This window comes from Bufo gargarizans, chromosome 2 (genome assembly GCF_014858855.1).
Source record: "Bufo gargarizans isolate SCDJY-AF-19 chromosome 2, ASM1485885v1, whole genome shotgun sequence".
NCBI classification, from domain to species: Eukaryota; Metazoa; Chordata; class Amphibia; order Anura; family Bufonidae; genus Bufo; species Bufo gargarizans.
The window spans coordinates 71,933,000-72,077,178 of NC_058081.1; the positions used below are offsets into that span (position 1 = coordinate 71,933,000).

At 45.5% G+C, this 144,179-nt stretch overlaps 2 protein-coding genes across 2 annotated transcripts; both read left to right on the plus strand.

Annotated features, from left to right (window-relative positions):
• Window positions 1-10,575: 10,575 nt before the first annotated feature.
• TMED4 (transmembrane p24 trafficking protein 4) lies at window positions 10,576-40,748 on the plus strand. Its single transcript, XM_044279183.1, has 5 exons — window positions 10,576-10,802; window positions 15,587-15,687; window positions 32,722-32,847; window positions 35,648-35,794; window positions 37,377-40,748. The coding sequence occupies exons 1-5, from the start codon at window positions 10,640-10,642 to the stop codon at window positions 37,524-37,526; spliced, it is 687 nt and encodes a 228-aa protein (XP_044135118.1). The 5' UTR covers window positions 10,576-10,639; the 3' UTR covers window positions 37,527-40,748.
• A 7,589-nt stretch (window positions 40,749-48,337) lies between these two features.
• Window positions 48,338-90,149, plus strand: DDX56 (DEAD-box helicase 56). The gene is made up of 14 exons (XM_044279184.1): window positions 48,338-48,470; window positions 53,550-53,711; window positions 53,799-53,953; window positions 54,050-54,220; window positions 54,332-54,422; window positions 57,196-57,437; window positions 57,949-58,080; window positions 59,534-59,647; window positions 59,739-59,833; window positions 71,868-71,944; window positions 80,858-80,947; window positions 82,774-82,879; window positions 85,664-85,758; window positions 88,601-90,149. The coding sequence occupies exons 1-14, from the start codon at window positions 48,420-48,422 to the stop codon at window positions 88,685-88,687; spliced, it is 1,668 nt and encodes a 555-aa protein (XP_044135119.1). The 5' UTR covers window positions 48,338-48,419; the 3' UTR covers window positions 88,688-90,149.
• The last annotated feature ends 54,030 nt before the right edge of the window (window positions 90,150-144,179 follow it).

A 144,179-nucleotide genomic window follows, 5' to 3' on the forward strand; every position in this document is an offset into this window, starting at 1 on the left:
CAAAATGGCGCATTTTATTCCTTTTCCTGGGTTACCTAATGCTAAAACGCTGGCGCAGGTATTTGTTGATCACATTGTCAAACTGCATGGCATTCCTTCAGATATAGTCTCGGATAGGGGCACGCAGTTTGTTTCCAGATTCTGGAAGGCCTTCTGTTCTCGCTTGGGGGTTCGGTTGTCGTTCTCTTCTGCTTTTCACCCGCAGTCGAATGGCCAGACAGAGCGCGTCAATCAGAATCTGAAGACATATCTGCGCTGTTTTGTGACTGAGAATCAGGAGGATTGGTGTTCTTTTTTTGTCCCTTGCGGAGTTTGCTTTAAATAACCATCGCCAGGAGTCCTCGGATAAGTCACCATTTTTTGGTGCATATGGGTTTCATCCGCAGTTTGGGACATTCTCTGGAGAGGGGTCTTCTGGTTTACCTGATGAGGAGAGATTTTCCTTGTCTTTGTCATTTATTTGGCAAAAGATTCAGGGTAATCTGAAGAGGATGAGTGAGAGATATAAGCGTGTGGCGGATAAGAGACGTGTGCCTGGTCCGGACCTGAATGTGGGTGATCTGGTGTGGTTGTCTACTAAGAATATCAAATTGAAGGTTCCCTCCTGGAAGTTGGGTGCTAAGTTTATTGGGCCTTACAAGATTCTGTCCGTCATCAATCCTGTTGCCTTTCGTCTTGATCTTCCTCAGACTTGGAAGATCCATAATGTTTTTCACAAGTCCCTCTTAAAACCTTATGTCCAACCCACTGTAACCTCCTCTTTGCCTCCTCCTCCGATTGTGGTTAATGGTAATCTTGAATTTCAGGTCTCTAGGATTGTGGATTCTCGTGTTGTCCGCGGTTCTCTCCAGTACCTCGTTCATTGGGAGGGTTATGGTCCTGAGGAGAGGATGTGGGACCCAGTGGCGGACATTAAGGCCACTCGTCTCATCAGGGCTTTCCATAGGTCCCATCCTGAGAAGGTGGGCTCTGAGTGTCCGAAGCCACTCGTAGAAGAAGGGGTACTGTCACCGCCAGATCTCTGAGAAGCTCTGACAGACGTTCTTCAGTACCTCTTGCTTGAGGTCCTTTTGTTTTGGTTTTGTCATCTTGTTTCCCTCTCTCAGTTGTCATCTAGTTGCACTGATTGCATCCCTTTATATCCCCTCCCATACTGCATCACTTTGCGGTTTATACAACTTCCTGGATTGTGCTCACTGCTAGATGCTGCAACTGCTGGTTCCACAGTTAAGTCTGTTCCTTTATTTGTGTTTTCCTGTTGGCTTGATCCTAGGTGACCCTGACTCCCTCCGTATTAAGTGTAGGGAGCCGGTGGTCGTGTCCCCTCACTATTATAGGGTTTTCAGGTGTCACACAGTCTAGGTACGAGGGCATGCAATTATATATCATAAAGATCTTTGCATGGGCTGAGCAGTCAGGGAGAGCTCTAGGGCTTTTATAGGGCTAACCATTATATTCCTTAGTTTGGGATCAAGTCAGTCGGATCTTTATTTGTGTCTTCTAGTTTTCTGCAACACCATCGTTGACATGACTCCTTCGTTTATATACCTGTGTAGATGTTGCCGACACTTTATGTCTTTATTCTACCTTCAATTTCCCCAATGTCCCTTTTAGATCTCACAACAAATACCACTCTGTATGCTGGAAATTTGTCATAAGAGAGTTAATATCCTCTCTAGATAGATGTTTAGATATAAAAGCATTCCATTTGTCAAAAAATCTGGTTGACTTCTGACTTTGGCCTCATGCACACGGCCGTGTTCCGCGGCCGAGAGCGGACCGTGGAAACCCGGCCGGGATTCCTGCTGACAGCATGAGCGCACGGCGTCATTGGTTGCTATGACGCTGTGCGCTTCATGCAGCCGCTGCTGTACAGTAATACACTGTAATGCATGAGGCCTTTTATGTGCCTCTGCCTCCAGCTGGGCCATCAGTAAATAGTGTCTCATTTGCCTCTGGAATTCTCCCTCTGAAGGTGTCTGCGGGACTAACCAGTTGCGTAATAAACATCTCAAAGCTACAAGTAACGCTCCATCCACCAACCCTGGAATCTTAACATTTTCCAGAAAAACATGAAATAATATCACCCCTGGCTCACAAGGCAAAACTATTTGCCAAGTGTCTTTGATCCAGGATAAAATCCACTCCCAATATAGCCAAACCTTTGAGCAGAGCTAGATACAGTGATCCAGAGTGGCTTTTGGAGTACCACACTTAGGACATTCAGTCAGCCTGGTCTTGTTGGTATCTGAAGATGGGATGTTAAAGGCATATATTGCTCTGTGAATCAATTTTAATTGTGACTCCCTCCATCCCTCACAAGCAACTGCTTTCCTTGTTTTTAACCAACCATGCATAATTTTATCCTTCCAATCTTCTTCTTCCCCCAACACCGTCTTCCATCCCTTACATAATTGGGCATATAGGCTTTATTATTTTGTCTATCCCTCAGTTGTTTATAGATTTCCGATAGAGATACCTTATTCCCCAACTGTTTGAGTAATATAGCAAAGCTATTCGCAGAGCATTCTTGACTTACATCTTTTAATCTGCTTTTACAAAAGTGCATTAGCTAATAATACTGTAGTTTATGACCCATTGGTAGACAAAACTTTTCCTGCATTTCCGGGAAAGTTAGATATCTTGGATCTCTATCATGGAGGAGGTGGCGAAACAATACAATTCCCCTATCCTTCCATAAACCAAATAATTTATTCTGGCTTCCTATTACAAAATCAGGGTGTCTCCAGAGTGGCATAAATTTAGAAGCCAGAAAGGGTAAATTATACAGCTTCCTCACCTCCTTCCAAGCAACTATTGTGTCTCTCATTGTCACTGCAGATTTAATGTCTATGGGCAACGATGCTAATTTGGTGTGCAAAAGCGTACCCAAATCCCAGCCCTGTACTAATTCTCTTTCCAATTTAATGTTAGAATAGTGAGATGTCTGTGCCAACCAATCTTTACAATGTCGGAAAAGGCTTGCCAAGTTGTATCGTCTTATATCTAGGAAACTCACCCCTCCCTTCTCCAAAGTTAAAGATAGGGTTTTTAATGCGACTCTTGCTCTTTTTTTTGACCATATAAATTGTGAGAAAGCGCCATTCAACACTTTTATGTCCTTGTGTCGGATTAATATAGGCAAGGTCTGCATAGGGTACAATAATTTAGGGAAGCTGAAAAAGTATGATATCATCAGCAAAGAGAGATATTTTCACTATCTTTGTACCTATTTTAATCCCCTCATAGACGTCAGATTGCTCTAAATATCTTGCAAGAGGTTCTATCGCAATATTAAACAATAGTGGGGAAAGGGGGCAACCCTGCCTAGTTCCTTTAAGTAGTGGAAAGGATTTTGATAGAAACCCCGGTAACGCTATTTGTGCTTTTGGGTCTGCATATAATGCTGATAGGTACGTTCTGAACGCGCCCCTGATATTCATGGAATCTAGGACTTTCGCCAACCATTCCCAGCTCACATTTTCGAATGCCTTCTCTGCATCTATTGTTAATAATGCCGGAGAGCTGAAGTTTGTTCGTTGTCTATTGACATAATCTAGCACTGTATTACCCTTCTTATCTTGAATACAGCCGATCTTCCTTTCACAAAGCCTACCTGTGAAGGACCTATCAGGTCCGGCAACATATTTGCCAGCCTATTGGCCATGATTTTTGAGAAAAAATTTTGGTCAACATTTATTAGGGATATTGGCCTGTATGAAGATGTCAGAAGAGGATCTTTTCCAGGCTTTGGTAGGAGGCGTATGTGAGCTGTATTATTAGTTAACGTTGGCACCTGACCTCCCAGCACTTTATTAAAACCTTCCTTCAAAAGATGCATTAATTCTTCCCTTAGTAACTTGTAGAATCCCCCTGTATATCCTCCTGACTGAAGGGATCTGATAGTGTCAGAGACCTCCTCCATCGATATTGGTTTATTTAATACCTCTAATTGGCTATCTTGGAGTTTTGGGATATTGACTTGATCCAATAAAGATATCAGAGGGGGTTGGGCCTGAGTATCAACCTCATAGAGGTTTTGGTAGTATGTCCTGAAAATCTCTAGAACTTTTTCTGGATCACTTTGATTTACTCCCTGTTTATCTGAGACGGTGGGAATATACGTAGGACCTCTTGGTGCCCTAGACAGCCTAGCACTGCTTTTTCTGTGTCCCATAAAAGTATAGGATTATCGACATGTTGAGCATTATCTGCTGTAAACTCCATGTGCCACCCTTTTAATAAATCTATGAAGTTATCATTTTCCCCCAAGAATGATGGAAATCGCCAGGTGTAGTCTGAACCTTTGCGAACCTGATCCTTCAAATCTAGCTGTATCGGTGCGTGATCTGCTATAACCATATCTAAAATTTTAGAATTGCGGATTTTGCTGTGCATACTAGCAGAGATTAAGAGATAATCAATTCGAGACCATGACTCATTGGGCGCTGAGTAAAATGTAAATTCTCGCCCTTACGGGTTATGAATTCTCCAGGGATCAATGAGGTCATTATCTTGCGTCAAATTTTCCAGTACTTTCTCTCTTCCTGAACACCCTTTTTCCGGATTTCTCACAGGCTTTCTATCCTCGCCCCTGTTCATGACTGTGTTCATATCTCCCCCTACTATGATGTTACATCAACCCAAGACGTGAGCTTAGTGAATCAAAAAACTTAACATTATCACCATTTGGGCCATATATATTAACTAGACATAATTCCTCGCCTGAAGATATTATAGACGCCACTTGCCATCTCCCCTCAACGTCAGCTATATGATGCAAAATCTTGAATTTCAAGGACTTGTGAAATAATATTAGCGTTCCTGCCTTCTTATTTATGGAGGCAGACCCTATTACCTTTCCCACCCACATCTTCTCCATCCGAACAAAGTCAACTTCCTCAAGATGGGTCTCTTGGAGCATTGCAATATCTACTTTACAACTCCGCAGGTGTTTCAGGACCATGCTGCGTTTTTCAGGGGAGCGAAGCCCCTTTACATTCCAGGATATTAATCTCATAATTGACTTGTCGTATGGATCAGATGTGGATGAGAAGTATGAGCACATATCCAGATGAAAATAACACGCCCTCCAACCCTCTCCCAACTCCCCACCCCTGTACAGATCAGTGATTTAAAACTATCATCTAATCTATATATACCCATCTCTCCTCTGTCTGTTATATACGTCTCCATCTTTTAAACGGACTTCACTTTTTTCTGACATGGTCGGTCTACCCATATATTATGGTTTAAGACAGGGGTCAGCAACCTTCGGCACTCCAGCTGTTCTGAAACTGCTACTCCCAGCATGCTCCATTCATTTCTATGAGAGTTCTGAGAAGAGCAGAGCAAGTATGCATGCTGGGAGTTGTAGTTTCGCAACACCTGGAGTGCCAGAGGTTGCCTACCCCTGGTTTAAGACAATTAAAAAAAAACTGTGCTAAGCATATCACAACCTATCAACTGATAAGTGCTGTTTTGCTTTAGATTCTACACAAAACTATGAACTAACTAAGGTCATACATAATGCTAACATATAAGATGCATCACTACACCTCCTGTAATCTGGAAAAAGACAAATATATTAGAACAGTGTGACAGTCACCACTTCTCTAGGTTCCACAGGGAATCATGTCACGCATACGAAACGCCTTCCTCTGTACCATATTCTCCTCTGTTCCCCTTTTTTTCTTGGCGCGGATTACGACCTAGTGGCCTTTGAACTGAGATGTCCAGCTCCAGTTGTTGCCGCGCTTCTTCGGACAAAGTGTAAGTAGAAGCTGTACCATCAGTGTGGAAGACTTTCAATATTGCTGGATACAGTAATGCAAATCTAGTACAGTTCCGAGCAAATATTAGAAAACTCCCTCCTCTTCTTCTAAACCTCCGCTGAATAGTCTCCAAAGATTAGGATTTTCTGGCCTCTTATCTCTAGCGAGGATTTTTGGCGCTTGTACATAAAGTCCAGGTACTTTACGATGACTGGTCTCGGTCTTCTTGTTAGCGCAGGCGGCGCCTAGGATCTGTACCCTACCTCAGGTCTGGGCCTATGCGGTGTGCTCTTTCCACTTTGCAAGCACTATCTAGTCCTAAGGCCTTCGGAATTTCATGTTCACATATAAGCGCTAGGTCATGGGCTGGAATTGATTCCTGCAAACCCAATATGCGCAAGTTATTCCTGCGTGAGCGGTTCTCTAAATCATCCACTTTTATTTTAAGGGCTTTGGTTTCGCTCACCGTTTTCTCCAGCATCATCTGAAGGTCAGAGCAGGATTCTTCAAACGCCTGGATTCTATTCTCAGCGCTCTCCAGCCTGTTACCATGCTCAGCTGTGGTCGCCTGTAAGGACTGGAGTGTCAGCCCAACTGTGTTTGCCAGGGACTCCTGCAGGTCAGGTAGGATCCGATTTGCAACTTCAATTGCCAGCCTTACATAGTCTACCTGCTGATCTTCCCCCTGCGACTCAGGCTCTTTGTGTGTAGATTGTTCATCCATTGCACTTAGCTGTGCGGGCGGGAAGGATTTGTTTTTGTCTTATTCCTCGTCCCCATATTCATGATGTAGCGATCCATATGTTCCCACCGAACCGGCAGGTATAATTTCCCCGGAGTATATCCGGTATGTACGGGGGATATAGCTTGCTATTCACCGACTCTCACGGAGCTGAGGTTAGCAACGTCTCTCCATGTCGGCGCCGGAACCGGAAGTCAAGAGCCATTAATTTTAAGTGTCAGCGGCAGCTAGTGCTGACTGACACTATTGGTTATTTAGTGTGGCTGTAAAGCTTATCCGGGCCGGCTCTTACTGGGAGCTGCCAAAGTGCAGGGTGGGTGGCTGTTCCCCATGTTCCAGGCCAGATTTTGGTTAGTTACTGAGGGGTGGAGTTAGGCACGAATGAGGCGGGGGAAACTTGGGCCCTTTCAGCAAACTCTCCGCCCCTGGACTCATTAGCATATTATAAAAATTACTTTTGGGGCGATTTGGATGATCTGAAAAATGAAACAAAGGTAACATCTGTGTCATGTCTTTGTGTCCCAAAAACCGGTCAGGTTGGTGACAGACTCCCTTTAAGTTAAAGATGTTGTCGTTGCCTCTATACTGCGTCTGCAAGCATGTCTACCAGAGCAAATCCCCACAATGTATTCATTGTTTTTATTATTTATAGTATACTGTGGCAAAAAGGGGGGTGGGGGCCCTATATACTGGCACAATATGTTTTGGTACTATGGAGAAGAGGGGAAGCACTATGGGGGCCACTATGGAGAAGAGGGGAAGCACTATGGGGGCCCTATATACTGGCACAATATGGGGGAGCACTATGGATAAGAGGGAAGCACTATGGGGGCCCTATATACTGGCACAATATGGGGGAGCACTATGGATAAGAGGGGAAGGACTATGGGGGCCCTATATACTGGCACAATATGGGGGAGCACTATGGAGAAGAGGGGAAGGACTATGGGGGCCCTATATACTGGCACAATATGGGGGAGCACTATGGAGAAGAGGGGAAGCACTATGGGGGCCCTATATACTGGCACAGTATTTATTCTGCGAATTGCACCAACAAAGCTAACTCCAGACTTTGATGCTTTAGCAAAAAAGGGAGACCAACAACACTGTTCCCACTAAAATTGAAGGTGAGTTATACATACTATGTTATGAAAGAAATACATTGCATAAAAGTTTTGTACAATAACTCTTTTTATGCTTTTCTACCTTGAATTAAACTAAACCTTTAAAGGGAACCTGTCCCCTCCCAAAACCATCCCAAGCCGCCAGCAGTCCCTGTGTGTAGCGAGCAGTGTGTTTCTGATGATGCCTTTCTTCCTGAAAGCAGATGCAGCAAAAGTACTAAAAACTTTGTTTTATCCCCTGCCCGCTTCTCCACACATACCTGAAGTCAAGGGGGCAGCGGTAACCACGCCCCCTTCCCTGTGACTGACAGCCGGCTGTTCGGCTAGCTTTGCCGAACTCTCATGCATAAGCGCTGTCAGTCACAGCGAAGGGACAGGGGATATAACAGCGTTTTCAGTACTTTTGCTGCATGCATCTGCCTTTAGGAAGAAAGGCATCATCAGAAACATGCTGCTGGCTACATGCAGGGAATGTTGGCGGCTTGGGATGGTTTTGGGAGGGGACAGGTTCCCTTTAATGTTACAAAATGTTAATTTTTAATATATATTAATTCACACAAACGCCCCATCCATCTACTCTTGGTCCGGCCCCCGGGTCCAATATATGAACTCATTGTGGCCCACGAATCAAAAAGTTTGCCCACCTCTGGTCTAGGGAATGGTTCACCACTCATTAATCTGTTGCATACCTCCGTGAGATGGGGAAGTAAGTTTACCTGGAACTTTTTGTAGTAAATTAACGGTCCCGTGCTCTTTCCTGGTGCAAAGCTGAAGATTACGACTCGTACTTCCTCTTGTGGTCTAAAACAGGAACCCATTTCTGCTGAGAGTGAGGGTAGGTTTAGAGAGTGATGCCAGGTGAGACCTGTTTAGTAGCTTGTCTTGTCTACTTTCTTTGTTTAAATTATATAGCTCCGAATAAAACTCTTGAAAGGCCTTAGCTATTGATGGGGTGTCTAGCTGAAGAGTACCATCTTTTCCTGTAATTCTGGCGATATGAGATGTTTATTTTGCTTTTTTTTTCAATAGGGAGGTCATCATTGTATTGCCCTTATTGCCCTTGCCCTTATACATGGGCATATATTTTGTGTTGGAAGTAGAGCAGATGTTTTGCTACGTTCTGTGGCCGGAGCTTTTTCAATTCCAGTCTCAGACTTGTTAAATCTGCCTGTACTTTGACAGAAGTGGATTTTTTGTGAATTCTTTCCATTGTTGCCATTTGTGCCAGCAGTGAGTCCATAGCCTTTTGTTTCTCTTTCTTAACTTTAGTGCCAAGTGCAATGAAGCTCCCCCTCACAACCGCCTTGTGGGTTTCCCAAACAATTGGGTACTTACAGTCAGGGGTAAGTTCGGTGGAGAAAAAAGAACCGTAGATAGAATATCTACTCACTTTGATCTGCTCACAACGTCTGGGGTCATAAGGTAACGATTCGTTTTGTCTCCAATTCCAGTTTCTGCGGGGCAAGGAGGTCAGGGCGAGAGTCACCATACAGGGTGCATGGTCCGAGATCGTGATCGATCCTATTCTAGCTCTACTGCAAGAGAGAAGTAGAGATTAAAACATAATCCAATCTCTGGAAGGATGCGTGTGGGTTAGAATAGAAAGAGTAATCTTTCATAGTGGGATTGAGGTGTCTCCATACCTCATTGAGGCACATCTCTTGTAATTTCTTGTGGAACTTACTCAGGTGTGAGATATGGGATTTGCCAGATGAAGAGTCCATGAGTGGGCTGAGAACTAAATTAAGGTCCGTACCCAGTACTACTGGACCCTCGGCAAACGCCTTCAGAAGCCAGGTCACCGTGGAGGCGTTAGGGGCGTGGAGGTCCCATTTTAAGGAGACGGGGCACTGTGGGGGGGAGGGGTCAGTGTTAAGGGGGCGTGGTGCTGTAGATATCCTCTGGATAGATCATCAGCATCTGATCAGCGGGGGGCCGACACCCAGGACCCCCGCCGATCAGCTGTTTGAGAAGGCAGCGGCGCTTCTCTCGGTTTCCGCAGGCCCAGTGACGTCACGACTAGTATCACTGGCCTGGGCGGGGCTAACCTCCATTCAAGTGAACAGAGCTTAGCCCCGCCCACGCTAGTTGATACTAGTCGTGACGTCACTGGGCCTGCGGTAAACAGTGAGAAGGCCGCGGCACTACTGGAGCGCCGCTGCCTTCTCAAACAGCTGATCGGCGGGGGTCCCGGGTGTCGGACCCCCGCCGATCAGATGCTGATGATTTATCCAGAGGACAGATCATCAGTTTAAACAAAGTGCAGAACCACTTTAAATGAAATGGATTAAATATACGAGTGCAAAGCCGGGTCCTTCAGCTAGTGGATAATAATCCTAAACACACCTCAAAATACACAATAGACTACCTCAGAAGGCGCCAGTGGAAGGTTTTACCCTTGCCCTCACAGTCCCCTGATCTGAACATCATGCAGCACTCCAGCGGTGGCCCTCACCAGGTGTACTTACCTGCAGCGAGAACATGATTGCATGCATGTGACCAGTCCCTGACCTCAGCAGTGTACTGCACACCACTCCTTAGGCCAATGATGTCATTACTGCAGGATTTACCAGATGGGTATTATTTTTCTTTCTTTTACTAACTTTCCTGCTCTTTGCCATTTACTTTTAAATCCCTTTTACTAATTACACAGAAAATAGTTGGGGAAGTAGAAATTATAATGACACCCAATAATTTTCTATGATCATAACGTTATCACTCGTATTAAAGTTATTCTTTTTTTTATTATAACCAAAAATGTTAAAAAAAAAAACAAAAAAACGTGACGTCACGACCAGCAGGCTCAGGTAAGATGGCCGCTTTAGGATGACGTTCCTTTCCAGCCTGTGGTGACGTTGCCGTTTCCGGACTCAAGCCTCGCTTTCACTTCGGCTTAACCCCGCCTCTGGGCTGCATACAGCCAATCAGTAAGCGCTGTGGCTTTCTGGGAAGAGGCGTGACACGCAGGAGGCCGCTGGAAGCTGTGTGTCACCTCAGTCATGTCTCCCCTCGCCCCAGACTGTGGGGCCCTCAGGCCCCTGCTATTCCCCCTGCTCGTGCTGTTCCTACGCCTCGGCCTGTCCCGGGGACTCTATTTCCACATCGGGGAGACGGAGAAACGATGCTTCATAGAGGAGATCCCGGATGAGACCATGGTCATAGGTGAGAGCGGCAGATGCAGCGTCAGCCGAGAGCCGGTTGGTAGAGGGTTAAAGCGGCATCCGTCTTCAGTGTTGCTATGGAAACCCCTATATACACTGTAACAAGCTTCCTTCATTCAGGATGTTGTTTCCTTGGAAACAGTTTGAAAAGTTGTTTGGTATGGGTTTAAAGGGACAGTACACCAGAAATCTGCAGCCTGTGCAAAACGATCCGCTGATATCAGACAGGCGAATATGAGTATGTAAGATCTTATAAGCTGCGATAGGAATATTCGGTTATGGTATAAGGCCATGTCTTAAAGGGGTTGTCTGGGATTTTGTTATTAATGGCCTAGGCTCAGGATAGGTCACCTTTCACAGGAGCGTGACGGATTAGGTCCGGATGCGTTAAGTGAAATTCGAACCATTTTGCAAGCAAGTTCAGTCAGTTTTGTCTGCGATTGTGTTCAGTTTTTTTTCTGCACAGATGCAATGCGTTTTGATTAAAGGGTTTCTACCACTTAGGTGTCACATATTTAGCTGTCAGACACTAGCGATCCGCTAGTGTCTGCTCTGGCCAACCATCCTAATATAATTGCTTTTGGGGCGGTGGTTTGGCTAAAAAAACTACTTTTATTAATATGCTAATGAGCCTCTAGGTGCTATGGGGGCGTCATTAGCACCTAGAGGCTCCGTCTACCTTCAGAAACTGCCGCCGCCCAGCGCGTCCCTCCAGCCCGCCCATCTCCTCCTGAATGCGATCCTCCTTGTGAGCGTATGCGCAGTGAATGTCTGACCGCTTTCTTGCTCAGACATCTCCACTGCGCCTGCGCGATGACGCCATAGTGCTCCGAGGAACAGGCGCAGTGGAGATGTCTGAGCAGGGAAGCTGTCAGACATTTACTGCGCATGCGCCGAATACAGGCGCTCACAAGGAGGATCGCATTCAGCAGGAGATGGGCGGGCTGGAGGGACGCGCTGGGCGGCGGCAGTTTCTGAAGGTAGACGGAGCCTCTAGGTGCTAATGACGCCCCCATAGCACCTAGAGGCTCATTAGCATATTAATAAAAGTAGTTTTTTTAGCCAAACCACCGCCCCAAAAGCAATTATATTAGGATGGTTGGGCAGAGCAGACACTAGCGGATCGCTAGTGTCTGACAGCTAAATATGTGACACCGAAGTGGTAGAAACCCTTTAAGTTTTTTGACGTGCGTGATAAAAAAAACTGAATGTTTACAAACAACATCTAGCAACCATCAGTGAAAAACGTATCGCATCCGCACTTGATTGCGGATGCAATGCGTTTTTCACTGAAGCCCCATTCACTTCTATGGGGCCAGGGCTGCGTGGAAAACACAGAATATAGAACATGCTGCTTTTTTCACGGAATGTAGAACTGATGCATGAAAATAAACATGAAATGAATGGGTCAGGATTCAGTGCGGGTGCTATGCGTTCACGTCAAGCATTGCACCCGTGCAGAAAACTTGCTTGTGTGAAAGGGGCCTTAGACACTAGAGCTGATCAACTGTTTGAAGAGTCCGGCGAGTGCGGCACCGTCTTCACGACCTTCCACGCGCAGCCCTGTACACTGTGTAGAGGCGGTGCAGCCCAGGATCGGCGCCTAGGCCGTATGAACGTGACGTTGCTGGCCTAGGAAGAGGCTTCTGCTTTTTCAAACAGCTGATTGGTGGGATTGTCAGGCGTCAGACCCCCCCCCCCCCCATGATCAGATATTGATGAGCTATCCTGAAGATAGGCTGTCAGTAAGTATTGGAATCCCAGACAACCCCTTTAAAAGCCAGATGTAGAAATCAAGGCCGACTCTCAAATTTCTGCTCTATGTTTGCGGTTTGCACTGCCTGGATCCGCCTGCACGGTTTCCATGTGGACACTGGAAAGCATCGACATACTCGCAAACATCCCCCAACAACACAGAACCCAGGGCTCCAGATGGCGACCAAAATGGTCGCCAATGCGATTTAGAATTTACAAATGGCGACAAGACTTTTTAGTCTTGTCGCCATTTGCGACTAGACACCCTGCTGCTGAACAGCGGCTGGGCACAGGAGATGATAGTTCTCTGCCCCGCCGCCGATGTTCTTCACTTCTTCTCAGCAGTGGAGGAGTCTCTCCCTCCCCCTGTGCTGCTGCCTCCGCCATTAAGAAAAGAGACGGGAGGGGCTGTGGCCACGGCGCCACCAATGAAGTTAACTGACCTGTTAATACAAATACAGGAGGCTGGTGCCGGAATCAAATAGCCGGCACCCGACCTCTGTGACAGGGAGCTGGTGCGGTACCTGAGGGCTTAACTGCCGCTGATCGCAGCTCCCTGTCATAGAGGTCGGGGTGCCGGCTATTTGATTCCGGCACCCGCCTCCTGTATTTGTATTAACAGGTCAGTTATCTTCGCTGGTGGCGCAGTGCGCCCCCCTAGTATAAGAAACATTGGTGGCGCAGTGGGAAGTGCCAATGAGGGTAAAAAAAAAAATAACACCTCCTCCAGTTGATCGCGTAGCTGCCGGTCTCCTGTTCTTTCTTCAGGACCTGTGGTGACGTCACTGAGCTCATCACATGGTCATGTGATGTATCATGTGATGAGCACAGTGATGTCACCACAGGTCCTTTGACAGGTCCTGAAGAAAGAACAGGAGACGATCAATTGGAGGAGGCGAGTTAATTATTTTTGTATTTTTTTTTTAACCCTCATTGGCACTGCCTACTGCACCACCAATGTTTATTATATTGAGGGGGGGCGCACTGCACCACCAATGTTTATTATACGGGGGGGGGGGGGGGGGGAGGGGGGCGCACTGCGCCACCAATGTTTATTATATTGACCTTCTACTAAGCATTCTGTATTCAGAATGCTATTATTTTCCCTTAGAACCATGTTATAAGGGAAAATAATACAGTGAATAGACTGTCACCTAGCAACCATGCGTGAAAATCGCACCGCATCCGCACTTGCTTGCGATTTTCACTCAGCCCCATTAACTTCTATGGGGCCTGCGTTGCGTGAAAAACGCACAATACAGAGCTTGCTGCAATTTTCACGCAACGCACAAGTGATGTGTCAAAATCACCGCTCATGTGCACAGCCCCATAGAAGTAAATGGGTCCGGATTTAGTGCGGGTGCATTCCGGTATTTTGAATGCCAAATCGGGCACTAATAGATTCCTATGGGGAAAAATGCTGGATCCGGCATTCAGGCAAATCTTCAGTTTTTTTCGCCGGCGATAAAACCGTAGCATGCTGCGGTTTTCTCTTTTGCCTGATCAGTCAAAACGACTGAACTGAAGACATCCTGTTGCATCCTGAACGGATTGCTCTCCATTCAGAATGCATGGGGATAAAACTGATCAGTTATTTTCTGGTATAAAGCCCCTATGACGGAACTCTATGCCGGAAAAGAAAAACGCTAGTGTGAAAGTACCCTAAAATATTACGTTTAAATCCCCCCCCCTTTCCCAATTTTACATATAAAATATATAAACAATAAATAAATAAACATATTACATAGCGCTGTCCAAACTATTAAATTATTAAAAAAAATATCTCCTATGCGGTGAGCATTCGCCATTTTTTAGTCACCTTGTCACCCCAAAAAATAGGATAGGACTGTTCTATTATGGGCCGAACGTTTAATAAAATGCGAAATGCACGCAGCTTTTTTTTTTTTTTTTTTTGCGCGGTATTGAGTATCGCAATACTTTTTTATGGTGACGAAAGCGAATCAAAATTTTGGTATCAAAACAACCCTACGCCGATCTGATCGGCGTATCGTTGTCACGATACCAAAATTTTGATTCGGTTTCGATTTGGCGACTAAGAATTTAATTTGGCTCCTAAATTTTTCAGTTCAGGAGCCAATGGCTACTAGGTATTTTTTTTAGTCTGGAGCACTGGAACCATTAAAATCAATTGGACTGTTATGTTGGGTCTGATTTTTGGCACAGAATTTTTAAAAAAAAAATAAGACGGTGTGGGTATAATGGCGTGTTCACATGGCTGATTCCGGTGCAGAATACACTCAGAATTTTTCTTTGTCACTGTCCTTAACAGGGTAATCCACAGGACAAGGGGATACATATTAGATCAGTGGCGGTCCTGCCGTTGGGACCCCCACCAATCACAAGAACGGGGGCCCAGTACCCCCCTACAGTCCTGTGAAATGAACAGAGTGGCTGCTATATTCCATTCTATGGGCGTTTCGGAGATAGATGGGATAGGGGATAACTTAATCTAACCAAAATACCCCTTTAGGCGACAGCTTTTATAATGATGGTCAATGGTGTTGCACTGCGACATACAGCGACACGACAGTCGCAAAAAATCCATCCAAGTTGGGTTTTTGTGCGACTGTTGCCATTGACTATCATTGCCGCGGTGTAGCCCTAGCCTTAAAGAAAATGTCAGTCACTCCAGCAACAAGTGTTTGATAACAAAGAGCCACAGACGCTACTCCAAAGGAGTTTTAAAGGGCTTGTCCAATCTTCAGGGGATCAGAGAGGCTCATAAATCAACAGAAAAATGCTTTCCTCACCTCCTTAAGGTCCCTCCAGCTTTCCGGGTCCTGGTTCCTGTTGGATGACTTCCAAAAATAGCTGAGCACGCGAAAGTGCTATTAATGGGAAAAATAGAGAGCCACGCTTGTGCAGCCGCCTGTCCGTTCCCAGCTGGGCGCAATGAAGCTCTGTTCTGGAGATAGGAGCAGGTTGTAGATGTGGGACCGGCACCTATGGATATGCAATAAATGTCCCAGATGGGAAAACTCCTTTTAACTTTTTTTTATTTTTTTTCAGGAAACTACAAGACTCAGCTGTGGGACAAACAGTCAGAGACTTTTCTGCCGTCTACTCCGGGTCTGGGCATGCATGTTGAGGCGAAAGACCCTGATGGCAAGGTATACAGAGGCTGTTTTTTTGGGGGGATCTTTTATATTACACTTGCACCTGCAAGACCATTTTGGGTATGACATGTTGGACATGTGCTGAGCAGCAGGGTGTATTGTGCCCGGCTTCATCGCATGGCACCTCGCAGACCAGAGAGTCCTACACCAGCGGTTCACGCAGAAGATATGGATGAGTCTAGTGGTGACTACAATGGCTCGGGTAGATGTCCACCAAGACGGTGGAGGGTGGTGGACACTAAGCAGCATGACTGTCCCATGAACCAAGTGAATGGGAGACACACTTTAAATCAGGGTTTCTCAACTCCGGAAACAAAATCACTGCATGTATAGATAAGGTAGGGTAGGTTGTCAGGGGGGTAATAATTCAATTAAGAATTATAAATTATGGTCATAAAAATAATTAACCATAAAAAAATGTATAAAATTTGTCATAAATTCTTAAAATCATGACCTGGTGAATTGTAGACAAACTAATCAATACAATTCTTTTTTTTTTTTTTTTTTTTTAAGGTACAAACGTGAGCTTTATTTTCACAGAACAAACATAAATTAACACCTTGTCCGTCTGGGCTCTAACTAAACATGAAATATCCCTACCTCACTTAAAGCACCGTTCACACACAGTAATAACATGGCTGTAGCAAGTCCAGTACCTTTGGGGTATGTTGTCTAGCAGTCCTGCCGACTCTGACCTTGCGACCGTCATTTCCCAGACCTTGCGGAGTCCCCCAAAGTTCAGGCTATCCCCTAGCCCCGGGCCCCTCAGCCAGCCCGAATGAGACCACTATTACAGAGCCTCCAGCAGGACTCTGTTGCACAACAAATCTCTCTACCCCACACTGACATCCTGGCAGGTACTTTATGCCCACCTGATTATAGCAGGCCTCACCTGAGATCACCTCAGGTGAAAGGGAATACCCATGGCAGAAGGGTGTGGACTGGCAGCTCCCACTACCAAGCCTAACTGGCATATTTTTTTTTTTTTTTTTTTTTTTTTTCATTTTTTTTCGTCTTTATTAAATAATATATCAAAACATTACAGAGTAGGAAAAGGAGATACAGTTCCCCCCCCAACCCCCCCTCCCCCCCTACCTGTGGTGCGTCAAAATAGAACCCCAAAAAATAAAACAATTTGACCTCAACTAATCAGTCCTCCAGCCACCCCATATCTTAATCCACTTGTCCTCAGCTTCCCTCTGTTTGTACATAATTTTCTCATAATTTTTTACCTTAACAACTAAATTTATCCATGTAGTTATATCTGGAGTGAATCGAGCAAACCAGGTCCGACTGACCAAGACTCTAGCCAACATCAATATCCTACTCAGGAAAATCTTTTGATACTTGTGATTATTTAATTTGGAAAGATCATTAAGCACAAATACTTGTGGTTCAAAAGGGATTCGAACTTTTAGTTTATACATAATACAACTATTAATAGTATTCCAGTAGTTTATAAGTTCTGGACAAGTCCATATCATATGGAGAAAGTCTGCTCCTGCAGTGTCGCATTTGGGGCAGTTTGACGTGTCTCTTAATCCACATTTATTCATCCACAATGGAGTAATATATAATCTATGGCAAATATAGAATTGTACTAGAACGTGGTTGAAGTTCTGTGACAGTGAACCTAAATTCCCAAAAATATTCTCCCACCCTTCTATTTGTAAGTTCGGACAATCCACCTCCCACGCTTTTTGTCCTGGTGACTGTGTATCACTAAACCGTGCCTTAAGTAATAGCTTATATATATTTGAAATTTTTATTCTAGACAGTGTACCCCCTACCCATTCATTCAAAAAGGATGAATTATCTATATCCAACACCAGTTTGTCATCCAGACTGGATAGTACTGAACGCAATTGAAAATACCTAAACCATGAAAGGTTTTCTATATTATGTGTCATCTCTATAAATGGTTTAATATCTCTATCCTTAACTACCTGTGAAATATACAGAATTTTATTCTTCTGCCAAAATGTGTCGGCTGCAATATCATCTAGCCTTTGTAAATACACATTATGCCAAAGAGGCGTAAATGTAAATGAACCCTTAATCTTCAACCATGTCCTAGTTGTAGCCCACACTTTCAGGAGTAATTTTATAGTCTCTCTATAGCCTCGCTCATAGCCCTTCAATAGCCCGGATTCCAACAAGGTAAAAATATTATTATGGGCGTGGCTAGTTACCAACTTCCCCAGCAATGCACTGTTCTCTGATTCGTAGCACCTCAATAGCTGGGCTGCAATAAAGTACCCTTTAAAGTAAGGGAGGTTTAAACCCCCGCACTCCACTGATTTATACAAATATTCCAGCTTTATTCGAACTCGCTTTCTTCCCCATATTAAATCATTAATTATTCTTTCCATAAGTTTAAAATACTTATCTTGTATCCAAATAGGTGTATTCCTAAGGACATATAAAAATTGTGGTAGTATCACCATTTTGACTAATGAGACTCGGTCGGCTCTAGATAGAGGAAGTCTCAGCCAGATCCCTATTTTAGCTCTAGTCCTTACCATTATGGGGATCAAATTAAGTTGTACAAAATTTTCAACCCGAAGTGATATAATCAAACCCAAGTATTGAAAAGTGTCTACAATATTCAACTGTGTCACAGAGACCTCTTTCTGTGGGAGGGGATCCACTGGCATCAAACTGGTCTTAGCCCAGTTTATAAGAAAACCAGACACCTCACCAAATGCTTTAACCATTTAAATAATCCTAGGGAGAGTAATTTCCGTATGATCTATAAAAAAAAGAACATCATCCGCATATAATGAGATACGGTCTTGTGTTCCTAGCGTACCAAATCCTTTAAGCTGATCGTCCTGTCTAATGGCCATAGCAAGGGGTTCGATATAAATATCAAATAACAATGGGGATAATGGACAGCCCTGCCGCGTGCCCCTATTTAAATCAATACTGCTACTCAAGATTCCATTAAGACTCAATTTTGCCCTTGGAGATCCATATAGTAACTTAAGAGTACCTATGAACCTTTCTCCAAAGCCCATCCTTGCCAGAACCTTCCAGAGGAAGCGCCACTCCACCCTGTCAAAGGCCTTAGAGGCGTCCAATGACAGGATGGAGCGAGCAGTCCCCCCAGGGGCCTGAATATTAGAAAAGAGCCGATGTAGATTATAATGTGTACCCTTGTTCTGAATAAAGCCACTCTGATCCGGGTGGACAATAGAGGAAATGACCCTAGAAAGCCTTGTAGCCAAGACCCTCGCAAGAAGCTTTACATCTGTATTAAGAAGTGAGATTGGTCTATAAGATTCTAGATCTAGGGGGTCCTTGCCTTTTTTTGGAATTAATATTATTACAGCTTCCATCATTGAATCTGGCAACTTCCCATACTCCATTGATTCAGAAAAGACCTCCAGCAGTCTGGGGAGAATGCACTCCCTATATTTACTATAGAATTCGTATGGAAGCCCATCTGAACCAGGAGTAGAGTTGGCCGAGCATAATTTAATAGCTCCCTCGAGTTCCTGAATTGAGACCTCCAATTCGAGTGCTTTCTTTTGCGTCTCAGTAATAGAAGGGAAGGTAATCCTGTCAAGATAGAGATCTATCTTATCGTCTGTGATCTTAGTTTCAGCCTTGTGCAAATCCAAGAAATAGTCAACAAAGGCCTTCTCTACCGGACCCTGTCCAGTGACCATCATGCCATCACTCAATCGAACCTTATCTATACATTTTTTAGATTGTTGACTTGATATTACTCTGGACAAAAGTTTACCAGGTCGCTCTGACTCCGTAAAGTATTTTTGCTCCTTAAAAAAAAAGGCTCTGTTGGGCCTTGTCCAATAAAAAATTAGAGTATATTTGCGTGGTTCTTTGCATATTTTCCCTATTCTCCTCCGTCTTATTCATATAAAAGGATTCTGTCGCCAGTGCTGCACGTTCTTCTAGGTTTTTCTGTTTTTTCCCGTATTCCTTTCTAAGATTCGCGATGTTACTAACCAGCAATCCCCTCATGTACGCCTTAAAGGTATCCCATACAACTTGAATTTTTGCTGAGCCATAATTATTATCCCAAAAGAGGCCAATTTCATTTTGGATTATTTCATGTGTCTTTATAACTGATAACCAATAAGGATTTAGTCTAAAGGGAGGTTTTTGTGTGTATCTTTCCTGAGTTAAGCAGAGTTCAAGTAGTAACGGAGAGTGATCCGATATTGACCTTGTTTCGTATTTCATTCGATTTACCAATTTCACATGTTTACTACTTATCAATGCAAGATCTATTCTAGACATTGATTTACCTGCTTTACTAAAACATGAAAAGACCCTTTTCACCTGTCCTAAATATTCCCAAACATCTTCAAAGCCAGCCTCCAGGCAAAACCGTGCCAGGGGAGACCCCTGAACCGGACTATCACTCCTGTTGCTCGTAGAAACCCTATCACGTAAAGGATCCATGACACAGTTGAAATCGCCAGTGATCAGTGTTGGGCACTCAGGCCATTTCTCCATAAACAATACCAAAGAATTAAGAACCGAGAAAGAAAATGGCGGTGGAATGTAGACAAAGGCCAAAATGCATATTTCCCCCCTTAACCTACAGTATAAAAAAATAAATCTCCCCTGTTGATCAACAGAGGATGCCATACAAACAAAATCAATAAGTCTATGTATCAAGACAGTAACACCTCTCGAGTAATTAGAGAAAGTAGAATGATACGTATGCGCAGCCCATCCCCTGTTGACCACCCTAGAGGTCTCTTCGGTGAGGTGGGTCTCCAACAAACATACTATTGCAGGTAGGTGGACCCGAGTAAAGTCAAAAACTGCTTGTCTTTTACCTCTATCCCCCAAACCACGTATATTCCAGGTAACAATTCTAGTCAGCATTATCAACAGTGGTTAGATGGGAAAAAGAGGAGAAAGAAAGAAAAAAGAAAAAGGATACATTTTGACGCACCACAGCCCAACCCCAACCCCCCATACAGGTAATCCACCACATATTGTAGTAGATTTCTCTCCTGTGACCATCCCTCCCACGCTCCCCCCACTCGGCCGCCCCCATTCAGAGGTAAAGAAAAGGAAATTTAGGGGTATAAACCCCTTCTAGTAATTACAATTCCCAACACATCCTAAAGGGAATTAAATCAAAGATTATTTCGATCAAGCCAATCCGTAACTTCTTCCGAAGTATCGAAAAATAGTGTTTTATCGTTGAAGATAATCCGTAATTTTGCTGGGAATATAAGAGAATATTTAATATCCCTTTCTCTTAGCCTCTTTTTGGCAATCATAAATGTGCGTCTCTTTTCTTGTATGTCTTTTGAAAAATCTGGAAAGAAAGCCAGTCTGTTCCCATTATATACAACCGGTGAGCATTCCCTCGCTCTTCTTAAAAGGATATCTTTATCCCCTGTGGCCAATAACTTAACAAGAAATGTCCGCGGTTGTCTCCCTGGAATTGGTTTACCCCCTGGGACCCGATGAGCTCTTTCTATCATAAAAAAGGGGGAAAACGAATCCTTCCCAAAATTTTCAAGGATTAACTTCTGTATGAATTGGGTTGAATTCTTCTCTTCCGCACCCTCTGGAATCCCTATTATTCTCACGTTATATCTTCGTGACCTATCCTCAAGGTCCGCCACCTTTTTCTTCAGAAGGTTATACTCTGATTTAAGTGTGGAGACTTCAGTTTTTATTTTTTGGGATTCATTCTGTATCAGGGTAACAGAGCTCTCTATGTTGTTAACTCTGTCTCTCATTTTTGACAAATCATCTTTTATTAGTCCCACATCAACTTTGGATGAACCCAAGTTGGGTTGTAACAGCCTGTATTAAATCCCCATTTTGTTTAACCGCTAGCAATATTTCTTCTAGCGGAGAGGAGTTGTCGTTAGGGATAACTTCTCCCATTATACCATCTTCCACTTCTGAGTATCTAGAGGCTTTTTGTGGGTCTAGCTCCGTCAACTCTGGGTCATCATTTTTTTTTGTGGCAAGTTCCTTTTGTCCGCCCCTCGTATTAACCCTCGGAGACCTCAGAAACTGGTCTATTTTTGTTGTTTCAGCAGTTTTAAACCCCAGTTTCTGATTTGAGAGGTCAGCCGAGCGCCTACTAGCTTTTGGAGCCATACTTTGATCCTCTTTTTTTTTTTTTTTTCCCCTTTGCTTTTTCCTTCCTTTTCTTCGCCTCCTTTTTCTCCCCCTTTTTTTTTTTTTTTTTTTTTTTTTTTTTTAACCCCTTAAGGACACAGGGCGTACATGTACGCCCTGTGCATTTTCGATCACTGCCGTGCGGCTGGCAGTGATCGGAACCCGGTGCCTGCTCAAATCATTGAGCAGGCACCTAGGCTAAATGCGCGGGGGGGTCCCGTGACCCCCCCATGTCGCCGATCGCGGCAAACCGCAGGTCAATTCAGACCTGCGGTTTGCTGCGATTTCTGCAGTTTCTGATCCCCGCGGTCCCTGACCGCGGGGATCAGAAACTTTAGGATTAAAAATTGTTTCGTGTATCCCTCCCCCCTGCACCCCTGAGTTATTCGAGCACGGTGGGAGGTGCAGGGGGAGGGTTGCGGGCGGTGCGGTAGGCGGGCGGTGCGGTAGGCGGGATCGCGATCCCCCGCCCGCCTCCCATTGCGTAATCGTTGGCGTCTAGTGGGTATACCAGGGTGCCAGCACATTGCTGGCACCCTGGTATAAACGGCTGACATCGGTGATGCGATGTCAGCCGTTTAACCCTTTCCATACAGCGGTCCGTACGGACCGCTGTATGGAAAAGATTAACAGCGCAGGGAGCTCCCTCCCTCTCCCATCGGGGGGCTGCTGTGCCTTTGCAGCCCCTCCGAATGGAGAGGGAGAGAGCTCCCAGGCAGCCCCCCAAGCCCCGTCCTTACCCTTGCCCGTCTGCGCAGTTCTGACCATAACTGAGCAGACAGGGAAGGTTCCCATGGCAACAGGACGCCTTCTCAGGCGTCCTGCTGTCCATGGTGCTGAACAGATCTGTGCTGAAAGGCATAGATCTGTTCAGACAAAGTGTAAAATACAGTACAGTACTATATATTGTACTGTATTATAAAGACATCAGACCCACTGGATCTTCAAGAACCAAGTGGGTCTGGGTCAAAAAAAAAGTGAAAAAAGTGAAAAATAAAGTAAAAATCAAAAAACACATTTATCACCGATTAAAAATGAAAAAAATAAAATTCCCTACACATGTTTGGTATCGCCGCGTCCGTAACGACCTGATCTATAAAATGGTAATGTTACTTTACCCGAACGGTGAACGCCATAAAAATAAAAAATTAAAAACTATGATGAAATTGGAATTTTGCCCACCTTACTTCCCAAAAAAGGTAATAAAAGTGATCAAAAAGTCGCATCTACGCCAAAATTGTAACAATCAAACCGTTATCTCATCCCGCAAAAATCATACCCTACCCAAGATAATCGCCCAAAAACTGAAAAAGTTATGGCTCTTAGACTATGGAAACACTAAAACATGATTTCTTTTGTTTCAAAAATGAAATCATTGTGCAAAACTTACATAAATAAAAAAAAAAGTATACATATTAGGTATCGCCGCGTCCGTATTGACCGGCTCTATAAAAATATTACATGACCTAACCCCTCAGATGACCACCGTAAAAAAATAAAAATAAAAAAGCCATTTTTTGTCATCTTCCGTCACAAAAAGTGTAATAGCAAGCAATCAAAAAGTCATGTGCACCCCAAAATAGTGCCAATCAAACCGTCATCTCATCCCACAAAAAATGAGACCCTACTTAAGATAAGCGCCCAAAAATTTAAAAAACTATGGCTCTTAGACTATGGAGACACTAAAACATTTTTTTTGTTTTAAAAATGAAATTATTGTGTAAAACGTACATAAATAAATAAAATTGTATACATATTGGGTATCACCGCGTCCGTGACAACCTGCTCTATAAAATTACCACATGATCTAACCTGTCAGATGAATGGTGTAAATAACAAAAAAAAAACAATGCCAAAAAAGCTATTTCTTGTTACCTTGCCGCACAAAAAGTGTAATATAGAGCAACCAAAAATCATATGTACCCTAAACTTGTACCAACAAAACTGCCACCCTATCCCGTAGTTTCTAAAATGGGGTCACTTTTTTGGAGTTCCTACTCTAGGGGTGCATCAGGGGGCTTCAAATGGGACATGGTGTCTAAAAAACCAGTCCAGCAAAATCTGCCTTCCAGAAACCGTATGGCATTCCTTTCCTTCTGCGCCCTGCCGTGTGACTGTACAGCGGTTTACGACCACATATGGGGTGTTTCTGTAAACGACAGAATCAGGGCCATAAATAACGAGTTTTGTTTGGCTGTTAACCCTTGCTTTGTAACTGGAAAAAAAATATTAAAATGGAAAATCTGCCAAAAAAGTGAAATTTTGAAATTGTATCTCTATTTTCCATTAAATCTTGTGCAACACCTAAAGGGTTAACAAAGTTTGTAAAATCAGTTTTGTATACCTTGAGGGGTGTAGTTTCTTAGATGGGGTCACTTTTATGGAGTTTCTGCTCTAGGGGTGCATCAGGGGGCTTCAAATGGGACATGGTGTCAAAAAAACTGTCCAGCAAAACCTGCCTTCCAAAAACCATACGGCGCACCTTTCACTCTACGCCCCGCTGTGTGGCCGTACAGTAGTTTACGGCCACATATGGGGTGTTTCTGTAAATGGCAGAGTCAGGGCAATAAAGATACAGTCTTGTTTGGCTGTTAACCCTTGCTTTGTTAGTGGAAAAAATGGGTTAAAATGGAAAATTAGGCAATAAAATGAAATTCTCAAATTTCATCCCCATTTGCCAATAACTCTTGTGCAACACCTAAAGGGTTAACAAAGTTTGTAAAATCACTTTTTCAATACCTTGAGGGGTGTAGTTTATAGAATGGGGTCATTTTTGGGTGGTTTCTATTATGTAAGCCTCGCAAAGTGACTTTAGAAGCAAATTTCAAGATTTGCTTCTAAACTTCTAAGCCTTGTAACATCCCCAAAAAATAAAATATCATTCCCAAAATAATTCAAACATGAAGTAGACATATGGGGAATGTAAAGTCATCACAATTTTTAAGGGTATTACTATGTATTACAGAAGTAGAGAAACTGAAACTTTGAAATTTGCTAATTTTTCTCAATTTTTGGTAAATTTGACATTTTTTTATGCAAAAAAAATTTTTTTTTTTAACTTTCTTTTACCAGTGTCATGAAGTACAATATGTGACGAAAAAACAATCTCAGAATGGCCTGGATAAGTCAAAGCGTTTTAAAGTTATCATCACTTAAAGTGACACTGGTCAGATTTTCAAAAAATGGCCTGGTCCTAAGGTGTAAAAAGGCTGTGTCCCTAAGGGGTTAAATTTCCACCTCTTTCTCTCCTTTTGTATTTATATGTCTTCTTTTTTTCCCCTTTTTTTTTTTTTTTTATTTTTTTTTTTCTTTCCCTTTCCTCTCCCTTCTTCTTTGTTCTCCTTTTTTCTTTTTTTTTTTTTTCTTTTTCTTTTTTTCCCCTTCTGGTTTTTTTTTTCTTTCTTTTTTTTTCTCCTTTCCTTTTTTTCTCCCCCCCTTCCCCTTGCTATTTTTTTTTTTTTTTTCCTCCTCTTTTCTCTTCTCTTTTCTTCCACTTTATACTTTATAGTTTCCTCCTTTTTTTTTTTTTTTTTTTTTTTTTTTTTTTTTTTTTTTTGTGTGGCCGCCTCAGTATTTTTCAGATGTGTTTTTGGATGGAAAAAGTAGTTTTAGTTAGTGGATATCATCCTAGGGAGAGAAGATCTGGAGGACAAAAAAAGAAAGTAAATGGAACAATCTCACCGGTATTCCACCTCCTCCTAACATCCAAGGGTTGAAGATCTTGAGGGGCACCGGCGGCAGAGACTAAGAATCCACAGTCTCCAACAACAGTGGCGCAGGGGGGAGAGGAGAGGATCTGCAACGATTCCAAAACAAGTTTCGGCAACAGTCCAACGGCCAGAGGAAACACAACAAAAGCTGTTCACAGTACCACAGGGAGAGGAAGAGAGGATCGAGAAGGGCTGAAGACGCGCTCCACAACGGGACTGACCGGACTGATCAGCTGTTCACAGTGCCACAGGGAGAGGAGGAGAGGATCGAGAAGGGCTGAAGACGCGCTCCACAACGGGACTGACCGGACTGATCAGACGGCACGGAGAGGAGGAGGGAGGATCATCAGGAACCAGGGAGAAGCACCACGTTCAGGCCTAACGCTCAGGACATCGGCACATGCCCCACAATCGTAAGGAGGACACGGCCGAAGATCAGCATGAAGGACGCCAGGGGATTCAAAGTAGCGAGGTAGCAGGACCGCCGAGTCCCGGGGGGAGGGGGAGGACGTGACGTACTCTGTCTACGTCATCACGTCCTCCCCCTCCCCCAATCAATACAATTCTGAGTCTGACTATTTCCTCAGATAAATAAGTTCTTTTGACGTGAGATGACGTTAATGATAAACATGTAGTTCTGCATTATACAATAATACACAGGTTTATTGGTTAAACATATATAAGTAAATCAAATAAACACAATGATAAATGCAAATGAATGAAAAAAATAACTTATAACCAAGCTATTATTAGGTTAGGATATCCAAATATAAACATAAGTTATATACATTACTTCTGTTCAGAGAAAACCTCATGATATCAGGACGGGCATGTCTAATCCTAGACATCAATATGGAATGCTAAATACATTCTTCCCCCCTCTAACCAACTACACGTCACATGACTTCAGGCATGGGCAAACCCATTCAAGGCTATAACTTAAGACATAACTGTATCCTTCCGCCCCATCCTGGACTATTTTCACACATATAACTTTGGTAAAAATATTAAGACAAATAACAGGGATCTAGTATCTTTCCTAGACCATATCTTAAATGGGAAGGACTTGAAATAAGTATTTCCTGTGGGAATCCATCACTTAGCTTGGCGAAGAATGTTCTCAGAGATAGAGAGAGATATATATATATATTCTCTCAAACAATTAGAGTGACAATAATTCAATATAAGATATAATAAAGTGTAAAATAAAGCAAACACAGCATAAAATACATTACATGTGAAGATGACATCAGTAGTGATATACATAGTGTAATACATTGTGTACAGAATGTAATAATCATAATGCCAGCATAACTATGCATTAATTAGTTATGCTGGCATTATGATTATTACATTCTGTACACAATGTATATCACTACTGATGTAATCTTCACATGTAATGTATTTTAGGCTGTGTTGTTTGCTTTATTTTACACTTTACTACATCTTATATTGAATTATTGTCACTCTAATTGTTTGCTATGTATTGTGGGTATAAATACCCTTGTATGACACCATGTGGTATGCTTGAGAAAGACCGCATTGAGACGGTTGAAACGTTGAAGAGGGGAATAAAAGATCCACCATTTTTCACTTTAATTGGAGTGCTGCCTCATCCCTTGGATACTATACCTTTTTTGGTATGTGTGTGTGTATGTGTATGTATGTATATATGTGTGTGTGTGTGTGTGTGTGTGTATATATATATATATATATATATATATATATATATATATATATATATACACACACTCATTTAATGATTCGCTAGATTGAGTCATGATTCTTCTGCAGGTATAATAAAGCCTCACAATATCCTAATACTGAATATGGAGATGATCGATTAATGTATTTATTCGCCAATCTAGATGGTATAATTTCACCCACACTCTCAAATTAGTCTTAATAAAATGAAATATCATTTTCTGTTTCTCCTACCAAGTCCTAGTAAGAATCTCACTTCTGCTCCTAGGAAAGCTGGGTGGTCCATCATAGCGCATCTCATGGCTTTCATCTTGATAGACCCCTCTAGGGAGCTCAACTTCTCCCCTCTTTCCTTTTCTTTTTTCCTCTCTCTATGTATATGTGTGTGTGTGTGTGTGTATGTGTATATATGTATATATATATATATATATATATATATATATATATATATATATATATATATACATACAAGGAAAGACACCGCAGCACATCCGTAGGTGAAATATTGTGGATCTTTATTCACCCTTGCGACGTTTCAGTCCTCTTACTGGGACTATTTTCAAGGCTTGAAAATAGTCCCAGTAAGAGGACTGAAACGTCGCAAGGGTGAATAAAGATCCACAATATTTCACCTACGGATGTGCTGCGGTGTCTTTCCTTGTTTTATATCATACACCCTGGTAAGGTGTTTCCACCGCTGGCACCCATCGGTTTGATACTAGGTGTGCTGCCCTGATTCTACACAGTATGTGTGTGTGTGTGTGTATATATATATATATATATATATATATATATATATATATATATATATATATATATATATATATATATAAAAATAATATTGTATAATCCCAAACTTATCAGTGACGATGGAGTTATCTATATGCGCGATTGTACGGGCGTTTGCAATTGCGCATACAGAGACAAGCGAACGCCCATTGTCGCACGTTCCCGCTGAAGTCTATGTACGGGAACGCGCGACAAGAAGCTCATGTACTTCTTGGGGCGTAGGGCATTTTACAGCGCGATCGTACGCGCTGTAAAACGCTCAGGTGAGAACCCAGCCTTAGACACACCTTCCTAGTTTGGAACTTTCCAATCATTTTCGGATGGGCGTGACTATTGATAAGAAATATGACATCATAACCATACCCAGAATGCACTTTTGCTACTGTTGTAATGTCACCTACTCATACCTAGGTGGCACTGCTGTGTAAGCTATTTGCATCATAGTATAAAGGGTTAACTTATCTAAGGCTGAATAAAATGTATTTTATACATTTGACCTCAGAAGCTTTAATTCAAAGCTATAGAGATTAATTCTGACACTTGTAGCAATTAGAGAGAGACCTCTAGGCATCTCTCTGAATGTTTCTCACACTGTTGATTTATGGACCATAATGATATGAATGGCCTTGTTTTCTCACAGAGATATCAGTAACTCCTGTCATACCAAAGATGTGATTAATTGTTACAAAACACACATCTTTAAAGACACTTTTTTAGAGACAAATATTCTCCTAATGAGAAATATATATAATATACTGGATACATGTTGTCTTCATAATGTATAACAATATAATATACAGTAATCTATATATGTCCTACTGATTTGTTTTATGCTAAGGACTAAGGCTCATTAAATAAATAAATAAATACATACATATTATATATTTTGCTTTATTAATAAATACCTAATTGTATAGGTAATTATCACCAGCTGCATAGAGCTTATCTTTATCTCCCGTCATAAATTTATAAGTAGACAAGGAGGCCTCTTCTCAGACTGGTACATTAATGAGAAGAATAACACTGAAGAGTAGAAACCTTTGTGCGACCTTACTTCGGCCTACTCAAGACATACAAAATTGTAAATATAGTCGAGCATGGCTCTTTAACCACTCCAGGACCGCCGTACGCAGGATTGCGTCCTGCCGGCGGCCCTGCTCTTCTGGGTGGACGCATATACGCATCCTCCCGCGAGAGCCGAGATTTCCTGTGAACGCGCGCACACAGGCGCGCGCGCGCTCACAGGAACGGAAGGTAAGCGAGTGGATCTCCAGCCTGCCAGCGGCGATCGCTCGCTGGCAGGCTGGAGATGTGATTTTTTTTTTTTTAACCCCTAACAGGTATATTAGACGCTGTTTTGATAACAGCGTCTAATATACCTGCTACCTGGTCCTCTGGTGGTCTCTTTTGTTTGGATCGACCACCAGAGGACTCGGGCAGCTCACTAAAGTAGCACCAAACACCACTACACTACACCCCCCCTGTCACTTATTAACCCTTTATGAACCACTGATCACCCCATATAGACTCCCTGATCACCCCCCTGTCATTGATAACCCTCTTGTAAGGCTCCATTCAGATGTCCGTATGATTTTTACGGATCCACGGATACATGGATCGGATCCGCAAAACGCATACGGACGTCTGAATGGAGCCTTACAGGGGGGTGATCAATGACAAGGGGGTGATCACGCATATAGACTTCCTGATCACTTCCCTGTCATTGATCACCCCCCTGTCATTGATCACCCCCCTGTAAGGCTCCATTCAGACGTCCGTATGATTTTTACGGATCCATGGATACATGGATCGGATCCGCAAAACACATGCGGACGTCTGAATGGAGCCTTACAGGGGGGTGATCAATGACAGAGGGGTGATCACCCATATACACTCCCTGATCACCCCCTGTCATTGATCACCCCCTGTAAGGCTCCATTCAGACGTCCGCATGATTTTTACGGATCCATGGATACATGGATCGGATCCGCAAAACACATGCGGACGTCTGAATGGAGCCTTACAGGGGGGTGATCAATGTCAGGGGGTGATCACCCATATACACTCCTTGATCACCCCCCTGTAAGGCTCCATTCAGACGTCCGCATGTGTTTTGCGGATCCGATCCATGTATCCATGGATCCGTAAAAATCATACGGACGTCTGAATGGAGCCTTACAGGGGGGTGATCAATGACAGGGGGTGATCAGGGAGTGTATATGGGTGATCACCCCCCCCCCTGTCATTGATCACCCCCCCTGTAAGGCTCCATTCAGACATTTTTTTGGCCTAAGTTAGCGGAAATATATATATATATTTTTTTGTTTGTTTTTTCTTACAAAGTCTCATATTCCACTAACTTGTGTCAAAAAATAAAATCTCACATGAACTCACCATACCCCTCACGGAATCCAAATGCGTAAAATTTTTTAGACATTTATATTCCAGACTTCTTCTCACGCTTTAGGGACCCTAAAAAGCCAGGGCAGTATAAATACCCCATTTTGGAAAGAAGACACCCCAAGGTATTCGCTGAGGGGCATATTGAGTCCATGAAATATTGAAATTTTTGTCCTAAGTTAGCGGAAAGTGAGACTTTGTGAGAAAAAAACAAAAAAAAATCAATTTCCGCTAACTTATGCAAAAAAAAAATAAAAAATTCTATGAACTCGCCATACCCCTCATTGAATACCTTGGGGTGTCTTCTTTCCAAAGTGGGGTCACATGTGGGGTATTCCAAAGTGCACCTTTCGGATTTCGCAGGCTATTTTTTACACATTTTGATTGCAAAGTACTTCTCACACATTTGGGCCCCTAAATTGCCAGGGCAGTATAACTACCCCACAAGTGACCCCATTTTGGAAAGAAGACACCCCAAGGTATTCCGTGAGGGGCATGCAGAGTTCCTAGAATTTTTTTATTTTTTGTCGCCAGTTAGTGGAATATGAGACTTTGTAAGAAAAAAAAAAAATCATCATTTTCCGCTAACTTGTGACAAAAAATAAAAAGTTCTATGTACTCACTATGCCCATCAGCGAATACCTTAGGGTGTCTACTTTCCGAAATGGGGTCATTTGTGGGGGTTTTCTACTGTTTGGGCATTGTAGAACCTCAGGAAACATGACAGGTGCTCAGAAAGTCAGAGCTGCTTCAAAAAGCAGAAATTCACATTTTTGTACCATAGTTTGTAAACGCTATAACTTTTACCCAAACCATTTTTTTTTTTTTGCCCAAACATTTTTTTTTTTTTATCAAAGACATGTAGAACAATAAATTTAGCGAAAAATTTATATATGGATGTCGTTTTTTTTGCAAAATTTTACAGCTGAAAGTGAAAAATTTCATTTTTTTTTTTGCAAAAAAAAGTTAAATTTCGATTAAAAACAAAAAAAGTAAAAATGTCAGCAGCAATGAAATACCACCAAATGAAAGCTCCATTAGTGAGAAGAAAAGGAGGTAAAATTCATTTGGGTGGTAAGTTGCATGACCGAGCGATAAACGGTGAAAGTAGTGTAGTGCCGAAGTGTAAAAAGTGCTCTGGTCATGAAGGGGGTTTCAGCTAGCGGGCTGAGGTGGTTAAGGCAATGAACATTCATCTTGACTAGAGTAATTGTATATCAATGCATTTACCTATGAAAAGGCACAACAAGGTATACATGTATATATCACTGAAGCTAGTAAATGTACCCTTTAAAACATCACTTTTAATATATATGTTAAAATAGGACCCACCAGGGTAAAGACAGACAAATAAATAAACAAACGTAATAGATACTAAGATAATTGGGACAGATAACCCAGTGGAACTATAATCAAATGATTAGAGGCAAAAGAAACAAGGGGTTACCGCTATGCGGTTACTCACGATACCAAAAAACGTAGGTGGGATAGACTGAAGAATAAAAGATATGATGAAAACAGCTTGCGGTATTTATCCATGAGAGAACTGCCCCTAACAGCCTATACTATCCCTACCTAAAGCAGAACAGCCCCCCCCCCCCCTCCCCCCCCAGATGGGAGAACTATCCTACCTATAAACGTAGCCCCTGGAATATCCCATGCATGGATGCCCAATGAAGATGTGGAAGTCCAATGGGTGTCCCACAATCCAAATCTCCCGACGCTTTTCCCCAGCTTCCATATGAAGGCTCATCAGGGGAGAAAGTAATTAGCACAATGGCTGTGGTGATAGTGGCCGATGTGATGACCAGCAGCCAGTTTCTCAACTCCGGTCCTCAGGGACCACCTACCGGTCATGTTTTCAGCATTTCCTTAGTATTGAGCAGGTGATATAATTAGTGTCCATGCATCAGCACTTACCTCGGGTGTTCATTCCGTGGGATATTCTCTAATCCTGACCGGTAGGTGGGTCCCAAGAACCGGAGTTGAGAAACCCTGCTTTAAATGGAGCCGTCTTACCGGCTCCTTTCTCAATGGTAGTTCTGGCGACTGTAGGTAACAGCTGGTCGGCGGGGGTGCCTTGCAGTGAGACCCCAACATCTTGATATTGACGACCCATCCTGAGGATAGGACCGGAGCCCCTTTACATACGTTTGACAGAACAGCTCGGTCACGTAGTCCTGGATTGCTGCGGAGCCATTTTGGGTGACATGCCACAGTTCTTTTAGGTTATTTAGATGCGGCGTTATCTGCGTACAGCATAAACCATGTTTAATGTATTATTCTTTTTCTTCAGGTCATCCTCTCCAGGCAATACGGCTCCGAAGGCAGATTCACCTTTACGTCTCACACCCCCGGAGAGCACCAGATCTGCCTGCACTCCAACTCTACTAGAATGTCTATCTTTTCTGGAGGCAAGCTGGTGAGACCCCGCACTGTATACATAGATGGTTGTGGAGACCTCCTCTAGTAGCCGATCATACACATAATGAGGCCGTTATCTTACAGCAAGATTCCAATATTTTTTATTTTTAAACAAAATGTGATTTCGGGGCATCTCTAGAAGAAAGCTTTGCTGTGTCTCATCACAGACAACCCCTTTCAGATCCAAACTGATTTGCCTTTTGGCAGGAAATTAAGGTGTTTTCGAAATCTTTAATACGGATGACCTATCCTGTAGACAGATCATCGGTATCTGATTGTTTAAGAAAGCAGCGGTGTTCGCAGTCGGGATCGACCGATATAGATTTTTTAGGGCCGATACCGATAATTTGTGAACTTTCAGGCCAATAGCCGATAATTTATACCGATATTCTGGGAATTTTCATTTTTGAAAAAAAAAATAAATTCCCACAAATCTGCTGAAAATTAATGTTTATTGTTAATGTGTATTTTTATTTTTTTTGTAAATCTTTCTTTTTCATTTATATTTAATATTTTGGTGTTTTTTATTTTTATTACTTTTTTTATTTTATTTTTAAACTAACTTTTAGCCCCCTTAGGGACTAGAACCCTTGTCCTATTAGGTGAATAGGAGCTCACGCTGTCCCTGCTGCTGTGTGCTTTGTGCACACAGCAGCATGGAGCTTATCATGACAGCCAGGGCTTCAATAGCGTCCTGGCTGCCATGGTAACCGATCGGAGCCCCAGCATTACACTGCTGGGGCTCCGATCGGAGGAGCAGGGGAGAGGGAATCCTGTGGGGGGCGCACTGCGACTGGGGTGGGGGGGAGGGGGGGGCGCACCACTGCTTAATACTGGGGGGGAGGGGGGGCGCACTGCGCCACCAATGCTTAATACTGGGGGGGCTTGGGGGGGGGGGGGGGGAGGCGCACTGCGCCACCAATGCCTAATATTGGGGGGGGAGGGGGGGGCGCACTGCGCCACCAATGTCTGATACTGGGGGGCTTGGGGGGGCGCACTGCGCCACCAATGAAGCTTAATCTCTAATTTATTCATATACAGGAGGCCGGAGCTGGCTGCAGGATCACATAGCCGGCTCCCGACCTCTGAGCTGTAGCTGCGATCCGCGGCACCTGAGGAGTTAACTACCGCAGATCGCAGCTACAGCTCATAGAGGCCGGGAGCCGGCTATGTGATACTGCAGCTCCCGCCTCCTGTATATGAATGAATGTGAGATTAAGCTTCATTGGTGGCGCAGTGGCCATAGCTCCTCCCCTCCTCTTGTCCCCTGTCCTCCCATTGGCTGGAGCGGTAGCAGCAGCACAGGGGGAGGAGACACTGCTCCTTCTCCCCTGTGCTGCTGCTGAGGGAACACGGAGAGCTCTGTCAGCAGCGCGATCTGTGTTCCCCATACGCTATCGGAATATCGGCAAAATAAATGCCGATAACGTTCAAAATCCTGAATATCGGCCGATAATATCGGTAAATCCGATAATCGGTCGATCCCTATTTCGCAGTAGCGGTGCAGCTTTCGCTCAGCTTTTCCTAGGCCGTGTTATGTCATGTTCTTCTGTCACGTGGCCTAGGTGCAGCTCATCCCTATTGCAGTGAATGCAGATGAGCTGCTTTACCAAGCACAGCCGCTGTACAGTGTACGACACGGAGAAGTCCGCGGCGCTCACAGGAGCACTGGTGCCTTCTCAAACAGCTGATTGGCGGTGGTCCCGGGTGTCGGATTCCCACCGATCAGATACTGATGACCTACCCTGAGGCTAGGTCATCAATATTAATGTCTTGGAAAACCCTTTTTAAGCCCACATGGTAACCATTCAGGCAGCTTATTGATTTCAGTGGGTGCTGCGTCATTCCTCATTTCTTCTGTGGAGGTGCTGCAGGGGAACCGAGCACCACCGCTTCTACCACAGATTCCATTGGGCCGCAGAGGACCTCAGCAGTAGGACTGCCTGTGATCAAGTTAGGCTTCTTCCACACTCGGGTTTGGTGCGGATCCGTCATGGATCTGCACAGACTGATCCGTTCAGATAATACAACCATCTGCATCTGTTCAGAACGGATCCGTTTGTATTGTCTTTAACATAGCCAAGATGGATCCGTCTTGAACACCATTGAAAGTCAATGGAGGACGGATCCGTTTTCTATTGTGTCATAGAAAACTGATCCGTCCCCATTGACTTGCAATGTGTGTCAGGATCCGTTTGGCTCAGTTTCGTCGCAGGCAGTGGTTTGTTGTCCGCCTCCAGAGCGCAATGGAGACTGAACGGAGGCAAACTGATGCCTTCTGAGCGGATCCTTTTCCTTTCAGAATGCATTAGGGCAAAACTGATCCATTTTGGACCCCCCTGTGAGAGCCCCGAACGGATCTCGGAAACGGAGAGCCAAAACGCCAGTGTGAAAGTAGCCTTAACCCTTCGGGGAAAAAAGTGTCTGACCCTCTAAAGCCTAATAATGGAGGGTTTAAAGGATGGCGCAGTTGCAGTGCATATTGGGAATTTTGTTTTTCTGTGCCAGCTAAATTTGCTCCAAATGCTGCAGCAATCCTTGCGGGGATGCTGGGGGTTTGCTGCAGACTGCATTGCAAAGGATACAATCTGCAACATAAACGGACATGTTGTGAATAATAAATCTTAACCGCAGGTCACGATATGTACGGAATTTCTTGTGGAAAATGTCCACAGCGCGCGCCTGAGACTTGTGAAAATGTCATCCACTTTGCTGCTACTGTAAGCGCCGCATGTGTGTATTTAGAGATGGCGAGAGAGATGTAGATATAATATATCCCGACTGTCATTCTTTTTCAGAGAGTTCATTTAGACATCCAGATTGGAGAACACACTAACAACTACCCAGAGATCGCAGCAAAGGACAAGCTGACAGAACTACAGCTCCGAGTGCGACAACTCTTGGATCAGGTGGAACAAATCCAAAAGGAGCAGAACTATCAGAGGGTAAGATGGGGGGCAATCTGCGGAAGGTTCAGCGCTTGCTTTTTCCTGTAACTAGGCTAACTGTAAATGTTGGGAGCTGACGCATTTTAGGTTGGAGTCACACCTGCAGTTTTTGATGAATTTATTTGAGTGGATTAGAAAAGAGTAAGAAGTATAAAGGAACAATAATTTACTTCTCCTCCCAGGGGTAGACTGGCCATGGAAACTACAGGGAAACCTGGTGGGCCCCCTGAGACCACCTCATGACCACCAGCCAGGGAAGTAATGGTCTGACGCTCACACAGTTAATGCGGGGAGAATCGAGCATCTTCCTGGCTGGTGGCCGCAGGTGCCGTCCTGAGGCAGCTGAAGTAGGAGGACGTGGTCACCACAGTGGGGCAGATACTTGGGGGGTATTGCTAGGTGCTGGAAAGGGGGTCCTGAGCGATAGCCACCCTTCAGTTATGACATCCATAGGTCCTTATTCACTAAAGAGCACCATAAGGAGCTCCAAATCCTTATGCTAAGAAAATTGTTGTCCTGATACAAGCTATTTGGTGGTGGTGGGGTCTAAAGTTGCCCCCCCCCCCCCCCCCACCTGATACCAAGCAGTAAAGCAACCTATGGCGTATGCTGCAAAAGAAAGTAGAATGAACATTGGGAGTTATGTTTTGCATAGACATTAGCAGGGATGTCATAGTTAAATATTTTTTAAAAAAAAGGCTTCTAAAGGTTTTAGAATAATGAAAAAAATAATACAAAAAAAAAAAACTTTTATACTATAAAATTTCTAAACCCCCTCTGTTCCAGTTCCGATGCTCTGAGCTTTTTCTTGACTGCAGTGGTGACGTTCCTGTATACTGCACATCGCCACTGCAGCCAATCACTCGCCTACACGGTTTCGTGGGTTTGGGTGTTAAGTGTGTGTTTTTTTTTATTTATTTATTTTTTTTTTTTCATTTTTAAGGAGTTTTCCCGGTGTTTAATATTTATGACCTATCTTCAGGATAGGTGATCAGTATCAGATTGATGGGGGTCTGACTCCTGGCGCTCTTGCCGATGACTTTGTTTGAGGTCTGTGGACACAGTGGCCTCCTCGCAGCTTACCACGCACAGTGCTGTCCATTGGATAGTGACTGTGCTTGGTATGGCAGCTTGGCAGCATTCACTGCAGTGGGACTGAGCTGCGCCTAGGCCACGTGACCTACGGATGTGACGTTACAAGGACGAGGCTGCAGCACACACCAGAGCACTGTGACCCCTTCAAACAGCTGAGCGATGGGGGTCACACCCCCGCCAATCTGATGTTGAGGACAGGCCATCTATATCAAAATCTAGGAAAACCCCCTTAGTATCTTCTCAGAATTTTTTTTTATGAACATGTATAATGTATAGTAATAAATGAAATGGAACAAATAAAGCATTTGTGTATTTTCTTACATGAGATGGAAAAAAAGAGAATGTTGGGGGGGGGGGGGGGGGGAGCTTGGATGATGACGACAGAGAAACACATATATACTCCATGAATGTGCCTTTAAATATATAGCATTTAGGAAACGAAGTCTTGTAATATATCTACTGACGTCATGTATTCATTTTGCAGTACCGCGAGGAGCGATTCCGACTAACCAGCGACAGCACAAACCAGCGCGTCCTGTGGTGGTCTATTGCTCAGACCCTCATCCTTATCCTCACCGGCATCTGGCAAATGAGACACCTTAAATGCTTTTTCGAGGCCAAGAAACTAGTGTGAAGCGTCTACCTCCATGCCCGATCCTGCATACTGTATATACCCCACGCATATGGACAAAAAAAACAACATACGGTCTTCAGTCCGTGTCCCCATTATCCCCACCTGCCCACACGTAGATATTGCCTTTATAGGTATATAGCCACAATATTTCTAAACTGTATGGAGACCAGTGGGTTCCGAGATGCCATCACTCGGGTTCTTGTCAAGGGTCTGTCACTGTTGGCCAGAAACACTATTATTTTTTTTTTGTGGGGGTGGGAATCTTTTTAATAAATACACCTGAAATATTATCTGTTCTTGCAGTAACAAAGGACTGGAGCCCTGAGATGGTTGGGGTCCAAATCTGGAATGCATTTGTTTTCATGGCAGTACTTGCCCAACCCTCTAGACCTTTGGGCTGTAAGAATGGTGACAAAACCATTAAAGGGGTTGGTCCACCCACAGGTGGTAGATACAGAGGTTTGACTACTGAGACCCCCCCATGATCACAAGATCATAGTCCCCTGTGTAAATGGTGGTGTCTATGGGATTGATGGAGATAGCCAAGTGATGGGCACGCCTCTAGACTCATTCACACCTGGACCACCATTCTAATGATCACTGGGGGTCCCAATGGCCAAACCCTGCTTTTATCACCTCTTCTATGGATACAGTACACAATAAATCTAAACCTTACGGGTAAGTAAATGTTTTCGCGTCTTTCTCTTAAGCGTTGAAAACACAACATACTTGCATCTGTTTCTGGGAAAGCTGGGTGATGACCAGTATGGCTTCCATTACAGCAGCCGTCAGCTTTCCCAGAATGGCAGGACTGCCTAGTCATTTAGAGCCGTGGGATCGAGAATGGTTTAGGCTGATTTGCTGTTAGAATTGCGCACATGGATTAGTGGGTAGTGAAGGTGTAGGATGTAGGCAGCTTGTACCCGTGTGGCTATAGCATAGCATGCTGGTACGTGTAGTTCTGCTGCGGATACCCTATTTAATACTGATCTATAGACCTGATGTCTGTTTATACATGTATTAGAGACTAGTTACTGGGTATATTTACCTAGACCGTAGATGTAGGGCATATACTGTAACCCAGGGCAGACTATGCGGTGCCAGCTTTCTTTAGTCTTTCTACACTGTCCTGCTGAAAGGTGGGTAATGCACCTTAAAGGGGTTAGTCCATCTGGGACATTGACATAGAAAATGTCAGGGGAACTCTGAGACCTGCTCCTATCTCCAGAATGGGCCCCACGAAGTGAAGGCGAGCACACTACGCATGCGTGGCATCCTCGCCATTCTTCCCTATTGGATTTGAGTGCTCACTCCGCTGTTTTCAGAAAGCCCATTAGCTGTGAATGGAGATCACCACACTGCGCAAGCGCTGTCACCTCTCCATTGTAAGCTATAGGACTGGTGGAAATAGCAGAGCTGGAGCTCGGCTGTTTTCAGAACTCCCAACGCGGTAAACGGAGGGTGGGCACACGTGCAGCTGCTCTCTGTTCACTTTGGGGGGCACCGTTCTGGAGATAGGAGTCGGTCTCGGAGGGGAACTGTTAGACCAGCAACCATCCAACATTAGAGAGATGCCATCGATCTCCCAGATAGGCCAACCCCTTTAATAAGCTTGGTGTATGATGTATGCACCCACTGTATGAAGCCTTTTGATGACGGCTACCCTCAAAGGGCTATTCCAGGATTTCAGTATTGATGTCCTATCCTCAGGAGAGGCCATCAATATCAGATGGGCTGGGGTCCGAAACCGAACACCCCTGCACAATACGCTCTTTCGGAGTAGCTGTGACTTCTGGAACTGCACCTCTCCGTCCGGTGGAGGGAACTGGCAGGCACAGTGCTGCTTCTATTGAAGTGAATGGAAGCCGCACCGCCGTTACGAGCTCTGTCCCCTGCACAATGGATGGAGCTGTGTAGTTTGGATGGCTTTTTCCTTGGCCCCGTGGAGATCAGTGATGCCAGAGCTGTTTGGCAGCTGCTCATCTACCTACTGTATGTACTGTGTAAATAGCCTGAAGGATAGCCAAAACCTAATGTATGTTATTGGGGTAGTCAGGACTGATAACTGTCAGCTCAGCAATACATGGGGCTCCACAAAAGGGTCAGTGGGGCCAGAAAAAAGTGGGCCCTAAGGGGGCTTTGCAGTCTTCTTTTATTAATGGTCTATACTGGGGATCAGTAGGGGTCTGACACCCGGCACCCCCCACCCATCAGCTGTTCTGCTGTAACTCCAGCGCTGGAATTACAGTGCCGTCCATTGTGCAGTGGACAGAGCTGGTAACTGCAGCCATTCACTTCAAGGGGAGCAGCGCTGCAGTAACCTGCGTCGTCCACCCTGAAGGATGGAGCTGTGTACTGCCAGCGCAGACTTCTAAAGCTACTGTGGAACAGCTGAGCGGTGAGGTGCATTAGGTCGGACCCCGCTGATCTGATACAGGTGGCCTATCCTAGCCTCTAAGCTGACCTTAAACTTCAGCTTTGGCCAAAGATCTTTCAGCCCACCCGATACACATGCACCCTTGGCCTAGCCAAGCATGCATGTGTTCTGTTTAGGGAGAAGCTGCTAACGGGCACCTCTGGAGGCGACTTATTGTCCCAAGAACAAACCGATCTGGCATATTGAAGATCAACTGTCCAATCCTGCTGTCAGAGGAGAGTTGGGACGCCCCCATACATGCCCGTTGAAGTCCGTGGAGTCGGCCATAATTAATATAATGTGTATGGCCGCAGAAAAGGATGTCGCCTTACTGCTAAAATCTAGTGTTTGGGGTTGTCAATAATAATTTTTTTAATAATGTCACTGTCAGGTGCTGCCCCCTAAAGGAGTGTTTGCCAGGAAAATTTCTATTGTTACTACCGGACAGCAGGGGGCGTGATTGTGTGGTAATGCCATATTCTACTGGGCATGTGCCTGCTTTTTAGTGGAGGAGGATTGCATCTTTGGGAGAGCGGTGGGGTTCACATGGTGCAGATTTGTTTCAGCCTCCACAACCCCATGCATATATTAGAGTGGATTTACAGTGGCAGAAATTTCTGCAGCATGCGAACCTTCTCCCCGTAGTCGCGGCATTGAACGCGTCGCCCTCATACGTGTCCTTTTTGTCACAGCCTCTAAAATGATGTCTCTTAATGTATTTTATACCTCTGGGATTACAATGAAGAATGTTCCGATTTCTTTCTGTGATGATTTTGGATTGTAATAAAAGATAATATTTCCATGTCTATGGGAGCGTTGTCTGGTGTTCTTCAGTGGTGTGCGGAGTCCAGATCCTAAAGGGGTTGTCCAGGATTAGAAAAACATGGCTTCTTTCTGCCAAAAAACAGCACCACCCCCTGTCCACAGGTTATGTGTGGTATTGCAGCTCTGCTTCATTGACACCAAAGAAGCTGAGCGACGATACCAGGCACAACACATATGTGGATGAAAGCAGCTAGCATTTTCTAGTCCAGGACATCCCGGGCCATTTTAATCCTCTTTTATTTACCAAGCCTTCCTATTGGCCCACCGAAAATAACCGAGCAACACGCTCTGCTATATCCGTCGGCCCCATAGAAATGAATGGTGGGCACGTGTGGTGCTCCCTCCGGGATTTTGACTTTTACCCGTATCCTAGTGATATGCCACCATTGTCTGAGATGACACTACCCTTAGGATACCAGAGTTTTTTTTTTTTTTTTTGCGTTTTCATTTTTCTTTCCTATCTTCCTTGAGCCATAACTTTTTTTTATATTTCTGGTCACATAGCTGTATGACGGCTTATTTTTTGTGGAAAAAGTTGTACTTTCTAATGCCACCATTAATTATGGCATACAATGTAGTGAGAAGCGGTAAAAAAATTCCAAATGTGGTGGAATTGGAAAAAAACGCAATTCCTCCACCGCTTTACAGGTTTTCTTTCCACCGCGTTCTGTTTGCAGCAAAACTGACCTGTGCCCTTCATTCTCTGGGTCAGTACGATTGCAATATCCCATATGAATAGGTTTTAATAAACTTTGAAAAAAAAACATTTCACCATATCTGACCCCTGTAACTTTTTTTTTATAGTTATATCTACTCAGCTGTGTGGGGGCTCATTTTTTGCGGGACAATCTGTAGTTTTTATTGATACAGTTTTGGAGTTGGACTTTTTTCTCACATTTTTTGGGGTAAGAAAAACAATGAAAAAATTGCAAATTGGCCATTTTGACCCATTTTTATTTCCATTACCCCATTCGCTGTATTGAAAAAATATTTTTAGATTTTAATAGTACGCGTGTTTTCAGTCACGGTGATACCCATGATGTTTATATTTTTTGTTTATATAGGTATTTTTTTTTTTTTTTTTTATTATACGTAAAGAGGGGTGGTTTTAAACTTATATATAATATATATATATAAAATATATATTTCTTTTTTGTAATGATTTTGAAGCTCGTAGTTGAGTGTACAAAATCTGTAATTTTGAACAATCAGGGATTTTTAAAATGCATTATTTACTGGCATTTATTATTGCTCATTTCCTATGTTGGCCTGCCACCTGGAGGCCAAAATAAGAATTGCAGCTTGAATGCCCTCAGCCTCTTCAGCTAGGCTGAGTGCATTTAAATCAATTACCGCCGTCTTCATTGGCCGCAGAGGATTCTGGTAACAAGCAGTTTCTGGGTTTTTGACCCCTTAGATGCCATGATCTCACGTGATCACGGCATCTAAAGGCTTTAATTACCGCGATCGGCATTTTATGCCAGTGGCTGTAATTAGCTGCAGGTCTCTGCTGTTTGAAATAGCACATTGCTCCAGTGCCGTACACGTATGGGTTAAACAAAGTAAAGTTTTTAAAAATTCTAATCATCCCACCCCTTTTCCCAAAATAAAATAAAATCTTAGGCCTCACCTTATCCGAAAATGGCTGAACTATAAAAATGTATATTTTTTTATATGGTGAATGGTTTAAAGGGCTTCTGTCACCCCACTTTCTGTCACCCCATTTTGTTTACTTATAATCCCTATACTGCGAGCTCTGCATACATAAGCTAAATAATCATTTTGGTCCAGTAGATTGTGTTAAAAACGTAATTTTAAATATGCAAATTACCTTGCTACCAGCAAGTAGGGCGGCTACTTGCTGGTAGCAGCCGCATCCTCCGATCCTAAAGATGCCCCCTCCGCATTGTGATTGACGGGGCCAGGGAACGGGATCGTTATCTGCTGGCCCTGCCTGTTTGCATTCAAAATCTCGCGACTGTGTCGCGGCCGTACCTGTCCTTAATCGGCGCAGGCGCACTGAGAGGCGGCCGCTCCATCCTCAATGCGCCTGCGCCGGGTGTAGATGTGACGTCATCGGCGCAGGCGCATTGAGCATGGAGCGGCCGCCTCTCAGTGCGCCTGCGCAGGCGCGAGATTTTGAATGCAAACAGGCAGGGCCAGCAGAGGACGATCCCATTCCCTGGCCCTGTCAATCAACATGCGGAGGGGGCGTCTTTAGGATCGGAGGATGCGGCTGCTACCAGCAAGTAGCCGCCCTACTTGCTGGTAGCAAGGTAATTTGCATATTTAAAATTACGTTTTTAACTAAATCTACTGGACCAAAATGATTATTTAGCTTATGTATGCAGAAATCGCAGTGTAGGGATTATAAGTAAACAAAAAAAAAAAAAGGTTTAGTGGGGTGACAGAAGCCCTTTAATTGCTTCACCTCCAAAAAAATCAAATAAAAAAGTGTGATTGAAAGTCGTACTATAAGGTCTCTTTCAAACAATCAGTATTTTGCATCAATATTTGTAAGCCAAAACCGGGAGTGGAACCTACAGAGAAAAGGAATAATAGAAATATATGTGCCTCTTCTGTGTTTTGGACCCAATCCTGGTTTTGGCTTACTAAGGGCTCATGCACACGACTGTGCCTTTTTTTTGCGGTTCGCAAATTGCGTATCCGCAAAAAATAAATGCCGCCCGTGTGCCTTCTGGAATTTGCGGAACGGAACAGGAGACCCATTATAGAAATGCCTATTCTTATCCGCAAAACGGACCAGAATAGTACATGCCTCATAGTTTTTGCGGGGCCACAGAACGGACCCATTGAAATGAATGGTTCCGTATACAGATGGTAAACTAATTCAAAATACGCCCCGTATACGGAACGCAAAAAACTTTCGTGTGCATCAGCCCTAATACTGATGCAAAAATACTGACCAAATACTGACCATGTGAAAGAGTGTAAGGGCTCATACACACAAACGTAATTTCTTTCCGCTTCCTTTCTGGGGGGTTTTGTGGACCGTATGCGGAACCATTCACTTCAATGGGGCTGTAGAAAATACAGAAGTTACTCCGTGCGCATTCCGTTGGGCCGCATGGCCGTTCCACAAAAAAAGTAGTGCATGTCCTATTATTGTCTACAAATCATGGTCTGAGGCCCCATTCAAGTCGATAGGTCTGCAAAAATACGGAACACATCCATATGTCATCCGTATTTTGCAGATCCATACTGTAGAAGTGCTATGCCCAGCCCATATTGCTCATGTGTTTGCTGATTAATCAGTTACTGTTTCCGATCCGCAAAAAACGGATCAAATATGGAAACCATACCGATATGTTTTGTGCAATAACTGAACGAAAGAGGACTTAAATCAGAGAAAAAAAACTCTGATACGGAACAACGGATCAGTGAAAAATGGACCGCAACAAAACAACAATGGCCGTGTGCATGAGCCCTTATACTCACTCATATAAAGAGTGTTAAACTAATGATTGCACAAGAACTGTTGATCCTGAGATCCTGTCAACAACTGTCCAGTCGTCTTGACTAGAGATGAGCGAATTTCATATTTTTAAATTTGTTCACGCTTCGTTTGGTGGTAAAAGCAGAATTGCGTTATGGATTCTGTTACCACGGACCATAACGCAATTCTATGACTGAATGCATAACGGAATGCCTTTTCATTCCGTCATAATAGAAGTCTATGGGCTGCAAAACGGATCCGTCCCGAGTCCTCTCCTGCACACGACCGTATGGCTTTTTCAGTGTTTTGCGGGCTGTTTTTTCTGGATCCGTTTTTGTTTCCGTTTCGGTTCTGTTTCTCCGTTCAGTTTTCCAGTATGGTATATACAGTATACAGTAATTACATAGATAAAATTGGGCTGGGCATAACATTTTCAATAGATGGTTCCACCAAAAAACAGAACAGATACAGAAGACCTACGGATGCATTTCCGTATGTTTTCATTTTTTTTTTTTTTGCGGACCCATTGACTTGATTGGAGCCACAAAACGTGATGTTCTATCTTTCAACGGAACGGAAAAACGGAAATACGGAAAGGGAATGCATACAGAGTACATTTAGTTTTTTTGCGGAACCATTGAAATGAATGGTTCCGTATACGGAAAAAAAAAAAAAACGGTTGTGTGAAAGAGGCCTAACGGAAATGGGACGGATCCGTTTTGCAGCCCATAGACTTCTATTATGAAGGAATGAAAAGGCATTCCTTTTTTTTCATTCCGTCATAGAATTGCGTTATGGTCCGTGGTAACGGAATCCATAACGCAATTCTGCTTTTACCACCAAACGAAGCGTAAACGAATTTCATAAGATGAAATTCGCTCATCTCTAGTCTTGACCAATACCAGCTGTGGTCTTGCTGCGTTTTAGAGCCCTCAGTCTAGGGCTACACGATGGCATTTGTCCAGCGACGTATTTTATAATGCTAGTCTATGGTGTTGCGTTACATGGATTGTTGTGCGACTGTCATGTCGCAGTGTGACTCCATAGACTAGCATTATAAAATATGTTGCAGTGTAGTTGTGCCCTATGTGTCGCACAACTAATTGTCGCTGTGTAGCCCTAGCCTCAGGCCTCGTGCACACGATTGTTCTCTTTTTTTTGCGGTCTGCAAATTGCGGATCCGCAAAACACAGAAGCTGCCCGTGTGCCTTCCACAATTTGCGGAACAGGTGGCCCATTGTAGAAATGCCTATTCTTGTCTGCAAAACGGACAAGAATAGTACATGTTATATTTTTTTTGCGGGCCCACGGAACGGAGCAACGGATGCGGACAGCACACTGAGTGCTGTCTGCATCTTTTGCGGCCCCATTGAAGTGAATAAGTCCGCACCCGAGCTGCGAAAACTGTGGCTCGGATGTGGACCAGAACAACGCTTGTGTGCATGAGGCCTTAAAGGAGTGTTCTGACTTTTTAACTGATGACCAATCCTCTGCATAGATCATCAGTATCTGATCAGTGGGGGTCCGACCCCTGGGATTCCGGACGATCAGCTGTGTGAGAAGGGCTGGTGATCCTGTGAGCGCGGCGGCCTTCTCCAGCATACCAAGCGCAGCGCCGTGTATTGTACAGTGGCTGTGCATGGTATCACAGCTCAGCCTTAGGCCTCTTTCACACGACTGTTTTTTTTTTTTTTTTGGTCTGTTTACGAGCCGTTTTTTACGTTCCGTATACGGAACCATTCATTTTAATGGTTCTGCAAAATAAACGGAATGTACTCCGTATGCATTCCATTTCCGTATTTCCGTTTTTCCATTCCGTTGAAAGATAGAACATGTCCTATTATTGCTCACAAATCACGTTCCGTGGCTCCATTCAAGTCAATGGGTCCGCAAAAAAAAGGAACACATATGGAAATGCATCCGTATGTCTAACGTATCCGTTCCGTTTTTGCGGAACCATCTATTGAAAATGTTATGCCTAGCCCATTTTTTTCTGTGTAATTACTGTATACTGTATATGCCATACAGAAAAACGGAACGGAAATGGAAACACAACGGAAACAAAAAATGGAACAACGGATCTGTGAAAAACAGACCGCAAAACAGTGAAAAAGCCATACGGTCGTGTGAAAGAGGCCTTATTCACGGAGGATAGGTCATCAGTTAAAATTTTTTAAGAAAAACTTTTTTCCGTTGGATGTTTTGCAGTCCGTAAATTGCGGATGCACAAAACACAGATACAGGCCGTGTGCATTCCATATTTTGCAGAATGGAACATCCAGCCCCTAATAGAACAGTCCTATCCTTGCCTGTAATGCGGACAATAATAGGACACGTTCTATTTTATTGTGGAATGGACATACGGAAATGGAATGGACACGGAGTAACTTCAATTCTTTTGCGTCCCCGTTGAAGTGAATGGTTCCGCATACGGGCTGTAAAAAATAATAAAAAAAATAGGAATGGACATGGAAAAAAAATAAGTTTGTGTGCATGAGCTCTTAACTAGAGGTGTCCCTGGAAGCATTGCAAATGGTTCCTGACTGCTTCCTGGACAGCGGGACCAAGACCGCTAGCCAGGGGCGGATTGGCCCCAGAAAAAAATACTAAAAGTGGCCCCGTTTTGTAGTCGGGTCCAAATTGATGGATGGCAGGGCCAGCAATACCATATTGCGGCACATTATACCACCCCAACAGAGCCAAATACCACAGTCCATCACAAAATACTGCCAGCAGCACAAAATACATCCCCAAAAACTTCCGCTGGCCGACCGTGAGGAGGGCTCAGGCGGCCCCCAGGGAAATTTCCCTGTAAGGTCTATGGAAAATCTGCCCCTGCTGCTAGCTTCTGCTGAGCTGCGCACATTACAGGTCCGCCTGCTTTAATTCGCAGCATTTATTCTGGTGACAGAAGTAGACCTCCCAAGTGTCCTCCTTTTGGAGGGACAGTCCCTCTTTTTGATCCAAGTTCCTCTGTCCCTCTTTGCTCCTTAAAGGGAACCTGTCACCTGAATTTTGTGTATAGAGTTGAGGACATGGGCTGCTAGATACACAAAATCCCGGTGACAGGTTCCCTCCTGTAGATGCAGTTAATACAAGTCACTTACTAGTGTATTGTTATTATGCATATTGCCTCCTTTTCTGGCTGGATTCGTTTTTCCATCACATTATACACTGCTTGTTTCCATGGTTACGACCACTCTGCGATCAATCAGCAGTGGTCATGCTTACACACTATACTACAAAGCACCAGACTATGTGCGCTCCCACGATCCAGGCCACCAGAGAGGCAGGCCCTTTTTCCTAGAGTGTGCAAGCACGACCACCGCTGCTGTACTGCAGAGTCGTCGTAACCATGGAAACGAGCAATGTATAAGGTGATGGAAAGCCAGCAAAGGAGGCAATATGGATAATACATTAGTTAGTGGCTTGTATTCACTTTATCTACATGATAAATGCCACTTACGGAAGTGAGACCACCCCTTTAAATGTCCCTCTTTTTGATCTGAGGGATAGATTTGCACTATTACATTCACAATATTGACCTGGAAAGTGTTTCCCTGGTTCCTCTCTGTATATTAGAGCCTGTCTTCTATATTATTTCATTATTTAATGCAGTTGGGATTTTAGAAATGTTTATATTTAGATAATTTTTGCGCCATCATTTCGTAAGAGAAAACTAATGAAGTGTATAGCTATGCAGGAAAAATGGAGCTTTCACACCATGGACCATAAGGGTCCCTCTTTGACAGTCCAAAAAGTTGGGAGTTATGTAGAAGCCCTTTAACCACATTGTAAAACCATGTGTACAGTTTTTCAAAAACATTTCCCCTGAATTTTAGTCATAAAAACCGTGTGTGTGAGACACAGATAAACAGCAGTGTGTGCACCTGCTCCATTAATAACATACTAAGGTGGTGCTAGTCACAACGTAGATTATCATACTGAAATGTTTATGTTTTTTATATTTTAATAACTGAACACAATGCGGCTTCTCTCTGCTGCCTAGGTTCCACAGTGCTGTAAATGGAAGCACGTGCACACTTCTACCACCCGATGGCGCTGGAGTGCAGAGAGAAAAGGCGACCTCTTGATAAAACTCTATGGTTTGATGTAGTTTCTATGGTGTGAAGCGGCGCTCTGGTTTGCTGGGTCTACTCTGTGGTGTCAGTCCTCCCCGGTTCCACACGTGGGTATGGCTGCGCCGCGCTTCCATGAGCTGGGGCTGGATGACCGGCTTTTAAAGGTGAGTAATAAGGAGTATGATAGACGTGCCCAATATACTGCCTGTTAGTAGGACTATCTATCCCAGCATGCCCTGAAGTATGTATTGCAGTTATTCACTGGACTATAACTCTCATCATTCCAACCCCAGTGATGACAAGGGGTGCTAGGACTTGTTAGAAGCAGTGGTTCTGTATGGAATGGTAGGTGACATTACTGTTCCATGAGCCCATGGTGTTCTGCCGCTGATCACCGCCACGGGCGCCGCTCATCGCCTGCATTGTCACTATATTGAGGTTGGCTCAGTGATCAGCTTGCAGCTTGGGATCCAGGTTTGTAAACCCCCAGTGGCTATTGGGGGTGGTGGCTACCATCTTTGATGGTTTTGCCTAGAGCCGATTCCATGTAACCCTATTGACTCGCCGTAGCTGCCGCCATCTTTCAGTGGTCTCCCACGTGCCCTTTCGCCTTTGGAGCAGTGACATGTGGCGCTACGCTCCTGTTCACACCACATTTGTGTATACAGTTAGACTTTCAGGACAGGGAGACAACAAAATAAAGCACTCATGTAGTATCTGGACACTGACCTGGTGTATATTTCTTTTGTGTACCACAATCGTGGTGTAAAAAGTGACTTAAAGGGGTTGTGCAAGAATGGGAGGGGGCTGGGACCTGAAAAGGGAAGATGACTTACCTGCTCCCCGATCCTTCATTTCCAGGCCTGCGGTGCTTTCCTGGGCTCCCTTGCTGTAAACATCTGGTTTGACACCGCTGCAGCCAATCACTGGCCATGGCGGTGACGATTTGTCATGACGTAAGGGCAGCGGGTTTCGGCCACAGACAGAAACCGGATGTTTGCAGCGAGGGAGCATTGCAGGCATGTAGGAGAAGGGGAGCCAGGAAGCAGGTAAACTTCCCTTGGATTTTGAAATACACAGCCTGTCAATTCTATGAGCGGTAATTTTATGTGGATGGGATCTGGGCCACAACCGCATCAAATCCACACCAAAAAACTAAAGTAACGCATGCAGTTTTTGGTGCGGAAATACACCGGTCTGTGCAGATTTTATTTTAAAGCAGCTCCGTCACCAGGATCAATCTTATTAAACTAGGCATATAGACTGGTAGGGTTCATCCAGCTGAGTAAGATACTTATTTTATTTTTTGTAGGGGCAGGGGTTTGGGAGAAATTTACACGCCGTTGACATCATTCCTCCCAGAAGTGGAGGCGCTGTCGGCTGCATCCGCAGTCACCTTCACTTTGGGTTCAGTGACGTCACTGACACGTGGGCACTAATCATCTTCGCTGATCTGCAAGCAGCAGAAGACGTGGTGTCCACACGCTGTGTTTACAAACCAGGCGCTGTCAATCTAAGGCTGCAAGCACACGGCCGTTCTGTGCATTGGGGACCGCAATTGCAGTTCCCAATGCACGAGCAACATCTGTGCAGCGGGCCGGACTCTTTCAACTTGAATGGGTCCGTGGTCTGTCCGGACATGTCATATTTATTTACAGTGCGGAACAACGGAAAGAAACACCACGGTAGCACTCCGTAGTGCTTCAGGTGTTCCGTTCCGCATCTACAGAATTGCGGACCCTTTCCAGTGAATTGGTCCGTGATGCGTGGTGCACACGGCCGGCGGCCGTGGATTGCTGACCTGCTGTTTGTGGGTTGCAATACAGCCATGGCCGCCCAACGGCCGTGTGCATGAGGCCTAAGGCAGAGATCAGCAACCTCCGGCACTCCAGCTGTTCTGAAACTACAACTCCCAGAATCCTCCTTTCACTTCTATAGGAGTTACAAGAGCAGCTGAGCAAGTGTGCATGCTGGGAGTTGTAGTTTCACAGCAGCTGGACTGCCGAAAGTTTGATGAGCCCTTATCTAAGGGGAGAGGGGCATGTTTTTAACAATGAAGGCGTCCGCATAAGCCCAGCTCCCAGCGCTCCAATGCCTCATTTGCATAAAAATAAAAGTGTAAAATTCTCCACAACCCCTTTACACCCAAAAATAAATAAATATCGGTTTACTCAGCTGGATCAACCCTACCAGGCTTGATGCCTGGTTTAATACGGTTGGTCCTGGTGACAGAACCTCTTTAAACTTGCACTCATGTGCAGGTAGCTTAAAGGGGTTGTACCACTAACAACACATCCCCTGGTGGACCGACCTCTAGGACCACAAGCAATCATGAAAAAGGAGATCCTGGTGTCCCCCAGGGAATGGAGCATACATGTACTGGGACTGGCGAGTACTGTGCTCTGTGCTCTTTCCAGCAGTTCCATAGAAGAAAATTGGGCGGTGGTCACACACACTCACCACTGCTCCATTCTCTTAGAGTAGGGACGCCCAACCTGCGGCCCTCCAGCTGTTGCAAAACTACAACTCCCAGCATTCCCTGATATCTGAAGGCTGTCCAGGCATGATGGAAGTTGGAGTTTTGCAACAGCTGGAGGGCTGTAGGTTGGGCATGGCATGCCTGTCTTAGAGGACTACTGGACCTCAGTTTTTGTGTTCGCTTGGGACTCCCAGCTGTCCTCCTGTTAGTAGGAAAACCCCTTTAAAGAGGCCTACTGACATTGTAGGGTAATATGGGTGAGGTCTTTATGCTGCGTGTTTTGTGGATTATTTTTCCGCCGTGTGTGGAGGCACCTTTATGGGACTGCTGGAGATTGTCCAGCACTGGACTCCTCTTCTCGTGGACAATGGAAGTCCTAGCGGTCGGACCCTAAGCAATCATACATTTAGATAGGTGGTATATTTTTGTGGGCCAGCCCCATTAAAGGGGGACTCCGTGACACCATTATAATGCTCTTTGTCCACTTTTCACATTCAGCAACTCTGTCCACAGGCTCCTTCTGTTCATTTAAAAGGGGAGGGGGGGTTATTATCTCCCTATGCCACTTTTTTATGAAAAAAACCCCCCTCCGTTTATAACTTTTTAAACATCATTGTGACAAAATGTTGCTGCAAGTGGCGTTTGCACTATCCAAAAAAGTGGTCTGGGCTAGCGACACAGTTAACCTCATTTATGCCAGTCTACTGCCGAAAATGACAGAAATCTACAGTTCCCGTAGATTTCAGTCTAGGTGCACAGGCAGCCAGAGAATGTGCCTAATACTTCAGTGCAGAACGGTGTAGAAAACGCTGGTCTAGATAAATGGATTTTTAGCCTCTGTAACTAGAGTGCTTTCATTCACTGAGTGCTAGCAGAGATCTTGAACCGAATGAGGAAGTGAAACAAAAAGTGACACTGGTATTCGTGGCACATTAGGTTAATTTACATCCTAACAAGAGCTTCTGTATGTGAGCGGCAGGCGGCAGCATGTCATGGTGAATGAGTGGGCACTACCACTGTGCCAGGAGCGGAGTAATGGCTGTAATACACAGCTGCGGTCCTGCTCCAATGAGGAACCTCTGATCTTCTCTGTTTAACTGTTTAATCTTTTCAGTGTCACAATCAAATAGGCAGCACGGGGTCCATGGATTTAGGGCTCATAGACGCGACTGTTGGATGTTTTGTGGTCCGTAATTTGCGGGTCTGCCATGTGCATTCCGGATTTTATGGAACGGCCGGCCTCTAAGGGCACTTTCACAGAGTTCCGTCCTAGGGGCTCTATACCGGAAAAGAACTGATCAGTTTTATCCCCATGCATTCTGAATGGAGAGCAATCCGTTCAGGATGCATCAGGACATCTTCAGTTCAGTCACTGACTGAACGGCGTTTTGGACGGAGGAAATACCGCAGCATGCTGCAATATTATCTCCGTCCAAAATTCCAGATCAGATGCCGGATCCGGCATTAATTTACATTGAAATGTATTAGTGCCGTATCCTGCATTAAAAATACCGCAATGCCGGATCCGTCCGCACTGGAGCGCACAGCATCATAGATTATAATGATGCTGTGCACGTCAGGCTGCCCGCGGGACTATTGTTCCACACTCAAAGGCTTGTATGAGTGCGGGACAATAGCCCGACATCCCCAGCATCATAGTAACCTATGATGCTGTGTACTCCCGTGTGCATGATGTATACCGTTGCGGGACAAATGGCCCGCTCGCGGACCGTATATCGCGGAGGGCATACGGTTGTGTGCAAGGGCCCTTACACTCAGCGATGATTGGACGGTGTCAGACATGGACGCACCCCCAGCTGGTAACACACAGTTGTACCTTTGTTCTAAAATATCTAACGAGAATAATTGAGCTCTGGCGCAACATAGTCATAGGGTAAATGCTACAGAATGGTCATTTCACATGTAACACAATTATTTACTGAAAGACATGATGGAAATGATGACAGGTCCTCTTTATTAAAAGGGTTGTCCAGCTCAAACAGGCTCAGTTCAGTATAAAGCAGGGATGGCCAACCTGCGGTTCTTCAGCTGTTGTAAAACTCCAACTCCCACTATGCCCTGCTGTAGGCAGTCTGGGCATGCCGGGAGTAGTAGTTTTGCAACAGCTGGAGAGCCTCAGGTTGGCCATCCCTGGTATAAAGAAATAAAATGATGCTCCCTTCATCCGTTCCTAATCCTTCCCATTCCGACTTTTCCCGGTCTCTGCTTTCTGGTCCTTTTTGACACGTAACGTGACTGCCTAGATCAGGGATCAGCAACCTTCGGCACTCCAGCTGTTGTGAAACTACAACTCCCAGCATGCTCCTTCCACTTGCTTGGCTTTTCTCTAAACTCCCACACAAGTGTGCATGATGGGAGATGTAGTTTCACAACACCTGGAGTGTCGGCGGTTGCAGAAGAGAGAGCACCAGGCTCCCGGGAAGTGTTGGAATGGGACATCAGCAGGGTTTTCCAGGGAGATTTCTCTCTGCTGCTGCTCCGGTCCCTGCTGCTCTGCACTTCCTGTCCTGACTTGACATGCCAGGAAAGGCCTGCTCAGCCAATCGCAGGCTGAGGCGGGTCACCACGAATGGCATTGGTTGGCTGAGGGGGCCTTTCTGGTTTGAGGAGCAGCAGGGACCAGAGCAGCACCAGGAAATCGGTGAATCGGTTTCTTGGCTATTTATATGTATGTTACCTTGTATTAGAAGTTACTTTCACTGTTCTCTGTGTAGCTTACTTACATTGGTATTTTTTTTAAAAGTCTGTTGCAGATTTAGGATGGGAAAAGCCAACTTTAATTCAAGAAAAGGCCATTCCACTGGGCGTGGAGGGCAAGGACCTATTGGCACGAGCAAGGACCGGGTCGGGTAAAACTGCAGCCTACTCCATACCCATAATACAGAGCCTTCTGCAGTCAAAAATGGTGCGTACACATCCATGTCCTGCCGGCAACAATGTGTTCCCTACAATACGTGTTCAGCAGTCAACTCACACAATTTTCTTTCTTCAGACTGTCTCCGAACAGGCCGTCCGAGTCCTGATCCTTGTACCTACCAAGGAACTTGGCCACCAGGTTCAACAAATGGTCCGACAGCTGACAACCTACTGTGCGCGAGACATTAAAATCGCAGACATCTCCGGCCAGGCAGATATCTCTGCTCAAAGGTCAGACCTATTCTTGGAATTACCGGTAAATTTTTTTTTTTTTGTCCCCACAAAGTTGGTCATCCGTTTTTCTTAATGGGATATGTGCCCCCTTAGACCAATCCTGATGGAGAAGCCAGACATCGTGGTCGGTACCCCCTCTCGAGTATTGATTCACATAAACCAGAAGACCCTGTGCTTGCGAGAGAGCCTTCAGGTCTTGGTGATTGATGAGGCGGACCTGATCTTCTCATTTGGCTTTGAAGATGATTTGAAGAGCCTGCTGTGGTGAGTGGATGGGTCTGGACCAAATGTGGTTGTGTAATGATGCCACTTCTTCTTCTAGATTGATACATGTTCGCTTTGTCATTATTTTTTATTTTTTTTCTCTAACTTTAGCAAACTTCCAAACATCTATCAGTCATACCTCATGTCTGCCACATTCAATGAGGATGTCCTGGCCTTAAAGAAACTTGTGCTGCACAATCCGGTAAGAAGCTTTAAAGAAATCTAGTTAGTCCTCTTTCACACGAGCGAGTTTTTCATTCGGATGCGGTGTGTGTAGTGAATGTGTAGCATCCGGACCGAATGCTGAACCATTCATTTCACGCACCATCTCTGCGTTCAGGAAAAATCACAGCATGTTCTATAGTGTGCGTTTTTTTTCACGCATCTCTGGCCCCAAAGAAGTAAATGGGACATATGGACGCGATGGGTTTTTCACTGATGTATGCTAGGAGATGTAGATAGTTGTTCTTCAGTTTATTTTTATTTTTTTGTTTGTTTGTTTTTCACATGCATGAAAAACGCATCTGCACGGAAAAAAACTGAAACGCTGAACGCAATCGCAGACAAAAACCGATTCATTTTGCCTGCAAAACCATCAGTTTTTCCTTGAACAGACCGTGAATCATTCCGTGTGAAAGAGGCCTTAGGCCTCTTTCACACTTGCGTTGTCCGGATCCGGCGTGTACTCCACTTGCCGGAATTACACGCCGGATCCGGAAAAACGCAAGTGAACTGAAAGCATTTGAAGACGGATCCGTCTTCAAAATGCTTTGTGTTACTATGGCAGCCACAAAGCTATTAAAGTCCTGGTTGCCATAGTAGTAGTGGGGAGCGGGGGAGCGGTATACTTACAGTCCGTGCGGCTCCCGGGGCGCTCCAGAATGACGTCAGAGCGCCCCATGCGCATGGATGACGTGCCATGCGATCACGTCATCCATGCGCGTGGGGCGCCCTGACGTCACTCTGGAGCGCCCCGGGAGCCGCACGGACGGTAAGTATGCTGCTCCCCCGCTCCCCACTACACTTTACCATGGCTGCCAGGACTTTAGCGTCCCGGCAGCCATGGTAACCATTCAGAAAAAGCTAAACGTCGGATCCGGCAATGCGCCGAAACGACGTTTAGCTTAAGGCCGGATCCGGATCAATGCCTTTCAATGGGCATTCATTCCGGATCCGGCCTTGCGGCAAGTGTTCAGGATTTTTGGCCGGAGCAAAAAGTACTGCATGCTGCGGTATTTTCTCCGGCCAAAAAACGTTCCGGTCCTGAACTGAAGACATCCTGATGCATCCTGAACGGATTTCTCTCCATTCAGAATTCATTAGGAAGGATTCTTCCGGCATAGAGCCCCGACGACGGAACTCTATGCCGGAAGAAAAGAACGCAAGTGTGAAAGAGCCCTTAGGGTGTTTTCACGCGGGACCGATATGCTGCAGATTTTCTTGCGGCAAATCCGCATCATTGTACAGTGCCAGCAACGTGGATGAGACTATAAGTAGGTAGAGTTGTCACGATAACAGAATTTGGATTCGATTTCGATACCAAGAAAAGTATTGCGATAATCGATACCATGCAACAACAAAAAAAAAAAACTAACTGAAAAAATGCCCACACATTAACCTCATGTTGCTGGGTGATGAAGTTAATGTGTAAGTATTTTTTATTGTTTTTGCAAAGTATCGATTGTCCATTATGTGAGGAGGTCCTTGATTGGGTCACTTACTAATAATGTGAGGCACATGGAAGTCTAAATTGATAAGACGATATGCCTCGCGTTTGTAGTAGCCCCATCAGCTACCTCCTTACGTAATGGACAACATGGGGTTCATGTGAGGTTACATGCTTTTATCAATTTGGACCTTATTGGTTATAATGAATAACCCCATCAAGGACCTCACATGAACCCCATGTTGCCCATTGTGAGGAGGTACATGATATGGGGGGGTGTTAGTATTAATGTGAGGCACATGGCGTTATTAATTTTGTCCCCCCCCCCCCCCGTGCACCTCATAATTAGTATCCCTATCATGTACCTCACATTAACCCCATGTTGCCGATTATGTGAGAAGGTATATGATGCGATTACCTAATAATGTGACACATGGTTTTCTCAGTTTGGACCTCCATGTGCCTCGCATTAATGGTAAATGACCTCACGTTAACCCCATGTTGTCTATTGTATGAGGAGGTACACGATTGGGTTACTGTTAATGTGAGGCACATGGTCCGCAGATGGAGATAGTCTGGTTACAGGGGGTGCTGTTGCTGGAACCCCCAGTGACCTGCTAAAAATGTACCCCTGCAGCGCCACCACAGGAGGGAAAAAAGCATTACAGTTTCCTTGAAATCAGTGGGCTGTCTGCATGACGCGTTGGATTCTCCAGTGTGACAAATGCTCTTTGCAGCCGCTCTCCTCTTTAGCTGAAGGTCCTGAGTCAGCGCCGCTTCTGTTAACCAAATAAAACCAAGCTGCATCTTGCGCCCTGTAGCGGACTGCGTGGCTAGCTCCTCAGCATGCAGTGCTTTTGTCTTTTTTTGTAGTGTGGTGACTAGGGATGAGGGAACCCGAACTTTACAGGGTCAGCGTTTGGGCACTGAAAGGATTCCGTTATAACGAAATTCGTGACGGAATGAAAAACAGAAGACCTTAAGAGGCATTCCGTTTTGAATTCCATCATAATAGAAGTCTATGGCCAAGCATAACTGATCCGGCCGATTTCCGTCATGCAGGGCTTTGTTTTTTGTCCTGCGTAATGGAAACCGGCTGGATCTGTTAAGCTTGCCCATAGACTTCTATTATGATGGAATTCTAAACGGAATGCCTCTTAAGGTCTTCCGTTTAGCATTCCTCTCACGAATTCTGTTCTATTCCATTGTAACAGAATCCCTTTAGTGCCTGAACGGCAGACCTGTAAAGTTTAGGTTGGCTCATCCCTAGACGTGACCTCTGTGATAGAACTTGTTTCTTCTTCTCTAGGTGACCCTGAAGCTAGAAGAGTCCCAGTTACCGGACAGCTCTCAGCTCACACAGTATCACATCCAGTGCGAGGAGGAGGAAAAGTTTCTTCTGCTTTATACACTTCTTAAGCTCTCCCTCATCCGCGGGAAAACCATTATATTTGTGAATGATGTGGAGAGGAGTTACCGGCTCAAGCTCTTCCTGGAGCAGTTCAGTATCCCATCCTGCGTGCTGAACTCCGAGCTGCCAGTGCAGTCCCGGTAAGCCGGCAGTGCTTTCACTCACCTGAATGGCGGGCATGGTCCCTACTAGTGTTGAGCCAAGTGAGCTTCAGATGCTATATCCAAAGTCGCTTCGTTCATAAGATCCATCTCCGTACAGTATTAAAATGTACGGGCTCCAATGAGCCGAAGTAAGCTATTTGCGAAGTCGCACGTGACATCGTTGACTAACTTCAGTAGTTGATTTTTAAATGGTACCTTGGAACCGAAGCCAAGTTTTAAAGTAGTTTTAAAGTGGAGCTGTGGAGCCCCTGGTGCTGGAGCTTGTGAAAATAGCTGATTGGACTCTTATTAATCCGATGTTGGTGATCTGCATTGCAGCGAGTGAGTTCATGTCCGCTGCTGCATTCATCTCTATGACACAAGTGTGTGCGGTAATAGAGTGCTAGCAGAGCGGGTATGGGCGGTTTAGAGTGTTAACACGTATACAGTATGGTTTCTTTGCTTTAGGCATGGATATGTGAGACATTGTCTTCTTCTTGCTCTGCAGGTGTCACATCATTGCGCAGTTTAACAGGGGCTTCTACGATTATATTATTGCATCCGATGAGCAGGCGTTATCTGAAGCAAAGGCGAAAGGAAAGAAACAGACCGGCAAGAAAAAGGGTAGAAAAACGGACAAGTAAGACATGTATAAAACCCAGTGTTATTATCTTAGTGTGCTCATCCTGTAACCTCCATGCCCTCCTATTGGCTCTGTTGTCCAAGGTTTTCATGGTTCAGATAAAGGTCTGCATCCACTTTCATCCGACCCTGTGGGTGCAGGCAGAGGACAGTGAACCCTGTAGATTCTTTACTTATTCCTAATATGTCTATTCTTAAAGGGGGCTGTGTCACTTCAGGAAATAGCCTTTATTATGTACAGAAAGATAATACAAGGCACTCACTAATGTATTGTGATTGTCCATATTGCTTCTCTTGCTGGCTGGTTTTATTTTTCCATCACATTATACTGTACACTGCTCATTTCCACGGTTACGACCACCCTGCAGTCCAGCAGTGGTGGCCGTGCTTGCACACTATAGGAAAAAGTGCCGGCCTATGTGAGCTCCCACAGTCCACCACACCAGAGAGGCCAAAGCTTTTTCCTATAGTGTGCAAGTGCGACCACCTGTGCTGCATTGCAGGGTGGTCGCAACACTGGACAGGAGCAGTGTATAGTATGATGGAAAGAATAAAACCAGCCAGCAAAGAAAGCAATATGGACATTCACTATACATTAGTAAGTGGCTTGTATTAACTTCCTCTGTGATGAATACCACTTGCTGAAGTGAGACAACCACTTTAATATTTCACCATTTATACATGCTGCACATAGTGAATGGTCTGACAGAGATTTCAAAAAGGTTTTTATTTTTTTGGCTTCTCCAAAAAACAGGCCCATGATTTGTACCCGGTATTGCAAGCACTGTTTAAGTCGATTCTGCTGAGCTTCAATACCAGAAGTAGCCCGTGGTGGTGCTGTTTCTAGGATGGGAAAATGCAGACCCCCAATGAAGGCCCCTAGGGCTGTCTACGTAGGACAGAGAAACGCACAGCTCATTCCCTTGATAGGGGTTGAAGGCAGCGTGGACCGCCCCTAGGGTTGTCTAGCCTACACATTTTACATCCACAGACATTAATTTGTTGTCATATAGACGTGACCATACATCATGTTGAAAAACGGTCATAAAAAAAACACAGTGCAAAAATACCAAAATTCTGTTTATTTTATAAATAATATTTAAATCAAAACATGCATAAAGTACATGGTATGTATCCCTACACTTGCCTTGACCTGTATAGTAAAGTTATGGCCTTTATCCATTTTAGCAGTAAACGCTGTTAGAAAAAACGTATTTACTCATACTAATAAATGTAATGTGTGTGTGCAGCGGAGATTGCTGGATTTTTTGCGACTCGTGCTGCAGTCCCATTATTCCTCATGTGTCTGCCGCTCCGATTTATCCCATGACTCCTTTTTACCGGAGACACAATGCGAATACAGGTTTTCTTCTGTAGCGTCCTTTATCCATGAGGCTTGTGGTTCCATGTTGCCGTTGACCGCCTGCTCATCTGCTGCATTTGTCTTCCAGAGGCCAGGACAGTGAGTATGGCGTGTCTCGGGGGATAGACTTTCAGAATGTTTCCACAGTGTTGAACTTTGACTTCCCCTTGTCTGTTGACTCCTACATTCACCGTGCCGGAAGGTGTGTATTATACAGTTAGCTGATTCTAGTTTTCCCATATCTCCTCTTTATATCTTATGTAATGACCCTCATATCTACTTTCTCATTTCAGGACAGCCCGAGCCAATAACCCCGGTGTGGCCCTAACATTTGTGGCACATACAGAAATGTCCCTGCTAAAAGATATTGAAGAGGCTCTGGGTGGAGGTATATAGCTCTGTGCTACAGTTCATATGTCTTAAAAGGGTATTCCTATCTCATACATGGCCAATGCATTATGATCGGTAGGGTTTAACTTTGGGAATCCTCATTAATACTGGGTTTAAGTGCTGATTTGAGCCTCTTCAAGACTTTCCCTGCGCATCCGCGCACCTGCTGTGCCCATTCGAGTGAATGGGGATGGCTACAGTTACCTGTACAGCCAGGTGGTGAGGAGCGCTGCTCTGCAGGGTGAAACAGTGAATGGTGAGAGTTCCAGTGGCTGTACCCACGGATCATAAAATGATGGTCTTTTCTAAGGCTATGCCATGAGTTTACAAGATGGGAATACCTCTTGAACCCCTTCCCAGCATCTGCTGTACATGTACAGTGTTAAAAGATGGCACCTGTTCTGGAGTGGAGTCGGCACCCTAGCCAACCGGTGTCTGCTGTTTCTTACAGCAGACACCCGGGGCTAATGTCTGCGATTGTCAATAAAGGCGATTGCAGACATTTAACCCCTCAGATGGGTGGTCAGATGTGACCAACATCTTAGAGGCTTTTCCTGGGACAGTGTGCTCCCAGGGCTGGCCGAGATCCCCCCCCCCCCACTCTGCGATCTGTGGAGCCATTGGTTGTTCCTAATACCTTGGGTCTCTCTGAGGAAATTCATGCTAATAAGGCCTCATGCACACGGCCATTGGGTCCGCAATTCCGGAGATATGGAATGGAACACCGGAAGCACTGCAGAATTGCGGTGCGGACTGACCACGGACCCATTTAAGTTGAATGGGTCCGGCCCACTGCACGGATGTTGCCCATGGATTAGGGACCACAAAAAGCTGTAGTTTCTATGGAGGCCTACAAGTGGCAGGGCTCCCTAGGAATAGTAATAAAAAAATAAAAAATATGAATTAAATCAAAAATGTAAAAATTCTATTCCCCACCCTTTCCCCATAATAAAAGTAAAAACAATATAGCCATCCTTAATTCTAAAATGCCTGAAATATTAAAATATAAATGTATTCATCACGTACAGTGAATGCCGTAATGAAGAGAAAAAAAAAAGAGAAAATGGCCGGTTTACAGGAAACCCACAGATCTTTAAGAAGGAGGGGCCTCTCCATTCCTCAGTAGTTTTCCTGTCCTAGGAGAGGATTCCTACAAGCGTCTGCTGAAGTCTGTGGCGGCATACCTGTAAACTCTGGAGGTCCCTCCTTTCTGCCTAGACATAGCGCTTCCCCTTCTGTAGTATGCGATCCATCCTCAAGGGACGGGAGTGCAGGGATTGCGATTGTAGAATTGCGAGACTTCATCTCCTGGGCGCTGGAGCGCGGAAGATTTGAATTTCCAGTGCATTTAGCCCAGCTAGAGCGCCCTATGGATCCTTGCCGTAAAGGACCTGATGCAAGGCGTGTGTGGGACCTCTGTCAGCATGGAGGTGCTGGAGAGGCACAGAAGGACCCGTCTACCCCTGCACCTTTGGTATGGCTGGAGGGTATGTACGGCAGGGGGTTCTATACCCCTTCTTTGGGTTTCTTTTACATTGGGTTTATTATGGCATATTATAAATAATAGGGATCGACCGATTATCGGATTTAACGATATTATCGCCCGTTTCAGGATTTTGAACGGTATCGGCATTTATTTTGCCGATATTCCGATAACGTCCTGGGAACACAGATCGCGCTGCTGACAGCGCGCTCCTTGTTCCCTCAGCAGCAGCACAGGGGAGAAAAAGCAGTGTCTCCTCCCCCTGTGCTGCTGCTGCCGCTCCAGCCAATGGGAGGACAGGGGACAAGAGGAGGGGAGGAGCTATGGCCACTGCGCCACCAATGAAGCTTAATCTCACATTAATTCATATACAGGAGGCGGGAGCTGCAGTATCACACAGCCGACTCCCGGCCTCTGAGCTGTAGCTGCGATCTGCGGTAGTTAACTCCTCAGGTGCCGCGGATCGCAGCTACAGCTCATAGAGGTCGGGAGCCGGCTATGTGATCCTGCAGCCAGCTCCCCGCCTCCTGTATATGAATAAATTAGAGATTAAGCTTCATTGGTGGCGCAGTGCGCCCCCCCAAGCCCCCCAGTATCAGACATTGGTGGCGCAGTGCACCCCCCCTCCCCCCAGTCGCAGTGCGCCCCCCACAGGATTCCCTCTCCCCTGCTCCTCCGATCGGAGACCCAGCAGTGTAATGCTGGGGCTCCGATCGGTTACCATGGCAGCCAGGACGCTACTGAAGCCCTGGCTGCCATGATAAGCTCCATGCTGCTCTGTGCACAAAGCACAGAGCAGCAGGGACAGTGTGAGCTCCTATTCACCCTGATAGATCTCTATCAGGGTGAATAGGACAAGGGTTCTAGTCCCTAAGGGGGCTAAAAGTTAGTAAAAAAAAAAAAAGGAATAAAAACACCAAAATATTAAATATAAATGAAAAAGAAAGATTTACAAAAAATAAAAATACACATTAACAATAAACATTAATTTTCAGCAGATTTGTGGGAATTTTTTTTTTTTTTTCAAAACTGAAAATTCCCAGAATATCGGTATAAATTATCGGCTATCGGCCTGAAAGTTCACAAATTATCGGTATCGGCCCTAAAAAATCAATATCGGTCGATCCCTAATAAATAAACCCAGGAAAGTGTCGGCTAAGACAAAGCATAAGGAATGTGGAATTTGTAAGGACAAATTGCCCCCTTCCTATGTTAAGCTACTCTGTCACTCCTGCATAGAAAACACTATAGCGGAAGAATCCCCCTCAATGTTCAAATGTCTGAAAAGACTGATTAGAGAAGAAGTGGGTAACGCCCTTAAATCTCAAAAAGTAGCCCATAGAAGCAAAGACAGAACCCCTACTGGGCAAAGGTTTTCGGACATCTCTAGTTCGGATGAAAATACGTTAGTGGAAAGTGGGGAGGTTTCATCCGAATCATCCTCTGATGACGATGGAGTTCTTTCCCATTTGAGGACGTTAATCAACTTCAGAACGCAGTTAGAGCTACAATGAATATTAAGGACCCCAAGGAAGTAAGATCAGTCCAGGACGTAATGTTTGATGGGTTGGAAGGAAGTAAAAAGAACGAGTTTTTATTCATAAAAACGTGGCAGCCTATGATAAAGAACAAGTGGAAAAATCCAGACAAACGTAATTTCTCGCCCATTTTCCTTGGGGGACACAGACCTTGGGTATAGCTCAGCTCCCTAGGAGGCGTGACACTAAGTAAAACTGTTAAGCCCCTCCTCCATCAGCTATACCCTCAGCCTGGAGATAGAGGCTACCAGTTTTAGCTTAGTGTCCAAGGAGGCAAGACACTCCCTGCTACTGCAGGGCTGTTTTCTCCTTGTTATTTTTACTTTTTCTTCTAATTTTGTTATTTTATTTTTTCCTAGGGATACCAGAGACGCATTGACCTCTCTGCTCTCCCGGGGTTGAGCTGCGCCAGTGCCAACTTATCTGCACTGCTGCCTCCCCCACAGAAGCAATAGAAGGATCTGGGCAGCAATGGCTCCCCTACATCCCGCCAGCTAGGGGGTCGCCCGCACGCCAAGCCCCTCTTCCAGCTTCCTGCCACTGCGGTGCCAGTGGCTGAAGGGGCGACCCTGCTGGAAAGGACTGAGGGTGAAGACGTCGCACGGTGAGATGGCTATTCCAGCCCATACCCCGTCCCTATCTGCAGCATCTACCCCTCTGGGTAAGGGGGGCACCCGTGGTCGCTCATTCTGAGCGCTCATCTGCAGGACAATGCAGCACAGCAGCATCCTCAGCACCCCCACGCTTTTCCCCCCCACGCTGCTATCTTTCTCCCCCCCCTCCCCCTCATTCGGGGCTGACTCCATTTTTCTCTTCTCTCTCTCCCCCTTCCCGCCGAGAACGGGGGGCGGGGCTTAGCGGTCCCGGCAGGGGGCGGGGCTTCCGCGCGTCATTTTGGGGGCGGAGCTACATTCTCCTTCACAGGAGACATTTCAAGCGCTGGAGGGGGCGGAGCTTGTTCCCCGCGCTTTCTGCTGAGGTTTCCCGCGCTTCCTCACTCCTGACAGGAAGCTGGGACACGGTGGGGGACTCTAACCTCCTGTGTACATCGCTCGGCTTCTGTGGGCGCTCTCTGCTGCTCTCTGCTGCTCTCTGCTGCTCACTGCTGTTCACTGCTTCTCTGCTGCTGCTGATCTGGGCCATCTCCTGACGTTCTTCTGAGGCACTGGTAGGACAGTTAACCCTCTCCTAACCCTCCTGGTCATAGCTGCTATAACCCTTTGTGGTCTCTATATTAGAGTACAACCACACTTCAGCATGTCAGATCCCACAGGTGCCCCCAAACCCTGGTACCATGCCTGTACCGCCTGTAAGGAACTTTTTCCGCGTGGGCAATCTGAGCCGCATTGCCTTGCATGTCAGGCCCCGATGCAGGGCCCGCTTCCCGCTGCGCCCCCCGGTGCCTCTGAACCCCCTGACTGGGCTAGGTCTCTGTCTCAGGCGGTGGAAAGCCTTACACACGTAGTGGGCCGTCTCGTGGATAGACCGCCTCTCCCGCAGGCTGCCACAATCCCTGTCGCACCCGCTGGGACTACCGTTTCTGCCGCCCCCACTGGTTCCCTGCCTCCCAGCGAATCTTCCAGGGCCCGGCATACTCAGAAACGTTCAAGGGTTGAGCGCACATCTTCTCCAGATGCTTTGCTCTCTCCGCCATGCGTGCGAGCTCAGTCAAGTCTATCCTCTCAAAGGGATACGCTTTCTGAGGGAGAACTGGCGGATTCGGACGTGGACATGGACTCAGAGCTTCCGTCCAAATTGGCGTCCGCGGTGGGGCATCTTGTCACTAGCATCCGTGATACCTTTCAGCTACACGATGACCCCCCCAGCTCTGAACAGGCCGGCGTGTCCTTTCTCCGCCCCAAACAGGCCTCCAAGGTTTTTCCCATACACGCTGATTTTTCTTCTGTGGTATCCAAGGCTTGGACTCGGCCTAACGTCCGCTTTATTACACCCAAAAAGCTGGACATTTGTTATCCCTTTCCAGCGGATTCTGTGACCACGTGGACATCCCCGCCTAAGGTTGATCCTCCCGTGGCTCGCCTGTCCAAAAGCACTACTATTCCTGTACAGGACGGATCTTCCCTCCAGTCTGTTGAGGACCGTCGTACGGAATCCCTCTCCAAGGCCATATTTACTGCCTCTGGTTCGGCCCTTAGACCGGTCTTTGCCTCCGCCTGGGTTGGCAAAGCGGTCTCTGAATGGGGTTTGCAACTGGAACGGGAGTTAGGGTCGGACGTCCCTGTTCAGGACCTCCGTTCCTTAGCCCAACTAATTGTTCAGGCCGGAAAATTCGTCTGTGAGGCCTCCCTTGATGCGGGTGCCCTCATTGCCCGTTCCTCTGCCCTGGCAGTTTCTGTCAGGAGGGAACTCTGGCTGAAGGTTTGGGCGGCGGACGCCGCTTCCAAACGCTCTTTGGCCGGCCTACCATTCACGGGTTCCCGCCTGTTCGGAACCCGTCTGGACGAACTTATATCAGAGGCCACGGGTGGGAAGAGTACTCACCTCCCCCAGTCCAGGCCAATGGGCGCCCCCCGTGGTCGCGCTGGTTCGTCCCGTTTTCGGTCCTTTCGCAAGCCCACCGGGTCTAGACCCGCGGCCAGTTCTTCTTCCTCTGGCCCAGCCCAGGATAGACGCAAGAAGCCGTTTTTTCGGACGCAACCTACCTGGCGCAAGTCCCAGCCTGCACGGGCTCCCACAGGCCAGCAGCCCTCTGCCTGAAGGTGCGCCCCCACCCACCCGGGTGGGGGGCCGCCTTCTCCTATTCAGGAACGTATGGCGGGCCCACATCTCAGACGCATGGGCGCTCGAGATTGTATCTTGCGGATACAAAATCGAATTTGCGTCCGTTCCGCCAGACCGTTTCTTCCGATCCCGTCCTCCGCGAGATCCCGTACGAGTGGCCGCCTTCTTCGCGGCCATTCACTCTCTAATGGACAAGGGTGTCGTCGCCCCCGTGCCTCCGACGGAAAGGTTCAGGGGGTTCTACTCGAACCTCTTTGTGGTTCCCAAGAAGGAAGGCTCAGTGCGTCCGATCTTGGACCTAAAACGCCTGAACCGTTTTCTCCGACTGCAGAGATTCCGGATGGAGTCTCTCAGGTCCGCAGTGGCCTCCCTGGAAAGAGGGGATTTCATGGCCTCAATCGACATTCAGGATGCATACCTCCACGTTCCGGTTGCTCCATGTCATCACCGCTTCCTGCGCTTTGCGGTGGGGGACGATCACTTCCAATTCGTCGCCCTTCCCTTTGGTCTGGCGACTGCTCCTCGAGTGTTCACCAAGGTCCTGGCCCCTGTCTTGGCCCTTCTACGTTCAAGAAGTGTTTTTCTTCTCCCATACTTGGACGACATCCTGGTCAAGGCACCCTCCTTCTCTCAGACATCCCGCAGTGTGGAACTCACTCTGGAGACCCTGACGCGGTTCGGTTGGATTATCAACCACCCCAAATCTTCCCTTACCCCCTCCAGACGGCTGATCTTCCTGGGGATGCTCCTGGATACAGAGTTGGCGGAGGTCCGCCTTCCGTCGGACAAGCGTCTGGCCCTTCGCGGGTCGGTTCGCAGTCTCCTCCGTCATCACCGCCCTTCCCTCAGATCCAGCATGCGGTTGTTGGGAAAGATGGTTGCCTGTTTCGAAGCGGTGCCGTTCGCACAATTCCGATCCCGCACCTTTCAGAGGGCAATTCTGTCGGCCTGGGACAAATCACTGAGGAGTCTGGACAGGACCTTTCTTCTGCCTCCCCTGGCTCGAGCTTCCCTCGGCTGGTGGTTGCATATCCCTCTAAGGGGGAAGTCCTTCCTTCCACTGAACTGGCTGGTGATTACCACAGATGCCAGCTTACGGGGGTGGGGGGGGGGTTTTTCCCTCCCCGGTCCGTCCAGGGCGTTTGGTCTCTATCGGAGTCCAGACTTCCAATCAATATTCTGGAACTGAGGGCGATTCTTCTGTCCCTCAGACACTGGACCCATCTGCTGAGGGGCCACCCTGTTCGGATCCAATCGGACAATGCCACGGCTGTGGCATACATAAACCATCAGGGAGGCACTCGCAGCGCTGCAGCGATGCAAGAGGTGACCCTCATTCTCCTCTGGGCGGAGACGCACGTGCCGGCCTTATCTGCGATTTACATCCCGGGGGTGGACAACTGGGCGGCGGATTTCCTCAGCCGGTCCACCATCGACCCGGGAGAATGGTCCCTGCACCCAGAGGTGTTCGAAGCCCTTTGTCTTCGCTGGGGTCGCCCCGACGTGGACCTCATGGCCTCCAAATTCAACCACAAGGTCCCCCTATACCTGGCCAGGGCACGGGACCCGAAGGCATACGGCGCCGACGCGCTCGTCCTTCCGTGGCGCGAATTCTCCCTTCTGTACGTCTTTCCTCCTTTTCCCCTCCTGCCACGGGTTCTTCGGAGGATCGCGGCAGAGGGCGTCCCCGCGATTCTAATCGCCCCGTATTGGCCCCGCCGGTCTTGGTACGCCGACCTAATGTTGCTGTTGGCAGACGCACCGTGGCCACTGCCCTCCAGGGAAGACCTTCTCTCTCAGGGACCGATCTTCCACGAGCATTTAGGCTCGCTACGTTTGACGGCGTGGCTATTGAGACCGCCGTCTTAACGCGACGGGGTTTCTCCGCGGACGTAGTCCGCACCATGATCCGGACTCGTAAGCCCGTATCCTCTAGGATCTACTATCGGGTTTGGAGGTCCTATCTGGGGTTCTGTGAGTCCCGGAGCATCCCACCTCTCCGGTTTTCTCTTCCCACAATCCTGTCCTTCCTCCAGTCGGGTCTGGACCTGGGGCTGTGCCTCAGTTCTCTGAAGGGTCAGATTTCGGCGCTGTCTATTCTTCTCCAGCGTCCCCTGGCCCCTCTAGGGCCAATTAAGACCTTTTTACAAGGGGTGGCTCACTCTGTTCCGCCGTACCGCCCTCCAGTTCCTTCCTGGGACCTGAATGTGGTGCTCTCGGCGCTCCAATCAGCCCCCTTCGAGCCTTTACGGGAGGTCTCCCTTCGCCTTCTGTCCTGCAAGGTCATCTTTCTTGTGGCCGTCACGTCTCTCCGACGGGTGTCGGAGTTAGCGGCTCTTTCTTGCTCCGAACCTTTCCTGATCTTCCACCAGGATAAGGTTGTGCTTCGGCCTGTCCCGACTTTCCTGCCAAAGGTGGTCTCCGCCTTTCACATCAATGAGGACATCGTCCTTCCGTCGCTCTGTCCCTCTCCTTCCCACCCCAGAGAACGGGAACTGCACCGTCTGGATGTGGTCAGGGCGTTGAGGATTTACTTGGAGGTCACCGGGTCCTTTCGGCGCACGGACTCCCTGTTTGTGGTTCCGGAGGGTTCGCGCAAAGGGTTGGCGGTCTCCAAGGTGGCTATTGCCCGTTTCATTAAACTGGCGGTGTCTGAGGCTTATCGAGCCAAGGGCAGGCCTCCGCCTTTTGGCGTCACTGCTCATTCCACCAGAGCAGTCGGAGCTTCCTGGGCGCAGAGGCATCGGGCCTCGGCTGAACAGTTGTGCAAAGCAGCCACTTGGTCCTCTCTGCACACTTTCACAAAGTTCTATAGGGTGCATACGCATGCATCAGCGGATGCTGCATTGGGCCGCCTGGTTTTGCAGGCAGCGGTTTCCTGATGCTCTGGTGGTGTTCCGCCTCGGGTTTGTGGTCCCTCCCTTCTTGGACTGCTCTTGAACGTCCCAAGGTCTGTGTCCCCCAAGGAAAATGGGCGAGAAAAGGAGATTTTTGTATAACTTACCAGTTAAATCTCTTTCTCGCTCTTCCTTGGGGGACACAGCACCCACCCTTCTGTGTTTGGTTACAGGGTTATGGTCTGGCGCCCCGTTGGGTTGCTGGCTGGTTGTTTCCGTTATTGGTTGTTATCCTTTCACTACTTGGACACGCAACTGGTAGCCTCTATCTCCAGGCTGAGGGTATAGCTGATGGAGGAGGGGCTTAACAGTTTTACTTAGTGTCACGCCTCCTAGGGAGCTGAGCTATACCCAAGGTCTGTGTCCCCCAAGGAAAATGGGCGAGAAAGAGATTTAACTGGTAAGTTATACAAAAATCTCCTTTTTATTTCCTCGTCTGTAAAACGCAAATACCCCTTTGACGCTGCGGATTCAGTACTCTGGGACCGCGCACCGAAAAATGACGTACCGATTGCTTAAGTATCACGCAGATCATCTTTGCCTTTTGATGACCTAGGGCAGCTTAAAGACGCCATGGACAGGAGAAGTAGATAGCTTCCTAAGGCGAACATGGGAGTCAGCAGGGGCTTCCCCTAAACCAGGCATGTCCAAACTGCGGCCCTCCAGCTGTTGCAAAACTACAACTCCCAACATGCCTTGGATAGCGTACAGCTATTAGGGCATGCTGGGAGTTGTAGTTTTGCAACAGCTGGAGGGCCGCAGTTTGAACATGCCTGCCTTAAACCAAACATAACGGCCACTTGTACTGCTAGGGCCCTTATCTTGTGGGTTAAGCAGTTAGGGGACCAGATTAAGGATAATACTCCTAGGGACCAGCTATTAGAATCTATCCCGTTTATTGCCAAAGCAGCTGACATTCTGGCAGATGCTTCTGCCGATGCGGTTAGATTATCTGCTCGTTAATCTTCCCTGGCTAATTAGGCTCACAGAGCCTTTTGGCTTAAGAATTGGTCAGGGGGACGTGGCTTCTAAGAATAGACTATGTAATATTCCATGTGAAGGGAAATACTTGTTCTGTTCTGCCTTGGACAATATTCTTGAAAAAACAGGAGATAGAAAGAAAGGGTAAGCCCGAGGGCTCAGGAGGCTCTAGAAAAGGAGGTAGAGAAACTTTTATTTGAAAAGAGGCGCTTATCTCTTTTACGCCAACCTTTTTCTGGTAAAAAAAAACCAAAATAAAAACTATGTAGAATTTAGAACCACCATAAACTTAAGTTAAACAAGTTCTTAGTATACAGAAAATCCCAAATGGAGACAATGAAGTCAGTAGTGGACCTCCTGTACAACGACTGTTATATGGTGGTCCTGGACATCAGGGACGTATATTACCATCTCCCAATATACCCGGCTCTTCAGGGGTTCCTGAGAGTGGCACTGAAGATGCAGGAATGTCTGAGACATTTTCAGTTCCAGGTACTACCCTTTGGAATCCTGTTGGAAGACATCCTGTTTGTACCGTATCTGGACCATTTCATAGCCGAGTCCGAACACGCCTGTCTCACCCAGATTACACAGGTGATCTGAATTCTCTGAGGTGAATAATCAATGCGGAAAAATCCAGAATGGTTCCTCAAAGTTCAACAGTTCCTGGGCATATTATTGAATTCTACATCTCGGAAATCTTTTCTGCCTCCAGAAAAGGTCCAGAGAATGATGTCAGTGATACATCAACTTATTCAGAATCCTACTCTGTCGATCAGAAGGGGCATGTCAGCTCTGGGATCTTTAACCTCCTGCATTCCAGCGGTTCCGTGGGCTCAGGCTCCCTCCAGGAGCCTTCAATGGGAGATTCTCCAGACTTGGTCAAGGAAGGGAGAAGAGACGGACAGAAAAATGTCTATTTCCAGTCAAACATGCAGTTCCCTAAGGCTGGGTTCACACGAGCGCGTCAGGATTAGGTCCGGATGCGTCCCAGGTATATTGCAAACCCGGTGATTGGGTACGCAATTGCAGTCAGTTTTGAATGCGTTTGCGTTACGATGTTCAGTTTTTATCGCGCGGGTGCAATGTGTTTTGCACGCACGTGATAAAAAAACGACTGTGGTACCCAGACCCGAACTTCTTCAACAGAAGTTCAGGTTTGGGTTCGGTGTTGTGTAGATGATGGACCATGTGATTGGAGCATGTGATCTGAGGTTATCACAGGTCCTTTAGCCGGTAGTTCATCATTAAAGAAGTAAAGAAGAGACCGGGAACTACGCGATCAAGAGGAGAAGGTGAGTTAATTTTTTTTATTTTTTAACCCTCAACTGATCACCTACTAAGCGTTCTGTATTCAGAATGCTATTATTTTCCCTTATAACCGTGTTATAAGGGAAAATAATACAGTGAATAGACTGTCACCTAGCAACCATGCGTGAAAATCGCACCGCACCTGCACTTGCTTGCGGATGCTTGCGATTTTCACTCAGCACCATTCCCTTCTATGGGGCCTGCGGTGCGTGATAAACGCACAATATAGAGCATGCTGCGATTTTCACGCAACGCATAAGTGATGCGTGAAAATCACTGCTCATGTGCACAGCCCCATAGAAGTGAATGGGTCAGGATTCAGTGCAGGTGCAATGCGTTCACCGCACGCATCGCACCCGAAGACCACTGAGGAATGGAGAGGCCCCTCCTTCTTAAATATCTGTGGGTTTCCTGTCCAGGGCAGAAGACCCTCTCTCCTGGTGCTATCATGGACTCTGGAAAATCGAATTACTGGTAAAAGTAAATATCATTTTTTGCTTCCCTTCCCCAAAAAACTATTGATCAAAAAAAACATGCACACCCCAACTTATCACTGAAAATAGATTTAGATATAAAACAAAAAGGTGTAGGGTTCAGAATATGGCGATGAAAGGATAATATATTTTTTTTTAAGTATTAAAACACAAGAAAGAATGTGTATAAATGTGATATTGGTGCAGAGAATGTAGTGAACACTAAAAACAAAACCCATAAAACTGCCTCAGAGTTGTTGTTTTTCCTATTCCACCCTATTTAGAATTTTTTTTTCCAGCTTTCCACTACATCATATGCAATATTAAATAGTGCCATTAGAAAGTACAGCCTGTACTGCAACAAACAAGCCCGCATGCGGAAATATAAAAAAGTTATGGCTCTGGGAAGCAGGGAGTGAAAAAACAAAAAAAAAGTGCTGTCTTGAAAGCGTTAATATTTTCAGTGTTTTCCCCGTATACAGTTATAGGGTACGTAGTAGCTGATTGATGTAAAGTAACTAGAATTTCAGGGAAAGGGTTTCTGAGAGTTGTGCAGTGCAATTCCAGTTCCGCTATAGTAATATCCCGTCCCACGCCTCTCTTACAGGGAGCTCTGAGGAGTGTGTGCTGCGTCCTTACAGGTTTCGCATGGAAGAGGTGGAAGGATTTCGCTATCGCTGCAGGGTAAGTCCAGTATAGCTGAGGACACGAGAGTGCGTTTGGATGCCTCCCTTTGAAGCAGCAATAGAAATAGTCACCAGCAATATGTCTCTGATGGTGATAAATTACAGTCTATCTCACTGGAATACATGGAAGTACAGTGCTGATCGCTACTTTCACACTAGCGTTTTTGCCTGATCCGGCAGTGTTCAGCAAAAACGCCTCTGTTACTGATAGAGTAATTATTACTGTAAAAAAATAAATAATCCAAGGTACCTTGGAACCGAACCAGAGTTCGGGGAATGTTTTTTTGCAGTAAAAATTAATCTATAAAGTTATAACACGAAGTCACACGAGACTTCGCGAAATAATAACCGGCTCATATGAGCCAATACATTCTAAAACTGTACAGTATTGGACCAAAGTTTTATGCGAATTGACTTAGGATGTTTCATCCGAAGTCGACTCGCTCATCCCTAGATAATACAACCGTCTGCATCCGTTATGAACAGATCCGATTGTATTATCTTTAACATACCCAAGACAGATCCGTCATGAACTCCATTAAAAGTCAGTGGGGGACGGATCCGTTTTCTATTGTTTCAGATCATGCTGCGGTATGAGAACAGAACGGAATGCATCTTGAAGCACTCCGTTCTGTTCAGTTATATTTTGTCCCCATTGTCAATGAATGGGGACAAAACGGAAGTTTTTCTCGCCCAGTTTCCTTGGGGGACACAGAAGACCTTGGGTATAGCTCATCTCCCTAGGAGGCGTGACACTAAGTGAAAACTGTTAAGCCCCTCCTCCACAGCTATACCCTCAGCCTGGAGAGAGAGACTGCCAGTTTTTGCTTAGTGTCCAAGGAGGCAAGACACTCCCTGCTCTGCAGGGCTCTTTTCTCCTTGTTTAAATTTTTAGATTTTTACTTTTTTCTTTCTTTTTGTTCCAGATCATCAGGGACAACAGAGACGCACTAGACCTCTCTGTTCTCCCGGGGTTGAGCTGCGCCAGTGCCGGTCACCGCACTGCTGCCTCCCCCACAGAAGGCAAGGTGGACCAGGGCAGCCCAGCTCCCCTGCATCCCGCCAGCACAAGGGTCGCCCGCACGCCAAGCCCCTCTTCCAGCGTCCTGCCACTACGGTGCCAGTAGCTGAAGGGGCGACCCTGCTGGAATGGACCGAGGGTGAAGACGGCTGTGGTAAGAGAGTGGCTTCTCCAGCCCTACGTCCCCCACCCAATGGTCTCCTGCGTGCCTGACCCCCATACTGGGCCTCTGGACCCTTCCCCTGCTGGACATAGGCTGGCCCCTGGGGTGCCGCTGTGCGGCAATCTGCTCCTCTTTTCTCCTGGCCTCATGGGACATGCTGCTAGTGAGGGGACTATATCCTGAGCTCTCCGTCTCTGGGTCCCCCCCTGGCATCTGGGCTTCCCCCCCATTTCGCCTGATCACATTGGGCTTACCGGAGGGGCAGGACGCTGCAGTGGAGTAAGGAGGACCCCTTACTCTTCCGGCCGGCGGGGTGGGCTCCCGCGGCCAGCGAGCCGCCATTCCGGCCCTCCTGTCTTTTCTGGCGGCGGGGTGGGCTCCCGCGGCCGGCAAAACCGCATTTTGGCCCCTGTCTATTCCGGCCGGCCGGGTGGCTCCCGCGGCCGGCAGAACCGCCACTCCGGGCCCCTGTATCTTCCGGCCGGCGGAGGGGCCCCCGCGGCCAGCGAGCCGCCATTCCGGCCCTCCTGTCTCTTCTGGCGGCGGGGTGGGCTCCCGCGGCCGGCAGAACTGCACTCCGCGCCCCCCTCTCTTTCGGCCGGCGGGGTGGGCTCCCGCGGCCCGCATTGGGCTTGACTATGCCCCAGCAGGTGCCGGTCGGCGGGGCTCCGCTAGTTGGTCCCAGGCTTCGGGCCTGCTGGGCCGCAATCCCGACCGGCCTGCGGGGTGGGCTCCCGCGGCCGGTTTGAACCGCCATTCCGCCTCAGGTCCCGGCGGTATGACGGGCCGGACGCCGCAACTTTAGCCCCCGGCTTCGCGGCCTACTAGGCCGCAATTTTCCGGTCTCTGGTGGAGGGGGCGGGAACTTCTCCAGGCGCGATTTTTTCCCGCCTGGAGGTTCCTCCGCCCCCAGGGGATCGCACGCCGCCCTCCAGGCCGGATCCCTGTTAACCCTTTGGGTACAGGCCGGCTCCCACAAGTGGGTCTGTATAGTTAGCCCTCCTTTTTTTCTCCTGGTCTTCTCAGGGCCCCTATATAGTGGCTCCCCTTTAGCCTCAGAGGCTGGGTTTTAAATTAGATTAAAAAAAAAAAAAAAAAAAAGTTTTATAATGATAAAATAATTAATAATTGATCATGATTTCTATTGGGCTGCGCAGGACGCTGCAGCCTCATCAGTAATGCTGCATGTCTGCATGTCCTCTTTCCACAGGCGGCATGGTGTTGCGCTCCCAGCCTGCGTCGCTGCTAGGGCATTTCCCCTTTTAGGTGGTTTTTTTTCTTGCCTCTTCCAGGATACGGCGCTGGCCAAGTGCATTCGGACCTTCTGTAGGCAGCATTCATCGTCTCTCCGGTTATGGTGCCTGCCATGTGCATTCCCCCCCTTCCTAGGCGGGCTACTGCACTCCCCCTGGCTGACCATGTGCATAACCCCCTTCTTAGGCGGAATACTGCACCTTCACCGAATACGGTGCTGGCCATGTGCACGACTCCCTTCCATAAGCGGAACGCTGCACTCTCTGGTTTTGCTGCCGGCCCTGTGCGGGACCCCCTTCCTGGGCGGAACGCAGCACTCACTGGATTCGCTGCCGGCCATGTGCGTGACCCCCCTCCTGGGCGGAACGCGGCACTCTCACTGGATCTGTTGCCGATCATGTGCATGACCCCCTTTTTTAGGCGGAATACTGCACTCTCGCCGGATACGGTTTTGGATATGTGCACGTCCCCCTTCCATTGGTGGAATGCTGCGCACTCGCTGACTCTGTCGTTGGTTGTTTCCTCGCAGGTACGTTGCTGGCCACGTGCAAGGGTGCTTGCGCTCTCGCTGGATCCGCTGTCGGCCATATGCATGGCCCCTCTTCCGTAGGCGGTGTACGCACTCTTGCTGGATTCTCTGCCAGCCCGGGGCATGCCTTCCTTCCTCAGGCGACATGCACGCATCCTTAGTGACTGTGTTTGTCTCTTGCCAGTACATTGCTGGCAATGTGTATGACTCCCATGCATGGCGGTGTGCTCGCACTCTCCCTGGATGAGATGCTGGCCATGTGCTTTACCCTCCCTTTTTCTGGGCGTTGTGCTACACTCTCACCGGATACATTGCTGGCCAGGAGAATGGCCCTCTAACATGGGTGGGACGCTTGCACTTCCATTGGTTACGGTGCTGGCCTTGTGCATGACCACCTCTCACTTCAAGGGCAGAATTTGGCACGCTCATGAGATTCACGGCTGTCCTTGTATGGCTGTGCTGGACTTGTACATGTCCCCCTTCATTGGCAGAGTAGTTGCACTCTCGCTGAGTTCAGTGTTGGGTGTATTATTGCACACTCATTTAATGCTAGGATATCCCTGTGCATGTTCCCCTTTCGCTAGGTGGACCTCCTGCGTTCCTGCTGGAATATAGGGTAATGTCCTGCTTCTCTGAAGTAGGTATGGCCTTAGGCATCACTCCCTTTTGGGACGGGTCTTTGCACTCTTGCCGTCTGCTGTTGGCCAGGTACAATTTCCCCCCTTTCGGGGTGGGCTGATTGCGTTCCTTCGCATGCTATGCTAGGTTTGTGCATAACTCCCTTTCAGGTTGCACTTTGCAATTCCGTACATGCTGGGGCACTCTGGGACGAGCCCCCCCCCCCCCCCTTTTTTTTTTTCTAGGTGGGTTGGCCTTCTCGCTGCTTACGGGGCTGCTCGTACGTATGCCTCACCTGCTTCCTGCGGCATACCTTTGTTTCTTGGGAGACGATGCTTGCCGCCAGCCTTGCACTCGTCCCTAGGGAGTTCATTCTGTCCTCCTGACCGGACAGGCTCTTTTGCTCTCTGCTGCACCGAGCTGACAGGGAGTGTTCGTGGGTCCTAGATGCATGCCCATGCGTCCTTCTGCGGCATTACTTCCCTGCGCTAGTGGTCACATGGTCGAGAGTGCTGTTGTCTGCGGCGCCTCTCGAATTCTTCGTTGACTCTGGCAGGACTGTGGTTCCCTTGCCTGCTGCAATTTCCTCCTCTTCGGATGCAGTGTGGTATGAGTCCTTCCTCTTGGCGCCTCTACGCTCCTGTCTGATCTGCTACCGGGTTCGGGCTGCTCTTCTCGGGAAGGTCACCCGACTTCTCTTGGGTGCTGGATTACCCAGGTCCGGGGACCTCCGCCTTGGGTTCTTCAAGGTATTCGCCTTCTGCGAGACGGTGGACTGGGCGTCTCACAGTGTAGCGGATTCTGCTTTTGAGCTGTCCTATGGCTTCCCTGTTGCCCACTCCTCCTTTCGGTTGGAGGGTGTGTTGTCGGCCTCTGTCTCGACGGCCTTATCTCGCCGGCTTTGTTCGGCTCCCGCTCTATACGAATCACTCCGATGTGGCTTCTCGCCAGCCTTCGGAGGCTGTATTTTCACGGTCCTCCCCTCTGGGGAGAGCATGTTTGTTCATGTGGATGGTTCCGGTGTTCCTTTTGGCCTCGTACCGTCTCCCTTGTTCACGCTGGCTGTATTAGCTGTGTGCCTATTTACCGAGTCTACCGCGTTCTGTCCCCCCACTGAGTGCAGATTGCGTGGCCCGTTCTAAGACGATGGTCCTGATGTAGACTTACCTTCTCGATGTCTTGGGGGGACTACCTCGGTCCAGGTTGTCCTTTGGTCTCCCTCACCGGGACTGTACAACGTGGTTGCATCGGCATGGACTTTAGCCTGCCTTCCCCTGGCGTCTGGTGGATCCTTTGGGTTCTTTCCCTCTGTCCTCTGCTCCTCCACTCGGGTGGATACGGGACAACGTTGTTTGAGGGCCGACGGGGCTAGTTTTGTCGACCCTTCTGCCCGTGTTACTGGTCTGCGCCTGATCACATTGGGTTTTCGCCTGCTTGCCAGGCGACTGTCCGCTCCTGGCTGTGTTTCGTCCAGGATCTGTCGTAAGACTTAGGTTTTTTTTTTTTTTTTTTTTTTGACTGGGGTTCTGTGGGAAGCTGTGCATTCCCCACACTGAAGTTCTTTCCCCATGGTTCTGTCTTTTCCTTGAGGTGTCAAGTGTCGGCGCTGTTCTTCCTCTTCCAGCGTTCCCGGCCCTCTGGCCTGCCAAGTCCTTCTTCCTCGGAGTGGCTCTTTGGTTCCTCTGTACTGTCCTTCGGTACCGCCCTGGGGACTGTATTCTGAGCTCTCGGCGCTCCAATCTTGTCCTTGGAGCCGTTACAGGAGTTCTCTCTATCCCTTCTGTCCTGTACGGTCGTGTTCCGTATCGGTCGTGTCTCTGACGGGTGCCAGATTGGCCTTTTTTGTTGTTACAAGCTTTCTGTCTTTTCCAGGTCAGGGCTGTTTCTGCATCCCGTTTCTTCCTTCCTTCTGAAGGTGGTGTTTGCCTTTCGCTTCAACACCTCACCTATTTGGTCGTTGTTTGGGCCTTGCCGTTTTTACTTGGAGATCTCCGACTCTTGCAGACGTTCGGCCTCTTGGGTTTCCAGGAGGTCTGTGCATAGGGTTGACAGACTCCAGGGTGGTTTTCCTCCGCTTGATCAGATTGGCTATTGCTGAGGTTACCGCACCTAGGGCAGGATTCTGTCGTTGGTGTCACCGTTCCTTTCACCAGAGCGGTCGGTGCCTCCTGGGCTGGAGGCATTGGGCTTCGGCTGTGCATTTGGGCACGGTGGCCACGGGTCTGCCTTGCACGCCTTACTGAGTTTCTACAGGGTGCATGCTCTGACTTTGGCGGATGCTGCCTTACCCCGCCTGGGTTTACAGGCGGCGGTTCATTGATGCCTTTCGGGTGCTTCACCTTGGTGCTGTGGTCCCTCCCCCTTTTGGACTGCTTTTGAACGTCCCAAGGTCTTCTGTGTCCCCCAAGGAAACTGGGCGAGAAAACGAGATTTTTGTATAACTTACCAGTAAAATCTCTTTCTCGCTCTTTCCTTGGGGGACACAGCACCCACCCATTCATTGTTTTTTCTCTGTGCGTTTTCCGAGTTTTTGTTACCCGTTGGGTAGTTGGCTTTTTGGTTCCTTGTTGGTCTTTGCCTTTTCTCACTGCTTGGACACGCAACTGGCAGTCTCTCTCTCCAGGCTGAGGGTATAGCTGTGGAGGAGGGGCTTAACAGTTTTCACTTAGTGTCACGCCTCCTAGGGAGATGAGCTATACCCAAGGTCTTCTGTGTCCCCCAAGGAAAGAGCGAGAAAGAGATTTTACTGGTAAGTTATACAAAAATCTCGTTTTTTTTTTTTTTCCGGTGTTGAAACCCTATGACTGATCTCAATACCGGAAAATATTAATACTAGTGTGAAAGTAGCCTTAAAGAAAATGTTTCGCCGAAAATGTATCTGATCTGATGGCAACACATCTCCTTTTTATCTAATCTGTTTTTTTTTCTGATTGTATTTTTTTTTTTGATATATATATATATATATTTATTAATTATATATTAGGGCTGCACGATATGGGAATTTTGTGCGATTAGGGCCCTAAAAATTGCGATAACGATATGCGATGCGATATTTTAAAGGAATTGTGCTAGAGGTCTATTTGCTTGGATTTTCCCATATGATCCGCTGACGCGGCTGGGTATGACATAGTTATGGGGATCTGTGGAGGGTGCTGTTATATGGGGGATCTGTGGATGACGCTGTGTTGTGGGGGATCTGTGGAGGGTGCTGTTATATGGGGGATCTGTGGAGGGTGCTGTTATATGGGGGATCTGTGGAGGGTGCTGTTATATGGGGGATCTGTGGAGGGTGCTGTTATATGGGGGATCTGTGGAGGGCGCTGTTATATGGGGGATCTGTGGAGGGCGCTGTTATATGGGGGATCTGTGGAGGGTGCTGTTATATGGGGGATCTGTGGAGGGTGCTGTTATATGGGGGATCTGTGGAGGGCGCTGTTATATGGGGGATCTGTGGAGGGCGCTGTTATATGGGGGATCTGTGGAGGGCGCTGTTATATGGGGGATCTGTGGAGGGCGCTGTTATATGGGGGATCTGTGGAGGGCGCTGTTATATGGGGGATCTGTGGAGGGCGCTGTTATATGGGGGATCTGTGGAGGGCGCTGTTATATGGGGGATCTGTGGAGGACGCTGTTATATGGGGGATCTGTGGAGGACGCTGTTATATGGGGGATCTGTGGAGGACGCTGTTATATGGGGGATCTGTGGAGGACGCTGTTATATGGGGGATCTGTGGAGGACGCTGTTATATGGGGGATCTGTGGAGGACGCTGTTATATGGGGGATCTGTGGAGGACGCTGTTATATGGGGGATCTGTGGAGGACGCTGTTATATGGGGGATCTGTGGAGGACGCTGTTATATGGGGGATCTGTGGAGGACGCTGTTATATGGGGGACCTGTGGAGGACGCTGTTATATGGGGGACCTGTGGAGGACGCTGTTATATGGGGGACCTGTGGAGGACGCTGTTATATGGGGGACCTGTGGAGGACGCTGTTATATGGGGGACCTGTGGAGGACGCTGTTATATGGGGGACCTGTGGAGGACGCTGTTATATGGGGGACCTGTGGAGGACGCTGTTATATGGGGGACCTGTGGAGGACGCTGTTATATGGGGGACCTGTGGATAGCACTGTTATAGGGGGATGTGTGGAGGACACATAGGGCCATGAGGGGGGCCAGCTTAAGACATATAGCATCTTATGCTGGTCCCCCTCATGTGTCCTAAACTGGGCACATAACTGCCTTTGCGTGTAAAGTGTTTTACTAGTGTGTGTGGGTGAAACACTCTCTCTCCTAACAGGTCCGGCCTCTCTACTCACTATGAAGGCACTGCAGCGAGCGGCAGCGAGGTGGCCGGCGCGTGACTGACGTCACTTAGTAACGCTCCTGCTTCCTGAAGTGGGAGGAGCGTTACTAAGTGACGTCAGTCACGCGCCGGCCACCTCGCTGCAGTGCATTGCATTCATAGTGAGTACAGAGGCCGGACCTGTTAGGAGAGAGAGTGTTTCACCCACACACACACACACTAGTAAAACACTTTACACGCAAAAGGCAGTTATGTGTGCGGGGCCCCTTTTTATATATAATCGCTCGCGGCATTTTCGGGTCGGCCATATCGCATTTGCCAATTATTTTTTCGATTTATCATGCAGCCCTAAAAAAAAAAAAATATATATATATATATATATATATATATATATATATATATATATATATATATATATATATATATATATATATCTCTATCTATATAGTTATTTTCTATTTCCTGAACATGATTATGGGGGCGGCCATCTTTCCTGGATTGTTCTTAACAGCATATAGAAAGCATTAAGAAAATTGCTTTACCGCAGCCCCATGGGCCATAGACACAATGGTCAGGAGGGGACCTCATTGACTTCTATGGGAGAGTTTTCTAGGCATGCTCTGTGTCCTGTGCAGAGGTCATTGTACAAGGAAGGAATAGATATCTGTCATTCTAAACCTGCCTGTAATAAGCAGATAACTGCAGTGATCTGTACAGACCAAGAAGTGGCGCCTATTTGGCTTAGTGATGAAAACTGATTTTTGTATAAAAAAAATAAATATATATATATATTTTGATATGGAAAATTAAAAGTAATATCATTAAACCTCCTTTAAAGTGTTATAAACAATAGGTCATTTTCTGATGACGCGTTCCCTTCTAATGGATTTGTGTCTTTCCATGCGCCTACTTTGGACTTAAGTTTCCCGGCAGTGCCGTATTGTAAGAGCATGGTCTGCTAGGCCACGGGTTTCCTCTGTGTGCTTGTATCATATGTGATGTGACTTCCTCCCACAGGATGCAATGAGATCTGTAACTAAACAAGCCATCAAAGAAGCTCGTCTGAAGGAGATAAAGGAAGAACTGCTCAACTCCGAGAAATTAAAGGTGAGAACCAATCCATGACAATACTGCAGAATTGAAATTGTATCTCCTCTACCCAACCCGTGTGCCTCTTCTCTATACCTCATGTTGGCATGTATGCACAACGTGGTCTGCCATGTAAATTCACAATAGACGTACAGGGCGTAAACCCCGTCCTCGGGCACAGTATTAAATCTGCAGACATGGGGAAGCTGTTTGCATGTCTGTCTCTTTGCAGGCATTCGCCAATGTGGAACGCTGGAAATAGCAGCACCAGTGGTCGACTATTTTCAGAACTCCTGTACATGTGTGGTGTGCTCTCCACTTTTGGGGCCCCATTCTGGACATAGGTCTGGGTCCCACCTGTCCTGACATTATAGCACTATGCTGAGATGGGACAACCCCTTTAATAATTCTCATTTCTATCTCAAATTTTTTTTTTTAAGTTAGCAGTTATTCATGTATGTCATCTCTGCCCTTTCACATGTCATATATAAAGTGCAGCTGAGGTTACTGGATGAGTCACAGCCGTGTGTCCTCCATGACCGGCCTTCACATCATAGCCACAGTTAGTTACATAACCCGATTTCTGTGCCTCCTCCTGCAATGTTCTGCGGCAGCTGGCACCGCAGACGGGTCTTATCAGCAGGAGTACAGGTCACTGTGTCTAGTAGGGACAGGTGGCTGATGTTTTAATCTTTGATGTCTATAATGATTTCATTGTTCCTGCTGAGTGTGTCTATTTCTGTTTTTAGCTCAGAATTTTATACATTTCCTTCCCTTTTAATACAGAGTGCAAAACCAGCAGGCCCGTGCCTAAAATGCGTTGTTACAGCATTATTGAGGAGGGGCATAAAATTAGTCCTTGCTCGTCCCTATCCTGCAAGCTGTCAAAAATTCATCAGGTCGATTTTGTTTTTGGGAAAGCTGGGTGACAACCTGTAGATCAGCGCCTGCAGAGGTTGTCGATCAGTTTTCTACAGGATAGTACCGCACCACTACAGATTAGCCATACAGAGTATTATAAAACAAGTCATGGTGGTCACCTCGCCTTCCAGGAAATTGTTCTAATTTCTCTGTAGTCCTATCAAAAGAAATAAAAAATAATATAAAAAAAAGCGGACTACGATCATTTGTAATTGACATCATACATTCTTATGAACTGTAGTTTGTGAGCGATTTAAAGGGGTATTCTGGTTGTTAGAAATTGTTGCCTATCCTCGGGATAGGGCAGTGATGGCTAACCTCTGGCACTCCAGCTGTGGTGAAACTACGACTCCCAGCATGCTCCATTCATTGAACAAGTGTATATCTTGAAAGTCGTCGTTTTATCACAGCTGAAGTTCCGGAGGTCCGCTATCACAGGGATAGGGGATAACGGATACTACTGCTGGGACCCCCACCTGCATTAATTTCTATGAAGATGAGCGCTGTACTCGGCTAACGCCGGAATTCCTATGGAGATGAATGGAGTGGCCGAACGCATGCCAGACCGGCTGCTCCGCTCATTTCAGGGCGGTTGCAGGTGGTACGGGGCCCCCATTCTCAGGATCAGTTGGGGTCCCAGTGGTAGGACCCCCACATCGATCTAATAGTTATCCCCGATAACTTCTAACAACTGGAGTACCCCTTTAAATCTTACCCTACCCAAAAGGGAGGCAGCTTCCCATAACGACCAATCAGACCTCCTCTTCCCATCTTTCTACCTACCCTGCAAGTATAAAAGCTGAAATCTGATTGGCTGGTGTGTGCGGCTCCTATAACCGTTTCCATTTTGCGTGATATTGCTGGGGTGTGATAAATGGAACATTGATTGTACTTTCCTAATCTCTTTCCTTTGGTCCCAACAGACGTATTTTGAAGATAACCCAAGGGATTTCAATCTCCTCCGTCATGACAGACCTCTGCACCCTGCAATAGTGAAACCTCATCTGAAAAATGTTCCCGATTACCTAAGTACGCGTGGGCTGAATGACCTGCTGGGAAATAAATCAAGAATTAGTCCAGATGTAGCGCAGGGTGCCGCATCACTGGCCAAATACTCTGATAGTATATAGAGAGGGGTCCCCGCTGATGGAGGGCATGAGAACCGGACAGACAGCGGTGAAGGCGTGAGATAAGACATGAAACAGGTTACAAAGTCCTGAAAATGTGCGATTCCTTTATACTGACACTCTATTAGGGCCTGTGTCAGTTTTTTTTTTTTTTATGGTGGACCGTATGCGGAACCATTCATTTCAATGGTTCTGCCCAAAAAACGGAAGTTTCTCCGTGTGCATTCCGTTTCCGTAGGTCCTCACGTCCGTTCCACCCAAAAAATACAACATGTCCTATTATTGTCCGCATTACAGACAAGGATAGTACTGTTCTATTAGGGGTCAGCTGCTCCGTTCTGCAAAATACGGAATGCACACAGATGTCATCCGTACTTTTTGCGGGTCTGTTTTTGCGGACCGCATTTAGTCTTTAACATTTAGAAGATGCTTTGAATACCATATATATGTACATTGCAGCTGCTGTGTGCTTAGAGAGCACCTGTCATCAGGATCAACTCTCTTAAACCAGTGGTACTGCCTCGTAGGGTTGATCATGCTGGTTAAAATGACACCTGTCTTGTGAAAATCAGTTGCAGCATTCCCGAGTAAAAAGGGCACTGAGGGGGGTGGAGGTGCACCGAGGAGCCTGATTTGCGTAAAAAATTTTTTTTTTTATATTTTTCCCAATTTTACACAAGGCAAGTAGGATTTTAATCAGCAGAATCAACCCCATCACACAGTATGCCTGATCAAATGGAGTTGATCCTGCTGAAAGGGGCTCTTTAATAATTAATTGCATGGCAGCAACCACAGACATCAATGCCATTGTATGTAGCTACTATCATATATGTTCCAGTCCTCAGGCTTCACATTCAGAATTTAGTGTCCTCCAGCCATGGCTCCTCTGCTGTGCACATACACCTGTGTGTATAGAATAGTAGGACCCGACCCAAAAGTGTGCTTAAAGGGGTTGTCTCTAGGATATGCCACCAATATTGGATACAGGGGTGCACCACCAATGAGGCGAGGTGAGGCACCAGGTAGGGGCACGGCAGAAGGGGGATTTTCTGATTCTGCAGTATAGTATTGGAAGCGCAGTGGGCACAGTATGTGGCGCTGTATGACCCTGTATGTTTTGTAGCGCTGTATGTCAAGTTTTCCAAGTATGTCTTTAACAATAGGGCAGGAGGGAAGGGGTTAGGTTAAGAAGTGGGCGTGGGGGGTTGGGGCGCCGTTTAATTTTTCACCTCGGGCAGAAGAAAGGCTAGGTGCACCCCTGATTAGATGGGTGCGGGTCCCGCCTCTGTCTTGAGAATGGGACCCATGAAGTGAGCGGAGAGCAGCTGTGCATGCGCGGCCGACCTACATCTCCGGCAGTCCCATAGAAGTGAATGGAGCGGTGGCTGTGCTTGTGCAGTGCGCTCTCCATTAATTTCTATGGGACTTCCTAAAACAGCAGAGTGCGCTCGCTCAGCTTTTTTTTTCGGAACTCCCATAGAAATGAATTGAGAGCATGCTGGGCATGAGTGGTCCGCTGACCCTCTCTACGGGGGCCCCGTTCTGGAGATAGGTGCGGGTCCCATCTGTAGAACCTGAACCTATCCTGACATTGGTGGTATATCCTAAGATGAGACAACCCCTTTAACTCTAGATGATTATGGGAAATCTGAATTGCTGTTAATGTGCATTGATTCCTGAAATCGGTAAAATCGCCAGCAAGCAGCATTTCCTCGTTATATCTGTTTCTGAGAGAGCTGGGAGACGAGCAGTACGGCCCCCATTACAGCTCCAGATGTCATCAGGCTCTTGCAGGCTTCGAAATAGCAGATCTTCCCAGGTATTGCAGTAATGGGTGACCTCCCCATATAAGCGTATAACATGGCAGGTTTGCAGATTCAGACTCTAGAAAAAAACTGGGTGACGACCAGTATGTCGCTAGTTCAGCACCCAGCTTTTCCAGGCAGATGTGTCCACACGTCCTGTTCAGATTTAAGGCTACTTTCACACTAGCGTTAATATTTTCCTGTATTGAGATCCGTCATGGGGTCTCAATACCGGAAAAAAAAACGCTTCCCCTTTGTCCCCATTCATTGTCAATGGGGACAAAACATAACGTAATGATCTAAAATGCATTCCGTTCTGTTTGGTTGCGTTCTCATACCGGAGAGCAAACCGCAGCATGCTGCGGTTTTCTTTCCATCCTGGGGTGTGGAGCAAGACGGATCTGTCATGACTCACAATGCAAGTAAATGGGGACGGATCCGTTTTCTGACACAATAGAAAATGGATGCCACTGCTCCTGTATTTTTGCTCTCTTTCTGTCTGTTTTAGATGAGCGTATTCACTCTGCGTGGGAGCAGCGTTTCCCGGATTGAACACTGCTTCTTTTTTAAGTGAACTTGTAGCATCAGAATGATTTATGATGCTGTGAATTGCTGCCTCGCCGCAGGTCTTCTGAACAGTAGTCAGGGCATTATATGACTACAGTTCAACAGTCTCGTGGTCCGGAAGGAATTCACAGCATCATAAACCATTCTGATGCTGCAGGGTTCAATCCAGGAAACTCTGCTCCCATGCGGAGTGCGTTTCCCAGACTACATACTCTTCTAAAACTGACCTTAGTGCTGCTTGTGTATACGGTACCACTGTGGTAATGTTCCTCAGCGGCTCCTTATTGACTGCCGCCTCATTTCTGTCGTTGCAGTTCCCCCTTCCTTGCGCTCTGTTGCAAATCCTTTACTAAAGAAAAAGAAGAGGAAAAGGATGCAGCCGGGTCCCTCCAGTGCTCCACCCAAAAAGGTGAGTGCTCCTCAACGGAAGGGGATCCATGACCCCAGAACCCGGTGGCAGGGTAGTTAAATGATCTCCATAGTGCTTTCCTATTATCCAGAAATACTCCTTTATTAGGCGTATTTCTGGAGCAGATTGCGGCACAATGGTTATTTGCGTCACAATCTGCGACTTTTCCCCGCTCACGCCTGGTCTAAAAAAAATTGGGCATGGTGGGGAAAGAGATGGGCGTTTTCTATGCCTGTTTTAGGCTTAGAAAATGGTCTTAATGTAATCCAGCAAGGAAGAGGTCTTACATTTAGATTGGCGCTGGATACGCCAAAGTCATGTAGTGGCAAGTGTCTCTACATAACTTCGTCGAATCCACCGCCAGCTATAATGGTTAAGACCGGCGTCTAAAACACCAGTCTTAATAAATGACCCCCTTATGTCCATGGTCTGCTATTTATAGTGAACTGCTGATTATGTGGCCTCTGACAAACGCTGGGCACAGCCAGCAAAAGCGGAAGGGGGCATGACGCCTTCTTAGTGCCGATGCCAGCGATCAGTAGTGGGCACAGTGATCAGACCCCCACTGTCTGGACTGTGATGGCATATCATAACAATATGCTGGCAATGTCTTAAAGGGGTTGTCCACTACTTTTTATATTGACAGCCGGTCCTAAGGATAGGCCATTGATATCTTATTGCAGGGGTCTGACACTCCACACCTCCGCCAATCAGCTGTTTGGTAGAACCTCTCATTCACTTCAATGGGAGCAGCACTGCAGTAACCAGCTTAGTCCGCCACACAATTCACAGAGCTATTGCAGAACAGCTACTACAGTCATGGGTGTCAAAATAAAAGCAATCAATATAAAAGTAGTTGAAAGTGGGAAAATCCCTTTAACCCCTTAGTGACCACTCATACGCCTTTTTTTCGGCGGTCACTAAGGGGCCTTAGGCTGGGCCGCTGTTTTTTACGGCGGCCCAGTCTAAGTGCTGCACGGGTCCTGCGGGGAGTGGGGGCCCAGCTCTTACATAAGAGCCGCGTCCCTGCTCTAACAGCCTGGACCGGCAGGGGTGCCGATCTGGGCTGTTTAAGACTTTACAATGGCGCCCGCTGCATGTAAAATGCTGACAGAGGGAGCAGACTCCCTCTGTCTCCCATCGACACCCCGCAAATGCGATCGCGGAGTGCTGATGTGTATGAAGGCTCGCTGGGGTCTCGTGTAGTCCCCAGACCAGCCTTGAGTAATTTCCAATGTCAATGTCAGAATAGCACTGATATTAAAATGCAATGCACTATAGGGATAATGCATTGCATTTTAAAATCAATCAGAATGTTGTTTGTTATAGTCCCCTTGTGGGACTATTAAAGGGCTTCTGTCACCCCACTAAACCTTTTTTTTTTTGCTTACTTATAATCCCTACACTGCGATTTATGGCTACATGATCTAATTAATCATTTTGGTCCAGTAGATTTTGTTAAAAACGTGCTTTTAAAATATGCAAATTACCTTGCTACCAGCAAGTAGGGCGGCTACTTGCTGGTAGCAGCCGCATCCTCCGATCGTAAAGACGCCCCCTCCGCATTGTGATTGACAGGGCCAGGGAACGGAATCGCCAGATTTTGAATGCAAACAGGCAGGGCCAGCAGAGAACGATCCCGTTCCCTGGCCCTGTCGATCACAATGTGGAGGGGGCGTCTTTACGATCGGAGGATGCGGCTGCTACCAGCAAGTAGCCGCCCTACTTGCTGGTAGCAAGGTAATTGGCATATTTTAAAAGCTTGTTTTAAACTAAATCTTCTGGACCAAAATGATTAATTAGATCATGTAGCCATAAATCGCAGTGTAGGGATTATAAGTAAGCAAAAAAAAAAAAAAAGTTTAGTGGGGGTGACAGAAGCCCTTTAAGTGGTAAAAATATAAAGATTTATTCAAATGTCCAATAAAAAAAAATCCAATAAAAAAAATGTTTACACTTTTTTTTTTTCCATTGAAAATACGCTTTTTCATGAAAAAAATTGCAAAAAAACCTCCCCCATATGTTTGGTATTGCCGCGTCTAACAACCCAGACCACATTAATATCGTAAACAAAAAATACATTATTGCTAATTTATTCTTTGTTGCCACTGAAAAAATTTAATAACAAGCGGTCAAAAAGCGCCATTTACTCCAAAATTATACCAATGAAAAATACAAGTTGACCCGCAAAAATCAGGCCCTCACACAACTCCATAGAAAAAAAAATAAAAAAGTTATAGCTCTTGGAAAGTGGCAATGCAAAATCATTTTTTTTTTTTTTAAAAAAAAGGGGTTTAGTGCAAAAAAAAGTTGTAAAACTGAAAAAAAAAAATTTATTTGGTATCAATGTAATCGTAGTGACCCAGAGAATAAAGATATTATGTTATTTATACTGAAAAATTAACGCCATAAAATGTATAACTTAAACAAAAAATTAATAAACGGCGCCATTAACTTGTCCCGCAAAAAACAAGCCCTCATAAAGCTATATAGACAAAAAAATAAAAAAGTTATAGCACTTGGAACGTAACAATGAATAAAGGAAGAAATCACTTGGTCAGTAAGGGGTTAAATGAGACTGGGCAGATTTGTGAAATGATGTAAAAAAAAAAAAAAATCAATCGCTGTACTGTGATTGTTATGGGCAGCAATGCCATTTTTGTTTTAGACAGCTTCATAAATCTGGGCAAATTTTTATAACTTTTTTTGTATTATTATGGTTTAGCCACCAGGTGGCGCTGAAAACTTTATCCGGTGGTTCAGTAGGTTCCAATGCCTGAATGCTAATACTCTTGTAGTGTGTTATCTAAATATTAAAGTGTATTCTCTTCTCCCATTACAGTTCAGGAAGACCCAGAACCCTCTACGTACTTTCAAATACACAAAAGGGACAAAGAAAACGGGTGCCAAGAAAAGAACGGAAACTTGAGCAACGTGACAATTAGGACTTCTGATTCAATTTCCTATAACGAGACTCCAAGTCTTTCCTCTGTGGGCGTCATAATGGACTTGAATGAACTGGCAGGGGCATTTCCTGCGCTCTGGACAGAGAGGATTTTGGTCATCACTTTCTAAAGAGCCTTTTATGCAGAGTTTATGTAAATAAATTCATATTTGTATGGGCAGAAGTTACACCCTCTTATTTCCAGTGGTTGCTTTAAGGGGTAGTTACACTTCAACAGTCCTTTCCGTTGTACTGTTTTATGTCTAAAGCTCCTATGCAGAGCTGTGTGTCTCCATGGTTACAGACTACAAACAAACCCTTGTGTGGTCTGATCCTGGAGAAGGTGACCTGACTGAAGGGGAGTAACACATGACTGCAGGATCAGACCACACAAAACTATTTGCAAGGTTGATGCATTTTTTTAAATTTTATTTTAGATGCATTAAAGAATAACCCCTTAGTGATCACCAATACACGTGGTGGTCACTAAGGGGCAATGGCCTTTGTACGACCCAGTCTAATGACTGCACGAGACTCAGCTTTCAGATGATAGCCAGAGTCCTGCTCTTCTGGCCTGGACCAGCAGAAGCGCAAATCCAGGCTGTTTAACCCCTTGGATGCCGCAATTAAAAGCGCTCATGGTATAAAAGCGGTTACAAATGAAGCGTATTCCCTTTTCTACACACCACAAATGAGGTCACGGGGTGCCAATGTCTGTTCACACAAGCTGGGGCCTAATGAAATCCCCAGGCCCGCTTGCAGCATGTCCTAGAAGGCCTGGCGCCTTCGTTAGGCCTCAGACTGCAGATGGCTGTGTAGCAATGACAGTAAGATAAATGACACTGCATGAACAGTGCCATGTATTTTGGAAGCGATCAAAAGATCGCCTATTATAGTCCCCATGTGGGAGTAATAAATGGTTAGAAAAAAAAAAATACAATACCATGTAAAAAATAAGCATTTTCTATTCCCATTAAAAAAAACGCTATTCATTAGAAAAAATAGCAAAAAATAAAATCCCCACTTATTTGGTATAGTCGCATCTGTAACGACCTGCACTATACAATTATCATGTAATTTATCCCATACAGTGAACGCAGTAGAAAAACAAAAGCCAGAATTGCTGTCTTTTTCTTATTCGCCACCAAAAAAACGGAGTGAAAATTGATCAAAAAGGGTTATGCACCCCAAAATGATACCAATGAAAACTACAAGTCGTCCCACAAAAATAAAGCCCTCATAGCTCCATAGAAAGAAAAAAAAAAAGAAAAATGGGTGGTGTGGCCGTGCAAAAAACATCTTATTTAATTTTTTTTAAAGAGAGGTTTTTATTGTGCAAAAGTAGAAAGAATTATATGTATTTGGTATTGCTGTAATCATACTGACCCAAAGAGTAAAGTTGTCATGTTATTTACACTGAAAAATTAATAAAAAAACTCAGTGGCAAGTATGACTTTTTTTTTTTTTTTTTTTATCCCCCCATCTCCCTCCCAGAAAGATTTAATAAAAGTTAATCGGTAAGTTATGTGCCCCCCAAAATGGAGCCATTAAACTACAACCTGTCCTACAAAAAACAGCCATATGGCAAAATCGACTTCAAATTAAAAAAAGTTAAAACTCTTGGAAGGCGCTAATAGAAAGAAAAAAAAAACAACCTTGGTCATTAAGGCCCAAAACAGGCTGGTCACTAAGGGGTTAAATAGTTGCAAAAGCTTTTTCGTCTTTCTAATGAAAAATAAAATCTGCATTCAGATTGTGCCGGTAAAGAGGACTCAGGGGGTTGGGTATGCTTGATTTCAGCATAGCCAAGGCTTTGTTCTAAAGGCAGATAAGCTGCTACCAGAGGTGACTGACAGCATCTCATTTCCCTCCCCATTTTCGCAGCATTCAGCCGACAGTTATCTAAGGTCTGTGGTCACCTTAAAGGGAAACTTCCATCAATATGTTTTCATCACATATTAACAACATAAATGTGAATATTCTGTGTAATAAAAAAAAAAAAAGCAGGCGGATGGATTTCTGGCTATACTATTTTTGAAGTCACTCCCGTGTATTCTGCTTCGTGTGTTGGCTTTTTAACTTCCTGTTTATTTGGATTTTAGCTCTGAAAACAGTCTGTTAACGCTCTGTCAGGCCATCGCAGCGGCCAGAGAGCGCAGCGGCCCGTGATGACTCCATTACAGCATCGCACATTACACTGATCTATGCTGTATCTCCTTGCAGATGGCATTGTTCCCCTCACAGTAGTAGTAAGCTGATGATGGGAAGTCTTATGATTTGTGTTGATTGCCATAGCAGGACGATATTTTAGAATTAATTTTCTATGGTATAGTGCTGTTGGAAAATAATTCAGAAAAAATGCTTGTTGATGAATATTGTGTTAAAAAAAACAAATCCCTCTTCCTGATGGAAGTGTTCCTTCATCATAGGACTGTTGATCACAGCTGGGAGGTCCTACACATAGGCGTGCGCACGGGGCGACCTGGGCACACCCTAATCAAGCCTGCTGGCCGGCGAATACTAATGTAGTGCTTCCATTTTGGAAGTGCTCATTAGTATTTGAGGACTAGGAAGTGGTGAACGCTATGTAATCACCGCTTCCTGGTCCTCGGCTATGCAGGGCTGCGCACAGTGTGAGGTGCTTTGTGACGTCACGCTGTGCGCGCCAGTTCCGAGTGCACAGCCGAGAGCCGACATCAGGAGGAAGAAAATCGCAGGCGGCGAGGAGCAGAGAGGTAAGTTTATTTTTTATTTTATTTTTATAAAAAATTAGGCTAATGGGGACTAATGAGGCATAAGGGCTGCTAATGGCATAAAGGCTATATATATATATATATATATATATATATATATATATATATATATATATGTATGTAGAGAATCGGACAGCACTCCAAGACTTGAAAAAAGTAGAAATCTTTATTCACCCATGTGAAAAATAATTGCAACGTTTCAGCTCACAATCGAGCCTTTCTCGAGAAAGGCTCGATTGTGAGCTGAAACGTTGCAATTATTTTTCACATGGGTGAATAAAGATTTCTACTTTTTTCAAGTCTTGGAGTGCTGTCCGATTCTCTACATATATAAGAAGGTGAAAGCTCATTCCTTTGGACATAGCACCTGAGCCATCAGACTGGTGCCGCCAAATCTCTTTTTCTGCTATATATATATATAATGTGTGTATGTATGGTGTTTGTGCTTTAGGGGTGCACACCCTAATGAAATCGGCTGCGCACGCCTATGGTCCTACACCCTGAGTGCTAACCAGAGCCTCTTCCTAGACTAGTGATGTCACATTTAATGGTTTTGTGGGCTGGTTGTAGCTCAGTCCCATTCAAGTGACTGAGGCTCAGCTGCAACACTAAACAGGGTCCCTATCCAGTTGACGGTGCTGTGCCTGGTGAGCTGCAAGGAGGCTGTGGAGCTCACACGGCAATCGCACTGCTGTAGAACTACAACTACCAGCCATGACTACTATAGAATATCCAGATGAGCCTTCCTCCCTCCTTGGCAGGTGCAGCCTAGTTGCATGCTCCCAGTTACTGATCTTTGACACACTTTGCCCCGTCCTAGAGCTGGAGACCTGCTATCTTCACGAGTAGCGCTGATAAGATGGTCCAGTTATCTGCTCCACGTCCTATCTTCTCAGATCATCTTGGTCCCCTGGCTTCATGTTTAGCGTTCTCACCTTGTACTAACCCGCTGGCAATGAGGATGATTCCAGAAGATAAGATTATATTCTGCTTGCTGTCCTTGCCCTGCTGTGCCAAATGACTTCTATTGCTGATAAAGTCTACAGCCAAGGTGTGCTGATCTCTAATACAGTCTATTGGGTGTATTCCAAGATGTCCTCAGAGCCTTCTCTCCAGGAAGGAGCTGTGCAGTTACTCTTCAAAGTGGATATATTCACACACTGCGGCACCCTACATCTGGATGGGCTTGTTCTTGCAGCAAGCACACGGATTTCTGAAAGCCCCATTCATATGCTTGAGACAATCTGCTGTGTGAGAATGCACTGAAAAGTACTGTAGAAATAAATGCTGAAAGTGAGCAAAAAGAATTGTACCATTGTATTACTAAATATATATATATATATATATATATACACACACACACACTACAGAGGACCGTATACGGTGTATATACTATAAAGGACAGTATACTGCTACAGCTGGATCTGGATAGATTGGAGGCTTGGGCATAGAAGTGGCAGATGAGGTTTAACTGCCTCCAGACCGCCTAACGCAGGATCACGTGCCGGAGGCAGTCGATTAATTCCTCATTGACGCGCCGGCGTGAGATTTCCTGTGACCGCGCGCACACAGGCACTGCAGGTAAGCGAGTGGATCTACAGCCTGCCAGCGGCGATCGTTCGCTGGCAGGCTGTAGATGCGATTTATTTTTTAACCCCTAACAGGTATATTAGACGCTGTTTTGATAACAGCGTCTAATATACCTGCTACCTGGTCCTCTTATTACAGGACAGCTCTGTAATAAGTAGCACCAAGCACCACACTACACTACACTTCACTCCACCCCCCCACTCCAAGACTTGAAAAAAGTAGAAATCTTTATTCACCCATTCGCTGAGGGGCATATTGAATCCATGAAAGATTGAACTTTTTGTGCCAAGTTAGCGGAAAGGGAAACTTAGTGAGAAAAAAATAAATAAAAAATCAATTTCTGCTAACTTGTGCCCCCAAAAAATCTTCTATGAACTCGCCATGCCCCTCATTGAATACCTTGGGGTGTCTTCTTTCCAAAATGGGGTCACTTGTGGGGTATTTAAACTGCCCTGGCATTTTAGGGGCCCTAAAGTGTGGGAAGTCTGGGATCCAAATGTCTAAAAATGCCCTCCTAAAAGGAATTTGGCCCCCTTTGCGCATCTAGGTTGCAAAAAAGTGTCACACATGTGGTATCGCCGTACTCAGGAGAAGTAGGGCAATGTGTTTTGGGGGTGTCTTTTTACATATACCCATGCTGGGTGAGAGAAATATCTCTCTAAAAGACAACTTTTCCCATTTTTTTTTTATACAAAGTTGTCATTTGACAGAGATATTTATCTCACCCAGCATGGGCATGTGTAAAAAGACACCCCAAAACACATTGCCCGACTTTTCCTGAGTACGGCGATACCACATGTGTGACACTTTTTTGCAGCCTAGGTGGGCAAAGGCGCCCACATTCCAAAGAGCACCTTTAGGATTTAACAGGGCATTTTTTACACATTTTGATTTCAAACTACTTCTCACGCGTTAGGGCCCTTAAAATGCCTGGGCAGTATAACTACCCCACAAGTGACCCCATTTTTGAAAGAAGACACCCCAAGGTATTTCGTGATGGGCATAGTGAGTCCATGGAAGCTTTTATTTGTTGTCACAAGTTAGTGGAATATGAGACTTTGTAAGGAACAAAATAAATAATAAAATCATCATTTTCTGCTAACTTGTGACAAAAAATAAAAAGTTCTATGAACTCACTATGCCCATCAGCGAATACCTTAGGGTGTCTACTTTCCGAAATTGGGTCATTTGTGGGGTTTTTCTGCTGTCTGGGCATTGTAGAACCTCAGGAAACATGACAGGTGCTCAGAAAGTCAGAGCTGCTTCAAAAAGCGGAAATTCACATTTTTGTACCATAGTTTGCAAACACTATAACTTTTACCCAAACCATTTTTTTTTTTTACCTAAACATTTTTGTTTTATCAAAGACATGTAGAACAATACATTTTGAGAACAATTTATATAGAAATGTAGTTTTTTTGGAAAATTTTTACAATTGAAAGTGAAAAATGTCATTTTTTTGCAAAAATTTACTCTCCTCCTCTCTCCTTTTCCACTGCGGCTGCGCGGTAAAATTCGTAGCGGGCGCAGTGGAAAAGGAGAGAGGAGGAGAGTAAACGGGCGGGCAGAGGCACACGGAGGGCGGGGTTATGAGCCGTTGAGGAGGTGCTGCCTGGGGCTCGGACGATTGAGACGCCGCCCTGGGCACTTGAGAGGGCGCATTTACAGAATCTTAAAAGTTCATTTTTGGCTGAAAGAAAACTCCATTAGATACAACAAAGGTACCGTTTTTAAGTTCTCGGTGGCACATATAACGCTATTTAATCAGTCTAATGTGCTCAAATGTGGTGACAGACTCCCTTTAAGCTAGGGGAGCTGAGGTGGTTAACACTGACAATTGTAAGGTCATGCACATGGGAAGGAATAATGCAAGTCACCGGTACATACTAAATGGTAAAACACTAGAGCTTGCACACGACCGTATGTATTTTGTGGTCCGCAAAATTTAGATCCCCAAAAAATACAGATGACGTCTGTGTGCATTCCGTATTTTGCGGAACTGAGCAGCTGGCCCCTGATAGAATAGCACTATCCATGTCTGTAATGCGGACAATAATAGGACATATTCTATTTTTTTTGCGGAATGGAAATACAGACATAAGGAAACAGAATGCAGTAACTTCTGTTTTTTTTTTGCGGACCAACTGAAATAAATGGTTCCGTATACGGTCCGCAAAAAAACCGGAATGGACACAGAAAAAATATACGTTCGTGTGCGGGAGCCCTAACACTGACATGGAAAAGGACTTAGTCCCCTTGCACACAAGCGAGTATTTATTTTAATGGGTCTGTGTACATGAGCGTTGGTTTTCACGCATCACTTGTGTGTTGCTTGAAAATCGCAGCATGTTCTATATTCTGCGATTTTCATGCAATTCTGGCCCCATAGAAGTGAATGGGGCTGCGTGAAAATCGCATCACATCCGTAAGCAAGTGCGGATGCAATGCGTTTTTCATGGATGGTTGCTAAGAGATGTTGTTTGTAAACATTCCTTTTTTTAAAATCACGCATTAAATCACATTTCACCCACGTGATAAAAACTGAACTGAACGCGATTGCAAACAAAACTGAATGGACTTGCGAAATTGCACATTTTTCACTGAACACATCCGGACCTAATCCGCTCATGCTCGTCTGCAAGGGGCCTTAGGAATTTTAATGAACAGCAAACTACTCTGTAGAAACCAGTGTCAGGCAGCTGCTGCCAAGGCCAATAAGATAATGGGTTGCATCAGAAGGGGCATAGATGCCCGTGATGAGAACATAGTCCTACCACTTTACAAATCACTAGTCAGACCACACATGGAGTACTGTGTACAGTTCTGGGCTCCTGTGAACAAGGCAGACATAGCAGAGCTGGAGAGGGTTCAGAGGAGGGCAACTAAAGTAATAACTGGAATGGGGCAACTACAGTACCCTGAAAGATTATCAAAATTAGGGTTATTCACTTTAGAAAAAAGGGGGGAGACCTAATAACTATGTATAAATATATCAGGGGACAGTACAGAGATCTCTCCCATCATCTATTTATCCCCAGGACTGTGACTGTGACGAGGGGACATCCTCTGCGTCTGGAGGAAAGAAGGTTTGTACACAAACATAGAAGAGGATTCTTTATGGTGAGAGCGGTGAGACTATGGAACTCTCTGCCTGAGGAGGTGGTGATGGTGAGTACAATAAAGGCTACCATGAGTAACACACTACGCCCCCAGGGAATCAAATCCTGCAGTGCCAGACGTGTCCCCCTGCTTAGGCCAGTACATGTCCGGGACGGTCTGACGTTTGCTAGAGAGCATTTGGATGATCCAGAAGAGGATTGGGAGAATGTCATATGGGCAGATGAAACCAAAGTAGAACTTTTTGGTAAAAACTGAACTCGTCATGTTTGGAGGAGAAAGAATGCTAAGTTGCATCCAAAGAACACCATACCTACTGTGAAGCATGGGGGTGGAAACATCATGCTTTGGGGCTGTTTTTCTGCAAAGGCACCAGGACGACTGATCCATGTAAAGGAAAGAATGAATGGGGCCATGTATTGTGAGATTTTGAGTGAAAACCTCCTTCCATCAGCAACGGCATTGAAGATGAAACGTGGCTGGGTCTTTCAGCATGACAATGATCCCAAACACACCGCCCGGGCAACGAAGGAGTGGCTTCATGAGAAGCATTTTAAGGTCCTGGAGTGGCCTAGCCAGTCTCCAGATTTCAACCCCATAGAAAACCTTTGGAGGGAGTTGAAAGTCCGTGTTGGCCAGCGACAGCCCCAAAACATCACTGCTCTAGAGGAGATCTGCATGGAGGAATGGGCCAAAATACCTTGAGAAGACTTACAGAAAACGTTTGACCCCTGTCATTGCCAACAAAGGGTATATAACAAAGTATTGAGATTAACTTTTGTTATTGACCAAATACTTATTTTCTATCATAATTTGTAAATAAATTCTTTAAAAATCAGACAATGTGATTTTTCTGTCTCTCATAGTTGAGATATACCTATGATGAAAATGACAGGCCTCTCTTGCGTATGACTTGTGAATACTTGTTTTATTTGATGTGTAATTTGTGGATTGTCAGCCATCTTGATTCCTTCTCTGCTTTTCCTAATGAATCCTACATTTCCCATCATGCCTGGCTTTGCGGAGACAGAGGGGCAGAGTCTCGCCACAATGCCCTGCTCTGTATAATTACAGCCATGACAGATTAGTGACACAGCTGATGCCCCCTCACGCTGCAGTCTCCATGTTTTCCTATGTGATGCAGCTTGAGCCTGTCTGCTCTCTCTGCCCCCTCATCTCTCTCCCCTGTCAGCTCTTACATGCAAGAGGCAGGGAGTTTAGTGTTAAGCTACATCCCATAGAACTACACTGGAGAGTCTGCACACACAGATAGTACAGACAGTGTGAGTCAGGAGTTTTATATAACTGCAGCTAATCACTGTATACACGACCTGCTAAATATCTGCATTCTGGTCCGTTTGATAAGGGGGACATTATATCTTCAACACAATGCAGAGATATACAGAGGAGTGTTAGGAGAGGCTGAGAACTGCCAGGATGGATTTGAATGGTGATGATGTCATCCTGTAGTTCACAGGAAGTTAGCTACGGGAGAGAGACCTAGTTCCTGTTTACACATTAGAGCAAGAAGTCAAACTTGAGATCACCTGATCAGGTTTCCATAATGAAAAGGTTCTTAATGTATGGATGTAACTGAGTTAGGCTACTTTCACACCTATGTTTTTGCCTGATCTGGCAGTCATCAGCAAAAAATGCTTCTGTTACTGATAATAAAACCATCTGCATCTGTTATGAACGGATCCGGTTGTATTATCTTTAACAGAGCAATGACGGATCCGGCGTGAACTCCATTAAAAGTCAATGGGGACGGATCCGTTTTCTATTGAGTCAGAGATAAGGGACCCTCCCCCATCGACTTGCATTGTGGGTCATGTCGGATCCGTTTTGCTCCCTATCCCAAGATGGAAAGAAAACCGCAGTTTGCTGCGGTTTGCTCTCCGGTATGGGAACGCAACCAAACGGAACGGAATGCATTTTGGAGCACTCAGTTTTGTTCACTTACATTTACAGAACAGAAGTGTTTTTCTCTGGTATTGAGACCCTGTGGCTTAAGTGTGAAAGTAGCCTTAGGGTGTACCAAATTACATAGTTGCCAACTGTTCTGAATTTTCAGAGACAATCCCTGCAAATTCATGCATTCCTGGGCCAAAAAATGGGTGGGATCACAAAACGTTTGAGATATTTGATTTGTGAATTTCAGAATGAACCTAAAATGCACTTTAACCTTTACAGGTGAACTTAAAGGGGTTGTCCGAGCTATGAAAAAAATATATAGCACTGTAAATCTGAGGGTCAGCAATATACAACTAAGCTAAGGAAGTTTTAGGTAAAAAAAAATTCTATTTCCTAATTTCCCTGGTTTTCTTCTGGCCCTTTGTTTACCTGCAGTAACAACAATCTCTTAGGTTATCCTCATGAATATCTGTGTCCCTCTCCCTGCTCTGCTAAGGGATTAAATACAAGTGCTGCCCTGAGTGACATGTCTGCCTGGTGGGAGACTCAGCAGCATGTTGTATGTGTAGGACTACAAGTCCCAGCTGTACAATGACACTGCTGATACACACAGGATCTCCCCCCTACCTGTTCTCGTGCAATGCTCTGCAGAACTCCTCTAGTCTGTCAGCTCCTGTGCCCAGCATTTGTCTCCTCACTGCCTGCAGCTACTCAGTAAAGCCTTCAGCCCTTAGTCTGTGCTACTGAAGGGGTTAAAGTTTTTTTCTGAATAATCCAGGGAGAGAGCAGCAGACGGCAGCACAGTGATAGCAGTGCAGGGGGGCGTGGCCAGCACAGCAACGTCTCGTGTACAGACCCGTATCTGCTCTCTCAGGCTTGTGCACGAAACATCATTAGAGCAGGGAGAGAAGCTGACATTACAGGTCATGTGACCCTCAGTGAAATCTAAGAAAGCAGCAACTGGAGATAAAGTAAGTCCATGGTAAAGCTGTTACATTTGATTAGTTAGAAACATACAAAGAACAAAAAAATAACTCAGACAACCCCTTTAATGTGACCTTCTCTAAACTTTTGAATGCACATGTCCAACTGTTCAACATTTCAGTAATTTTTGCACAACTTGCTGTTCTCTAACATGGAGCTTAACGGCAAAATTAGAATTGGTATTTAAACAGTCCTTCTCATCATGCTGATCACATTTTGATATCATGAGACCAAGACACCTAACAACCAACAGTACCTCGCTATTGCCAGACTTCAAGCAGGATGTTCTCAGATGGAAGTGGCCACTGAGCTTAGAGTGTCACAAAGTGTCATCAGCAGGTTGCTACAGAGAGACTGGAAAAGTCACAGAAAGACATAGAAGTGACTATCCTTTGGCCACATGCCACACTGATGATCACTTCATTGTGAACAATGCCCTGCGGAACCAGATGATGAATGTCACATCACTTCTGGCACATTTAAGGGAGGTGAGAGGCACCCAAGCGTCACATCAGACCATTCGAAACCGTTTACATCAGCGTGGTCTGCGTGCTAGACAACCTGCAAGGGTACCTGACCACAGGCATCATCATCTTGGGACCTCAAATGGAGTGGCCTACACATTCTCCAGACCTAAATCCCATTGAAAACATATAGGATCAGCTGAGTCACTGTGTAGAGGCTCGTAACTCTGTACCCCACTACCTCCATGGCCTGAGGGCCGCCCTTAACCTCCTCTGGACCGCCTAACGCACGGATGCGTCCTGGAGGCGGTCGATTCATTCCTCCTGGACGCATCCGTGCGTCATCTCGCGAGACGCTATTTAGTCACCAGCCTGCCAGCCAATGATCGTTGCTGGCAGGCTGGCGATTTTTTTAATCTCCATTCAGAAGCCATATAACACCTTATATTTGTAAATATAATGTGTTAAATGGCTTCCCTGCTCCTCTGCTGGTCCTTTTCGTCGGTTGGTCTCAGCAGATTAGCAGACATCACAGTGAGTAGCACCAAACACCACACATAGCCCCAGATCACCCCCCAGCACCCCAATTAACCCCTTGATCACCCCTTCTTGCCCCTGTCAATCACTAGTGAAAGGGAAAAAAGTGATCAGTGTAAACTGACACTTTTTTTTTTTCACTGGTATTGACTGTTAGGTTTTAGAGGATAGTTTAGGCCCCTTGGTTAGGTAGTTAGCGATCGGTTAGCGCCCAGCCCACCGCACCGCAGTCACTGATTCGCTGATTAGCGTATCGCTAATCAGCTTTTGTACTTTTATAGTATCTGTAAGTGATCAGAACTGATCAAAGTCAGATCTATAATAGTATTAGTGTCGCCTTAGCTCGCCCTCCACCCAAAACGCAGTGTTTGCCCACACGTGCGTTCACCCACGCCCGCCCCGCCGCAGTGACAAAAAAAAAAATTTTTTTGATCACTGCACAATCACTTTACACGCACTGCGGCGATAAAAAAAAATCAGTTTTGATATTTTTTATCAACCGCAGCGGCCTCCGGTACTTCGCTAGCCTCCCATTTGTAAGACAGGCTTGCTTTTTTTCTTGGGTAGTCTCAGGGAATACCCCTAAATTTAGTAGCTCAAATGTCAAACAGGGGGTATTCTTCTGAAGAGGCCTGCAGGCTTCTGACCCAGTCGGATGAGGAATGGGAACCCTCATCTGATAAATCTAGCGGGTCAGAATATGAACCTGTAGAAAGCAGTGGCAGTCTGACTCAAAGTTCGGACGAGGAGGTTGAGGTCCCTGATAGCACCAGGCGTACCCGGCCCCGTGTCGCTAGACCACAGGTTGCGCAGGATCCGCTTCAAGGGCAGCAGAGTGGGGCTGACGTTGTCGGATTACGCGATGAGGCATACACCAGCAGCGCAGCCCATCCTGGACCTAGTACCAGCACTGCCGTACAACATGGTGAAGTGGCGAGCACCAGAAGGGCAGTTGAAGCTGGTACGGTGGCACGTGCAGTAGTTACCCCGTCGCAGCCACAGCACAGACAGGCCCGTAGAGCCCCTAGAATCCCTGAGGTGCTGGCAAACCCTGATTGGCAGTCCCCATCTTCAGCCGCACCAGTAGTTCCCCCTTTCACCGCCCAGTCTGGAGTTCGGGTTGAGACAGCTCAGATCGGTTCGGCCCTGGGATTTTTTGAGCTGTTCTTGACTGCGGAGCTCTTGGACTTAGTTGTGGCAGAAACAAATCGGTATGCCACTCAATTTATATCCGCCAACCCGGGAAGCTTTTATGCCCAGCCTTTCCGGTGGAAACCAGTCCAAGTTTCCGAAATTTAAATTTTTCTGGGCCTTCTCCTCAACATGGGTCTAACCAAAAAGCATGAATTGCGGTCATATTGGTCCACGAACCCAATTTATCACATGCCCATGTTCTCTGCTGCCATGTCCAGGGCACGATTTGAGGCCATCCTGCGTTTCCTGCACTTTAGCGACAACACCACCTCCCGTCCCAGAGGCCACCCAGCTTTTGACCGGCTCCACAAAATTCGGCCCCTCATAGACCACTTCAACCAGAAATTTGCAGATTTGTATACCCCTGAGCAAATCATCTGCGTAGACGAGTCCCTTATACATTTTACCGGGCGCCTTGGCTTCAAACAATACATCCCAAGCAAGTGCGCCCGGTATGGGGTCAAATTGTATAAGCTCTGTGAAAGGGCCACAGGCTATACCCACAAATTTCGGATCTATGAGGGAAAAGATCAGACCCTGGAGCCGGTCGGTTGCACTGACTACCTGGGGAGCAGTGGGAAGACAGTCTGGGACTTGGTGTCACCCTTATTTGGCAAGGGGTACCATCTTTATGTGGACAATTTCTACACAAGTGTGGCCCTCTTCAGGCAGTTGTTCCTAGAACAGATTGGCTGCTGTGGCACCGCGCAAACTAGTCGCGCAGGCTTCCCCCAACGGCTCGTTACCACCCGTCTTGCAAGGGGGGAGAGGGCTGCCTTGTGTAACCAAGAACTGCTCGCGGTGAAATGGAGAGACAAGCGTGACGTTTACATGCTCTCCTCCATTCACGCAGACACGACAATCCAAATTGAGCGAGCAACCCGTGTCATTGAAAAGCCCCTCTCAGTCCACGACTATAACCTTCACATGGGAGGGGTGGACTTCGATGACCAGATGTTGGCTCCGTATTTAGTTTCCCGACGCACCAGACGCTGGTATAAGAAGGTGTCTGTATATTTGATTCAATTGGCTGCATATAATAGTTTTGTTCTCTACAGTAAGGCTGGGAGAACAGGATCCTTCCTCAAATTTCAGGAAGAGATCATCGAGAACCTCCTGTATCCAGGAGGTTCCGTGGCCCCATCCACCAGTGTAGTTAGCTGTCTACACGAGCGACATTTCCCCAATGTCGTTGCTGGTACCTCAAACCGACCACCACCCTGAAAAAAATGTCGTGTCTGTAGCAGGAGTATAATAAGGCGTGACACCTGCTATTTCTGTCCTGACTGTCCTGACCACCCTGCCCTATGCTTAGGGGAGTGTTTCCGGAAGTACCACACACAGGTACACTTAGCATAGGGATTGCATCTCAGAGGACAGGTACACAGGGCTATTAGGGCCCATTCACACAGAGCTGCTGAAAACCTCTCCTTTCACCTGGGACAAAGTGCATAATGTACTTCGCCACATCTTTGGGCGATTTGCGCTTTGCACATTGTCCCATGGGGAAGGAGAGGTTTGTCCTAAAAAGGTAAAAAAAAAAAAAAACACCAGTAAGCAAAAAAGTTAACGTTCAGTTCCAAAAGTTAAATAAAGTTTATATGTTCTGTTCAAAGGTTATTATAAAGTTAATAAAATTTATTGCGTTGCGGCCTGGTTTTTTCTTTTTTGTTTAGTTTTTTTTACCTTCCAGGTGGACCAACCGATCGACCAGCTGCAGCACCGATGTGCATTCTGACAGAAGCATTGCGCTGCTGTCAGATTACTCCTCTGCAGTAAAAGATACGTTTACCGAGGCATACGAGCTGAGGAGGAGGCGGTGTTCATATGCTTTGGCAAACACTTTGTATATAAAAAAATAAATAAAAAAATACCGGCAATGATTTATTCATCCACTTTCCGCTAACTTGGGACAAAAATTTAAATCTTTCATGGACTCAATATGCCCCTCAGCGAATACCTTGGGGTGTCTTCTTTCCAAAATGGGGTCAGTTGTGGGGTGTTTGTACTGCCCTGGCATTTGAGGGTCTCCGCAATCATTACATGTATGGCCAGCATTAGGAGTTTCTGCTATTCTCCTTATATTGAGCATACAGGCAATGAGATTTTTTTTTTCCCTCTGGGCTGAAAGAAAAAATGAACGGCACAGATTTCTTCATTCGCATCGATCAATGTGGATGAAAAAATCTCTGCCCAAAAAAAAAAAAGGAGGAGAAAGGCGTCTGCCAGGACATAGGAGCTCCGCCCAACATCCATACCCACTTAGTATTTCCGTTCCGCTGAAAGATAGAACTTGTCCTATTATTGCCCGCAAATAACGATCCGTGGCTTCATTCAAGTCAAGGGTTCCGCAAAATATAGAATGCATCCGTATGTTTTCCGTATGCTTTTCCGTTTTTGCGGAACCATCTATTCAAAATTTTATGCCCAGCTCAATTTGATTAGGTACTTACTATTTGAAGCAGTAATGGCGGTTATCAGGTCCACAAACTCTTCCAGCTCAACAACACCAGAAAAGCAGATAACATGACATTTCATTTGTAATGTCAGCCTGCCCTTTCATTAGCTTGCGCTGGACCTTGACTGCTATACGGCTCATTAATGTTTGTCTCCACGTAATAATAACTACATGTTATATAAAATCACACCACGTTTATAGTCTAATAAAGAGCTTTATCTTGATGGCCACTGGTTATGTTTTTTTAGCTTTTACTGTCCTTATCAGTGTTCATTCTTAAAGGGATCCTACACTGAGTCTAATGAGTCTCAGGATTTGCGTATAGGTACAGTAGGTCTGCGGCTAGTAGGTGCACTGCGGGGAGGGTGCCTATTAAAGGGAAAATGACATAGAAATACAATCAAACAGTCACAGTGCTATCGAAATTAGAAGAGGACATCCAGGGAGAATCAAGGGGAGGTGTACTGAGACGTGTGCCACAATTTGTTTCTTAAGGAGAGGCAATATTTTATAACCACTCATAAATTTAAGAGATTTTCCGACCTGTATTTTTTATTTTATTTTTTAAAGGATCTGAATGGCATAAAAAAGTGAAACCTTAATGATACCTCCTGTACCTACTTTGATACTTTTGGCTGGTTTCTTGCAACCCTTAGGTCCCTTGCAGACGAGCGTGTCCGGATTAGGTCCAGATGCATTGCATCTGCAATAAGGGAAAATCGTGCGAGTAAGTACGCAATTGCAGTCAGTTTTGACTGCGATTGCATTCCGATATTCAGTTTTTATCGCGCGGGTGCAATGCGTTTCGCACGCGCGTGATAAAAAACTGACTGTGGTACCCAGACCCGAACCTGGACTTCTTTACTGGAGTTCGGGTTTGGGATCGGTGTTCTGTATATTTTATTATTTTTCATTGTAACATGGTTATAATGGAAAATAATAGCATTGTTTAATTCAGAATGCTTAGTAAAAGGTCCATTGTAGGGTTAAAAAAAAAAAAAAGAAATTTAACTCACCTCATCCACTTGAACGCGCAGCCGGGCTGGTCTTCTTTCTTCTTTCTTCTTCTTCTTGCAGGACCTGGCTGGAAAAGGACCTTCGGTGACATCATCTCGCTCACCACGTGGTGAGCGCGGTGATGTCAGCGCAGGTCCTGCTGAATGAAGATAGAAGATTTCTATCTTTATTCAGCAGGACCTGCGCTAATGTCACTGCGCTCACCACATGGTGAGAGCGATGATGTCACCTAAGGTCCTTTTCCAGCCAGGTCCTGCAAGAAGAAGAAGAAGAGGAAGAAGAAAGAAGACCAGCCTGGCTGCGCGATCAAGTGGATGAGGTGAGTTCCATTTTTTTTTTTATCCTGCATCATAGAGTGTCAAAGGGCATCTATCAGCAGATTTGTGTCTATGAAACTGGCTGACCTGTTACATGTGCACTTGGCAGCTGAAGGCATCTGTGTTGGTCTAATGTTCATATGTGCCCGCATTGCTGAGAAAAATGATGTTTTCATGTATGCAAATGAGCCTCTAGGAGCAACGGGGGTGTTACCATTACACCTAGAGGCTCTGCTCTCTCTGCAACTGCCGCATCCTCTGCACTTTGATTGACAGGGCCAGGGGTGATCACTTTTTCACTGCCTGGTCCTGTCAATTAAAGTGCAGAGCGCGTGACAGTTGCAGAGAGAGCAGAGCCTCTAGGTGTAACAGCAACGCCCCTGTTGCTCCTAGAAGCTCATTAGCATACATATAAAAAAAAAAAAGTGCACATGGAACAGGTCGGCCAGTGTCATAGGTACAAAACTGCTGACAGATTTCATAGTAATTGTATAATGAGATTAAAAAGTAAAATAAAAAGTTTTGCTAAAAATGTACTAGCTTCTCACACTACAGTAATAACCTAAAGAATTAAAGGGGATGTGCCATGAACTACTTTTCACTCTAAAGTTCTGTGTGCGGTCCGCAGTTTTTGTGGCTCCATAGAAATGAACGGATCCAAAGCTGCTTTACCTGCCCTTGTGCCTGAAAGAAACACTTGGGCCAAAAGGGATTTTCTTCCCCTTCCAACAAAATATTGAGTCTTCCAGACAGCGAGTCCGTTTTTTTGTTTTGTTAACCCTACATGTCAAGGCCGGCAAAACCAACTCCACAGTGTGACCCTACCAAACCACTCCCAATATCAGCTTCACTCCTAGGGAAGGGGATAATTCCCATACAGAAGCTTAGGACCCTTTTACATGCTGCGATTTTCACACAACGCACAAGTGATGCCTGAAATGTGCGGACCGCACATTGCCGGCACTAATAGAATATGCCTATTCTTGTCCGCAATTACGGACAAGAATAGGACATGTTCTATTTTTTTCGGGAACAGAATTGCAGACCCGGAAGTGCGGGTCCGCAATTCCGTATCTGGGCAGCACATCATGCTGCCCCATAGAAATGAATGGGTCCGCAATTCCTTGCGGAACGAAATTGCGGACGTGTGAATGGACCCTAAAGGTGCTCATTTGCAGGTGAACACATTTTTCATGCAGCACCTAAAATCCTAATTTGTCAGTAGCACATCACTTTATTAAATAGGGGTGGGGTGGGGTGTGCTGCTGATGTGGGGCTGGTCGCAGTCAGGTTCGTTCATCTCCATACAGAGGGAATGATTGGCTCATGTGAATGCAGCTGAACAAGCGGTGACGGACGGTAAATGGTGCCATACGGTCGGCAAAACTGATCATCTGATCATTGATTGTATGTGGAGGTTTTATCTAATCTAAGGATCTGGGGCATCAAACCCCAGCAATCACCATATAAACCAATTAGCCTTATCAGAGAATGTGGCCTGACATAGGCTTCGTACTCCACAGAGATGTCAAGGCTTCAGATAAGATGTAAGAAATGATAGAGATTAAAGATGTCAAGAGCACCTGCACGAATATTACTTGAGGTGGTGATAATGCACGGCACGTGAAATAACTATTTCTCCCGATTCCACAATAAACCTGCTCCGCGCCGCTGGGTAATAGTTTTAACAATGCAAGAGAAAGGAGCCAAGATCCCGGGTAGATATTGGTGTTTTTAAATTCTCTATCAGGTTAAGAATAAATGTGCATTTCAAAAACTTACTCATTCAAAAGCCTCATATGAAGTTCATTTATTTAGTAGAAAAAGAAAACCAGTCAGAGGGGAATCAGTTATCTGTTACCTAAAAATGATGTACGCGCAGACACTACTGTCTCCCTGCCTCCACTCGTTAATGATGTAGGCACAGACACTACTGTCTCCCTGCCTCCACCCGTTAATGATGTAGGCGCAGACACTACTGTCTCCCTGCCTCCACCCGTTAATGATGTACGCGCAGACACTACTGTCTCCCTGCCTCCACCCGTTAATGATGTAGGCGCAGACACTACTGTCTCCCTGCCTCCACCCGTTAATGATGTAGGCGCAGACACTACTGTCTCCCTGCCTCCACCCGTTAATGATGTAGGCGCAGACACTACTGTCTCCCTGCCTCCACCCGTTAATGATGTAGGCGCAGACACTACTGTCTCCCTGCCTCCACCCGTTAATGATGTAGGCGCAGACACTACTGTCTCCCTGCCTCCACCCGTTAATGATGTACGCGCAGACACTACTGTCTCCCTGCCTCCACCCGTTAATGATGTAGGCGCAGACACTACTGTCTCCCTGCCTCCACCCGTTAATGATGTAGGCGCAGACACTACTGTCTCCCTGCCTCCACCCGTTAATGATGTAGGCGCAGACACTACTGTCTCCCTGCCTCCACCCGTTAATGATGTAGGCACAGACAGTACTGTGTCCCTGCCTCCACCCGTTAATGATGTAGGCGCAGACACTACTGTCTCCCTGCCTCCACCCGTTAATGATGTACGCGCAGACACTACTGTCTCCCTGCCTCCACCCGTTAATGATGTAGGCGCAGACACTACTGTCTCCCTGCCTCCACCCGTTAATGATGTAGGCGCAGACACTACTGTCTCCCTGCCTCCACCCGTTAATGATGTAGGCGCAGACACTACTGTCTCCCTGCCTCCACCCGTTAATGATGTAGGCGCAGACACTACTGTCTCCCTGCCTCCACCCGTTAATGATGTAGGCACAGACAGTACTGTGTCCCTGCCTCCACCCGTTAATGATGTAGGCACAGATACAATTGTTGAATTACTGCCTGATAGGAACGTTAAAATAAAATAACAAAACTTGATTGTGTCATTTCTAAAATAGGAATCAGAGACTAACACTCAAGTGGCGAGTGTATCAGGCTAGAGTGTCACCCCTTCAATTTGGGGGAATAACATACGTCCTATAAATTATATTTCCCAGCCCCACAATTATTTAGTGGAGTATAGGAAGGCGTATTATTCGACACTCTATAACTATAGTGGCACTGATAATATTAGTATTAACACCAGTGCTGGTATAGGGCATGGATCGAGGTGCCTCCTATATTGACAGGCATACACCCTAAGATAGTAGCACTGATAATGTTGATATTAACATCGGTGCTACTAGAGGATATGGATCAAGGTGCCTTCTATAGTGTCAGGCGCACACCTTATACATTATCCACATCACCCTATCCACATACTGCCAAAACAAGGCTGCATGCAGGGCAGCCAAAGAGTATGTCAGTCCAATGTATGCTGCAGCTCGATTTGGACTGAACTACTGAATGAGCTAAAGCACACCCCCTAGATAGTAATCTCCCTGCCTATGCAATTGTCTCGGCCTCTACCTTTTAAGCTAGTATTCTTACTTCATTAAAATGGCACACTCTGGTGTTTAATCTGTATAGTAATGTGCATGTCCACCTACTGAGGTGGTCGGACATGTTCAGTTCCATCCTTCAACTGCCACTAGCTGTATCCACTGTTAGATGTTGTAACAGTTACAGGGAAAGAGCTGCAGGACAGAGGGCACACTCCCTGAGCTGTGATAGGGGGATAGCTGCAGCAGGAAGGAAACATCCCTCCCCCCTCCCGAGCTGTCATTGGGAGAGAACTACAGCAGGAAGGAAATACAGTTGCAAGAAAAAGTATGTGAACCCTTGGATTTAATAACTGGTTGAACCTCCTTTGGCAGCAATAACTTCAACCAAACGTTTCCTGTAGTTGCAGATCAGACGTGCACAACGGTCAGGAGTAATTCTTGACCATTCCTCTTTACAGAACTGTTTCAGTTCAGCAATTTTCTTGGGATGTCTGGTGTGAATCGCTTTCTTGAGGTCATGCCGCAGCATCTCAATCGGGTTGAGGTCAGGACTCTGACTGGGTCACTCCAGAAGGCGTATTTTCTTCTGTTTAAGCCATTCTGTTGTTGATTTACTTCTATGCTTTGGGTCGTTGTCCTGTTGCAACATCCATCTTCTGTTGAGCTTCAGCTGGTGGACAGGTGGCCTTAAGTTCTCCTGCAAAATGTCTTGATAAACTTGGGAATTCATTTTTCCTTCGATTATAGCAATCCGTCCAGGCCCTGACGCAGCAAAGCGGCCCCAAACCATGATGCCCACACCATACTTCACAGCTGGAATGAGGTTTTGATGTTGGTGTGCTGTGCCTCTTTTTCTCCACACATAGTGTTGTGTGTTTATTCTAAACAACTCAACTTTGGTTTCATCTGTCCACCGAATATTTTGCCAGTACTGCTGTGGAACATCCAGGTGCTCTTTTGCAAACGGTAAACGTGCAGCAATGGGGTTTTTTGAATAGCAGTGGCTTCCTCTGTGGTATCCTCCCATGAAATCCATTCTTGTTTAGTGTTTTACGTATTGTAAATTCGCTAACAGGGATGTTGGCATATGCCAGAGACTTTTGTAAGTCTTTAGCTGACACTCTAGGATTCTTCTTCACCTCATTGAGCAGTCTGCGCTGTGCTCTTGCAGTCATCTTTACAGGACGGCCACTCCTAGGTAGAGTAGCAGCTGTGCTGAACATTCTCCATTTATAGACAATTTGTCTTACCGTGGACTGATGAACAGCAAGGCTTTTGGAGATACTTTTATAACCCTTTCCAGCTTTATGCAAGTCAACAATTCTTGAATCTTAGGTCTTCTGAGAGCTCTTTTGTGCGAGGCATCATTCACATCAGGCAATGCTTCTTGTGAAAAGCAAACCCAGAACTGGTGTGTATTTTTTATAGAGCAGGGCAGCTGTAACCAACACATCCAATCTCATCTCATTGATTGGACTTCAGTTGGCTGACACCGCACTCCAATTAGCTCTTGGAGATGTCACTAGTCTAGGGGTTCACATACTTTTTCCACCTGCACTGTGAATGTTTGCATGGTGTGTTCAATAAAAACATGGAAACATTTAATTCTTTGTGTGTTATTAGTTTAAGCAGACTGTGATTGTCTATTGTTGTGACTAAGATGAAGATCAGATCACATTTTATGACCAAATTGTGCAGAAATCCATATAATTCCAAAGGGTTCACATACTTTTTCTTGCAACTGTATATCCTGATAAAAGACACGGACTCAGAGTAATTGGAGCAATGCACGGTGAGATCTCTGGATCCATGTGAGGTACAGGGCTGGTTCTAGCTTTGTTAGAAAGAGATGTCATGTACTATATGATGTCTGATTCATTTCTTACATCAATCATGGGATAACCCTTTTAATCATGTGTGCACAGTTACTGCTGTCTCCCCGTCTCTACCTGCTGGGGATAAACATTTGTGTATGAAAAATCATAATCTCTGTATGAACAACCAATTATAATTCTACGATAAATGTCATATTTATATATTTTCAACTAAAAACCTTTAGAGCTATGGTTTTTAAATGCAGTTGTTGATAAAAATGAAAAGAATATAATATCCAGATGTCAATTATGACACAGAAAAGAAGGACTTTACCTTTAATGCATACTTTGATTGCAGAACGGGAAACGTTTGGCAAAGGGCTCAATGTTCTGATTAAATGTAAGTACTGTACTGGATGGATTTATTTGACACAATCGTGCGGAGAATGATAAAAACTGATATTGTGATATGAAATTAAAAAAACGATAGCTATTCATGTCACATGGACTTTCCTGTGCCAATGGCTTGTTCAGTTTAAATTAATGAGTTATTCTTATTAATAATTACAAACCTACTGGCAGAGGTGTCACACTGTTAAAAAAGCAAAGTCTAAATCGGTAGTAATGCAGCCGTGAATGAAGTTCAATAATACACATCTTATTCCCAAACACAATGCAACAGCGTACTGGGAGGAGCGCTATATATATGACACCGATAATCCCTTTGGTGATTGTATAGAGTGGTATGGCAGATACATCGATGACCTGTTATTCATTTGGTCTGCCGATGTATCTGCCATACCCTCTTTCCTGCAATATCTCAATGGTAATCTTTATGGCTTGCGGTTTGTTGGAGCACATGATGGCTACAAAATTAATTTTCTGGATGTAACTCTGACGGGTATTCCGGGACAGACAATATGCACCCGAACATACCGTAAACCCATAGCGGGAAATACAGTACTGCGAGCTGACAGCCATCATCCTCTCCACACAATAAAAGCCATTCCAGTAGGGGAGATGATCAGAGCCAGGCGCAATTGCAGCAGGGACTCTGACTTCTATGAGGAGATACAAACAATTGCCAACAGACTACAGGATAGAGGTTATCCACTGTGGATGACCGAAAGGGCATCTAATATAGCCAAGGGAAAAAAACGGCAAAATTTGTTATTTGGATCCCCCTTAAATCACAAAAAATCTAACAGAAAAGAATGTAATAGAGAAAAAACTGCTGAAAATAGACAGGAGAGTGAAAACGGAATCAAACCAGATCATGAGGATAAATCCACCAATATCCCAACACTTGTACTAACCTTCAGCAACCAATTCTCTATAATAGAAAAAGCGGTCTCCAAGTGCATTCCCATCTTGTATGAGGATCCACAATTATATAAAATACTAAGGGGAGGACACAGAGTAGTATCCAAGAGACCTGCGTCTTTGGCTGCCTCACTGTCTCCTTCTTGTTTCAGTTTAAAATCAGTGGGAAAATCACGGACATGCTGGTTGCGATATACAGGCTTTTCACGATGTGGCAGCTCCCCATGCAGAGCTTGCAATTATGTTACCCCAAAAAAACAATTCCAAGATTCTGAAGGTACCAATAAATATCATATTAAAACTTACATTAACTGTAATACATCAGGGATTATATACATTATTGAATGTGAGGAATGCCGGCTAATATATGTGGGTTGTTCAACCAGAAAATTTAAAGTGAGGCTGTTGGAGCACATTAATTATATATTAAATCCTGCATATGTTAATATCTCAAGTGCGGCAAAACACTTTACCACGGCCCATAATAGAAGTCTATCTTCATTTACAGCCTATGCTATAGAAAGAGTGTTTTTGCCCACAAGAGGCGGAGATTTCAAAAAGCTTGTATATCAAAGAGAAGCTTTCTGGATTTTAAAACTAAATTCCAGAAGCCCTGCAGGACTAAACCAGAGAAAGGAACTTATGTATATTTACTGATAGCATTAACAACTACACCATGTTGCAACTTTGAAGGATATTATTGTATAGCCTAATTGAACTAAAATGGATTGCACCCAGCAGATACAGAGGAGTGTTCAGACAGGGCGTTTCCAGATGCAGAGGAGTGTTCAGCCAGAGCGTTTTTAGATGCAGAGGAGTGTTCAGACAGAGCTTCTTTAGATGCAGAGGAGTGTTCAGACAGAGCTTTTTCAGATTTTTTCATATATTTGTTCATTTTTTATATCTCGTGACTGCACTCTTATTTCTCTCCTCCCTACCTGCTGGATGCAATAATATTATAGAATGTTTGTTCATAATGGCTCATTTTGGATTTTAATTTTTAATTCTGAATGTGTTTTTGTGCACTTAAATTTCTGTTAGCACTTTTAATTACAACACCTGAGATAACCAGCACCGCCCTGCTAGTTTAATGGGGGAGGGATTTCTGTGTTCACCTCTCTATATATACACTGTGTTGGAAATTTACTGTGGAGGTCATGATTAAGAACCATCTGGTTCGAAACATGTAGACCGTACTGGGGCTTATTTTTGGAGGTTTCTATCACCGCTGTACATTTGGTTTGTGGAATAAACGTCAAGCAAGAAAAACAAGGTGCTGGATCTTTCTTCCTTTCCGTTCAAGGTTACAATGCAACAGCACTCTGCAAACCTATATGAATAGGAACTAATGCTGTATTCACTATTTATAACTATGTATAAAAGTAGGGTGGCTCACCTGTACACTGTATGGAAAGGGGGCACTGATCTCAGTGACTCACCCTGTCACTAAATAACATTTAGGGAAAATAGATAGAGATCAGCACTCCGCTTGCCGAAGTCACTCTGAGAAACAATTTATTTATAAGCTGGGTACATAGTCATACATAATTGATATAAAATATAATATACAGTACAGACCAAAAGTTTGGACAGACCTTCTCATTCAAAGAGTTTTCTTTATTTTCATGACTATGAAGGCATCAAAACTATGAATTAACACATGTGGAATTATATACATAACAAAAAAGTGTGAAACAACTGAAAATATGTCATATTCTAGGTTCTTCAAAGTAGCCACCTTTTGCTTTGATTACTGTTTTGCACACTCTTGGCATGCTCTTGATGAGCTTCAAGAGGTAGTCACCTGAAATGGTCTTCCAACAGTCTTGAAGGAGTTCCCAGAGATGCTTAGCACTTGTTGGCCCTTTTGCCTTCACTCTGCGGTCCAGCTCACCCCAAACCATCTCGATTGGGTTCAGGTCCGGTGACTGTGGAGGCCAGGTCATCTGGCACAGCACCCCATCACTCTCCTTCATGGTCAAATAGCCCTTACTTTCAAAGTTTTCCCAATTTTTCGGCTGACTGACCTTCATTTCTTAAAGTATTGATGGCCACTCGTTTTTCTTTACTTAGCTGCTTTTTTCTTGCCATAATACAAATTCTAACAGTCTATTCAGTAGGACTATCAGCTGTGTATCCACCTGACTTCTCCACAACGCAACTGATGGTCCCAACCCCATTTATAAGGCAAGAAATCCCACTTATTAAACCTGACAGGGCACACCTGTGAAGTGAAAACCATTTCAGGTGACTACCTCTTGAAGCTCATCAAGAGAATGCCAAGAGTGTGCAAAGCAGTAATCAAAGCAAAAGGTGGCTACTTTGAAGAACCTAGAATATGACATATTTTCAGTTGTTTCACACTTTTTTGTTATGTATATAATTCCACATGTGCTAATTCATAGTTTTGATGCCTTCAGTGTGAATCTACAATTTTCATAGTCATGAAAATAAAGAAAACTCTTTGAATGAGAAGGTGTGTCCAAACTTTTGGTCTGTACTGTATATAAAAGTGAAAGAACTAAAAAATAAAAAAGCGAGCAAATCCACAACACCTGTAATAAATCAAACACCTGTAATAAATCAAATACCTGTAATAAAATAGCGGTTCAATTGTTAATCAATAAACTGAAATTGATATCAGCAAGTCCATCCAGTTCACTCGATAGTCAGGGTATATTTTGCACGATAACAGTTCATATTTCAGGTATCTCTTTATTTATATGGCCACATCGGCATCTCTCACATCAAAATGTTGCCGCGGCTTTATACTGATAGGTACTACCTGTTAAATTTCATTTATGTTGCTTGGTGTCCAGTAATTGTGTACACAGATTTTATCACTTTAAGTTAATGCTGGGTGGCCTATAATATATTCTTCTATTAGACGGGTACAGTGTTAGGGCTCATGCACACGACATATAGGGTGCTGAGTGTGTTGCGCTGATTCTTTTACCTGGCCATTTCTAAAAGATCTGTAGGAATAGAACAATGCAGTACCCCGCCCATTATTAAAAGCCCCTCCTACATATAATAGGCCACTCCTAACAAACACTGTACAGCTGACATTCTATAGTTGCGGCCTGTCTCTACACATCATACGGAGGGGGGGGGGGGGGGGCTGTCCTGCTGCACTGCCTGCTTCACATCATACAATAGACAGCCGGCTACAGCCAGGAAGCTCCTCCGCTCTCCTCCCTCCCCAGATCCTGCTCAAGGCCTGTGGTTCCCCCCACCATCTGCCACCCATCCGTGGCCTGCTGCCCCCCTTGACCGTCCTCACCCAGCTCTGAATCCTCCTTCTGCAAATGGCAGGGGGAGGAGCCAAAGCATCTCCTCTCCTACATAGCGCCCCATACCTCTTACATCCAGTGATGCCACCTTTGTTGTAGATGTTCTTTCTTTATCTTTTCCATTCAGACCAGACCACCATGATGATTTTTTAGCCATCTCCCGTCTCTGCAGAGATTGACAAACAGACATTAGTTTCCCACATTTCCATCATCTTCACATCCTCTGAACACCCTTTCCTGCCACCCCCAATACTGTGCCCCCAATACTATACTGCAGAAACAGTCCCCCTGGAAATACTACTACCAGACAGATAGTGCCCCCAATACTGTGCCCGCTGTGCCCCCAATACTGTACTGCAGAAACAGTCCCCCTGGAAATACTGCTACCACACAGATAGTGCCCCCAATACTGTGCCCGCTGTGCCCCCAATACTGTACTGCAGAAACAGTCCCACTGGAAATACTACTACCACACAGATAGTGCCCCCTTCAACAATTATTGGCACACAGTGCTTTAAAAAATAACTGCGCCCAGACACTAATAGTATAAAGATAATATCCCCCAAAAATAATTGTGCTAAGCTGATACTATGCCAGGGTGCCCCCCAAAGTAACAGTGCTCCCCAAAATCCCACCAATAGAAATAATTCTCTGCCAGAGCACACTTAGTAGTAATAATGCCCCTATAGTGCCCATACTAGTAATCATGTTCCTCATAGCCTCCCAGTATTAGCAAAGCTCCGCATAATACCTCCTAGTAGTAATAATTCTCCCTATATTATGACATGAGTAAATGAAATACCCCCGCTTAGTGCCCGCAGTTGAGCTAATGTCCCTATAATGTATGCCAGTATAAAATACCCCTATATAGTGCCCCAGTAAATGCCCTCATAGTGGTCCTCTCCCCCTTACCCATAGTGTCCCCATAATATGCCAGTAAAAAATGCCTAAGTGCCACCATATGCCCTATTAGTGCTCCACTCCCCCATAGTGTCCCATAGTGCCGCTCTCCCCTATAGTGCCTCCCATAATGTGCCAGTAAAAATTGCCCCCTTAGTGCCACCAGATGCCATAATGCCCCCCATAATGTGCCAATAAGAAAAAAGGCCCCTTTAGAGCCCCCACTCTCCATAGTGCCCCCAAATAATGCCCCTATAGTGCCACCAGATGCCCCATAGTGCTGTTCTCCCCTATAGTGCCCCCCATAATGTGCCAATAATAAATAAATAAAAAAGACCCTTTAGAGCCCCAGATGCCCCCATAGTGCTCCTCTCCCCCATGGTGCCCCCCATAATGTGCCAGTAAGAAATGCCCCCAGAGTGCCACCCCCCAAAAAAATGGGGCTGTAAGAATTGTCAGATACCCCCATAGTGCCAGCCCCCCCCCCCCGCCCCCCAAAAAAATAAAAAAATAAAGAAAACACATACTTACCTCCATCAGCAGCGATGTGATGCAGGCCTCTTCCGGCTTGTGTCCCTGCTGTGTGCTACCTGGCTCAGGCGGCGCGATGATTATGACGTCATTGCGCCGCCTGAGTCGGCCTTTGATAGGCTGCAGGCATTAGTGCCTGCGGCCTATCAGAAGAACGGGGAAGGGACACGCCTCTCCCTCCCCTGCCGCAGCACAGGCATCTGTATCACTGTCCTGAGGACGGCGATACAGATGAATGTGGAGATGAGCGTTTCCACATTGGAAGCGCTCATCTCCTCCTACTGCTCCCCCACCGCCGCCGCAATTACATCCAGGGCCGCGCCCCCTGTGGTGATCAACGTTGTGGCCCTGGGGGATAAAAAAAATAATATTGGCTGGTTGTTCTGGGGGGGGTCCAGACCCGCTGAACCCCCCCTGTAGGTGCGCCACTGGTGCCAGGAGCCAGAACCATGGTGATAAGATGATTGCAAACTGAAAAGAATGGCTTGGTATTAGCAGGAGGTGCTCAAACGCACATGCAGTCGTGCATATATATATATAGGGGAGCAAATCCTGCACTTGTGGTCCGGTGCTAATGACGATCCCCAGCAAAATGCATACGGTGGAGGATGCCTGCAGCGAACCACAAGTACCACAATAGACATCCTACACAAGATAGCCATTATGTGGATGTGATAATCAATATAACAATATAACAAAATAATAGCAAAGACAGGTGCACTCTGCAGTCTCACTAAACCCTCAAACTGATTTTAAAATTAAGAGATTAGCCAACATGTCCTACGGTGTAGGACATGTCTGAGCCCGGGCACCGCGCCAAGGTTTCCCAAGTAGCTCGGGTCCTAACACTCACCTACCTGAGCCGTATGGGCAATGCCAGGAGCAGTGGCGTCGCCAGGGGGGGGCCAGAGGGGGCCACGGCCCCCCCTACATCATGCTGGGCCCCCCCATGTGCCCCCCCTAACTAAAATGAGCCGCCGCCAGGCACAGGGAGATGAGCGCTTCCATTGCGCTCATCTCCTTACTACTGCCTGTGCCAGCGGCATTCACTTGACTGATCCGAGTTCAGCTCAGTCACAGTCTCTCTCTCACCTCACGCTGCTGGCAGCAGGGACTCAGGGAGCCGGAGCCTGAGGGAGGGACGGGGAGGAGCCTAATATGATCTCAGAGTGGAAGCTGGCTTCTGCCAGCCCCTCCCCGCCCACCAACCAATCACTGACCAGAGCTGAGGGGGCAAGGCAAGCACAGCACACCAGCAGCTCTGACTCGAGTCCTGAGTCACACAAGTGCAGGGAGTCTATGAAATTAATCGAATGAGTCACAAGTTAAAAGAATCTAAAGATCCGACTTAGTTTGTGACTCATTCGATTCATTGAGTTAAAAGAGCCGTGAGTCAGACTGGAGAACAGGTTACATTACACTGAGGCTGAGGCTGCTTTTGTTGCAACAGATAGGAGAAGTGACAGATGACACAAGAGTTTAGATTACAGGTTGAATTAAATTAACCCTTTAGAATCAAATTGGCTTCTCAGGAGATATATATGTTAAAGGCATCTCATTCAGTAGCTATATAACTAAGGGCCCTTTCACACTTGCGTTGTCCGGATCCGTCGTGTACTCCACTTGCCGGAATTACACGCCGGATCCGGAAAAACGCAAGTGTACTGAAAGCATTTGAAGACGGATCCGTCAGTGTTACTATGGCAGCCAGGACGCTATTAAAGTCCTGGTTGCCATAGTAGGAGCGGGGGAGTGGTATACTTACAGTCCGCGCGGCTCCCGGGGCGCTCCAGAGTGCTCCAGAGGGGGCCTTAATACTGGCACATGATGGGGGGGCCTTAATACTGGCACATGATGGGGGGGACCTAATACTGGCACATGATGGGGGGGACCTAATACTGGCACATGATGGGGGGGACCTAATACTGGCACATGATGGGGGGACCTAATACTGGCACATGATGGGGGGGACCTAATACTGGAACATGATGGGGGGGCCTAATACTGGCACATGATGGGGGGACCTAATACTGGCACATGATGGGGGTCTTATTACTGGCACGTAATGGGGGTCTTATTACTGGCACGTAATGGGGGTCTTATTACTGGCACGTAATGGGGGGCTTATTACTGGCACGTAATGGGGGGCTTATTACTGGCACATAATGGGGGGCTTATTACTGGCACGTAATGGGGGGCTTATTACTGGCACGTAATGGGGGGCTTATTACTGGCACGTGGAGTCATCTACGGGGGCACTAAGAAGGGGTAATTTATACTTGCAAAATTATGGGGGACATTGAGGGCATCTACTGGGGCATTTTATACTGGTACATTATGGGGGCACTAGGAGGAAGGGGAGAGGAGCACTATGGGGCATTTACTGGGGGCACTATATAGGGGTATTTTATACTGGCACATTATGGGGGACATTAGCTCAACTGGGGGCATAAGGGGGTATTTTTTGCATTGTCACATTATAAGGAGAATTATTACTACTGGGGGGCATTATGGTGGGCTTTATTACTCCCCCATGGTATGACCCCTAGTAGCAGCACCGGCCTCTCCCTGCTCTGCTATTCCTCTGCCTCTTCTCCAAATCCTTATGAAATCTTTCTCATTAGGATAAAGCACAACATCAGCTCCGCCGAGCCCCCGGCCAAAGTGTGGAAGTGGCGACCGAGACCCCCAAGGGCCAAGCCAAGTAACTGTAAGTGTTCATGTGAAATATGTTTGTTATACACATATAGCCTACACTGTGCCCCACAATATACAGTATACGCTACACTGTGCCCCACAATATATATTATGCCTCTACACTGTGTAGTCTGTTGTATAAGCACCCTTGTTCTGTGGCGGCAGACAGAAAATAATCTGGAAGTGCCTCTCCCGAGACCAGGCTCTGATCCGCCACTGGACCGCTCACAGGAGTGTACATTTCTTCTAAACTGTAATCCGTATCCTCTGACCTGCAGAAATCAGCACTCGCTCGATAACAACTAACAGGCAGTACCTGAAGGCTGTAGCCTGGCCCTGTTACCGAAGCTAGCCGAGTGGTGTAAGGTTAAGGTACTAGTAGAGATGAGCGGCCGCTTAATCCTGATTTAAAGTTAAAGTTACTGCAGGATATGGATTACAGTTTAGAAATGTCAAATGTACACTCCTGTGAGTGGCGGGGAGGGGGATCTGTGGATGACACTGTTATAGGGAGGGGCATCTGTGGATGACACTGTTATAGGGAGGGGCATCTGTGGATGACACTGTTATAGGGAGGGGCATCTGTGGATGACACTGTTATAGGGAGGGGCATCTGTGGATGACACTGTTATAGGGAGGGGGAAATGGGGACGACACTGTCATGGGGTGGATCTGTGGATGACATATATAGCATAAGATGCTATACATTACACGGTATGTGGCATCCACAGATCCCCCCCATAGCAGTGTCATCCACAGACAGCTGGACTTTTCTTCCCTGTTGCGGTTTTAGGTATTGGGTAAAGTATCGCAGCATTTCTAAGCGTACTTGTGTAAATGTATCGTTGTTATAGCTGCCCCCCCTACTTTTGTCCTGGCCCCCAGTGTGCCCCCCCAAAATTTGAAAGCTAGAGACGCCACTGGCCAGGAGCCAGTGGGCAAATTACAGGAGCATGAGGCCGACTCACAAACAACTCACCAGTTACCTCCAGCATGCAACCATGCTAGCAATGGGAGGAGGGAGGAGTCTGTGAGTCCCACTCAAGACTGACTGATATGGCCCAGGCCTCACAGGTGCACCTAAATGTGGCCTGTAGATGGAAAACAGGCACATTTAAATTGGAGTTTATACACCTCCAGACAATTCTATATATACAAACTGAAAAGAATAGCGTGGTATTAGCAGGTGCTCAAACCCACATGCAGTTGTGCATATATATAGGGGAGCAAATCCTGCTCCTGTAATTTGCTTACAATTGCTTGGCTGTTTTCAGAATTCCATAGAAATGAATGGAGCATGCTGGGAGTCGTAGTTTCAACAGTACCGGAGGTTAGCCATCACTGCTCTATATGGTAGAGCAGGGATTAGCAACTTTCGGTACTTCAACTGCTGAGAAACTACAACTCCCAGCATGCAAGCATACTCTGCAGTTTTTCTAACTCCCATAGAAGTGAATGAACCATCCAGTTGTAGTTTCAGAACAGCTGGAGTGCTGGAGGTTGCTGATCCTGTGGTAGAATGGCACCCATATTAAAAGATAAGCAACCATATAAGTCATGGTTACATTGAGTTTTCCAGATACGTTTTCTACGTCCATACAAAATGCATTCAAAGAGTATTCAGACCCTTTCTCATTTTTACTGCTTTGTTATGTTACATTCTAAAATGAATATTTTTTTCTCTCATAAATATATGCATTATATACACTGCCTGTCCCCAAAAAAAGTCGCCACCAAAAAAAAGTCACACTGTAATATTATGTTTGACCGCCTTTAGCTTTGATTACGGCACACATTCGCTGTGGCTTTGTTTCGATAAGCTTCTGCAATGTCACAAGATTTATTTCCATCCAGTTTTGCATTCATTTTTCACCAAGATCTTGCATTGATGATGATAGTCTGACTGCTGCGCAAAGCCTTCTCCAGCACATCTCAAAGATTCTCAATGGGGTTAAGGTCTGGACTCTGTGGTGGCCAATCCATGTGTAAAAATGATGTCTCATGCTCCCTGAACTACTCTTTCACAATTTGAGCCTGATGAATCCTGGCATTGTCATCTTGGATTATGTCCGTGCCATCAGGGAAGAAAAAAATCCATTGATGGAATAACCTGGTCATTCAGTAGGTTCAGGTAGTCGGCTGACCTCATTCTTGGAGCACAAACTGTTGCTGAACCTAGACCTGACCAACTGCATCAACCCCAGATCATAGCACTGCCCCCACAGGCTGGTACAGTAGGCACTAGGCATGATGGGTGCATCACTTCATCTGCCTCTCTTCTTACCCTGATGCGCCCATCACTCTGGAACAGGGTACATCTGGACTCCTCAGACCACATGACCTTCTTCCATTGCTCCAGAGTCCAATCTTTATGCTCCCTAGCAAATTGAAGCCTTTTTTCTGGTTTGCCTCACTGATTAGTGGTTTTTTTACGGCTACACAGCTGTTCAGTCCCAATCCTTTGAGTTCCCTTCGCATTGTGCGTGTGGAAATGCTCTTAGTTTCACATTTCTTCCTCGAATACGATGGGCCCCCACTATCCTTCCAGTTTTTAATAATGCGTTCTTTTTTTTTTTTTTTTTTTTTTAATACAAAAAAATGTATTGGGAAAATTACAAAGCATTAACAGCAAAATTTTTTACAACCCCTCAATTCTTAGTGACCCAACCAAATGTAGATAAATATAAATATAGTCAGTTCATCTTTTGGTTGCATTTAGAAAAAACCCTCCCCTCCCTCCCCCCTAGTCTGTGGTGCGTCAAAGTAGGGCCCCCATAAACAAACCAACATGACCTTAATTAGTCAATCTTCCAGCCACCCCATATCCTATTCCACTGGTCCTCAACTTCCCTCCATTTATATATAATTTTCTCGTAGTTTTTTACCTTATCGGTTAAATTTATCCATATATTTATGTCTGGAGTGGATCGGGCAAACCAGGTCCGACTGATCAGAACTCTAGCCAACATCAATATTCTGCTCAGAAAGATCTTTTGATACTTGTGATTTTTTAATTTGGAAATATTTGGAAATAATGCGTTCTTAACAGTTCTTAACCCAATTTTAGTAGTTTCTGCAATCTCCTTAGATGTTTCCTCTGCTTGATGCATGCCAATGATTTGACCCTTCTCAAACAGACTAACATCTTTTCCACGACCACGAGATGTGTCTTTGGACATGGTTGTTTAAGAAATGAGAAGCAACTCATTGCACCAGTTGGGGTTAAATAACTTGTTGCCAGCGGAAAGATAATCGCCCATGCAGTAATTATCCAATAGGAGGCTCATAACTATTTGTTTAGCTAAATCCAGGTGGCGACTTAAAGCTGAGCTCAGATGCATTCTATGTCATCCTTGAGATGTTCTTACTAGTGTTGATCAAGCACCAAAGTGCTTGGGTGTTCGGGTGCTCGGGTTGAACACCTTAGGATAAACAATGGAAGTCAATGGGAGAACCAGGCACCCCCTGCTCTGAAGAGGGGAGGGTGTCTGGTTCATAGGAAAAGGTCAGAAATTGATGGAAACACCACCAAAATGGTTCGGGAACAGCATGTGGAGGATGTCTGGATGCATCTTGGATCCCAGATCGCTGCTGGGAACGATGTTGTCTGAGTAGTACGCCACTTTTACAGACTGACAATAATACACACAAAACCAAAGATAAAATCGATTTTTTTTTTAAATCAGATATTTTTTATTGAAGGATAAAATCGATTTTAGAGGAAAAATTGTTAGGAAACATTCTTTCCTGTATATTTACTTGTATATAAAGTGCAAGTGCTGCCAAAAATTACAAGGAAGAGGCACTCCGATACAACCTGTATATCACATAAAGGAGGACCTCATTCACATTGTGGTACTATTGTTCATGTAGTGGGACTCCTACACTCATAAAGCCTATGCACTAAGTGAAAGGGCTGCCAAAAATTGCAAGGAACCAGCACTCCAATATACCCTTTATTACACATAAAGGAGGGTATCATACACCCTTGAAAAATTATGATTGATGGCCTGCTGGTGACCCTCAAAAACATTAGGAGCAAGGGCCTGCAGGTGACCCTCTAAAACATTATGGGCGAGGGCCTGCTGCTGAGCTGACCATCTAAAACATTAGGGGTGAGGGTCTGCTGCAGAGCTGACTCTCTAAAACATTAGGGGTGAGTGCCTGCTGCTGAGCTGACCATTGAAAAAATTATGGGCGAGTGCCTGCTGCTGAGCTGACCATTGAAAAAATTATGGGCGAGGGCCTGCTGGTGAGCTGACCCTGTAAAACATTATGGTTGAGGGCCTGCTGATGAGCTGACCCTCAAAAACATTATATGCGAGGGCCTGCAGGTGAGCTGACCCTCTAAAAGATTGTAGGTGAGGGCTTGCTGGTTTGCTGACCCTCTAAATCATTACATGCGAGGGCCTGCAGGTGAACTGGCCCTCTAAAAGATTGTAGGTGAGGGCCTGCTGGTGAGCTGACCCTCTAAAACATTATATACGAGGGCCTGCAGGTGAGCTGACCCTCTACAACATTAGGAGCGAGGGCAGACTAATAAGCATGTTGATATGAAGGAAGATGAGGAGGAGGAGAAATGGAAGATTGAACCATATGCCCTTTTTTGTGGTGGAAGGGGTGAATGGGAATACAGTGTATTCAGCACATTATAAAAAACACATTTAAAGTGCCTTTATGTTCAGCTGCTTTCCTCTGGTGGAGTACAGAAGTCAGGGGCAATCCAGCCTTGTTCATTTTCATAAGAGTCAACCTGTCAGCATTTTCAGTTGACAGGCGGATGCGCTTATCAGTTATTATGCCCCCAGCAGCACTAAATACCCGCTCTGACAAAACGCTGGCGGCAGGGCAGGCCAGCACCTCCAAGTTGTAGAGCGCCAGTTCGTGCCACGTGTCCAGCTTGGACATCCAGTAGTTGTAAGGCGCTGAGGGATCATTGAGGACGCTGACACGGTCTGCTATGTAATTCTTCACCATCTTCCAAAATTTTCCCTCCTTGTGACACTAGGCCACGCATCAGGGTGAGGGTACTGGCGGGGTGTCATAAAACTGTCCCAGGCTTTGGAGAGTGTTGCCCTGCCTCTGTTGGAACTGCTGTGTGTTCCCCTCGTCTCCCCTCCTCGGTTGCCCAAGGAACTACGTACTCTGCCGCCAGCGTTGTCAGCTGGAAATTTTGGGAGCAATTTTTCCACAAAGACTTTCTGGTATTGCACCATTTTGCTTGTCCGCTCCACCACAGGAATGAGAGATGAGAAGTTCTCTTTGTTGCGGGGGTCGAGAAGGGTGAACAACCAATATTCGGTGTTGTCCAAAATTTGTAAAATGCGTGGGTCACAGGAAAGGCAGCCTAACATGAAGTCAGCCATGTGTGCCAGAGTCCCAACAGGCAAGACTTCGCTATCGTCATCAGGAGGATGACTCTCAATCTCCTCATCCTCTTCCTCCTCTTCTGCCCATCCACGCTAAACAGATGGAATAAAACTTCCATGGGTAGTACCCTCTGTAGCGGAAGCAACCGTCTCCTCCTCATCATCATCCAATTTGCACTGAGAAGACGAACTGAGGGTGGTCTGGCTATCACCCTGTGTACTGTCTTCCCCCATTTCCACCTCTTCCACATGCAAAGCGTCGGCCTTAATTGTGAGCAGCGAGCGTTTGAGTAGACACAGAAGTGGGATGGTTACGCTGATAATAGCGTGATTGCCGCTCACATCTGTGTTGATTCCTCAAGGTTTCTTAAAATTTCACAAAGGTCAGACGTCTATGCCCACTCCTCGCTTGTGAAGAGTGGAAGCTGACTGGAAAGGCGACGACCATGTTGCGGCTGGTATTCCACTACTGCCCTCTGCTGCTCACAAAGCCTGGCCAACATGTGGAACGTCGAGTTCCAGAGCGTGCTCATGTCTCACAACAGTCGGTGAGCTGGCAATTGTAATCGCTGCTGCAGCATTGACAGAACGGTGGAGGCTGTCGATGACTTGCGGAAATGGGCACACACATGGTGCACCTTCACCAGTAGTTCAAGCAGATTGGGGTAGGTTTTTAGAAACCGCTGAACCATGGGCTAGGCATGGGATGTGTGTGAGCTCCAAAGCCACCACCAAGTTACGGCCATTATCAGACACAACCATGCCTGCTTCTAGGTTGAGTGGCGAGAGCCACAGCTCAGTCTGGTCTCTTATACCCTGCCACAGCTCAGAATATCGAATTTTTTTCGCGAATATCGGCACTTCGCTAATTCGCGAATATTTCGAATATAGTGATATAAATTCGATATTTCGAATATTCTTTTTTTTTTTTTTTTTTTTTATATTTTTTTCTTTCCCACTTCCCTAAAGTTGTTCTTACCTTCCTGGCTTTCTGGCTGCTCCAGTCAGTGCCCGTTGCCGCTTCTGTCGACTTGCGTGCTCATGGAGCGTCCCCATCACCATGGGAACGTCTCCATATACTAGAATGTACTGTCGGATTTGAGAATTACGTTGAAATCGCAATTCGATTATTTCAAGTTATAATAATCGAATTTCGATTTTAACTTAAAGGCTACTCTCCTATTGAAATAACAATGCGATTATTTCAAGTTATAATAATCGAATTTCGATTTTAACTTAGCACTGCTATATTCCATATTAGTTAATTCTAGCCTAATATGGAATATAGCAGTGCTAAGTTAAAATCGAAATTCGATTATTATAACTTGAATTAATCGAATTGCGATTTCAACTTGGACCTGGTTTACTATGGTTGGCTTGGTAGAATTAGCGAATATGACGAATATATTCGTTATATTCCACAAAACGAATATGGCGAATGTATTCGTTATATTCCACAAAACGAAGATAACGAAATATTCTCCATCTTCGTTTTAGCTACCTATTCATCAACTTCGCTAATTCTAGCAATCATATAGGAAAGTTTACTATAGAGACAGCTAAGTTTAATTCGCTATGCGATTATATGACTGCTTTTTAAAAAAACAAACAAATGGAATAGTTATAATACCTGATAATTATTATAATTATTCTATTTATAAAAAAAAGCAAAGTAATATAATCGCATAGCGAATTAAACTTAGCTGTCTCTATAGTATACTTTCCTATATGATTGCTAGAATTAGCGAAGTTGATGAATAGGTAGCTAAAACAAAGATGCAGAATATTTCGTTATCTTCGTTTTGTGGAATATAACGAATACATTCGCCATATTCGTTTTGTGGAATATGACGAATACATTCGTTATCTTCGTTTTGTGGAATATAACGAATATATTCGTCATATTCGCTAATTCTACCAAGCCATTGAAGCCAACCATAGTAAACCAGGTCCAAGTTGAAATCGCCATGCGATTAATATAACTCGAAGTAATCGCATGGCGATTTCAACTAGGTAATTACATTCCTCCGCTCTCACACTCCTTCATCCAGCATAGGGCTGCTTCCCCAGGCTGTCAATCCAAGTCACCTCCCCCTCCTAACCCTACTATCCACAGCAAAGACAAAGACTTATATACTACCGGCACATACTGCAGCGCAGTGTCCGTCTTCACGTCTCACTCTGCCGATTCGGCTGTGTGCAGAGCAGTAGTTATGATTGCGATATTATGTCCCAGTTGTATATTCAGATTGTTACACCAGGGTAGAGGGGGGGGGGGGGGGAGCTTGGACATAATATCGCTATCATAACTACTGCTCTGCACGCAGCCAAATCGGCAGAGTGAGACAAAAATTTGCATAGAAAGATAGCCTAATCCCTAATTAAATAAATAAAAATACATACAGTACAAATATATATTACTGCATATGGTGTTACTTTACTTTATGAATAAAAATGAATAATTTATATACATGTATATGTGCGTGTATATAAATATATATTATAATTATTATTATTTATATTATAAAATAATATATTTTTATATTTGTAAAAAATGCATTGCTAGTTATCAATAATATCAGTATTTACATTTCTATGCAGTCATGCATTGCGATTGGTAGTGGAACTATGTATATACACAATATACTGCTGCACTGGATATAAATATAACATAAAAAACTTCTGGGGACTTAAGCTTATATTAGCAAATGTATATCAAATGAACTTTACTGAGGCTCTGAATAAGGTTGCACCCCATCCCCCCTCCCCCTACAGGCAGTCTGTGAATGAGATCGCACGCTATCTCTCTACACACTGATGCCCTGCCCTCCCATTCACTGAAAGCCCGTAGACAAAAGGAACTCCCTGTTTGGGGGAAGGGGGGTATTGTCTGCAGGCTGAAAGTGCAGGTTATTTTCTGGCTGGAGACCCTTTCACTGCGCTTCTGGTGGAGTACGTGTTTATTAACTAAAATCAGGACAATAGCTAAAATAATGACCAGCAATAAAAAATAGCAATACATATAAATAAGTGATAGATCCAGGAGCATACACAAACAAATAAATTAATATCCCATAAATACTGTAGGTCCTTCACTAACTGCCTGCTGTCTCTGTTATATGGCAAATTCCATTAAAAGATCGAAGCGCTGACATTGATAGTTACTTACCAACTTACTGCCACCTTGTCTATACTGCAACAAATTGCTGTGAACTTTGATACATATATATATATATATTCTCTATTCTCCTATTCTATGCTGCTACAATTATATTAGAATATGGAAGTGTCTTATTCCCTCTGTGAATTGGAACACTATCTAACTCTGCTACATAAACTATGATATTTATGGGATAGTCATTTATTTGTTTGTGTATGCTCCTGGATCTATCACTATTTTAAATGTATTGCTATTTTTTATTCATTGCTATATTTTATTGCTGGTCATTATTTTAGCTGCTATATTGATTTATTATATGTAAATATATTTTATATATTTATATTATATATACATTTACATATAGTATAATTAATGTAATATTGTATAATTATTTTTTTAATACGGAGGTTATCTATATATGTCCATTATACTGTACAATACATTATATCTAAATCACCATACCTCATATGGATCATGGAATAAATAATTATACAATATTACACTAATTATACTATATGTAAATTTACATATAATATAAATACTGTATTAACATTCAGCCACTATAGGAACATAGTTAATAAATACACTGTATCCACTACTTCAGAGAAAAACAAATAAATAAAAATAAATATGGAAAACTCCATCAAGATACAAAACAATATACACTTGAAGGATAAAAAAAAGCAGATGAATGCAATAATATTGATTGTGTATCTGACATACTTGAAGCAAACTATCTTATTACTTGAAATTGGGACATTCTCTAATAACTTTCTTATCCCCTAAACACTGAAGGTATTTACATGCAAATCGCGATTCATATGCTAATGCCGCCCTTCATTAAGGTTGCAAGTACATACAAAAGGATCGACTAATGGTGTAGATTGCAGTATTATACCTCAGTATCGCTGACTACACTGCCTGCGCCTGACTGGAAGCAAACTATCTTATTACTTGAAATTGTGACATTCTCTAATAACTTTCCTACCCCCCACTCTCAGTATGGCTACAATAGGATCTAAGGCCCCTTTCACACAGGCGAGGAGGGGCTGGAAGGGTTAAAAATAGGGCTCATGGGGTTAAGAATAAATAAAAAAAATAATAAACTACTGTACAATGGACTAACTATACATTCATATATTTATGTACTGAATCACAATTATGATTCAGTACATCTAGAATATTAGACTATATATTTGCATATGCAGCTCTATAATATATCTGTATACACCGCTCCATTATGTCTTTAGATCTGTGATACAAGTGGATTAGATTTGGATAACACCTGGTGATACATTGTACCGGATTTTGTGCGGTCTACTGCATACAGATATATAATAGAGCGGTGTGTACAGATATATAACGGAGTGTTGTATACAGATATGTAATGGAGCAGTGTACAGTATACAGATATATAATGTAGTGGATACAGAGTGTATTTATTAGCTATGTTCCTATAGTGGCTGAATGTTATTACAGTATCGAAAAACAACATGTACAGTATGGATACATTTGTATTTAGCAAAGCCTTTTGAACATTTCCTCCTTGAGGGCAGCCCCCCCCCCCCCCCTTCTGCCAGGACAATTCCCACACCTATTCTTGCTATTCTTAATGTTGGATCTCTTTCTCCACAATTGCGCAATGAAAACCTAATATGAATTATGATGTTAACACTGACACCATTAAAACAAATAGTATTGTTACATGAAAAACAAAAATAAATAAATTAATACAGCTCCAGCGCTGGGTGAGTTTTAAAATACACCAAAAGTTTACAGGCAAAAATAGACCAATATATACAGCGTTGCTGCTATATTGATTTATTATATATAAATATATTTTATATATTTATATTATATATAAATTTACATATAGTATAATTAGTGTGATATTGTATAATTATTTTTTAATACAGAGGTTATCTATCTTACTATCTATCTATATCTATATATGTCCATTATACTGTACATTACACTATATCTAAATCACCATACCTCATATGGATCATGGAATAAATAATTATACAATATTACACTAATTATACGATATGTAAATTTATATATAATATAAATACTGTATTAACATTCAGCCACTATAGGAACATAGCTAATAAATACACTCTGTATCCACTACTTCAGAGAAAAACAAATAAATAAAAATAAATATGGAAAACTCCATCAAGATACAAAACAATATACACTTAAAGTATAAAAAAAAACAGATGAATGCAATAATATAGATTGTGTATCTGACAAACTTGAAGCAAACGATCTCATTACTTGAAATTGTGACATTCTCTAATAACTTTCCTACCCCCACTCTCAGTATGGCTACAATAGTGTCAGGAAGCAGGGGGTGTTACCCCTACTCTGGGACCACGGGCACGGCGCAGGGCACGGGTTCCCCTTCAGCTCGGTAGAACACCTGGTGCCCGAGGTGCGGGTGCACGGCGTGTGCGCAGTACACAGGCTGCTCGCACATTTCCGGGTGCATAGAGTTCCTGCATTATCCGGCTGTCAGGTGTGAGCCTTGCTGAGGGAGATTCCCAGTACACACCTTCCACCTTCCTCGCCTGCCATTGGTTCCTGGGGAGGGTGGTTCCTACCTTCCCTGGCTATAAAGACCTGGCCTGAGCTCTGGTTCATTGCTGAGTTATTCCACCTTATGGTGAACACCTAGCCTCCCTGCAGATCCTTCTATTGCCTGTTGTTTCTTTGTATCCTTCCCGGCTACTGACCCCTGGACTGTCTTCCGCCTTGAACCTTCGCTGCCTGCCTCGACCCGGATTGGACATTGACTACCCCTCTTGGATTATCCCTAAACTTGTACCGCATTCTGGGCTGTCAGCTGCTTACTGCCAGTGGGTTCCTCATCCCACTACTGGCTCCCTGGGAGGTTCTGACAGAATAACTCAGCCTTCACCATGGAACCCGCAAAAGCAGTGGATCCCATGACGGCCATGACCCAGCAACTGAACCTCATGACGCAGGCCTTCCAGGAGATGCAAGCGAGTCATGAGCACCTGCTGCAGAGGGTTGCCACACAGGAGCAGCGCATCGCAGAGCGCACCGCGCTACCACCCTCGCCTCCCCCTACGCCGGCGCCCACCCTGGAAGTGGTCTCTAGCGAGCCGTCAGTCAGCCTCCCTGAGCGGTTTTCAGGAGATCGGAGGAAGTACCGCTCCTTCATCATCTCCTGTGAGCTGTTGTTTTCCCTGAAGCCACGTACATATGCCACGGACTTCGTCAAGGTACGCACGGCAATTTCCTTGCTCTCAGGGCCTCCCCAGACCTGGGCGCACCAACTCCTACTAGCCGATGACCCAGTGCTGGCATCTTGGAAGTCCTTTGCCGCAGCTATGCAAAGACTTTATGATGACCCCCTGCGTTCTTCAACCGCCAGGGGTACCTTGCGCACCCTCCGCCAGGGCAGACGTCCAGTGGAGGATTACATCATGGAATTCCGTGAGGTAGCCCCGGATACGGGCTTGAACGAGGTGGCCTTGATTGACCAATTCCGCATCGGTTTGTCCGAGCAGCTCAAGGATGAGCTCGCCCGCATTGGGGTGCCGGGCTCCTTGGGGGGCCTGATGGACTCAGTAACCCACCTGGATCGCCGCTTCCGGGAAAGACGACAGGAGCGACAACAGACCCCGCCTCTAACGGAGCGCCGGTCGGAACCCTTAAGGCTTCCTGTTCCTGTGGCAGCAGACGGTAACCAGGAGGAGCCGATGCAGATCGGGGCTGTTCGGGGTCCCCTGTCCACGGTGGAGAGAACCAGGAGAAGAACCTTGCATCTGTGTTTATATTGCGCAAAACCGGGCCATTTCCTGAAGGACTGTCCCATCAAACCTCCCGAAGGTAGGCAGGAGACACCCACGGTATGCATTAACCTACCTATGTATAACAACTCGTCTCATCTCACCATCCCTGTTTCCCTGCAGCTGGGCAACAACAATATTGATCTCTCTGCCATCATTGATTCGGGCGCAAGCAGCTGTTTTATGGACAAGGATCTGGCTTCCCAACTAGGCATCCCGTTGCGCCCTAAGAAGAACCCATCCCAGCTGCATCTGGTGGATGGCAGCACCCTAAAGACGGGACCTATCGCCATGGAATCACATCCCTTGTTCCTCCGCATCGGCCTTTACCATTCTGAGAAGATCGTGTGGGACATCGTGCCTTCCCCCTTGTTTCCAGTCATTTTAGGCATCCCCTGGCTTAGGAGACACAACCCCACGATTAACTGGACCTCTGGCTCCATCACCTTCACGCCCCCCTCCGGTTCTCCTGTTCACGCGTCTCCGGCTCCAAGCCCTCCTACGGTTCTGGGCACCGTTGAACACAGACTACCTGACAAATATCGGGACTATGCAGACGTTTTTGAAAAAAAAGGAGCAGACGCCTTGCCGCCACACAGGCCTTATGATTGCCCCATTGACCTGCTCCCTGGAGCCCCACTGCCGTACGGGCGCTTGTACAATCTGTCCGAACCCGAGACCAGGGCCCTGAAGGACTACATAGAGGAGAGCCTAGCGAAGGGGTTCATCCGTCCCTCGACCTCTCCAGTTGGGGCCGGCATCTTCTTTGTGGGGAAAAAAGATGGGGGTCTCCGGCCCTGTGTCGATTACCGGGCCCTGAACGACATCACCAAGAAAAACCGGTACCCACTCCCTCTCATTCCCGACTTGTTGGACAGAGTCAAGGATACCCGTTTCTTCACCAAGATCGACCTCCGTGGGGCCTACAATCTGATTCGTGTCAGGGAGGGGGATGAGTGGAAGACAGCATTCCGCTCACGGTTTGGGCACTACGAGTACCTTGTCATGCCCTTCGGGCTCTGTAACGCCCCTGCCACATTTCAGTGCTTCATCAATGACGTCTTCTGTGACCTGTTGGATACCCATGTTGTGGTATATCTGGACGATATCCTTGTCTTCTCCAGATCACTGCCACAACACGAACGGCATGTCAAATCGGTGCTCCAGCGTCTGCGGACCCACAGTCTCTATGGCAAGCTTGAAAAAAGCACCTTCGAAGTCTCGTCCATTGAGTTCCTGGGCTACATCCTATCCCCAGGTCGAGTGGAGATGGACCCCAGGAAGATCCAGGCCGTCCAGAATTGGCCTGTCCCCCGCAATCGGCGGATGGTGCAGCAGTTCATTGGTTTTGCCAATTTTTACCGCCGATTCATTCGGAACTTTTCAGCGATCTGCGCTCCCATCACTGCTCTGACCAGGAGCAACACCCTGTTCGAATGGACCCCGAAGGTCCAACAGGCATTCCAGCACCTTAAGAGGCTGTTCACACAGGCACCTATACTGGTACAACCGGACGCCTCTTGCCCGTTTTTTCTGGAGACCGATGCCTCCGAGGGGGCTATCGGGGCTGTTCTCTCCCAGGTCCAAGGGGAGAAGCAGCTTCTCCATCCCGTTGCCTTTTATTCCCGCAAACTCACCGGGGCCGAACGCAACTATGATGTGGGTGAGAGGGAGCTGCTCGCCATCAAGGACGCCCTGGAGGAATGGAGACATTTGCTGGAAGGAGCCGAAAACCCTGTGGTGGTGTACACCGACCATCGCAACCTCGAATATCTCCGCAGTGCCAAGCGACTGCGTCCTCGACAAGCCAGGTGGGCTCTCTTTTTCTCCCGTTTTCGCCTCCAGATTACCTATCGACCGGGATCCAAGAACGGCAAGGCTGATGCCTTGTCCCGTATGTGCTCCTCCGAGGCCGATCCTGCACCTCCGGAACCGATCCTGCCAGCCGCATACTTTCTAGCCACCCAACACTCCTTGATCGAGAGGATCCGACGGGCCAGCATGCCAGCTCCAGAGGAGGCAGCCCATCTGCCAATGAAGCAGGGGCTTTGTTACCACCAACAGTGGATCTACGTCCCAGTCTCCCAGCGACTGCCTGTACTACAGCATCACCATGACCACCCCACAGCAGGCCACCGAGGTAGGCGCAACACCATGGAATGCATCCTACGTCAGTTTTGGTGGCCCTCTTTGGCAGCCGACGTACGCTCCTTCATAGAGTCTTGTTCCGTGTGTGCACTCTACAAACGTCCCACCTCAAAACCTGTTGGGTTATTACAGCCTCTGCCAGTGCCAACCCTTCCATGGCGCAACATAGCCATGGATTTCATTGTGGACTTACCGCCTTCACAAGCCTGTACCACCATCATGGTGGTGGTGGACAGATGTACCAAGATGTCCCACTTCATTCCGACCTCCGGTCTCCCGACGGCCCAAAAAACCTCAGAGTTGTTCCTCCAACACGTGTTCCAGTTGCACGGGCTCCCTGATTCCATCGTCTCAGACCGGGGCTCACAATTCACCTCCCGCTTTTGGACCCAGTTTTGCCGTAGCCTTCATATCACTAGCAGCCTGTCTTCTGCCTACCACCCCCAGTCCAATGGGCAGACCGAAAGGACCAACCAAACTCTCGAACAGTTCCTTCGCTGTTACACATCCCATCTACAAGACGACTGGGTGAGCCATCTCCCCTTCGCGGAATTTTCCTTCAACAATCAGCTTCATTCCTCCACCGGGCTCTCACCATTCTATGCCAACTATGGCTATCATCCCGCAACTCTCCCGGATCTCCCCCTTGATGTCCCAGTGCCTGAAGTGGCTCAACGGCTCCGGCTCCTACGAGAACTGAGGTGGACCCTAACGCAACAACTCCAGGCCGCTCAGCAGCGCCACAAGATGCAGGCAGACCGTAGACGCACAGAATTCCCCAGGTACAAAGACGGGGACAAGGTGTGGCTTTCCACACAGCACCTCAAGCTGTCCTGTCCCTCCCGAAAACTGGGACCCCGTTACCTTGGTCCCTTTGAGATCGTGAGTATGGTCAACAACGTTGCAGCCAAGCTCCAGTTGCCTACTTCCCTGGGAATCCACCCGGTATTCCACGTGTCCTTGTTGAAACCACACCGTGCCAACCCATTCCCGGACCGGGCACCTGCTCCACCACCTCCCATCCAGGTGAATAACGATGATGAGTATGAAGTCCAGGAGATCCTGGACTCCCGCCGCCGGCGTGGGGTCCTGGAGTATCTCATCCACTGGAAGGGGTACGGTCCCGAGGAGCGTTCCTGGGAGCCCTTGGGGAATGTCCATGCGGCCGCCAAGGTGCGGGCGTTCCATCGGGCTCGCCCCGAGAGGCCTTCCCAGGGTCGCGTCCGGAGGCCGCTCCTTGGTGGGGGGCTCTGTCAGGAAGCAGGGGGTGTTACCCCTACTCTGGGACCACGGGCACGGCGCAGGGCACGGGTTCCCCTTCAGCTCGGTAGAACACCTGGTGCCCGAGGTGCGGGTGCGGGTGCACGGCGTGTGCGCAGTACACAGACTGCTCGCACATTTCCGGGTGCATAGAGTTCCTGCATTATCCGGCTGTCAGGTGTGAGCCTTGCTGAGGGAGATTCCCAGTACACACCTTCCACCTTCCTCGCCTGCCATTGGTTCCTGGGGAGGGTGGTTCCTACCTTCCCTGGCTATAAAGACCTGGCCTGAGCTCTGGTTCATTGCTGAGTTATTCCACCTTATGGTGAACACCTAGCCTCCCTGCAGATCCTTCTATTGCCTGTTGTTTCTTTGTATCCTTCCCGGCTACTGACCCCTGGACTGTCTTCCGCCTTGAACCTTCGCTGCCTGCCTCGACCCGGATTGGACATTGACTACCCCTCTTGGATTATCCCTAAACTTGTACCGCATTCTGGGCTGTCAGCTGCTTACTGCCAGTGGGTTCCTCATCCCACTACTGGCTCCCTGGGAGGTTCTGACAAATAGGATCTAAGGCCCCTTTCACACGGGCGAGGAGGGGCTGGATGGGTTAAAAATTAATAAAAAATAATTTAACTCACCTTAATCCACTTGTTCGCGCAGCCCGTCTTCTCTTCTGTCTTCTTTCTTCAGGACCTGGGTAAAAGACCTGTGGTGACGTCACTGCGCTTATCACCATGGTGATGGATCATGTGACGGACCATGTGATGAGCGTAGTGATGTCACCACTGGTCTTTTACCCAGGTCCTGAAGAAAGAAGACAGGCGGGCTGCGCGAACAAGTGGATTAAGGTGAGTTAAATTATTTTTTATTAATTTTTAACCCTTCCAGCCCCTCCTCGCCCGTGTGAAAGGGGCCTTAGATCCTATTGTAGCCATACTGAGAGTGGGGGTAGGAAACAGATGAATACAATAATATTGATTGTGTATCAGACATACTTGAGTATTATACCCCTTATTAACCCCTCCAGCCCTATTTTTAATAGATAGTAAGATAATAAGATAGTTTGCTTCAAGTATGTCAGATACACAATCAATATTATTATCAGGCCTTTCACCCAGGTCCTGAAGACAGAAGAGAAGATGGGCTGCGCGAACAAGTGGATTAAGGTGAGTTAAATTATTTTTTTAAATTAATTTTTAACCCCTCCAGCCCCTCCTCCCCGTGTGAAAGGGGCATTAGATTCTATTGTAGCCATACTGAGAGTGGGGGGGGAGGGGGGGGGGGGAGGAAACAGATGAATACAATAATATTGATTGTGTATCAGACATACTTGAGTATTATACCCCTTATTAACCCCTCCAGCCTATTTTTAACCCCTCCAGCCCCTTCTCACCCATGTGAAAGGGGCCTTAGATCCTATTGTAGCCATACTGAGAGTGGGGGGGGGGGGTAGGAAACAGATGAATGCAATAATATTTATTGTGTATCTGACATACTTGAGTATTATACCCCTTATTAACCTCTCCAGCCCTATTTTTAATTCCTCCAGCCCTATTTTTAACCCCTCCAGCCCCTGCTCACCCATGTGAAAGGGGCCTTTGATCCTATTGTAGCCATACTGAGAGTGGGGGGTAGGAAAGTTATTAGAGAATGTCCCAATTTCAAGTAATGAGATAGTTTGCTTCAAGTATGTCAGATACACAATCAATATTATTGCATTCATCTGTTTTTTTATCCTTTAAGTGTATATTGGTTTGTATCTTGATGGAGTTTTCCATATTTATTTTTATTTGTTTTTCTCTGAAGTAGTGGATACAGAGTGTATTTATTAGCTATGTTCCTATAGTGGCTGAATGTTAATACAGTATTTATATTATATATAAATTTACATATAGTATAATATGAGGTATGGTGATTTAGATATAGTGTAATGTACAGTATAATGGACATATATAGATATAGATAGATAGTAAGATAGATAACCTCTGTATTAAAAAATAATTATACAATATCACACTAATTATACTATATGTAAATTTATATATAATATAAATATATAAAATATATTTATATATAATAAATCAATATAGCAGCAACGCTGTATATATTGGTCTATTTTTGCCTGTAAACTTTTGGTGTATTTTAAAACTCACCCAGCGCTGGAGCTGTATTAATTTATTTATTTTTGTTTTTCATGTAACAATACTATTTGTTTTAATGGTGTCAGTGTTAACATCATAATTCATATTAGGTTTCCATTGCGCAATTGTGGAGAAAGAGATCCAACATTAAGAATAGCAAGAATAGGTGTGGGAATTGTCCTGGCAGAAGGGGGGGGGGGGGCTGCCCTCAAGGAGGAAATGTTCAAAAGGCTTTGCTAAATACAAATGTATCCATACTGTACATGTTGTTTTTCGATACTGTAATAACATTCAGCCACTATAGGAACATAGGTAATAAATACACTCTGTATCCACTACATTATATATCTGTATACTGTACACTGCTCCATTACATATCTGTATACAACACTTCGTTATATATCTGTACACACCGCTCTATTATATATCTGTATGCAGTAGACCGCACAAAATCCGGTACAATGTATCACCAGGTGTTATCCAAATCGAATCCACTTGTATCACAGATCTAAAGACATAATGGAGCGGTGTATACAGATATATTATAGAGCTGCATATGCAAATATATAGTCTAATATTCTAGATGTACTGAATCATAATTGTGATTCAGTACATAAATATATGAATGTATAGTTAGTCCATTGTACAGTAGTTTATTATTTTTTTTATTTATTCTTAACCCCATGAGCCCTATTTTTAACCCTTCCAGCCCCTCCTCGCCTGTGTGAAAGGGGCCTTAGATCCTATTGTAGCCATACTGAGAGTGGGGGGTAGGAAAGTTATTAGAGAATGTCACAATTTCAAGTAATAAGATAGTTTGCTTCCAGTCAGGCGCAGGCAGTGTAGTCAGCGATACTGAGGTATAATACTGCAATCTACACCATTAGTCGATCCTTTTGTATGTACTTGCAACCTTAATGAAGGGCGGCATTAGCATATGAATCGCGATTTGCATGTAAATACCTTCAGTGTTTAGGGGATAAGAAAGTTATTAGAGAATGTCCCAATTTCAAGTAATAAGATAGTTTGCTTCAAGTATGTCAGATACACAATCAATATTATTGCATTCATCTGTTTTTTTTTTATCCTTCAAGTGTATATTGTTTTGTATCTTGATGGAGTTTTCCATATTTATTTTTATTTATTTGTTTTTCTCTGAAGTAGTGGATACAGTGTATTTATTAACTATGTTCCTATAGTGGCTGAATGTTAATACAGTATTTATATTATATGTAAATTTACATATAGTATAATTAGTGTAATATTGTATAATTATTTATTCCATGATCCATATGAGGTATGGTGATTTAGATATAATGTATTGTACAGTATAATGGACATATATAGATAACCTCCGTATTAAAAAAATAATTATACATTACACTAATTATACTATATGTAAATGTATATATAATATAAATATATAAAATATATTTACATATAATAAATCAATATAGCAGCTAAAATAATGACCAGCAATAAAATATAGCAATGAATAAAAAATAGCAATAAATTTAAAATAGTGATAGATCCAGGAGCATACACAAATAAATGACTATCCCATAAATATCATAGTTTATGTAGCAGAGTTAGATAGTGTTCCAATTCACAGAGGGGAATAAGACACTTCCATATTCTAATATAATTGTAGCAGCATAGAATAGGAGAATAGAGAATATATATATATATGTATATGTGTATCAAAGTTCACAGCAATTTGTTGCAGTACAGACAAGGTGTCAGTAAGTTGGTAAGTAACTATCAATGTCAGCGCTTCGATCTTTTAATGGAATTTGCCATATAACAGAGACAGCAGGCAGTTAGTGAAGGACCTACAGTATTTATGGGATATTAATTTATTTGTTTGTGTATGCTCCTGGATCTATCACTTATTTATATGTATTGCTATTTTTTATTGCTGGTCATTATTTTAGCTATTGTCCTGATTTTAGTTAATAAACACGTACTCCACCAGAAGCGCAGTGAAAGGGTCTCCAGCCAGAAAATAACCTGCACTTTCAGCCTGCAGACAATACCCCCCTTCCCCCAAACAGGGAGTCCCTTTTGTCTACGGGCTTTCAGTGAATGGGAGGGCAGGGCATCAGTGTGTAGAGAGATAGCGTGCGATCTCATTCACAGACTGCCTGTAGGGGGAGGGGGGATGGGGTGCAACCTTATTCAGAGCCTCAGTAAAGTTCATTTGATATACATTTGCTAAGATAAGCTTAAGTCCCCAGAAGTTTTTTATGTTATATTTATATCCAGTGCAGCAGTATATTGTGTATATACATAGTTCCACTACCAATCGCAATGCATGACTGCATAGAAATGTAAATACTGATATTATTGATAACTAGCAATGCATTTTTTACAAATATAAAAATATATTACAAGTTATATTATAATATAAATAATAATAATTATAATATATATTTATATACACGCACATATACATGTATATAAATTATTCATTTTTATTCATAAAAGTGGAAAGTTTACTATAGAGACAGCTAAGTTTAATTCGCTATGCGATTATATTACTTTGCTTTTTTTTTTATAAATAGAATAATTATAATAATTATCAGGTATTATAACTATTCCATTAGTTTTTTTTTAAAAAAAGCAGTCATATAATCGCATAGCGAATTAAACTTAGCTGCCTCTATAGTAAACTTTCCTATATGATTGCTAGAATTAGCGAAGTTGATGAATAGGTAGCTAAAACGAAGATGGAGAATATTTCGTTATCTTCGTTTTGTGGAATATAACGAATACATTCGCCATATTCGTTTTGTGGAATATAACGAATATATTCGTCATATTCGCTAATTCTACCAAGCCAACCATAGTAAACCAGGTCCAAGTTGAAATCGCAATTCGATTAATTCAAGTTATAATAATCGAATTTCGATTTTAACTTAGCACTGCTATATTCCATATTAGGCTAGAATTAACGAATATGGAATATAGCAGTGCTAAGTTAAAATCGAAATTCGATTATTATAACTTGAAAAAATCGCATTGCTATTTCAATAGGAGAGTAGCCTTTAAGTTAAAATCGAAATTCGATTATTTAAATCGCATATTAATCGCGATAACAAGAATAATGACGAATATTCGATTTCGACGAATATAAAACGAAATCGAATATGGCACCTGCCGCTCATCACTAAGCTCAGTGGTGTTGTGCTGTTTGTCACCTAAGCAGATCAGCTTAAGCACTGCCTGTTGACGCTTGCCCACTGCAGTGCTACACTGCTTTCAGCTACTGACTGATGGCTGACTGGTGCTGCAAGAGGATAATTTTGAGGTGGAAGTGGAGGAGGAGGAGAAGTGGGGGGTTGGAGCCACTAACTTAGATGGTGGTGGAAACCCTGATGGAATTCGGGCCCGCAATCCTTTGCGTCGGTAGCACCTGTGCCATCCCAGGGTACAACTCGCTCCCGGCCTCCACACCGTTCACCCAGTGTGCCGTCAGGGAAATGTAGCTTTCCTGGCCGAAAGCACTTGTCCATGTGTCAGTGGTTAAGTGGAACTTGCCAGTAACTGAGTTGGTCAGAGCACGGATGATGCAGGTGCAGGTGTGCCGTGTCTAAGGCAGGCACGGCAGGCAGGCACGGCACACCGCGAAAAATAGTGGCGGTTGGGGACTGCGTAACGAGGGACGGCCGCTAACATCAGGCTGCGGAAGGCCTCAGTGTCCACAAGCCTAATTGGCAACCTTTCCAGGGCCAGTAATTTGAAAAGTTGCGCATTTAGTGCAATGGCCTGAGGGTGGGTGGCTGGGTATTTGCGCTTCCATTCAAATGCCTGGGGTAAGGACATTTGTATGCTGCGCTGGGACACGGAAGTGGATGTGGTCGCTGATGGTGCTTGTGCAGCCAGCCAGTAGCGCAGGGGCAACACGTGAGGTGCACGGTGGACCGATGAGGGGCCAAATAATAACACACAGTTCATCAGTTTACTCACGGGTAGCAGAAAGCCTCCCTGGGCTGGCAGCATAGTGTTGAGGTGGACAGCACGAAATCCGCCGGGGCACGCTCTGTGGTAGGGAAGCATCAGCCCAGATGATGGATGAGGTGCCCTTGATGTTAGGGGTGCTTAGGGTGCTTGTTGCGGCTGAGTCCCTCAATGGTATTTGTTGTGACGCCAGTACCGTTAATGGTGGTACAACCAATAGTGGTAATAATGAGGTAGACAGTGGTCAGACACAACTCACAACTTTTACTGATGTTGGTTCCAGTTGCAGTAGGTACATCAATCAAAATGCCGTCTTTGGTTAGCAGTAGAGTTATCCTGTGAATCTACTGTTTATAGGCTTTCTTAGGCTTTGGTTTTAAGCTGTGGTTATGGAGTACCTTATTCATGTTGGTATGCTCAGTCCTATACCTCGCCCTTTCCCTACAAGCTGAATATTGGGACAGGTAGCTAGTCTGTTTCCCAGAGTTATGGTGTGGCGGCCAGAAGCCATGAAGTCTTCCACATACGCAAAGGTGTCTGTGGCCCTAAATAACGACTATTATCACCGATGAATCTTTCTGATGCTTGGGTCTGTTCCAGGGAGGCAAACTCTCTCCTACTGGTCATGGATGCAAATGTATAGTCCGGCCACAGAAGGAAAACGCTCTTCTGCGCCTCACACCTTGGTACTACCTCATAGCGAAGTTGGCTCCACTCAATAATCTGTGGTGTGGAGTCTTCACTCTGCATTCTCTCTCACTACTCTCCTCTACTCATCTCCACTAATCTGTCTCACTATGCCTGACCTAGGTATATATATAGAACCTAAGTGTTATCCCCATCTAGTGGTGGGATGTATAAATTACACCTAATCTGCCTGGTAAACAGGGATTTTGCAGATAAGTTAGTACAAAATTGCATAACATAGCATAATACAATTTTAAGGGAAAAAAATGCTTTTAAGCAGTGCCCACACACATGAAGGTCCAGATGCAGGGTGGGAGGCATCCAGGCCTTCGCCTTCGACAGGGGATTGGTCAGCATGTAACACAGGGGAAGAGGAGGCAGTGGTGTGACCCGCAGACACAGATTGTGGACCCAGGCATTCAGCCCACCTATTACGGTGCTTTGATGCCATGTGGCGGATCATGCTGGTGGTGGTGAGGTTGCTAGTGTTCACGCCCCTGCTCATTTTTGTATGGCACAGGTTGAAAATTACAATTCTTTTGTCGTCCGCACTTTCCTCATAAAAGCGGCAGGCTCCGGAACACCTACCCCTTGGCAAGGGAGATTTCCGCAAGGGGGTGCTCTGGTGAACAGTTGCGGTTTGGTGTGGCCCGCCTTCTCCCTTTTGACACCCCACTGCCTCTTCCAGCCTGTTGCGGTGCTGCGGATCCCTACCCCTCTGTACTGCTGTCCTCGCTCGGCTTGCCACCTTTCCAGGTTGGGTCAGTGACTTCATCGTTCACCACCTCCTCTTCCGCTTCCTCACTCTGCTCATCCTCCTGATTTGTTGATCTAACAACAACCTCAGTTATTGACAACTGTGTCGCATCCTCATCATTAACCTCTTGAGACACTAATTGCCGTTAACTAATTGGCAACTGTGTCTCATCCTCATCATTCACCTCATGAAACACTAATTGCTGTTCCCCACCGTCATATTCTTGTGAATGTGGATGCTCAAGAGTTTGGGAATCAGGGCACAAGATCTCATGTCCCTCTTCAAGCGGGCTTGTCGAGAGGTTTGGGAATCAGGGCACAAGATCTCATGTCCCTCTTTAAGCGGGCTTGTCGAGATCACTTGTTTGGAAAGACTCTCCATTGTGGGAGGAAGGAGGATGAGGGTGAGGATTGTGTTGACCAGACTCTTGGCTACTGAGACTGGACTTTGTGGAAGACAGTGTGGTGCTTAACCGACTGGAAGCATTATCTGCTGCAATCCAACCAACCACCTGGTCGCACTGGTCTGACTTCAAGAGCGTTGTCCTGCGCCGCCCTGCAAACTGGGAAATGAAGCTAGGTATCATGGATGATTTTTTTTCTTGTGCTCTGGCAGCAGGCACAGTTTCACCGTGCCCAGGGCCGGGGCCTCTGCGTGCACCATCAGCAGCATGGCCACTACCCTGTCCCTTACTGCTCGACTTCTTCATATCAAATATTATATATGCTTGAAAGTATGTCACACGTACAGTAGCGTAGGATTTGTAAGTGTATGAGCAAATAAATTTAAAAAGGTATTTGGGATTTGGAAATGTCACACAGAAGATATATCACAGATAATGTCGCTGATGTCAGCAGCGGCTAATATAAAATTACAGGGAATGTCACAGGTATTTGGGATGTGGAAACATTATACGGGATAAATACCTGACCAAGAAACAAATGGGTAACATCATATCCCTTTAAAAAATATTACTTTATTTAAATAGTCATAAAATACATCAAATACATACAGTAGGGAGTCAATAGTAAGGTGCCACCTAATCTCTACCAGTATGCATAAATTGACAGTGGGCTCAATATATTTGGATCCTGCCAAATCTATATAATAAATGAACCAATGACCACTGACGCTAAGCTGACGGCGCACGTGTACATAAATTAAATAACAGGGTGCTGGATGCGTCCCCCTGTTAGATATAAACACTGAGCCTAATGAAAAGGACCGGACAATGGCCTATAATGTAAATAACATACAAGAGCAGGATCAAACACACCATATAATGAGCCTAAACTGACATTACCTCTAAAGAATGGAAGAGATACCGGTGGCTCCTTCCCCTCTACGCGCGTTTCGCGTGTCTGCCTCGTCAGGAGGAGAAGCTAAGCTGGGTAAAGTGGGGAGTGTTTAAAGTGCAAACTGGCCTATGCGGGAACAGTTCTGGGTACATGTGATCCAATTCAATAAGCCTCCGCATCTGCGGCAAATGACGTGAGTCTGCCGGCCTTGCGTCACTTCCGCGCATCTCCCGTGCATCACCCCGGGAAGGGCAATCCAACATCATAATCAAAACGCAAATTGGCGTTTACGGCATCCCATCTCCTTGGAGACAAGGCGGAAGCAACACAGCCGCAGCACCCGTCATGCGCTCACGGCAGCTCATAATATAAACCAAGGAGCTGTGAATATATTAATATAATAACGGCGGAAAAGGGGGGAACAGGAATAAAAATACTCTAAATTCATATCTATTAAAGTGCAAGTGCCAAAAAATGTATAATATAATATATTGAAGTGACTAAATTAATACTATACAGTTTATGCATACTGGTAGAGATTAGGTGGCACCTTACTATTGACTCCCTACTGTATGTGATT

Bases quoted from the DNA above. Each gene is read 5' to 3' on its own strand.
- TMED4 (XM_044279183.1), top strand. From the start codon at position 10,640: ATGTCTCCCCTCGCCCCAGACTGTGGGGCCCTCAGGCCCCTGCTATTC. The intron at 10,803-15,586 runs GTGAGAGCGGCA...ATTTTTTTTCAG, and splicing joins GGATGAGACCATGGTCATAG to GAAACTACAAGACTCAGCTG. The intron at 32,848-35,647 runs GTGAGACCCCGC...ATTCTTTTTCAG, and splicing joins TCTTTTCTGGAGGCAAGCTG to AGAGTTCATTTAGACATCCA.
- DDX56 (XM_044279184.1), top strand. From the start codon at position 48,420: ATGGCTGCGCCGCGCTTCCATGAGCTGGGGCTGGATGACCGGCTTTTA. The intron at 53,712-53,798 runs GTGCGTACACAT...TTCTTTCTTCAG, and splicing joins GCCTTCTGCAGTCAAAAATG to ACTGTCTCCGAACAGGCCGT. The intron at 80,948-82,773 runs GTGAGAACCAAT...TGGTCCCAACAG, and splicing joins TCAACTCCGAGAAATTAAAG to ACGTATTTTGAAGATAACCC.